Genomic DNA, 137188 nt, shown 5'->3' with positions numbered 1-137188 from the left:
CTCTGAAAATAACAAAATACCCCGGAAATCATTCAACAGACAATGATAAAAGAATTCTGAGTGCTTGACAGAAGAAGGGGGATAGGTTAGAGGCCTTAAAACTTCAGAAATGACAACATGGTGAGTTCTCTGGTTTTTCTTTTTATCTCCCATATGACCCCAGACTGGATGCTAGAGAGGCCTGAAACCTCCAGTAGGCATCGACGAACAATCAGACAGACACACAAAAGTCTGGCTCGAGAACTGGGTAAAGGCGAAGCACAACAGAGACCAAATGGGGAGCTCTAACTCCTGTTTCACAACTGGGCACAAACAGGTGGCCTGATTTTCCTCCAAAACCCTGCTGGGTTGACCCAACCCTTACTCCACACGTGGGTAATTGGTGAGTGGGCTAATCCATCTACAGGGGCAGCATTCGCAAAGCCCAGCATCCCCCTACCCTATATCACGAAGGGCATGTAGTACACATGAAATGGCCCACGAAGATATAAGCCCAGTGGCTTGAGCCCCTTTTAACTCCCATGGCAGAGGATGGCCTAGGAACATCTGGTGATCCAGGAAAGCAACTTCCATTCCTTAAAGGAGCCGCAGCAGGAATCAAGCGAGAACTTCAAAAATGTCAGAAGAATGAGGCAAACCAGAATAGAACTGCAAGGGCTCTGAAAACTAAACTGTTGTTTAGCACATTTTCTGCTGCTATAACAGAATACTTGAGACTGGGTAATTTATAAAGAAAAGAAATTTATTTGACTCACAGTTGTGGAGGCTCAGAAGTCCAAGATTGAGGGGCCACATCTGGTGACGGCTTTCTTGCATGTCATCCCACTGTCAGAGGTGGAAGAGCAAGAGAATGTGAGTGAGAAAGCAAGAGATTAAACTTGCGGCCTCAAGTCCTTTTATAACTGACATTAATCCATTCATGACGGGAGAGCCCTCATGACCCAAATGCCTTCCATTGGGCTCCACTTCCCAACACTGTTGCATTTGGGATTAAATTCTCAACACACGCTTTTTAGGGAACAAATTCAAACCATAGCAGCTGTCATTGGAACTATAGCTCACAAAAGTGGGCCAGAAGCTAGACTAAATTGGAAAAGGGTAACTGTCTGCTAAAACAGAAGATGTAAGTGGCATCAGCAGCCTCCTAACATAACAACCAAAGTGCTCAGGATACAATAAAAATTTACTCATCATACCAAAAATCTGGAAAATCACACTTCCAATGATAAAAACTCAACTGATGCTAATACTAAAATAAATATAACATGGAAATTATTTGACAATTATTTAAAAAGGTTTTAAAACGTTTGCAATAAGAATGCTTCAATAAGCAATTGTGATTCTCTTGAAACAAAAAATTAAAAACCTCAGAAAGAAATAGAAGTTATAAAAAAAGAACCATATGGAAATTTTAGAACTTAAAAATACAATTGAAATAAAAAATTCATTGGATAGACTCAATACTAGAGTAGAGATGACAGGGAAACTTGAAAACAGATCAACAGAAGGTATTCAATCTGGAAAATAGAGGAAAAATAGGCTGAAAAAAGTGAACACAGCCACAGGGATCTGTGAGACAGATATCCAACTCTCTTAAGTATCTAACATTCATATCATCAGAGTTCCAGAAGGAAAAGAGAATAAAGTGGGACTGGGGCCAAGAAGAACTCAAAAAACTAATGGCTGACAACTTCCCAACTTTGGAAAGAGGAATAAAACTACAGAATCAAAAAGTTCAGCAAAATGAAACAGCATAAACCCCAAGAAATCCACACAGAGACACATCATAAACTTCTGAAAAACTGAAGACAAAAAATTTTTTAAAACAGCTAGAGATAGGCTGGGCACGGTGGCTCACACCTGCAATCCCAGCACTTTGGGAGGCTGAAGTGGGCAGATCATGACGTCAGGACATTGAGACCATCCTGGCTAACATGGTGAAACCCCATCTCTACTAAAAATACAAAAAAAAAAAAAAAAAAAAAAATTAGCCGGGCATGGTGGCAGGCACCTGTAGTCCCAGCTACTTGGGAGGCTGAGGCAGGAGAATGGCATGAACCCAGGAGGCAGAGCTTGCAGTGAGCCGAGATCATACCACTGCACTCCAGCCTAGGCAACAGAACAAGACTCCGTCTCAAAAAAAAAAAAAACAAAAAACAAAAAACCAACAGCTAGACAGCTAGAGATAAATGATGCATTACCTATAGTGGAAGACCAACTTGAATGACAGTTGATTTCTCATCTGAAACTATCAAGGCCATATTTTTCAAGTGATTAAAAAAAAAAAAAAAAAGCAAAAATCAGCCAAACAAAAATCCCAACTATCAACAATGAATACTATATCTAACAAGCCATCTTTCAACAGTGAAGAGGAAGTAAGACATTTTTAGATGGAAAAAACTAAGAATTTGTTGCTAGTAGATTTAGCCTTTTGCCAAAGGATGGCCCCCAAACATAAAGAAAATGTTAGGTACTATCTTGTGTCCCCTCCACCCTCACCTTTATATACTGAAGTCCTAACCTCCAATGTGACTGTACTTGTAAACAAGGCCCTTAAAGAGGTAATTAAGGTTAAATGAGGTCATAAGTGTGGGTCCCTAATCCACTAGGACTGATGTCCCTATAAAAAGAGGCAGGCACACCAGCTGTGTATATACAGAGCAAAGGCCATGTAAGGACACAGCAAGAAGATGGTCATCTGCAAGCCAAGGAGAGAGGCCCCAGAAGAAATCAAACCTGGCAACATCTTGGACTTCCAGCTTCTAGAACTGTGAGAAATAAATTTCTGTTGTTTAAGACATTTGGCCTATGGTATTTTGTTATGGTAGCACTAGCAGACTAAGACAGACAAAGGCAATAGATGAATGATTGTACCTTCAGAAAGGAAAGAATAATGGAATAGGTAAATAGAAAGGTAAGCATAATAGACTACTCTTCACTTGTGGAGTTTCTTTAACTGTACTTTGTGTTTGAAGCCACAACTATAACACTATTCAGTATGGTATTTGATGTACGTAAACACTTCATACAATTATATTTAAAATGTTGGAAAGGTAAAGAGATCTATATAGAAGCAAGGTTTCTTAACTTCACTCAAAGGGGTAAAACAGTGACATGGGCAGGCTACAGTAAATTACATATATATATGGTAATGCCTAGAGCAATCACTAACAACATTGTACAAAGTAGTACACTAAGAAATATTATAAATAGGTCAGGTGCAATGGCTCACACCTGTAATCCCAGCACTTTGGGAGGCTAAGGTGGGCAGATCACGAGGTCAGGAGAGCGAGACCATCCTGGCTAACATGGTGAAACCCCATCTCTACTAAACAAACTACAAAAAATTAGCTGGACGTGGTGGCGGGCACCTGTAGTCCCAGCTACTTGGGAGGCTGAGGCAGGAGAATGGCGTGAACCTGGGAGGTGGAGCTTGCAATGAGCTGAGATCGTACCATTGCACTCCAGCCTGGGCGACAGAGCGAGACTCCGTCTCAAAAAAAAAAAAAAGAAGTATTACAAATAAAAAGGAATCTAATTCCAATGAACATTTAAGTAACTCACAAGAAAGTCAGGTGAAAATACCAGAGGAATAAGAAACAAAGTAGACAAACAGAAAACAAATAATAAAATGGCAGACTTAAGCCTTAGCATATAATTTAAATATAAATAGTATAAATATACCAATTCAAAGATTGTCACATTGGATGCCACAGGACTTAATTATGTGTCTATGAACCAAAGATGTAAAAAATAACAACACAGGTAGGAAACAAAAAACGGAGAAAGACATACCATGCAAACATAAATGAGAAAAAAGCAGGAGTGACGATATTAATGTCACATAAAGTACACTTCAGAGCAAATGACATTATTAGAAACAAAAAGAGCATTACATAATAATTGAGAATTAATCCTCCAAGATATAGCAATCCTAAGTGTGTATGCAGCACACAACAGTGTTTCAAAATACATGGAGTAAAATCCAATAGAGATGAAAGGAGAAATAAATTCAGAATTATAGTTGGGGAATTCAAAACTCAATTTGAAGCAATTGATAGCACTACTAGAGATAAAATTAGCAAGGATATGGAAGAATAAACAGCACCATTAACTGACATTTACAGACTACTCCATCAAACAACAGCAGAATACATATTCCATCAAGTGCTCATGGAACATTCATTATAAAGGCTCTATCCTAGGTCATATGATAAACCTTAACCAATTTAAAAAGACTGAAATCATGCCGAGTATATTCTCTAACCATAATTGAATCCAACTGGAAATCAGTAACTTAAAGACAACAGAAAAACATCTCCAAACACCTGGAAATTAAATAATACACTTCTAAGTAATCTATGGGTCAAAGAAGTCTCAAAGGATATTGAAAAATAAAAACAAAATGGACGTAAATGAAATTTAAAACACAGCTTATCAAATTTGTGGGTTTCAGCTAAAGCAATGTTGAGAGCGATATTCGTAGCACTTAAATGCTTACATTAGAAAAGAGAAAATATATCAATTGATAAGCTAAGTTCTAGCTCAAGAGACTGGAAAAAGAAGAGAAAAAAATGAAATAAACAAACCAAAGCAAGCAGAAGGAAAGGAACAAAATAATAAAACAGAAATTAATAAAATTGAATACATGAAGAGAAAATTAATAAAGCAAAACACCCCATTTGTCAAAAAAAATCAATAAAATTGATAAATCTCTAGTAATACTGACAAAGATAAAAAAGAAGACATAAATAATGTCCAGTGTCAAAAGGAAAGTATATCAACATATCCTGCAGCCATTAAAATAACAAGTAAATACTATAAATAACTCTATGCTCATAAAATTGACAAAATTTGGGCTTCTGTTCAATGAGACAGGTAATAAATAAATGACGAATATCTGACAGTGCAATTACCTAAAACCTGTGAAAGGATGCTACCCAACCCAGCATAAACTGGGAACTCTTATAAGAATGAACACACAAAAGGCAGTAATTTGGAGAGCAAAATGAGGAAAGGAGATATATAAAATAGTTACAAATATTACAATATTACAAATAGCATCACATTATTTAGGCAAATGTTTGGTTCTTCAGTAGAATTAAAGAGAATATGGTTTAAGTGGTTCCCTCTTGAGTGTGGCTGAAGGTGGGGACACTTATGGTGGAAATCTTCCAATTCAATTTGATTTGTAAACCATATGCGCGTATTAGTTTGCTGGGTTTTTACGTTAAAAGAAAAAGGAATAAAGGTCAAATAGCTTCATCTACATCTTTCAAAAAATTAAAGGAAATATCTCACTTAAGAGTCACCCAGACAATAATATTTATACTTAGCAAGTTGCATAAAAATTAAAAATTAGAAGTATAATTCCCAAAATGATGGCAACATATTATTCACAAAATAGGAGTCAAATAGGTAAAGATAGATATTTGACAAATAACACACAGGTATAAATAAAGAAATCTTATATAGCAATTAAATATATGCCATTCTACTCTAAAAAACATTTTAAATAGGTTACAAGAATATAAAAATACATTAAATAAAAAAATAGATTGTGAATGTAGCAGTTAGGGAATACAAAAATGAAGAAGAATGCACAAAAATATAATAAATATTTAATTTCTAAAGTACTTTATAGTACTTCCAAGCATTTTTCTTTTCTAATACAGATTCATTTTTTTTCTAAAAATAAAATAAGTATATTATTGAATTTTCAAGTAACACCAGAAAATTATAAAGAATCCAGCATTTCTCGGCTGGGCACGGTGGCTCATGCCTGTAATCCCAGCATTTTGGGAGGCCAAGGTGGGCAGATCACGAGGTCAGGAGATCGAGACCATCCTGGCTAACACGGTGAAACCCTGTCTCTACTAAAAATACAACAACAAAAAAATTAGCCAGGCGTGGTGGCGGGCGCCTGTAGTCCCAGCTACTTGGGAGGCTGAGGCAGGAGAATGGTGTGAACCCGGGAGGTGGAGCTGGCAGTGAGCTGAGATGGTGCCACTGCACTCCAGCCTGGGCGACAGAGTGAGATTTCATCTTTAAAAAAAAAAAAAAAAAAAAGGATCTAGCATTTCTCAACATTCCAGCATCTAGAAATAATTACTATTAACATCAGCTGAACATTACTCCAGACACATTACTTTGGGTATATGTATCTAACACAGACAGACATCTAACATACATACACACTCAAACAGAAAGAGCACCATGAAAATGGGATCTTGCTTGAGAAAGCAGTGTGATTTCGTGGTCAGGAGCACAAACACTGCAGCCAAACTGCCTGGACTGTATCCAGAGTCCACCTCTTACAGGTGTGTGGCCATGGGTGAGTCCCCTCACCTCTCTGTGCCTCAATGTCCTCAGCCATAAAATGTGGATGTCAGTAGCATCCGCCTCCCAGGATTTTTGGGAAGATTAAGTGAGTTAACACATAAGGAGTGCTTGGAATGGCAAAGGGCACATTGCCAGCCTTTAGTCTAGGAATGTCGTTTTCTGGTGTGATTTCCAGTGGCCTGAAAGCACCAAGAGGAGCAGGAGGGAAAGGCTATGCTGGGTCTAGGCTCTGTACACCGGAGATTTTGTCAGACGTTCTAAGCAGAAGTTCATTAGTTCATTCGTCATCTGAGGGGGTGTTCTCCCCGGGGTCACAGGCTGCTTCCCATGACTTCTGGAGGTTTGAGAACAGCATGTCTCTTGCTTCCTCCAGAGCCTTCTGCAGGAGTGGTGCATGGCAGATGGCTGGGGGAGAACGTTTTCATTTCTTTACTGACTTTTACCTATATTTCCACCCTTTCATTTCATTAGACATGCAGCGTCACTGTAGTACATTTCTTTTTTTTCTGGTTTTTTTTTTTTTTTTGAGACGGAGTCTCACTCTGTCACCAGGCTGAAGTGCAGTGGCGCCATCTCAGTTCACTGCAACCTCCGTCTCCCGGGTTCAAGTGATTCTCCTGCCTCAGCCTCCTGAGTTGCTGGGACTACAGGCACACACCACCATGCCCAGCTAATTTTTGTGTTTTTAGTAGAGACAGGGTTTCACCATGTTGGGCAACAAGAGAGAAACTCCTTCTGAAAAAAAAAAAAAAAAGTTGGTATCTATCAAAGGCTTTGGAAGCCCTTTGACTCAGCCGTTCCAATTCTAAGAATCCATACCCCAGAAACACTTGCAGATCTACGTAACACTACAGGATCAAGGATGTTCATTTCAGCATTGTTTGTAATAGGGTAAAAAAATAAACTTAAATGTCTACAAAAAGAAAATGGGTCAAATAAATTGTACTACATCCGAACTACAGAATACTATGCAAGAATAAAAAGGAATGGGCTGGGCATGGTGGCTCACGCCTGTAATCCCCACACTTTGGGAGCCTGAGGCAGGTGGATCACGAGGTCAGGAGTTCGAGACCAGCCTGACCAACATAGTGAAACCCTATCTCTACTAAAAATACGAAAATTAGCCAGGCATGGTGGCGCACATCTGTAATCCAAGCTACTCAGGAGGCTGAGACAGGAGAATCACTTGAACCCGGGAGGCGGAGATTGCAGTGAGCTATCGAGCCACTGCATTCCAGCCTGGATGACATAGTGAATGAAGTAATGGTATGGAAATATTCCTACGTTAAATCAGAACAACGAAGTTGCTCTGTTTATGTTTTGTAAAAAGAAATTTGAATACAGGTACATATGTAAATGTTTAGAAACCATTCTTGGAGGATAGCCAACAAACTGTTAAAACAGTTACCTCTGGAGAAGGGAGTAAAATTGGGTGAAAATAGGATTTTCAAGTTTTATTCTTCAGGCCTCCTTACTGTTTGGATGTTTAATATGAATGTATACCACTTGTGTAATGTAAACAACAGACACAACAGAATAGCAAGGCTTCTTGTCTCTAGGGACAACAAATAAGGAGCTCCCAGGCCCGTGCTAAGTGAGAGTTACATGAAACACACACCCTGAGCCAGGAGGACCACACAGGCACCAGGTGAGGAGAAACAGACGAGGAACAATGGACAGCGCACAGTTACTGATCCCTGGTCGCGCTCAGCTCCAGGCAGAGATTGTGGGCATCCGCACCAGGGCAAAACAAGGGTTTTATCTTCACTTGAACAAAATAAATTAAGAGTTTTGAAAGGGTCAATGTGACAACCATTAAGACTGTATCTTCCAAAGATCTGGAGGCTGTGGAAATGGGAGGCTGAGACGCACACTGCTGCTCAGTCCTGTTCCAACCCAGTGTCCACTCAGAAACCTTCCCAGGACTCTTCCATGGGGCCCTGCACCGAGCAGGGGTCAGGGGACTTCTTCCTGGGGAGGGCCCCCAGGCTTGTGTGTGTGCGGAGGGCAGCCTCACACTCAATTTATTCGCTCCGAGCTTGCGGGCTGAGGAAAGGCTAAGCTGCAGATAGGACTCTGTCACCTGGAAGGGTTGGGAAAGCCCCAGGCAACACCAGCCTCCCGACTGTCACTTCTGGAGTCGTCCGGCTCTCCGTGCTGGGATTCTGTTAGTGATTTGAACAGAGTTCTTTCTGACTTGTTAACTTTCTTTAGCAGGGTGGGAGGTGCAGAGGTCGACGAGGAATTGACTGCCAGGATAGCTGGATTTCTCAGTGTAGCATCCAGGAAGCTGATTCTAAAGCTGTGCATGTGAGTTAATAAGGACAGAAACATTCCTTTCTCTAAAGCAGGGATATCCAACCCCCAGGCTGGGGACTGCTTGGTACCAGTCCCTGGCCTGTTAGGATCCGGGCCGCATAGCAGCAAGTGAGTGATGGCCAGCCAGCATTACCACGTGAGCTCCGCCTCCTGTTACATCAGTGTGGGCATCAGATTCTCACAGGAGCGCGAACTCTATTCTGAACTATGCATGTGAGGGCTCTGCGCATTCCTTATGAGAATCTAATGCTTGGTGACCTGGGGTGGAACACCCTCAACTCTCTGCGTCCCCCACCCCCGGGCCAAAAAAGTTGGGGACCGCTGTGCTAGAGAATGAACAGCAGAAAACGCAGCTGCAAAGAAATCGCTTCAAAGCCATTAATTAGGGAAGGGGTAATATTAACTTCTGGGGGACAGAGACACTCCGAGGATAAGTAACAAGAGTTCTAGGAATGGAATGCAACGTTTGAAGCTTTTGGTTTGCACACTTTGGTCAAAAAGAACACTGGCACCATGGCTCACACCTGTAATCCCAGCGCTTTGGGAGGCCCAGGCAGGAGAATCACTTGAGGCTAGGAGTTCAAGACCAGCCTAGGCAACATGCCAAGACCCCGTCTCTCTAAAACATTTTAAATGTTACCCAGATGCGGTGGTGCACGCCTACTCGGGAGGCTGAAGTGGGAGGATTGGGAGTTCGAGGCTGCAGTGAGCTATGATTGCACTATGCACTTCAGCCTGGGTGATGGCATTAGCCATCTCTAAAAACAAAAACTAACTGGTTAGTGTGAACAAGAACAAAAGAGATTTTGAACTTTTCTAGAGGAAGGTATGTGTAGTAATTTCTCAATGACTGAGGTGTGTCTGGAGCCAAGTAGAGTTTCCCAATCTGGCCTGGGGAAAATACCATGAGAAGAGGAGGATTCGATAGTTCTGAAAAATACAGCTCTCCAGTGCAACCCCCTATTTTGCAGGTGAGGATGTGTTCAGCGAAGATTGAGGATGTGTTCATCCTCGGACTTGTGGCTAGGACTAGACTGGGAGAGAGCTCTCTGTTGTAAAATTTGCCTCATGCTGCCTCCTTTCTCTCAGTGTGGCATCCTGCCCCGGTGCGTAGACATGCCACTTGTCCCACATCACAGACTTCTAAATGTTTGGGCAGTCCAGATAAGAAACTCTTCGCTATAATGACAGAAAGTCGATTCATTAATGCCTCTGTTTATTGTCCTACGCTGGGGCTTGCACTTGACTCAACAGATTTTAGTATATCACAGAGTTGTACAGGCATCACCATGATCATTTTTACAACACCTCCATTACCCCAGAAAGATCCCTCCAGCTGGTTTTCAGTCAATCCCATTTGCACTGCTAGCTGTGGCCAACTACAAAATCTATCTTCTGTCTCTTTCAATTTGTATTTTTTTTTTTTGTGAGATGGAGTTTTGCTCTTGTTGCACAGGTTGGAGTTGCCCAGGCTGGAGTGCAATGGTGCGATCTCGGCTCACTACAACCTCCACCTCCCGGGTTCAAGTGATTCTCTTGCCTCAGCCTCACAAGTAGCTGGGATTACAGGCATGCGCCACCACGCATGGCTAATTTTGTGTTTTAGTAGAGATGGGGTTTTCTTCATGTTGGTCAGGCTGGTCTCAAACTCCCAACCTCAGGTGATCCACCCACCTTGGCCTCCCAAAGTGCTGGGATTACAGGCATGAGTCACTGTGGTCGGACTCAATTTGTTTTTTCTGGACATTGAATATATATAGAATCATACACTATGTGGTCTGGTCTATTGCATCTGGTTTCTTTCAGTTAGAATGTTTTTGAGATTCATCCATGTTGAAACATTTTGTCCATAGTTCATTTCCTTTTTTGCTGAATTGTATTCCATTGTGTGGACATACCACACTCTGTTTATTGATTCACAAGTTGGTAGGTGATGTGGTTTGGTTGTGTCCCCACCCAAATCTCATCATGTAGTTCCTCTAATCCCCATGTGTTGTGGGAGGGACCCAGTGGGAGGTATTTGAATCATGCTGCTGTTCTCATGATAGTGAGTGAGTTCTCATGAGATCTGATGATTTTACAAGGGACGTTTTCCCCTTTGCTTGGCACTTCTCCTTCCTGCTGCCATGTGAAGAAGGACACGTTTGCTTCCCCTTCTACCATGATTGTAAGTTTCCTGAGGTCTCCCCAGCCATGTTGAAGTGTGAGTCAACTAAACCTGTTTTCTTTATAAATTACCCAGTCTCGGGGATTTCTTCATAGCAGTGTGAGAACAGGCTAATACTGTAGGCATTTGGACAGATTCCAGTTTTTCACCATCATAAATAATGCTGCTATTAGCATTTGTTTACAAGTTTTTGCATAAACATATGTTTTTGTTTCTCTTGGAAGCAGAAGTGCTAGGTCATATTGTCTTAGTCTGGATGGGCTGCTATAACAAATACTGTAGACTGGGTGGCTTATAAACAAGATCTTTATTTCTCACCGTTTTGAAGGCTGGAAAGTCGAAGATCAAGGTGCCAGCAGGTTTGGGGTCTGATGAGGTCTTGCTTTCTCCCAGACTATGCCTTGTCACTCTGTCCTCACATAGTGGAAGGGGCCACTGGACTTCCTTGGGCTTTTTAAGGACTTTCATTCCATTCATGAGGGCTCCACCCTTATGATCTAATCACTTCCCAAAGGCCTTGCCCTTTAATAGTATTATATTGGGGAATGGGTTTCAACATACAAATTTCAGGGGAACACAAACATTTAGACCATAGCACATGACACATTTGTAAACTTTTTAAAGAAACTGTCACATTGTTTTCCAAAGTGATCACACCATTTTACATTTCTACCAGCCATGTATCAAGTTTCTCTTTTTCCATATCTTGCCAATATTTAGTATCTTCTTTTTGACTATTCTAGTGAGTGTGTAATGATGTTGCTTCATAGTTTTAACTTGCATTTTTTCTGATGCCTAATAGTGTTAATGACTATTTCATGTGCTTATTATCATTTCTATGGCTCTCATGTTGAAATACCAACTCTTTCACCCATTTGTAAATTGGGTTTTTAAATTTCTTATGACTGAGTTGTAAGAGTTCTTTATATAGTTGGATATACATCCTTTATAAGTATATAATTTGCAAACATTTTTTCACAGTCTCTGGCTTGTTTTCACTTCCTTCATGGGGGTTTCGGAGATCAAAAGTTTTAAATTTTAATGAAATCCAGTATATCAATTTTTTTCTTTTCTATCTCATGCTTTTGGTGTTTTATATATAAGCACTTTTTGCTTAACTCAAGATTTAAAAGATTTTCTCCTGGAAGTTTTGTAGTTTTAGTTCTTACACTGATGTCTATGGGCAATTTGAATTAATTTATATATACAAAGCAGGTCTAAGTTTTTCATTTTCAAATAGATTCTGTATTAGTTTCTGATGGCCTCTGTAACAAATTAGTGCCAACTGGTGGCTTACAACTATAGGACTCTATTTTCTCACTGTTCTGGAGGCCAGAGTCTGAAATCACGGCATCAGAAAGAGATGCTCCCTTGAGGACTCCAGGGAAGAATGGGTGCCTTACCTCCTCTACCTTCTGGTGGCTGTTGGCATTCCTTGGCTTGCAGTTGATATCTCCTATATCTGCCTGTTTTCACACTGCCTTCTCCTCTGTTGGTGACCCCCTCTATGTCTGTGTCACCTCTTTCTGCCTGAATCTTACAAGGACTCTTTGATGGTATTTAGAGCCTACCAATGTAATTCAGGATAATAAGCTCATATCAAAATCCTTAACCATCACACCGACACAGATTCCCTTTTTTCCAGAGAAGGTAACATTTATAAGATCCGGGGATTAGGACTTGATTCTTTGGGTGGCCATCATTTAACCCACTACAACATCAAATTCTCCCAGTGATGTTTGTTAAGAAGACTATCATTTGCTTATTGAATTGCCTTGGCACTTTGTTGAAAGTAAACTGGCCATAAATATAAAGGTTTATTGATTTCTGGACTCTCAATTCTGTTCCATGGATGTATCCTTGTATCAGCAAAACACATTGTCTTGCTAATGCAGTATTATGGCAAGTTCTGAAATCAGATAATGTAAATTCTCCAACTTTGTTCATTTTAAAAATTGCCATTGACTACTGTAGGACCTTGTATTATATTTTCACATACATTTTAGGTTCAGCTTATCAATTTCTGTGCAAAAATCTGCTGGAATATTGATGGGAATTGAACTGAAACTATAATTTGGGATATGTTTTAGTCCATGGAATGGCTCTCCATCTATTTAAATCTTAAATTTTTTTTTTTTTTTTTTTGAGACAGAGTCTTGCTTTGTTACCTAGGCTGGAGTGCAACGGCTTGATCTTGGCTCACTGCAACCTCCACCTCCTGGGTTCAAGCAATTCTCCTGCCTCAGTCTCCCAAGTAGCTGTGATTACAGGTGCTCACCACCATGCCCAGTTATTTTTTTTTGCATTTTTAGTAGAGACAGGGTTTCACCATGTTGGCCAGGCTGGTTTCGAACTCCTGACCTCAACTGATTTGCCTGCCTTGGCCTCCCAAAGTGCTAGAATTACAGGCGTGAGCCACCACGTCCAGCCAATCTCTTTTTTTTTGAGACGGAGTCTCGTTTTGTCTCCCAGGCTGGAGTGCAGTAGCACCATCTTGGCTCACTGCAGCCTCTGACACCTGGGTTCAAGCAATTCTCCTGCTTTAGTCTCCTGAGTAGCTGGGATTACAGGCGTGTGCCACCATGCCCGGCTAATTTTTGTACTTTTAGTAGAGACGGGTTTCACCATGTTGGCCAGGATGGTCTTGATCACCTCACCTCGTGATCTGCCCGCCTCAGCCTCCCAAAATGATGGGATTACTGGTGTGAGCCACCTCGCCCGGCCTGCCAATCTTAATTCTTATAGCAATGTTTTGTAGTTTTCAGTGTATAAGCCTCATACATTTTTGTTAAATTAATTATTATTTTATTCTCTTTGACATTATACAGAGAATTGTTTTCTAAACTGGATGCTTTCCAATCTGGATGCTTTTAATTTTCTTTTTTAGCTTTATTATATAGGCTAGATTCTCGAACACCATTTTGAAAAGGAGTTAAAGATATTTGTGTCTATGTTCAGGAGGGAAATTCATATGCAGTTTTCTTGTAATTTGTCTGGCTTTGGAATCAACATAATAATAATCTCATAGAATGAACTGTGAGATGTTGCCACCTTCTCAATTTTTCTGAAAGAAATTTGTGAGTGATTAGTACTACTTTTTCTTTATTTGATAGAATTCACTAGTGTCTACCTGTATATGGATATTTTTGTGAAAATATTTTAAATTATTAATTCCATTTCTTTAGTTGTGATGGTCTATCAGATTTTCTATTTCTTCTTCTTTTTTTTTTTTGAGACAGGGTTTCAATCCTGTTGCCCAGGCTGGAGCGCAATGGCTCCATCTAGGCTCACTACATCCTCTGCCCCTCAGGCTCAAAAGTGATTCTCTCTGGACTTGCTGGGACTACAGGCACATGCCATGCAGCCTGGCTAATTTTTGTATTTTTAGTAGAGATGGGGTTTCACCATGTTGGCCAGGCTGTCTTGAACTCCTGACCTCAAGTGATCCACCCACCTCATCCTCCCAAAGTGCTAATATTACAGGTGTGAGCCACTACCTTGGCAGATTTTCTTTTTATTCTAGAGTGATAATTTGCGTCTTTCTTGGGGTATATTCGTGTCATTTAAGTTGTCTAGTTTCTGTAGGGTTGGTAGTGATGTTACCTCTTTAGGTCCTAAATTGGCAATTTATGTCTTCTCTGTTATTTTCTTGGTTAGTCCAGTTAAAGGTTTGTCAGTTTTGTTGATGTCTTTTAAAGAAAGTCTTTTGATTTCATTATTTTTCTTTATTTAAAAAAAGTCCTCTCTTTCTGCCCTCCCTCTCCCACATGCTGGTCTGCACAGCCCTAATCCCAAGGAGTAGGGCCCTGGGTGGAGCTCAGCAGAGTCGGCCCACTCCCTACACTGGCCCACACAGGCCTCCAGGAGCCCTGAGAGGGACCAGCAGAGCAGACCCCTAGAGTGTGATGGGCGCGGCCCTGCCTGAGGCCCAGTCGGGGATCTTTCTGCAGATCTACCTCTGGCTCAGCGCATGCCCCCTGCCCTGAGAACAGGAAAGGGCCCAGAAGGGCTGACTCACCGGGCCGACACTCACACGGAAATAGGATGCACTTTATTTACCGGTGCAAAGGCAGGTGAGAGTGCCTCCTGTGTGACCGTTGGCCCTCCTGCCTGGTGGCTCTGAAGGGAAGGAGCCAGTGAGCCTGACCCCGGGAGGGGCCATCCCCGTGTGCCCTGCTTGGCGGGCCCCAGGGGGCTTCCCCAGGCCCAGGTCTGGGGCCCCAGACTCTCCCCTGTCTCGCGGCCGCGCGTCCTGTGCTTTGGGTTTCTCGGTTTGGGTTTTTTTAATGCCAGTTCTCAGTACATACGTACATTCTTAAAGAGGTTCCAGCTATCACTTTTAACCACATATATATACATATATAGTCTATCTACAAAGTGGTTTATTTGCAAGATGTTTCGACAGTGAGCTTGGGCCCCGCTCGCCTTGTGACCATCTGTCCCCGGTCCTTGTCCCCGCCCGTGCCCTGGTCCCGAGTGGCGTGGGGACAGGCCATCACTGTATGTATTAAAATGACTGCATCAAATAAATGTTTATTGGTTTTTTTCCAAAAAAAAAAAAATCCTCTCCAGGCCAGGCACGGTAGCTCACGCCTGTAATCCGGGCATTCTGGGAGACTGAGGCGGGCGGATCACAAGTTCAGGAGATGGAGACCATTCTGGCTAACATGGTGAAACCCCATCTTTACTAGTAAAAATACAAAAAAATTGGCCGGGTGTGGTGGCGGGCGCCTGTAGTTCCAGCTGAGAGAGGAGAATGGCGTGAACCCAGCGGGTGGAGCTTGCAGTGAGCCGAGATCGTGCCACTGCACTCCACTCCAGCCGGGGAGACAGAGCGAGATTCCATCTCAAAAAAAAAAAAAAAAAAGCCTCTCTAATCTTTATTTCCTTCCTTCTACTTGCTTTGGGGTTTTACTTTAAGGCGGAAGCTTAGGTTATTACTGAGATTTTTCTTTTCTGATACAGGTATTTAAAAACCTGTATAAATTTCCTCTTAACCACTGCTTTAGCTGCCTCACATAAACTGTGATTTGTTGGCCTGTGGTGGCAGCACGAGAGCAGAACATGAGCTATGGCTGCTGTAGGACTCATGGCAGAACCAGCATTTAGAAAGTTTCTTCCACTCTTCAGAAGAAGGTATTGGTTGAAAAGCAAGTATTGGTTGAAACGAGTGCAGCAGAAACTGTAACCAAAGGAGACATCAGGCTTATGAAAAATTTAAAGGAAAAGTATTGCAAGCAACAGTAGTAGCTGCTGGATGAGGCTATAAGGGAAAAGGTGGAGAGATTCAACCAGTTAGCGTTAAAGTCAGAAATAAATTTCCTCCAGGATAAAGAGACACCAAAATAGTTCTAGATGACAAGGATTGTATCTTATTAAGAGACAGCAGACATTCTTGAAAGTATGTAGACTGAAACAAATCACTATTGAAATGGCATCAACATGAAGCTGCCCACTGAAGTTCTGCAGTCTTTCATCATGCAAATAATTTGTCTTTTATAATAAAACTGGTAACTAAATTTTTTTGATATATTGTATTTGCTTCAGTTCATAACATTTTGAAACCTCCTTTGTGTATTTCTTTGATCTGTGGGTTGTTTAGGAGCATACTGGTTAATTTGGGTGTTTTCCAGTTTCCTTTCTTTTTTTTTTTTTTGAGATGGAGTCTCGCTCAGTCGCCCAGGCTGGAGTGCTGTGGCGCAGTCTTGGCTCACTGCAAGCTCCGCCTCCCGGGTTCACGCCATTCTCCTGCCTCAGCCTCCCAAGTAGCTGGGACTACAGGCGCCCACCACCGCACCCAGCTAATTTTTTGCATTTTTAGTAGAGACGGGGTTTCACTGTGTTAGCTAGGATGGTCTCAATCTCCCGACCTCGTGATCCGCCTGCCTCGGCCTCCCAAAGTGCTGGGATTACAGGCGTGAGCCACCGTGCCCGGCCTTCCAGTTTCCTTTCTACTGTGGATGTCTGATTTAATCATGTTACAACCAGAGAATATACTTTTTATGACTTCAATCTTTTTAGATTTACTGAGACTTGTTTTATGGCCCAGCATGTGGTCTATACTGGAGAATGTTTCACATACACTTGAAAAGACTGTACTTTGGAATCTGGGTGAAGAGTTCTTACCACCCCCGGCTAATTTTTGTATTTTTGGTAGAGACAGGGTTTCTCCACGTTGGTCAGGCTGGTCTCCAACTCCCGACCTCAGGTGATCTGTCTGCCTCCGCCTTCCCAAAGTGCTGGGATTACAGGCGTGAGCCACTGTGCTCGGCCATGTTTAGCTTTTCTTGTCTCTTGTATGTAGCAGAGTTTGTGTTTTCCTTTGTGAACCAATTTGAAAATTTTTTCTTAGAGTAGAAATAAAGTGCATGGACCACATGCGGTGGCTCATGCATGTAATCCTAGCATTTTGGGAGACTGAGGTGGGCACCCTGTTTGAGCCCAGGAGTTTGACATCAGCCTGGGCAACAGAGTTAAATATTTTTAAAAATATTTTAAAAATTAGCCAGGCATTGCAGCACACACCTATAGTCCCAGCTACTCAGGAGGCTGAGGCAGGAGGATCGCTTGAGCCCAGGAAGTTGAGGCTGCAATAAGCTGTGATCACGCCACTGCACTCCAGCCTAGGCAACAGGGTGAGATCTTGTCTCCAAAAAAAAAAACAACAAAAAAAACACAAACAGAAAGTGGATGCCCATTCACTGTATGATATGTTTAAATTAGTCTCAACTCATGCTATTTTGTTGTATTTTTTAAAAAATTTTATAGATTCAGGGAGTACAGTGCAATTTTGATGCTTGGGTGTATTTTCTGTGTGTATTGCATTATATTTATTATTTTTCCCCTGTATAGGCTCTAATTTTGCTTTTTTTGAGTTTAGGAAGTTTCGTTTTTATTCTACTAGTTCTCTTTATAATAAAACTTCCTATAATGTACCTAATCCCCCGTTTTTGTACTTCTAGTATTCCCTTTGTCTAAATATTTTTGTACTGTACCCCACCTATTTATATAATACACTATGAGCACATTATTTTCTCTTTTTCAACTTTTAGATTTGGGGTACATGTGCAGGCTTCTTACCTGGGTATATTGCATGATGCTGAGGTTTGGAGTACAAATGGTCTCACCACCAAGGTGTTGAGCATAGTACCCAATAGCTTTTCAACCCTTGCCCTGCCTCCTTCCCTCCCCACAGTCAGCATCTATTGTTCCCATCTTCATGTCCATGAGTATGCAGTGGTTAGCTCCTAATTATAAGTGAGAACATGCAGTATTTGGTTTTGTTTCTGAGTTAATTCGCAAGGTATAATTTACATACATTAAAGTATTTTACTTTTTAAAAACTCCAATCTCATGACAGATTATTCTGCTTTTTTTCTTTGAGACAGGGTCTCACTCTGTTGCCCAGGCTGGAGTGCAGTGCTGGAATCACAGCTCATGACTGCCTTGACCTCCCAGGCTCACATCATCCTCTTGCCTCAGCCTCTCAAGTATCTGGGACTACGGGTGCACACCACCATGTCTGGGTTTTATTTTTTGTAGACATCAGGTTTCGCTATGTTCCCCAAGCTGGTTTCAAACTCCTGATCTCAGGCAGTCCTCCTGCCTTGGCCTTCCAAAATGCTGGGATTACACGTGTGACCCACCATGCTCGGCCTTGCATTTCTTAATCAGATGCTTTCCCCTAGTGGTTTCCTCAGGAAGGGCTCAACAAGAAGTATTAAATTCTAATTTTAAATTGTTTTTCTATAACCTTGTTATCTGAAAGACTGCTTTGTAGATATAAAATCCTTGAATCGTATTTCCTTCTTCCTTCAAATCTCTAGAAAATGTTGCTGTCGAGATGACTTATTTTACCTGTGTTCCATCATCCTTAAGCTTCCTACTCCTCTTCACCAGAAAATAAGGAAATTAAATTTAAGCATCCTCCATAGCTTAACCCGTACTCTTAGGTGTACGTTATGTTTTTATTTAAGTCATCACAAGGACAGTGTTTTGGAAAGATGCATGGAGATATTTCAGATTTAGATGTTGGACATCTCTATCTTCTGGGACTAAGGTCTTATGTCCACAAGGAAAGACGGCATGAGGCCCACACATCAGATGATTATTATTTCATAGACTTAAAGATACATCTTCTCCACCCACATTGCAATATCTCTAATATTGGAAGACATCTTACAGCAAAATACAGGTAGAATTATTTTCTTCTAGTACATAAAAAAAAGTACACATGGTACAATTAGTGAAGTACTGAATTTGATGAAATACTGGTGTATTTTCTGTCCCAACTTGACCCAAAGCCCCATTTTTCCAGAGTTAGAATTTAGTCATAGACAATAAAAAGGTAGGGTGGTTCCTTTCTTCCCTGTGGATGTCCTGCTGAGTGGAAATGGGCTCCAAATGGTCTCTACCCTGCTCGCCCCAAGCCACTGCCTTTTAAAACACAGACTCGTTGGTAGAGCGCTCTGGAAACGTCCCACTCTGTGAAAGAGAAATTTGTAACTTGGTCCAGATTTGAGATGACTGTACTTTCTCAGCATTTTGCTTCAGTTTGATCCAAATTTTACTGTTTCTAGTAGACATTTCTTTGTGGTGTATATTACTGGATTATGGTCACTCTATAATTTTAACATAAAAATTTTACTTTTGCTTCTTTTTGTTTACAATGTTGGTTTTAAGGATTGAAGTAATGTGCCTGATCCGCCACCTTTCCCAGAAACTTATGGTCATATTTTCAAAAAGTTTATTACAAACATGATTTTGATGTTGCTATTTTGACTTAGAAAGTATTATAAAAGAAGCTGAAAAGTTATTCTTTATGAAAATAATGGCCATGATATTTTTGTAGTCCTATGAGGTCAGCAGGAACCTAGGAAACTTCAGATAGCATACATTCTTTGGTTGGATGTGAAAAAAGGAACTAAGAAATTTAGTTGTTATTTTCTAAAATAAGACAAAACCACACACAGAGAATACTACCCCAGTGCAAAAGAGTTAAAATTAAGACACTATTCTGTTGGATATATTATATATGCAAATAGACTAATAATCAGGAATGTAGGTTTATTTCATTAAAAAATAAAACAAAACAAACCAGACTCATCCCCCAAAGAGTACTTTATCCTTTAAAGCAGCAGCCATCACAAGGCACATATGTACAAAATACCTCAAGCAAAATAGAAACTGAACATTCAAAAAATACGTGTTATTTAAAAAGATGTTGAAGATCATTTGAGTAATATCAGCATAGATTATAAAAATGGTAATTTTATTCTTCTACCTTTTAACAAGAGAAAGACTGATGGTGTAATATTTATATGCTATCTTGTGGCACATATAACAAACCTTTATACCACGTAACCTGGTTTGCTAAAGAAAAAACAGGTAAAGTACTGCTTAAAAATGGTATTTTTAGTGCTTTCACATCTTTTGTAGATATCTGGAATCTGTAAGCTGAAAAGAAAAATTATCTTTTTCCTTAGCTTAGAAAAAGCCTGTAGTTACACGTCCCTAGGCAAACCCACCATACAGAAAAGGAATACATTTGAGATATTCTAAAATATAAAGGATATTATTTATATTCTGGGATCAACATAATAACCAACCCTCATCCTAAAACAGATTAGAGGTGAACACATAAGAAATGTAAAGAAAGGTCAATTATATTAAAATAAAATAGCATCTGATTTAAATTATTGCTCACTTAGGAAGTATAATGAATATTCTCTGGCTAGGGATGCTCAGTTTAGAAATGGTGTGACATCAATATTTAGTGTGTACAAAAGTTCTAGGATTCAAATACAATGCAAAGTTTATAATCATCACACAAAAAGTGTTCCTTTTAGCCACCATTTAGCTTCACACGACGAAGAGTGGAAAATCTGTGGTTTAATTAGATCTTCAACATAAATTTGTACCACATACGTTGAAGTGTTCCTCTTAGCTTTAATGCTGCAGTCATTTTTATATGAAATATAAGGAGTTAAGGAGTGCTTACTGTATCATTACTATTAGAAGGGAGGGAAGAGACACTGAAGCTCCAGTTTTAAATGACAACAAAAGAATATAAAATACTAGTATAAGAAAACATTTAAATAGTACTAAATGCACAATTTAAATATCAGTTATACACTGTCATTAGTTTTCCTCTTAAAAAAATCAGTTCCTGGGCTTTTAGATGTGTTTTCTTTTTAAAAAAATAAGCATCCTTCTCATGGTCAATTGGTCCATATTGACATCATTTGGTAACAATCCTATCAAAGATCCACATGTTCTTGCTCTCCTTCAGGCCCCTCCGTGGCCAGCGGGAGTCTTGAGTCCTGTCTGCCTATTGTGTGGCAGGAGGCCACAGTCCTGGGACTGTCCCTAGAGCAGGACGGCCTGGGCCACCTCCTTGATGGTGGACGCAGCTCTCTCCAGTTCTTCTGCTGTTTGTTCCACCGTGACCGCAACCCGAATGCTGAGAACAGTAAAGGACACAAAGAATTATCTTTGTAGGCCAGGTGCAGTGGCTCACGCCTGTAATCCTAGCACTTTGGGAGGCTGAGGCAGGCAGATCATGAGGTCAGGAGATCGAGATCATCCTGGCTAACACGGTGAAACCCCAACCCCATCTCTACTAAAAATACAAAAAAATTAGCTGGGCGTGGTGGCGGGCGCCTGTAGTCCCAGGTACTTGGGAGGCTGAGGCAGGAGAATGGCGTGAACCTGGGAGGCGGAGCTAGCAGTGAGCCAAGATCGCGCCACCGCACTCCAGCCTGGGTGACAGTGCAAGACTTCCTCTCAAACCAAAACAAAAAAACAAAAAAAGAATTATCTAGGCCGGGCGCGGTGGCTCAAGCCTATAATCCCAGCGCTTTGGGAGGCTGAGGTGGGCAGATCACGAGGTCAGGAGACCCAGACTATCCTGGCTAACACGGTGAAACCCCGTCTCTACTAAAAAATACAAAAAACTAGCCAGACGAGGTGGTGGGCACCTGTAATCCCAGGTACTCGGGAGGCTGAGGCAGGAGAATGGCGTGAATCCGGGAGGCGGAGCTTGCAGTGAGCTGAGATCCGGCCACTGCACTCCAGCCTGGGCGACAGAGCGAGACTCTGTCTCAAAAAAAAAAAAAAAGAATTATCTATATGAGGTGAGGACCTGCGCTCACAGTCAGCCATCTATGGCCTGAGAGTCAAATCCACTGCCTCCTATTTCTGTAAACAAACCTCTCTTGGCAGTTGGCCTGTCTATTCATGTACCTGCTGCCCACAGCCGCTTTCTCACTACTGTGGCAGGTAGGTTGCTGTGGCAGGGACTCTGCAACCTGCAGGCCTTGGCGTACACCACCAGTGCATACCCAGTTAGAGTGAGTTGCCGTGGGGTCTGCCTCAGAGGCTGGGAAACAGCATCCTGGCCATCATGTACTGCTTCAGGCAGTGCCAGGCACAAAGCAGGAATTCCATCCTTCTCAAATCAACGAGAGCTGGATTATGCATATTTATGTCAATAGCAATGTGAAAGCTCTGTAATTCTCTAAGGTATGGCAGAAATGTTCAAGTTTTCAGGAAATCAAAGAAATAATAGCTTGAAAGGGCAATGCTACCTCTGTCCCCTCAGTTCCCTCTGCAAACATCTGCTTCATGCATGTGACACATATTTATTGAGCTGTACTATGCTGTGCATGGAGTCCCGAGGGCACAAAACCAGCATGGCTCCCATCCTCATGCACCTACAGTCTTACTAACAAGTAAACGTAGGATGTAGGATTATACCTTTGGGTAAGTCAATAAAAGATGAAGGGAGCAGCCCAGGCTGGAGTGCAATGGAGTGATCTCAGCTCACTGCAGCCTTCACCTCCCGGAACCAGGTGATTTTCCCACCTCAGCCTCCCAAGTAGCTGGGACCACAGGCGTGCACCACCATGCCCGGCTAATTTTTACAGAGATGGGGTTTCACCATGTTGCCCAGGCTGGTCTTGTACTCCTGGGCTCAAGTGATCTGCCCACCTCGGCCTCCCAAGTGTTGGGATTACAGGTGTGGGCCACTGCGCTTGGCTGAGAAGGGCAGGGTCTTTAAGGTGCTTTGAGCTGCTACCACAGTGATCTTCCAAATCCTGATCTGGCGCTCCGGGCCAGCAGAGCATTCAAACTCCCCGGTGGGCTCTCCTGTAGCCTCCCTGACGTGGCACCTGGCCTCGGGACCCTTCTCTCCAGCTCCTCTGCAGCTTCCAGTCTGCACTCCCAGATGAACCTGAAGGTCTCCAAGCCACTGACAACCCTGAGCAAAGCACACACCACCGCATCTGATGGAAAGCCACGATGCCCACCGGATGCCCGACACACACACTTCTCCAGGCTTGGTGTAGACATCACCTGCTCTCAAAACCCTGGGCAATGAATGCCCCAGGGCAGAAGTGACCATGTCCATGCCCCCTGCTGTGACTGCCTGGCCCAGTGTTAAAAGACATTCGTCTTTTACTTTTGGTGTTTTTTCTTGATGCTGAAGCTTCTCCCCACCGTTGCTTGGTTTTTCCCAAGTGTGAGTGAGTGTCGCTGACGGAAGGAGCAGCAGAGGGGTGTGCCCACCCCCACCCAACACTGCCGATCGCCCCTGCAGGACAGTCCTTGTGGCAGAACTCCTGGTCCGGCATGTGCCACCTTTCAGATGTGGCAGATATGAGCTGATGGAAACTCAGTTTGCCCAAGTTCATTCCCGGGCTCCCAGACATTTCTCTGAGTTAACTGAGAGGGTACTCAGTGAGTCCTCGGGAGCTTTTCAGTTAAAATTTAAAACACTTCTAGTTTAAGAGCAGAAAACGGGTAATGTACTATATTTTAATGACTCATGTTCTTCCTTAGCCTATGATAGTCTTTCAAAATTGTTCAAAAGATAATGTATTTCATAGAGCTCAGAGCAGGGGAAAAAACTAAGGTCATATTTGAATGTCACTGACCTGGGAGGAGGGAGACACTTCTCTTCCTTCTCCAAGTAGCGTGCCTGAGTTAATGCGATACTTCTGTTCATGCACTGCAGGAGGAAAAAGAACATGTCAGCAACCTGGACTTCAGACACAGCGGTAATTAAACTGGGCGAACACTGAAATCCTGCAATGGTAGCTTTAACTCACTTTTCCAATCATAATTGCTAGAAGATATCACCAAGATACTACACCACCACCTTGGCAGCAATGTCCACAGAACTTTCTGCAATGACAAAACCCTCTGTTCTGCAGTGCCCAGCAGTCGCCATGAGCCCCGTGTGCCTGCTGGGCACAGGGAGATGTGGCTGGTGCTACTGAGAGGTCACAGTTGTGCCTTTTATTTCCACTTAGTTTAAATTTAAACAGCCATAGATAGCTAGTGGCTACCATTTAGACAAAGCAGAGTGAGATCATGAGGAAATGGTGCGAGCGAAGTCCTGCAGGCCGGACTTAAGACCACACCACCACCAGTAGGACTGTGTCAGAGAAAAACCATTGCACTTCAGATATTAGCAAAAATGACGGCCACATGTGGCATCTGGGCATGGGGCCGCTGGGCACTGCAGACTCTCGCGTTAACAAAGTTTTACACAGCTTTCCTACATATGAACCATCTGTCAACATTAAGAAAAAATGAAAACAATCTCTACTAAAATAAAGAAAGCATAAACACCAGAGCAAGGTAATAGAGTACAGTGTTTTCTTTCTGGAGTGATGAAAATGTTTTGGAATGAGATAGTAATGGTTGCACAACCTACTGCATGTATGATACCAAAAGCCACTTAACGATATACTTCAATAGGGTGAATTTTACGGTATGTGGTATGTGCGTTATATTAAAAAAAAAAGTAGCAACAGAGCAAAGGCCAGTGTAAAGGAAAAAAACAACCATTCCACGTGTCTGGCAGTAAAGGTATCTGCCTGAAGAGGGGTCACGTCATAGGCTGCAAGGAAGAGATGGAAAACCCATACCAGGCAATGACAATGGCCTCCCGTTGACTCTAGGCTCTGGAAGTGTACTTGGAGAAGTGAACTCCTGCAAACATCTGGACTGGCTCTGTTTCTAGCCCTGGCTGGTTAAGAGACATTATAAACAATAGCTCAGTTTGTAAAAACAGTGTCCTGTTGAGCAACTCAAAATAAACTTGGCAAAGCCTCTCAGATCTGCAAAACTTAAATAAGAGTTACGGCAGCATGGTTCTTTCCTCTCCTTCAAATACTGAAAAGAAGATGAGGGGAGTGAGACAAAAGATCTGGAAGATTTTAAAAATGGAAGCTATGATGATGCACAGAAGTGGGAAGATATATATAGATATATAAATGAAGTTTCTAGATAGTATTCTGCTCCCTACCCCAGACTGTTCTCTTCTCACTCAACTCTCAAGAGGATTTCCTTAAGAGAACCAGTATCAAACTAAGCCCACAGACGGGAGTTTGCGATCTGTGAGCTGTCCACAGACTTTTCATTTCCTCTTTCGTTACGTGGCTAATCCTTGTAAGCACAGTATTTTAATACTGAGTTGCTTCATTCACACATCCTCCTCTGCGTCTCTTTGGTACAAAGCAGTAGTAAGACTTTAGTTGTTGCTATCTAATGAAAAGAGAACACAGGTGGATTTACTATGCAATGAATACACTGGCATCTGAAGGAGGCGACTGTCCCTCATCATGAAGCATGTGTGGACAACTGTCCCGATGCAGTTCGAGAAGAGACTCGGTGAGAACGGCGGAGCCATCACTCAGAACCAACACCAGCGTGTGCAGCTCATGAGCCTGCTCTGCGAACATGGCTCTCAGCTGTCCCGCTGGGGCAAGTCTATTGAAAACAACAAATTCGCCTGCCTCATGAAGGTAACGAAATGAATGGGAATTTTACTGGCTTGTCCATTTAGTATGTATTTAATTTATAAATTTGTTTTAGTTTTCCATTTGTATGAGAACTCTAACCACAAACACGTCATGCTTAGTTTTGTGTTTGTATGTATTTAAGGAACGTTACAAACAATGAGGTAGTAAAGCAGGCAGTGGGACGTTTTCCCTGTCCAGAGAGTCTTCATGTCCACAGAGGTATTCCTGAGGGGACATCAGCTGCATTTCCTCACCTCACAAGATAAGCAGCTCCAGCCTGATCATTCAGAATCTGACACGTTTCTTTAGGAAGCTCAGATCCTGGGGCTTGTTTCATTTTTTGTTAATGTAATTGACTCTAGAAGGCCACAAATTTGATGAAGTTCTCCACAAATCTGTTATTCCAGATGATGTGGTTCAAACATTTGGGACACAGGACAGCTGGAGGCAGGCAGGCAGCAGAGGCTGCCCGCACACCCGGTCTGCATACTGCACAGCCACGTGGCCTAGAAGAGCCTGCCTGAGAGGCTGTATAGGCAGATGAGGCTTGGGACAGGGCCTGGCCTCGGAAAGGCACATGATAGGTGGTAGCTGCCATTATGACCCCAGAAACCTGGTAGCATCGCTCATAGCTACAGCCTCTGGACAAGGAAGCAGAATCATGCCTGTGTGCATTCTCAAATACATACTAGGTGTATGTCAGACTTTTCTAACAGCAGCAGCAGCAGCCCACATACAAGTCCAGATCCTTCTGAAAGCAGATGTCCAGCACCCCAGGACTTGGAGGAGGGGAGCAGGGTGGGTGGCATTTCACTGCCCCTCCTGAGTCCTTCCTGCCCAGGTTACTCCGCCGCTCTTCCTCCCCCTTTAAAGAAACTTCTGTTGTCCCCGCACCACTGTAAACCCGCGTGCCCAGGGCAGGAAGCACTCTGGAGGGGCAGTGCTGCCAGATGGAAACGGGCGTGGTTTCCCTGGTGATGTGTTTCTTAGACAATTAGCAGTAAAACAGCTTCTGGAAGATACAAGAGCATCCTGACTTCAGGGTGACTGCGAGTGGGCTGTCCCTGTGTGCTGTGGGGACGGCCAGCTGTCCAGGAATGTGTGCGATGCCCACACACAATGCCTCCCTCAACTACACATAGGAAAGCCTGGCTTTGTAAAACGGTGAGCGAGTGAGTTTTCTGCAAGGCTAATTTTTCAGGGGAGAGGCCAAGTATATTTAAATGCAAAGGGGTACAAAATAGAGTAACTTTGGAGGGAGCCACATATTGACCCAATGGGAGGGCCTGCTGCCCGTTACCATGGCCAGAAGCTAGGAAGGACCTGGAGGATTAAGATTCCATGTCCAGAGTGGGTCACCAGCATCTTCCTTTCTACTCTCTTCTCTCTCAGGGCAAAGAGACTTTTCTTAAAAAATAACATTAAAAAATTGCTTGGGGCAAGGGCAGAAGTGGTGTGGGGGGATTTCCTCAAGTAAATGGATACTTACTTGATCTACAATTTCCTGAAGCAGTCTGACATCTTGCTCGCGAGACCCAGTGCTCTCTTCCAGTTGCAGGTGAAAGGCTGGAGAAAGGGACTCCCCCACCACTTTTAATCCAGAAATCCTGAAGAAGGGAAACACACACATAGCCATAAGTTCCTTCCAGGCTCAAAGATCACTCACAGAGAAATAATGTTAGAAGTCCACAATGTCAAGGCACAGTGAACGTATAGAAGCTTGCGACTGACGGGAAGCATTATTCCAATTCCAACAAAGAAAGCGAAACGAGGCACCCTGGGCAGTGCTTCCTCATCTAAAAAAGTTTGCCTGTGATGTGGCTTCTTGAGCGCAGGACCGGGTCTCATGGCCCCAGCCTCCCACCAGGGAGTCTGTGCACTGTACTCCGGCCTGGGCGCCCCTCCTTATAGGCCCTCTGGGCCCCAGCTTGGCCTGTCATTCCCTTGCCATGTGCTCCCTCACCCCTGATGTTTGTTCTTCCCTGTGCTGGCTGCACATGCTGGGGCCCAGCTCTAGCACTGCCTGCTGCTGGGGCCTTCTTCATCACCCACTTTAGGGAAGGCTCTGCTCCATCATTTGCTGTTTTTCATCCTGTCTGGATCCTTCATAAGCTACTCACTACAGTTTATGTTATGCTTCCTTGCTTATTATCTATGTCTTTAGTTTTTATTTTGTTTCTCATTAATTACAGGGATGATTTCTAACATTAACAACATTATGCCCCATCTCTACAAACAAAACAAAAACAAAAATACAAAAATTGGCCGGGTGTGGTGGCTTGCACCTGTAGTCCCAGCTACTTGGGAAGCTCAGGTGGGAGGATCGCTTGAACTCAGGAGGTCAAGGCTGCAGTAAGCTGAGATTGTGCCACTATACTCCAGCTCGGGTGACAGAGTAAAACCCTGTCTCAAAAAAAAAAAAAACAAACAAAAAAAACCCAACAAAAACCAAACATACATTATATTTTGACTAATAGCAATATGTTTAGATAGAAAAATGTCCTTATTTGCATATTATGTTTTAGATTTTACTTGGATTAAAATTATTTTCTTTTTACTTAGGATTAACAGCACAAAAATCTGTAGCTTCTCAAAGACAGATCTTTAGGGGCCAAATCCTGTATTTTTAAATTAAATTAAATTAAATCCTCTATTTTTACTACAGCTGTCAGCAGATGCTATGCCATATTAATATCCAGTCAGGTTCATTTAAAGTCTATTTTATCCTATGATAACAAATATTATTTGAGTTCTGACCTACCTCCTAGGACACAAATGTGATACATGTCTATTTGAAACTTGGCTAAACATTTTAGATTCCTTTCATTTAGTTTGTTTCACCTAAAATGATTTGTTTTTCCCTCAGAATGAAATAACAACAAAAAGCACTAGGTAGCACAACTGAATCTTCCCAGTTTAGGACTCGACAAGCCTTTACAGAATGACTACTGCATGTTACAATAATGTGAATTCTGGAAACTCATCTGACCTGGCCTTCCAATCACCCTTGGAACATTATTAATTAGCATCTCCTTTCTTTAAATATAATACATCACGCTAGATCTCTCAATAAAGCAGCCTACAGGTCTGAATCATGGAATCTTGAGGATGTGGAATGTGAGGGAACCTCGTAGGTTAATTCTTTACTAATGTAGAAACTAAGTAATACACTTTCAAAACCTATTTCCTGTGTAAATTCTGACCATGTTAAACACATATATCAAGTATCCTTTTTTTTTTTTTTTAAGGTCATATATTCTCAGAGTATTAAAAAATTGCTTTCACCCAGGTGAGGTGGCTCATGACTGTAATCTCAGCCCTTTGGGAGGCTGAGACAGGTGGATCACCAGAGGTCAGGAGACCAGCCTGGCCAACATGGTGAAACCCTGTCTCTACTAAAAATACAAAAATTAGCCGGGTGTGGTGGTGGGCGCCTGTAATCCCAGCTACTCAGGAGGCTGAGGCAGGGGAATTGCTTGAACCCTAGAGGCAGAGGTTACAGTGAGCCAAGATCGTGACACTGCACTCCAGCCTGGGCAACAAGAGCAAGACTCTGTCTCCAAAAAAAAAAAAAAAAAAAAAAAAATTGGCTTTCCAAATAGCATTTCATATGAATCAAATGGCCTCAATTTTCCTCAGGAAATACCAAGCAGCCAGGCACGATGGCTTGTACCTATAATCCCAGCACTTTGGGAGGCCAAGGCGGGGGGGATCACGGGGTCAGGAGTTCGTGACCAGCCTGACCAACATGGTGAAACCCCGTCTCTACTAAAAATACAAAAATTAGCCGGACATGGTGGCAAGTGCCTGTAATCCCAGCTACTCAGAGGGCTGACACAGCAGAATCGCTTGAACCCGGGAGGTGGAGGTTGCAGTGAGCTGAGATCATGCCACTGTGCTCCAGCCTGAGCAACAGAGCAAGACTCTATCTCAAAAGAAAAAAAAAAAAAAAAAAGAAATACAAGGCACCTGAGGTCTAAATCTAACTTGTGCTTTTTGATCAAATGGTCTCACCTCACATGCTAGTGAGAGAAGGAATTAAACAAAATACCCTATCTCTGGTTGCCTAGATGCTGAATGTCAGATGAGTTTAATTAAAACCAAATGGACACAGTTGTAGCTTGAGTTCAGAGAAGCTGTGTTTCAGAGTCTATTACAATACTCTTTAACGAAAGACTTTGCCGGACATATCATCTTATCCCAATGGATAAACAAGCACTGGGCTAGCTCCCAGGGACAGAGCAATCACCAAGGTAGCCACGGACCACACTGTGTGCTTATAGTCTATAGGGAGAACCAGGCACCAGTAACTACAATTACAATGAAAACAGAGGCAAACCAGCATAGGATGTTAACTTCCTTTTCCAAACTCAACCTCAGAGATGAGAGAAGTGAAAAATTAGAGAAAAATTGAACAAAAAAATTACTCAGAACATTGAAGATACTGCCTCTGAAAATATTTATCTTTAATATATTTATTGGAAAATAAGAAATAAAACCAAAAGCTAAATGCAAGAAGCTGAAGAAGAGTAAGAATACAATGCAATGAGACAGTGCATAAAAATACGGAAGAAAACACTATGATGAAAACACATAAATCCAAACTTATACAAATAAAAAGTTAAAATAATATGGATATATGAGAGATAATCAACAACTATCCCCAAACCAAAGGCTCCAAGCCTACATGGCCTTAAAGTGGGAGACCTACTCTCAACTTTTGAAGAAACGATCAAGCCATGTTTTACTCAGTGGAGCCATGAAGTAGAAAGAGTGGAAAATAGCCAAATCATCTACTGAAGCTACCCTAACACTGACTCCTATGTTACATAAAATTGGTATAAGGTTATAGATCCATTTAAATTATAAACATAGATATAAAAAGTCAAATTAAAATATTAGCTAAATAAATCTAACAGTGCAGAAAAACATAATGAAGGGTTTTCTCAAGAATGCAAGGATGGTTTAACATCAGAAAATATTTCAATGTAATTCAGCCATAAGACAAATTTATGATTTACCTTAATAGATGTAAAAAAAAAAAAAAAGGATAAAGTTCAACATTTATTTATGATTTTAACAAAAGGTCTTCAAATTTAGGAATAATTTAGCCAGGTGCAGTGGTACATGCCTGTAGTCCCAACTAGTTGGGAGGTGAAGGCAGGAGGATTGCTTAAGTCCAGGAGTTTGAGGCTGTAGTGTGTTGACTATATCTGTGAATAGCCACTGCACTCTAGCCTGGGCACCACAGAGCAATGCCATCTCTTAAAAAAAACACAAAACAAAATAAAACTAGGAGTAATTTGATAAAGGCTACTCACCAAAAACCCATAGCATGATGTTTTATATTTAATGAAGAAGTGCTTCTATACTGGGAATAAGAAAAGAATGTTTGCTATTATTGCCACTGTTCAATACAGATTAGAGACCCAGACCAAAGCAATAAAATAACAAAATGAACTAAGATGTAAAAGCATTAGGAAGCAAAGAGAGAACACCATTATGGCAGATAACTGGACTTCTATGTACATCATCATAACAGAATGAAGCAACTACTGGAAATAGTAAGAGTTTAGAAGGACTCCTGGATATAAGGTCAGTTTAGAGAAAACAGTAATATTCTTATGAATTAACAATAAAGTAGAAAATATAAGAGAAAAGACAAGTCCATTCACAACAGCAACAAAATCTATAGGATGTCTGAAAATCCCCTTTAAAGGTTCCATGAAGGTACAAGGGCTTTATAGGAATTCCATTAAAACACACAAAGGGAGCTTTAACTAAAGAGCTCTTGTTCATGATGACAATTCCCTCCACATTCATCAGAAAATTTAATGCAATTCCAATCAAGATTCTAGCAATAACTTTGGAGGAACCTGTATTCCAAAACAGTAATAAAAACAGACACTAGTGATAAACCTGTATTCCAAAACAGTGACAAAAACAGATAAAATAAAAACAGTCTGAGTAATGAGCAAATATACCAATGGAATGGAAGAGACAGTTCAAAAACAGATCTAAGTACAAATGGGAACCTGGTATATGATAGAGACAGTACTGCCAACCAGTAGGAGAAAGGATGTTTTATACTTAGCTAGATGTTATTCAGAAATTGACCTCAGTAATCTTAAACTGAAATATTCTTCTCTTGACCAATTTCTTTCTCTAGCCACCATCTTGTTTCTCAGCACCTCTTTAGAGAAAAACTCCTCAAAACAGTCATCTAAGCTGTGTCCAATTGTCTGGAACCTCCTTCAAGCAGGCACTTTACCCCACACTCCCCTGAAACTGCTCACCATGTCATAATACCTTTACATGATGAAGTCAAAGGATCAGTGTTCTGTTATCTGGTCTGGCCTATAAGCAGTGGCATGTCACAGGCTGACTTCCTACATAAGCAATTTCTTCCCTGGCTTCCAGGACTCTAGGCTCTTCTAGCCTGCGTCTTCCTCACTGGTCACTCTTTCTCGGACTAGTCGTGGCTAAGTTTCTGACCTCTTCACATTGAAATGCTTCAAATAATATCTATACCCCAAGACTCAAAAATTTATCTCTAGCTCAGTACCCTTCCTCACACTTCAGACTTGCACATCCAGCTGCTGCTCTGCACTCTATGTCTGACGGGCACTTCGGGCTTAACACAACCACTGCTGACCTTCCCCAGTAAGTGTTTCTCCCAGTTCTATCCCTCTCTCTCACTAGCGACTCTACCTACTTACTTTGACCAAACCCCCTAAGCTCCACCTGGAGTCTTCTCTTTCTCACTCACTTTGCATATGAACTGCTAGATCCAGTGTGCTCTCCCTTCAGAAGATACCCAGACTTCTCACGTCACAGATCCCACCATGGTCAGAGACACCACCACCTTTCACCTGCGTCAATCTCCTAACTGGTCTCCCTGCTTCTGTTCTTATTGCTGTTCAATGTATTTTTTCACACCATGCAAAAGTAATTTTGCTAGGGTATCCGACAGGGTGTGTCACTTTTTTGCTCAAAACCATGCCAGGACTTTCTCTGTGTGTCAAAGCTCTCATCGGGGCTCACAAGTCCCTGTGTGTGGATGGCCCAGGACCCAGACCTCATCTTCCACTAGATTCTCTACTCCTTCCCTCCTGTAACTTTGACCTCTTTGCTGTTTTTTCACTCTTCTCTGTAACCATCTAGATACCAGCACGGTTTGCTCCTGCGACCCTTTTGAATGCGTGTTTGCGGTGAGGTGCCGTGGAGTCTTCCAACTGTGGATACTGAGTAGGCAACTGGGTGTGAGACCTGGAGCTGCAGTGGTCCAGGGTGGAGATATGAAGCTGGGAGCTGTCTACATACAGGTGTCATGAAATGATGTGGAGCTCCAGGTGTGGAAGAAGGTAATGAGAAGAACAGAGAACCACAAACAAAGCCTCGAAGAACAAGGTGTTGAAAGAAAGCCTTTAGAGACCGAGATGGAACCATTCAAAGATGTAAGAGGAAATCCAGGCGAGCAGTGTAGCAGAGTCCAAAGAAGGAAAGAGTGGTCACCTGTGCTGAAAACTATGGGGACATCAAGATGAGCTCTGAAGATGGTCCACTGGATTCAGTAGTCAGTGGAGACCTCCACAAAAACAGTCCAGGTGAAGGGCAGTAGCAGAAGCCAGGTCTCAGAGCTGCCAGTGTAAATGAAGACGTGGAGATGATAGCTACTGAGAGGAGCAAAGACATGGGAAGTTGCAGAGGGAAATGTCGGGTGACAGGCAAGAGGAATTTAAAGTGGACGTGACTGCTAATCAAATGATGCAAAAAAGGGAACAGGCTGATGACAAAGTAGCAGAGACAAGCAAAGGCACTCAGTCCTTAAAAAAGGGCCTGTGGTTGTTGGAGCAACATTTATTGGTCTACAGGAGGGAAGACTGGTTCAGATACCCATAGGTGTGTAGATTTGTCAGGAAATATGACAGAGTCCCAAGTGACAGCATAAGGCCAGGTTGTTAGCTGAAAGTGAGGGGAGTGAAGACAGAGGGTTAGGAATTTTAGAAAGAAAAAGTGTAACAGAGCTGGGGAAAGTGGAGGATTGGACTTAGAAACCAAGACAGGTTAACACCATAGAGTGAAGGCTATGTGAGGCTGGCGCTGATCAATTTCCAGTGACTCCAATATGCTAGGCTGTGTTGGCATATTAATATTTCATAAACCAATGGAACTGGAACCAATACAAATATATCTCCCTACCATAAATCATGCAAAAACTGCTGTTACTATCACACAGACACACCCAGAACTTCAACTGTCTCTGCCCCTTCTTTATCTGGAACAGCTGGGATGTACTCATTTATCACGTGTCCTTTTCTTTTAGTTAAAGTCCCCAGTTTCCGTATCTGGAACAGAGAGATGACTTTCATGACTGAGAAAGCAGGTTTCACCTCAGGAAAGGCAAAAAGAAATACCTTGGGCAACGTGAAATCACTTTCTATAAGACCAGGAATGTGCATGGAGATAGCACCAACCTCGATCTTTTTTTAACTACAGAGGAATCTTAAAGAGTGACTCTTGTGTAGTTTAAAAAAAGAAAGAAAAAAGAAACACTCATAAAATGTCACTTATTTTTCTTGTGTTAAAACTTAGTAATTTACTAAAAAGTAACACAGATGGTATGAACCCAGTCATCTAATTATGTAATATATAATGGCATCCCTGTATGTGTGCGGACATGGAGAGATGCTTCAGTGTTTACCCTGGTTATTTCCAGTGGTAAGACGTTGGGTTGTTATTTTCATCTGTCTATCTTCTGTACTGCTGTAATATTTTATTAATGAGTTTGTTTCATTTTCAGAAAAACAAAGTCACGATGCTTTAAAACAGATGATCTGGTTTTATACAAATAAACCAATGTTAGTGAACTAAGTTTTTGGTTTCTTAGTTGCAATTTGGTCAAACTGACCCAAGCCTATAAATTTAAAACTTTTCATTAGTTGTTTAAGTGTGGTGCAGATAAACTTTATGTTGGTTGAAAATATACAAAACTCACCCTTGTAAAGCTTTATGAATTTGTCTGCACTTTTCCTTCAACACTGCAAAAATACCTAGAAGAAAAAAATACATTTGAGAGTCTCCTTGGAGCGTATGATAGTACTAACCTAAAAATATTTTTGAATACCCAGATCAAGTTCATCAATTTAAAATGCTGCAAATCCTTCTACATACGAACAGAGCCAGGAACCCATGCTCCCCTGAAGGCCCAGGCTTCGTCTCTGGTGCATGCTAACCGGCCCCTTCTCACCTCACTATCCCACTTTCAACAAACCTGGAACGATGCTTTCAAGAGCAATCAATGCCTCTTGCTCTCATCAAGATCCTACAGGTAATCTGGCTAAGAATCAAAGGGCACAAATTTACTGCTTATTTCTTTATCCTAAACAATTTGGTAAAAAATCAACTGTAGTAATTTTTATAATCTTTTCTTGATATTTCCTTTTTTATTCAAGGAAAATCCCAAAACTAAAGTATCTGATGAGAAGTTAGGAGTGCCAGGCCATCTGAGAAGCAAGCATATGAATGAGCACAGAGACATACATCTTTTGGTTCTCTGAATTAGTATCAGTGATTAAGATTCAGAAATACTTTACTGGGTAGGGCCTGCAGCTCCCTTTCTGTTTTAAGCTTTGCAGAGGTGGCCCTGTCATAGCCAAAGGCCACATTTTAAATTCTTAGACTTTTTATTTTTCCCACTGAGTACGTTCTTTGCTGGTAAACCGGGCTTGGCTTCGGTACCAACTGATGATTCAAAGGCTAAAGGCGAAAACTCACAATATTTATAAAATTATACAGATAAAAGAGGAGCATGCTTCAGCTGCTTTCTCAAAAAACTATTAACCAAATAAGGACTGGCTTATTTACACCAATGGAACGTTTAAGCCCAGAACTGGCTGAGAGCCCCTCCTCCTCCCAGTATCTCCACCCACTATCAGAGCCAGCCTTGCTTTGGCTCTGGCTCTGGCTCTGGCTTTAAGCACAGGAGAAAAGTTCTGACCCCAAGTCCCTGGGGCAGGAACAGCTTCTTCACTGCCACTCTTCCTACGAAGGCCAGATAGTGTAATTGCAAACCAGTTCTGTCTGGCAAATAATTTCTCCAGTAAGTAAATCCGTAACGCAACTAATGTAACCTGAAATCTCTTTGATTTCTCGGGTTTTTCAAGGATTATACCTGGATTCTCTTCCATGATGTTGAGGGCCTCAATTGCTGCAGCAGCTAACAGGGGAGGTAACGAAGCTGAAAAGCAGTATCCCTGGCCGGAAAGTCGCTGAGAAGAAACAAATCAGTTGAAGACACATATATACATTCTCTGTCCTTTCTAGGTAAACATTTTTAAGGCATCGGTTCTCTAAAACAACTACTGAACAGCGTGTACATGTGGTGACGGAGTAAGATCCAGCCATAAATAAACATGATACGTGTAACAGAAACAAGATTTTTTGTTAAATGAGAAATCATTTCTAAATAGAAAGTATTTTGAATGATTCTTTAAAAATTGACATTTAAATAAAAATTGTGTGATAAACTAAGTAAAATTTTGTATTTCAAAGTTACATTTTGAGGTGACCAATGGAGAAATTAGTTTCAGTTTTAGCTCCTTTTTTAAAAAAGAACCCACCTGATGGTCAATTACAAAAGACCTGCCACAGCAGAAACCTCCAATAGAAGCAAGTGCATTCTCCATGTTGGCACTGATAAGATCAATATCATCAATCTGCCAGAAAAGGAGTGACAGTTATTCCACAGTGTAAAAAAAAAAAGGCCAACTTCAGCCCTAGAGACAAAATTTAACAGCATCAAATGTCTGTTACCATCTGGATTCAAACTACCTATCTACATGAAAATAAAAAATAAACCATACAACATCTATCGCTGAATGAACTGTAGTTTCATGGCCCATCTCTGAAACGTCTCATTTTATATATTTTTACCATTTCATTATACATGACAAATTAACTCATAGCAAAGACAAATAAATTATAAGAAAATAAAACCCAAAGCTGTTCAAAATTAAAAGTAGTCACAGGTACAAAATAAAACTATTTCCTTGCTAAAACAGTGGTCTAGCTGGCCTTCCCCATGGGATGCACCTGACATAAATAAAAATAAGTCTCTTGAAGTTTTGAGCACTTTATTCTTGTATTCAACATGACTTTCAGCATTTCATAAATCAATTTATCCAAACGTCATGGCGATGGAATCTGTGACCGACTGGACAGCAGAAGAACCTAATGTGCTCTAATGACCTAATGGGCTTTGAGTCCTACATCTTTCTGACCACTCAGAACTCCTTTGGTGCTCATCTTCGGCTCCAGCCCTCGGCACCAAGTTCCATTCTGGGCATACAGTAGGCATTCAATCATTACTTACTGATGGGCATGTTAATGGACTTTCAGAACACAGCTAGTGTTTTCCTCAGTGTTTCATAGATCCAACAGAGAAACTCTGCACTCCTGCTCTTTTTAAAAAACGTTTTTAAACCTTTCATTGTGAAAAATTTCAAGCCTGAACAAAGTAGAACAGAACAAAGAATCCCCATTACCCAGATTCAATCATTATAAACTCAAGGACAACCCTGCTTCATCTATATCCCCTACCACCATCATCATTTCTTTGTAGTGAATCCCAGACTTCATGGGGTTTCATTTATAAACATTTCACTGTGTATTTCTTAACGATAAAAACTCTTTCAAAAACATAATCACAAAACTACTATCATACTTAAGACGTTTACAATTTTTAAATGTTAAATGTAAATTTGGTGTTAAATATATTCAAATATTCAGTGTTCAAATTATCTCTGATTGTCTCACCAAATTTTCTTTTAACAGCATGTGTTTGAATCAGGATCCAAATAAAGTCCACACATTCCGCTCTCTACCCTCAGGCGCTTGTATTTCCTCAGTGACAACTGCTAGAAGCATTCAGAAAACTACAACAGTGAAGTTCGAGTTTTTTCCTTCATAAAAATTTTCATGCCTTAAAAAAGGCTGTTGTGTACTGCTAAATTTGCTTGAATTACACTTCCATTTATTCCATTTATCTCCTCGGTGCATGTAACTGCTGAATGTCAGTCTGCCTTGGAGGAGGTGCTTATATCCAGCCTCTCAGGATATTCACTCTGCTCTACATTTTTCTCTGGGACTACATAGTAGTGGGATGTAGATAATCTAAGGCAATTTATGTTTTATATTTCAACTCTGTAACATAGGTTGCACGGCTCTTATGCGCATGTTTTGGAGAAAAAGCTTTCTGTAACTCTTCCCTTGGTGGTTGGTAAGACAGCTGTTGAAGACTGGCTGACTTCCTCTGCCCTGAGGCTCCAGGAGCAAAACCCACTAGGCACTGTGGGCAGTCTGGGTCCATTTCCCTCAGAAAAGGAAACATGACACCTCACTCTGTTTGGGACTTTAAGAGGTTTTGCTGAATGCATGCCAGTGCTGTTTCTGACACACACACACACACACACATAACTGTATCTACCTCCCACAAACATATTATATAGAATACAGATTTTTAAATACTAGAAACAGTACCGTTTCTCTGCTGTCATGAATACTTCTGAAAAGACTACTCAGGAAATTCTTGATGATTTCAAGAAATAATTGGAAGGCAACATTCAACCATTTCTAGAGAAGAGACACTAAAGGCCAATTCAAATGCAATTTTGGAAAACACAGCACAAACCCTGACTACCCACTCTGAGTTAATAAGCTCAGAAGGAAGATGGGGTTCCCTCTTCTGGCTGACTAGACCCATCCTGGGCTCACTGAGGTGACAGACCAAAGTTTCATGACCCTTCAAACTGGTAAGGAGTGCTGTCTTGTGCCTATAAAAATATATGCCTAGCAGAATGGAACTACATGTCTCCCATAAGAGGGGAAACGTTCCTAAAAAGGGGAACTTACATTGATTCCATAGTGTTCAGTGACTCCTCGGCCATGCTCTCCTAGGACTCCAAACGAAAGGCTTTCCTCCAGGAAGATTCTTGCTTTGTATTTGTATTTTAACTTAACCTAAGTGTTATATAAAGGTTAAGATACTAATGATTAGCATCATATAGAACATTATTATGAAGAAAAAAATTAAGATTAAAAAGTATGTACAGCTGATCCTCGATACTTGTGAATTCTGTATGTGCAAATTCATCTACTTATTAAAACTATTTGCAACCTCCAAATCGACACTTTCTTCCTGTCATCACAGACATGTGCATGTGCAAAGCAGTGAAGAATTTGAACTACCTGACACGTGTTTTCCCAGGTGAGGGTGAACGGGCAACTGTTTTAGCTCTGATCCTGTGAATTAGTACCCTATGGAAGGTCTATTTATTGCCACTTTTTTGGACTTCTGTGTTTTTTGTTGGTGAGTTTGCTATTTAGAGTGGCCCCCAAGTGTCATGCTAAAGTGCCGTCTACTACTCCTAGTGCATGCAGGCTGTGATGTCCCTCATGGAGAAAATTTGTGTGTTAGAGAAGCTCTGTTCAGGCATGAGTTGTAGTGCAATGAATCAACAGACTTTAAATAAGAAACCTTTAAACAAAAACACACATAAAGCAAGTTTTGTGTCAACTGGTTGATGAAAATGTTGTAACCAGAGGCTCAGAGGAACCTAACCCTATTATTTGCCCAAGCAGCAATAGTTTAGTATTTCTTATTCCAGTGTTCATGACAACTTTACAGAATATTAAGTAGAGTGAATGATGAGAATCAATTGTACTTTAGATGGTCTAAAATGATTCAACTTAACAACAGACAGCACAATACTGATTTTTTTTTTTTTTTTTTGAGACAGAGTCTTGCTCTGCCACCCAGGCTGGAGTGCAGTGGCAGGATCATGGCTCACTGCAGCCTTGACCTCCTGGGTTCAAGTGATTCTGCCACCTCAGCCACCCAGTGTGTTGGGATTAAAGGTGTGAACCACCATGCCCAGCTTCAGTGCTTACCTACACTTGAGCTGTTCCTACACTTCATCTTTAGTTTCACTGCTCTGGCTGTGTATCTGTCCATCAGCACTGCTTCATTACTGTAGTCCTATAGTATGTGTCCCAGTACCTCTGGTTCACTACCTCCCTCACATTATTCCATCAACCACTGACACTCTTACAAAAACAGAAAGAAGAAAACAAATACGTCTCTTCTATTGATACTTAAAATATATTTAGATTTCTTCAGAAAGTGAAAAAATTAAAAAATAACATATGAAATCCTTATTTTGAATCCTTATTCAATTAATAGACTCCTAGATTAAAATCTCAATGGCCAAATGCAAGGGTGGTTCAACATGGAAAAATAAAATATGTATTACATACACATTAGTAGAATGTAGGGGGAAAAAACCCCACATGATCATCCCAATAAATGCAGAAAAACACATCTGACAAAATCCAACAACCTCTCATGATAAAACACTCAATAAATTAAAAATGGGAAGGAACTTCCTCAACCCGATAAAAGGTTATTATAAAAAACTCACAGCTAACATCATACTCAATGGTAGGAGACCAAAAGCTTTCCTTGTAAGAGCAGGAACAAGACAAAGATGCTCACTTTCACCACCTCTAATCAACACTGTAGTCGAGGTCCTAGCCAGGGCAATCAGGCAAGAAAGATAAAAGGCATCCAGATTGAAAAGAAACAAGTAAAACTATCTCTATTCACAGATGGCGTAATCTTATATATAGAATAAGATCCACAAAAGTACTAGTCGAGCTAAAAAATTCAGCAGAAGTTACATTATGCAAAAGCAATACACAGAAGTCTGTTGTATTTCTATAAACCAGCAATAAACAATCTAAAAAGGAAATTAAGGAAACAATTCCATTTATAATAGAATAACAAAATCAAATACTTATTAATAAATTTAACCAAAGAGGTGCAGGATATGTATACTAAAAGCCACACAACATTGCTGAAGGAAATATCTAAATAAATGGAAACATCCCAAGTTCATAGACTGGAAGACTTATTATCATTAAGATGGTAATACTTCCCAAAGTGACTACATATTCAATGCAATCCCCACCAAAATCCCAACAATACCTTTTACAGAAATGGAAAAGCTAATCCTAAAATTCAAATGGAATTTCAAGAGACCCCAAATAGCTAAAACAATTTTGAAAAAGAAAAAAGTTGAACTCACATGTCCTGATTTCAAAACCCACTACAAAGTTACAATAATTGGCACAGTGTAGTACTGGCATAAGGACAGATATATAGCAAAAAATGAAACAGAATAGGGTCTAGAAATAAACCTATACGTCTATGGTCAATTAATTTCCACAAGGGTGCCAAGACCAGTCAATGGGGAAACATTCAACAAATGATGCAGGCAAAACTGGATAACCACTTGATGACCTATTCATCATCGCACATGCAAAAATGAACTCAAATGAACTACAGACCTAAATGTAAGATTGAAAACTATAAACTCGGTCAGGCGCAGTGGCTCAAGCCTGTAATCCCAGCACTTTGAGAGGCCGAGACGGGCGGATCACGAGGTCAGGAGATCAAGACCATCCTGGCTAACACGGTGAAACCCTGTCTCTACGAAAAACACAAAAAACTAGCCGGGCGAGGTGGCGGGCGCCTGTAGTCCCAGCTACTCGGGAGGCTGAGGCAGGAGAATGGTGTAAACCTGGGAGGCGGAGCTTGCAGTGAGCAGTGATCCGGCCACTGCACTCCAGCCTGGGCGACAGAGCGAGACTCCGTCTCAAAAAAAAAAAAAAAAAAAAAAAAGAAAACTATAAACTCTTAGGGGGAAACACAGCAGTAAATCTTGATAATTTTGGATTAAACAAAGATTTTTTTTTTTTCTTTTTTTTGAGATGGAGTCTCACTCCACCCAGGCTGGAGTGCACTGGTGTGATCTTGGCTCACTGCAACCTCCGCATCCCAGGTTCAAGCAATTCTCCTGCCTCAGCCTCTCGAGTAGCTGGGATTACAGGCGTGTACCACTATGCCTGGCTAATTTTTTTTTGTATTTTTAGTAGAGACAGGGTTTTACCATGTTGGCCAGGCTGGTCTCGAACTCCTGACCTCAAATGATCCACCTGCCTTGGCCTCCCAAAGTGCTGGGATTACAGACGTGAGCCACCATGCCCGGCCAGATTAAACAAAGATTTTAAAATAAAACACAAAAGCACAAGCAACAACAAAACAGATAAATTGGACATCATCAAAATTTTAAAAATTGTGTGTCAAAGGACAGTATCAAATAAACGAAACAAACCCCCACAAAATAGGAGAATATATTTGCAAATCATGTATCTGATAAACATCTAGAATCCAGAATATATAAGGAATTCTTTTAAAAACAAAAAGACAAACAACTCAATGTAAAAAAACGGGCAAAGCACTTGAATAGATACGTCTCCAAAGATATACACATGGCCAAACAAACAAACAAACAAAAAAAACAAGAAAAGAGGCTCAACATCATTAGTCATTTGGGAAACACAAATCAAAACCACAGTGAGATACTACCTCACGCTCACTAGGATGGCTAAAACAAACCAACAAAAAACCCTAGAAAATATAAGTTCTGACAAAGATGTAGAGAAACTGTACCCCTGGTACATAGCTGACAGGAATGTAAAATGGTGCAATCGCTGTGGAAAACAGTATGTCAGTTCCTCATTAAGTTAAACAGAATTACCATATAATCCAGCAATTACACTGCTAGATATATACATGAAAGAACTGAAAACAGGAATTCAAACAAATACCTATACACAAATGTTCACAACAGCACTATTTGCAATAGCAAAAAGGTAGAAAGAACCCAAATATCCATCTGTGGATGAACATATAAAACAAAATGTGGTATTATCCCTACAGTGGACTATTACTTAGCATTAAAAAGGTATGAAATATTGATACATGGTATACAATGTTAATGAACTTTAAAAACATTAAGTGAATGAAGCCAGAAAGAAAAGGTCATATATTATACGATGCCATTTATAGGAAATAACCAGAAAAGGTAATCCATAGAGATAGAAAGCAGATTGGTAGTTGCTGGGAGCTAGAGGGAGAAGAAAATGGGTAGTGACTGTTTAATGGGTTTGAGGTCTTCTTTGCGAGTCATGAAAAGGTTTTTGACCTAGAGTTGATGACTGCACACATGGTAAATGTAATAAATGTCACTGTCCTGTACAATTTAAATTGGTTAACTTTGTGTTATGTGAATTTCACCTCAATCAACGAAATTTCAATGGTCATGGTTTCTAAAAACAGTTATGTTGCTTTCACTACCAAAAAGCTAAGTTTTGGCCAGGCACGGTGGCTCACGCCTGTAATCCCGGGGCTTTGGGAGGCCAAGGAGGGTGGATCACCTGAGGTCAGGAGTTCAAGACCAGCCTGACCAACATGGAGAAACCTAGTCTCTACTAAAAATACAAAATTAGCCGGGCATGGGGGCACATGCTTGTAATCCCAGCTACTTGGGAGGCTCAGGTAGGAGAATCGCTTGCACCCAGGAGGCGAAGGTTGCAATGAGTCAAGATCGTGCCATTGCACTCCCCAGCCTGGGCAACAAAAGCGAAACTCTGTCTCAAACAAACAAAAAAAGCAAGCTATGCTTTCATTCATACACAATTCTATAAAAGGTAAAACTAATCTACAGGAAGAGAAAGTAGATTAATGGCTGTCTGGGGCCAACATGGGTACTTACTACAAAGAGGTATCAGGAAGCTTTCTGGATAAAGTTTTCTTTCTCGATAAACATTTTCTTACATAAAAATGTTCTGTATCTTGACTATGGTGGTGATGGTTATGGTGATAGAGATGTATATACATCTGTCAAAACTTATCAAATTTTACACTTAAAGTAGGTGTATTTTACACGTTGATTTCACCTAAATAAAGCTGGATCTTAAAAGCTAAGTAGGGCCAACGTGGTGGCTCACGCCTGTAATCTCAGCATTTCAGGAGACCAAGGTGGGTGTATCACGGGGTCAACAGATCGAGACCATCCTAGCCGACATGGTGAAACCCAGTCTCTACTAAAACTACAAAAATTAGCTAGGGGTGGCTGCGCACGCCTGTAGTTCTAGCTACTCGAGAGGCTGAGGCAGGAGAACGAACTGCCTGGACCAGGGAGGCGGAGGTTGCAGTGAGCCAAGATGGTGCCACTGCCCTCCAGCCTGGCAACAGGGCAAGACTCTGTCTCAAAAAAAAAAAAAGGCTGGGCACGGTAGCTCACGCCTGTAATCCCAGCATTTTGTGAGGCTGAGGCTGGTGGATCACGAGGTCAGGAAATCGAGACCATCCTGGCTAAGACGGTGAAACCCCGTCTCTACTAAAAAATACAAAAAAAAAAAAAAAAAAAAAATTAGCTGGGCGTGGTGGCGGGCTCCTGTAGTCCCAGTTACTCGGGAGGCTGAGGCAGGAGAATGGCGTAAACTCGGGAGGCGGAGCTTGCAGTGAGCCAAGATCCGGCGACAGAGCGAGACTCCATCTCAAAAAAAAAAGCTACGTCTTGGCCAGGCATGGTGGCTCATACCTGTAATACCAGCACTTTGGCAGGCTGAGGCAGGAGGATCGCTTGAGTCCAAGAGTTTGGGACCAGCCTGGGTAACACAGTGAGGCTCTGACTCCACAAAAAAGGGAAACATGAGCCAGGTGCAGTGGCATGTGCCTGTAGTCTCCGCTAACTCAGAAAGCTAAGGTGGAAGGATCACTGGAGCCCAGGAGGGTAAGGCTGCAACGAGCTGGGTTCACACCACTGCACTCCAGCCTGGGCAACAGAGCAGTTCTGATTACTCTGTGAAGGCCAGCACTGGCATTCAGTGTTGTTCTTTTTCCCTGATCTGAGCAAATAATGCTTATGAGGCCTAATGTGCAAAGCAATGCAGACATTATACACTAAAAGTGGTCATAAACAAAAGGCACCTGTGTCAAATAGTCCAAATATTAAAATTATGACTGAACATGGTTGCTTACCAATTCTGGAAGAGGACAAATAGTTCCAGTATTCATATACAATCCTTCTACTACAATGAAACGCCGAGTTACACGAGCCTTGCGAGGATTCTTTAAAAGAGAAAAAGCAGACATCTTACATTTCAGTAACTCTAAAGACAAGATCTGTTAAATATTCCCCAGCACTTTCACCTTCCAAGATTTATTCCTAAAAAAATATTCCGAATGAACTGGAAGCTCAGTGTTTGTGACGGGTTATTTTGAGATGAACAACAGTGCTATCTTCTCTCAGACACGTTTCTCAGCTCACAGCATTCGCTGGATGACCTCACACACACACAAACTAATTAGGCACTCTGAGAATATTAAAACACAAACAAAACCCCTCAACCCTCCAACTGGGAAGGGGCCTAAGGGAACTCTGTAAAGAAATGGGAATGTTTTACATCATAATGGAGCCGACATTCCCGGGTTACACGGGTATAATCACTGGTGAAAATTGTATAGCTGTATTCATATGATTCAATGTCTGTCAATTTTACCCAGAACAACTATAATGAAGATCATCATCATGAAGATGGGGTGAGGAACAGATGGCACAAGAATGATGTAATGCTGATAACAAAGCTGGGAGAAGGGTATGGGGGGCTTCACTATACCACTGTGTTTCCTTCTTCTATGTTGGCATTTTTCCATAACAAAAAGTTACAAAACTCAAACCCTGTTTTCCTTCACCTCCCAAAACAAGGGGAAACCCTGTTCCTTCCTCACTCCTCACTGATCTATTATCGGATCAAGTAAAATTTGACTATGACTTTGTCCAATGATGTTCCTCGGCTGTGGGGTAGAGAGGTCTCCTTTTCTTTTTTTTTTTTGAGACGGAGTCTCGCTCTGTCACTCAGGCTGGAGTGCGGTGGCGCCATCTCGGCTCACTGTAACCTCCGCCTCCCAGGTTCAAGCAATTCTCTGCCTCAGCCTCCCGAGTAGGTGGGATTACAGGCAACTGCCACCACGCCCAGCTAATTTTTGTATTTTTAGTAGAGATGGGGTTTCACCATGTTGGCCAGGCTGGTCTTGAACTCCTGACCTCTTGATCTACCGACCTTGGCCTCTCAAACTGCTGGGGTTACAGGTGTGAGCCACTGCACCCGGCCGAGGTCTTCTTTTCAAAAAACACACACCTTCACACACTCCGCTCAGAGCAAGTCACTAATAAATCTCTCACATGTATAAAACTGTACATGGTTCAGGTGTGCAGGACTGCAAAAAACCCTGAGATCCACAGATAGAGTTTGCCATTACCTTCTTACTCAGAGGTTTCTTGCCTCTAAGCTTCTGCTCCAATGGACAATTAGAAATGATCAGAATTAGAAAGTATCAGAGCAATGCTTTAAAGGAGTATTTTACAACCCACAGCAGTAGCACTAAAAAAAAAAAAGTTTGTTGAGGAATAAAAAAGTATACATCACTGATGTTGCTCAATCATCTTTACTCTGTCAACTCACAACTGAAAGCTGGGGAGCTAACAATATGTTAGAAGTGACTGATGAAGAGGTGCCACCCTAATTTCTACACAGGGCATGCTACCTCTGCCTGTCTTTAAGGAAAAACATTTTTCTTAGATTTAAAAATATTCAAATTTTGGGAAATGGAAAAGTACAAAAAACAAATAAATTAGCTAATCATACCACATGGTGATAATTTTTGTCTTTCTTGCATAAACATATAAATTACTTTGTTCAGAATCAGGATTTTACTGTAGTTTTAGGACCTGCTTTTAAAAACATTATACTGTGAGCATTTCTAAATTATTTCAGATTACATGATTTTAATGGAGATGTTCTGCCTATGGATATACCATAAACTACTTAACTATTTCCCTAATGTTGGATTTAGTTGTTTCCCTCATTTGCTTTTTCATATCACAATATGAATATCTCTCAATATGTGACATCATTTCCGATAATTTTTTAAAGACACCACCACAGGAATGGGTCAAACGGCATGGAATTACTTGGATCCTGGAATGTATCTGCCAATTTACCTTCTAGAAAAGAAGTGCTAATTTAAACTCTTTCCAGAGTCATAGACTCTTTGTCTCAATACATCTGTGTTGGCACTGACTACTACTATTAAAAACATGCCCTAATTTAACAGGCAAAACTCCTAGCCTAATTTCCTTAATTATTAGTGAGCCTAGGCTATTTTTCACTTGTTCATAGTTATGTGTATTCCTTTTATGAACTACTGTTCATATCCACTGACCATTCTTTAAGAAGAATTAATATGGCACAAAAAAACCCTGTAGGAAAAGGGATAAAAAACAATTTATGAACCACAGCACTTGGGAAATGGACAAAGAAAACATTCAAAGTATTAATGACCAGATTATTTATGTGAAAATAAAATTGAAAATGAGTATTTCTAAAAACCAAAATGTAAAGTTACTTAGAAAGCCTGCTCTCATCAAGAAAAATATAAATTAGTAAAAAAGTAAAAATTATAAAGTAGAAATAAGTTTCAAGATATTTAATTTTATTTCTTGTTGTTGCTCATTAAAAAAAAAAGTTCTATGGCTTACGGATCTTGTAGAAAAAGAGCACATACAAAACCTGAATCTGATGTTTTCCAAATTTATATAATACTAACTTGGCAAAACAAATAGCAGCAGACTGCAATTCTATTACTGAATACAGACTAGCATTCTATTACTGCATAATCGTAAGAAACATCTTTTTATACTTTGTAGAAAGAAATTAACCAGTGGAATGGGCTCAGTTTTCAGATTTTCCCTATAGGTTTTTCTAAATTCTGTAAATGTGAAACATTAGCCTACAGCAGATTTAGTATAAAACGGCAAGATCATGCATATTCATCATGAGAATGTGGATATTCATGAAGTGATGCACTTAGGCTGACATCTGAACAAAGATGACAGAATCCTAAATGAATAATGCAAATATTTGGAAAATTGAAAATTAACATAAAATTAAGAAATGTGATGAGCATTTTTATAATTTGTTCTAGTTATGAATGAGCTGCACTGGCAAAGTCCACCGGAAACTGTGTCTGAGATGAAGACACACATCATTGGTGCCCTGCTCAGAGCCACAGACCTGAGCTACTGTACTTACCCATGTCATCAGGGGAAAATAAATCACAATTTTAACAACGATGCTCTGAACACACTTCCTCTGTTTCACTCTAATCAGAACACCAAGGAGCTACTTCCAAACCACCATCACCTGAGGTTATGTTAGGTTCGTGAGAGGAAAGAGGTGAAACCAGGGCTGCAAGCTGGAAGGAGACCATGTTGGGGCAGTCATTTCCCACGGGCAGCAGCTGCTCAGAGCAGGATACAGGTGGGGTGGGGAGAAAGGGCTTCACTTTGTTCATATATTAATAAAATAAGTTTGCTGCCATTCTTTCCTCATGTAATTGATACATGATTTATTCTGGTGTGAATAAGCCTATTCTGAATTCACTAGGTATATGTCATTAGAGGCCTAGTCAGTTTTGGTGTCATTACGCCCGGCTATGAGTAGACATCTCCCCGCCTCACTAAGCGCATGCTGTTTTTCAGCCTCTCCCGATCTCTTAGAAAGCTGCTTGGATTACCTCCCCTCAATTTGCTATATGTAATTATGGTAATGACAAGGCAATTACCATCAGACTTGGCTCTCCAATATGAAGTACATTTAATAAGCAGGAACACCCTTCTTAATATCCAAATGTGATCCACAGGCAAGTTTTCATGACAAATTACCATTTCATATATAATTTAGCTGGTTAGAAAGTACAAAAGAACTGTATAATTTTCTTCAAAAGAATCATACCTTTTGATCTTCGATCTCTTGTTCTTTTAGTAGTCGCTCGAGGTCAGCCATGTCATTATGCTTAAATAACTTAATGTCACTACGGGATGCCTGTAATCCTTTCTGAATAGCAAAGCAGGCAGCTCTGTCTCTGCAAGGATAAGAGATCCACCAAATTGGGTTTAAAGGGTCTTGTCAACATTCTCAAAAAGGAACGCTTGTTTTTGTAAGCTGACCAATCAGTGATTGTTAACATGAGCATAGCAAATAAATAAAACATGTTTGAATATTTATACATCATTGTGTGCGCTTCATCCATGAGTCCTTTTCACATAACTACCATACTTAATCTGTTCCAAGAAGCACACTCTCACTATGTATTAATCTCTCTGAAATCAGCATGCATCTTACTATGGATGACATATCAGTGTATTCACATACTTTTCTCTTTGTAAGAAACATAAAATACTGGTGTGCCTCGCGATCAGTGGCATCTGTGATTTGACTGACACATTACTCTACCATTATTTTGCCCTGAGAAGTAATACTGGCAGCCCAGCTAGCCAGAAAACTTTTAGATAATAACTATTCTACTGTAGCCAAACGCCACAGAAACAAATGAGGGGTACCCAGCCCCATCCATGTCAGCAAAGGCAGAGCAGGGAACCTAGACATTGACCCTTGAGAGGCTCTAACAAGGCGACGCCCCTCCTAGGGTGTTGTTAGGGAAGGCCAAGTAGGACGCTGAGCCTTTTATTCCTATCAGTTGATAACAACAAGCGGACCCCCTCCACCCCCACTGTGGGGTCAGCAAAGAACACATGGAGAGCCCTAACTTCCACCTGCACCTAGGAGTAGTGGGCACCCTCCCCATCTCCTCCTGGGCAGTGTCAGAGGAGGGCGAGTGGAGAGTCAGGACTATTACCATCACCCAGCAGCAACAAAGAAACCCACTGGAGGCTGAGTAGGGCCCCTGATTTGTCCCTCCTCCTGGCAGAATGAGGCAGCAGTCCCCCAGCCCCTTCCCCTGTCAGAGAAAGCCAAATAAAAGACTTGGCTTAAACTAGACATGGTCTACAGCAGCGTAATATGAAAGTGTCTAGGTTTCCATCAAATATCCCTTATATCAAGAACCAGAAGATATCAAGTAGAATGAAATAAGTGTCAATAGTGAGATGACAGAGATATCAAGCTTATCTTACAACAATTTTAGAGCAGCCATGATAAAAATATTTTAATGAGCCACCATGAAGACACCTGAAGCAAATGAAATAATAAAAAGCCTCAGTGATGAAATGGAAGATACAAAGAAGAGTCCTATGGAGCTATCAGAATGGAAAAAACAAAATTACTAAAATAAGAAGCTTAGTGGATGGCTCGCAGCAGAATGAAGGAGACAGAGGAAGTATCAGTGAACTGAGACAAGCAATAGAAATTATTCACTGACAGCCGGGCGCGGTGGCTCACGCCTGTAATCCCAGCACTTTGGGAGGATAAGGAGGGTGGATCACGAGGTCAGGAGATCGAGACCATCCTGGCTAACATGACGAAACCCCGTCTCCACTGAAGAAAAAAATACAAAACAATTAGCCAGGCGTGGTGGCGGGCGCTCATAGTCCCAGCTACTCAGGGGGCTGAGGCAGGAGAATGGCGTGAACCCGGGAGGCGGAGCTTACAGTGAGCCAAGATCCCGCCACTGCACTCCAGCCTGGGATACAGAGCGAGACTCTGTCTTAAAAAAAAAAAAAAAGAAATTATTCACTGAGCACAACAGAAAGAAAACAGAATAGAAAGAAATGAACAGAGTCTCAGGGACCCGTGGGATTACACTAAAAGACGTAACATTTGTGTCACTGGAATTCCAGAAGAAGAGAAAGGGGGTGGGGCTAAAAAAGCATTCAAACAAATAACGGCTAAAAACTCCCTAAATTTGTCAAGTGGTTTAAATCTACAGATTAAAGAAGCTGAGCAGGGAACCTAGACTTTGACCCTTGAGAGGCTCTAACAAGGCAATGCCCCTCACAGGGTGTTGTCAGGGAAGGCCAAGTAGGACACTTTGCAAATGCAAACGGGCAAATGCAAACAAATAGTTGCCAAGGCACATCATAGATAACTTCTGAAAAAAAATGACAAAAAAAATCTTGAAAGCAACCACAGAAAAATGACACCTTACACATAGAGAAAAACAATTTGAATAACGGGAGATTTTTCATCAGAAACCAGACACCAGAAAAAAAAAGCATCACAATGTGTTCCTAATGCTGAAAGAAAATAACTGTCAACCCAGAATCCTATAACCAGCAAAAATATCCTTTAGTAATGAAGGTGAAATCAAGACATTCTCTGTTAAGAAAAATGAAGAGTATTTGTCACTAGCAGACCTACCCTAAAGATATGGCCTAAGGAAGTCCTCTAAATAGGAAAAAAGCCATAAAAGAAGACTGTTAGATTATCAAAGGAGGAAGAAGCACAGTAAGTAAAAAATATGGGCAAATTCACTTGACTTTTTCTCTCCTCTGGAGTATTCTAAATTATTTTGGACAGTTAAAGCAAAAATTACAACACTGATGTGGTTCTCACTGTATGTATAGGAAATATTTAAAACAATCATAATGTAAATGAGGGAAATAAAGGAATGTAAAGGAAAGTAAAAGTTTCTACACTTGAATTGGTACAATGATGATGCCAGTAGTCTATTATAGTATACGTGTAATGTAATACTCAGAGTAATGACTAAAAAAAGCTATACAAAGAAAAAATAAATTCTAAAAACATGTTCAATTAGCCCACAGAAAGGCAGAAAAGAGAAAATAAACACAAAGTAGAGTGAACAATTAGCCCACAGAAAGGCAGAAAAGAGAAAATAAACACAAAGTAGAGTGAACAGACAAGAAACAAAAAACAAAATGGCAGACTTCGTTTTAACAGACTTAAACCCTACTGTATCAATAATTACATTAAATGTAAATGTACAAATACAAGATTTAAAGATAGGCAGGCAGAATAAATTAAATAACATGACCCAACTATATGCTGTCTGTAAGAAACTCACTTCAAATATAACAATATAGGTAGTAAAAAATACAGATATATACACACAACTATATAATATACAAAATAAAAAGGGCATCTGACAAAGTAAACTTTGGAACAAAGAAAATTATCAGAGTGTTTGCTTTGGCAGCACATACACAAAAAGCAGAAAATTATCAGAGACAGAGAAGAACATTATGAAATGCCAAAAGGGTCAATTCATCAAGAAAACTTAGCAATCCTAAATATGCACTAAACAAAAAAGCTAAAAAATTTAAGATGCAACAGCTAATAAAACTGAAAGAAGAAACAGACAAACCCACAATTACAGTTGAAAACTTCATTATCCTTCTCAACAACGGATAGAAGAACTATACAGAAAATCACCAAGAGAGAACCCAGAAACACCATCAACCAAAAAGACTTGACATTTATAGAACACTCCACCAAATAGCAGAATACACATTTTTAAGTGCCCATGTAACATATTCCAAAATAGACTACAGTATTAGCCATAAACCAAACTACAACAAATTTAAAGTCCTCAAACACCTGAAAAGTAGAAAATACACTTCTAAATAATCCTTAGGTCAAAGGGAAAGTCTAAGCTGGGCACAGTGGTGTGTTCTTGTAGTGCCAACTACCCAGGAGGCTGAAGCAAAAGTATCCATTGAGCCCAGGAGTTCACAGCCAACCAGGGCAAAACAGTGACACCCTATTTCTTAAAACGAAAATGAACTAAATACAAACGAAAACACAACACATCAAAATTTGTGAGACACAACTAAAGCAGCACTGAGAGGGCAATTCATAGCACTAAATGAACATTCAAGAAAAGAGAAAAAGTTTCAAATTAATAATTTAAGCTCCTACCTCAAAATCAAGAAAAAGAACAAAATAAATCAAAAGTAAACAGAAGGCAGGAAATAACAGGAGAATTCAATCAATGGAACTGACAAGAAAAATACAAGAGAAAAATCAATGAAACAAACAGCTGATTCTTTCAAAAGATCAATAAAATGGACACACCTCTAACAAGACCGACAAAGAAAAAAAGGAGAAAAGGCACAAATTACCAATACCAGGAGTGAAACAAGGTATATAACTATAGACTCTGCAGACATCAGAATAATAAGGGGATACCATGAACAGAACCACACATATACATCTGACAACTTATAGGAAATGGACCAATTCCTTGAAAAGCACAAACTACCTCAATTCACTCAATATGACAGATAATTTGAACAGCCTGATAACTACTAAGGAAACTGAATTCAGATTTAAGATACTTGCAAAAAAGAAATCTCCAGGCCCACATGGTTTCATGGGAGAATTCTACCAAACAATTAAATAATTAAAAATAATTCTATACAAATAGCTCCACAAAATAGAAGACAGAACACTTCCCAGTTGATTCTATGAAGTGTTATTCTGCGACCAAAACCAAAGTATCAAAAAAAGTGTATTATAGGACAGTCTCCCTCATGAACACAGATTCAAAATCCTTAACAAAAGATTGGCAAATAGAATTTAGCTTTTTATAAAAAAAATTATTCCCCATAACCAAGTGGTGTTTATGCCAGGTATGCAAGGCTGGTTCAATATTTGAAAATAAATCAATGTTACCCACCACATTAACAGACTAAAAAAGAAAAATCACATGATCATACCAACCAATACAGAAAAAGTAGCTGACTAACCAAATTCAACATTGATTTACAATGAAAATGCTCAGAAAAAAAGGATGAGGTGCAGGAAAGTGGATGTAATAAAGTGCATTGTAAGAAATCTGCATCTAGCATTATACTTATTGGTGAAAGAGTAAATGATTTCTAATATCAGGAACAGGGTAAGAATGTCTTCTCTTACTACTCTTACCACAGTCCTGGAAGTTCTTGCCTGTGCAATAAGGCAATAAAAGGGAATAAAAAGTAAGTAGATCAGAAAATAAATAAAACTATTTACAGATGACATGATGACTGTCTACATGGAAAATCCTAAGCAATCTAGAAAAACAGTTCCTAGAGCTAAATAAGTGAGTTTGGCAAGGTTGCAGGATATAAGATCAGCACACAAAAAATCCATTTCATCTCTATATGTTATCAATGAATATGTGGACATCAAAATTTGTATTTGCAAACCACATATCTGATAAACAATTACGATCTAGAATGTATAAAGAACTCTCAAAACTCAGTATAAAAACAAATCATACAACTAGAAAATGGACAAAAGGCATGAAAAGACATTTCACTGAAGAGATGGCAAATATGCATATGAATGGATGTTCAACATCATTAGCCATCAAAAAATATAAATTTCTCTCCACACCTATCAGACTGACTAAAAAAGTAGTGACAACATCAAATGCCTCTGAAGATGTGGAGAACCTTGATCATTCATATATTGCTGATGGGAACATAAAATGGTATAGACGCTTTGGAAAACAGTTTGGCAGTTCCTTTAAAAACTGTGCAATACTATAAACATAGCAACTGCATTTCTTGGCATGTATTCCACAGAAATAAAAACTTATGCTCACACAGCATGAATGTACATGAATGTTTAGAGCAGCTTTTTTTTTTTTTTTTATAATAGCACAAAGCTGGCAACAACTCAGATGTCTTTAATAGGTAACTTCAATAATGGTGGTGCCTTCATGTCATAGAATAATACTCATCAATCAAAAGGAACCAACTCTGGATACAAGCAACAACTTGGATGAACCATCAGAGAATTACGCCAAATGAAAAAAGCCAATCCCAAAGCGTTGCCTACTGAATGATTCCATTTGTATAACATTCTTAAAAAGACAAAATTAACAAACAGAACAGATTAGTGGTTGCCAGGGGTTAAGGAGTGGGCAGGTGGGAAGAATGTGGGGGTGGCAACATGAAGGATCCTTGTGGTGACAGAAATGTTCTGCATCTTGACAATGACAAAGTCAATATCCCGGCTGTGAAACTGTTCATTCTGCAAGAGGTCCCCACTGGAAGACACTTAGGATTTCTGTATTATTTCTTACAAGTGCTTTTGAATCTACAATTATCTGAATGTAAAAAGTTTAATTTTAAAAAGATCTGTGAAGCAGCATGAACACAGACTTAGAGGAGTGATAGGACAGACTTAAGTCCATGAATGACCACTGTGCTGAGACCCACTATTGGCAAAGCATTAACACTGTTTACTGAAAGGAAGGAAATGAAGCATTTGACAGTGTCTATGCCTGACAAATTTATCAAAACAAATTTACCAAACACCATGTTTACCTCTAGCACTCATACATTCAAACACATTTCAGGTAGAATATTTAAAATTATGTAGCAGAATAAACAGGTTAGCAACTCACTGGAATCAGAAGTTTTAAGACACTGAGCATAACACATGGAAGAGAATTTAGCCTGTTTCCTAGCAGTAAAAAAAAAAAAAAAAAAAAGAATGTATTTATCAAAGGAAGCATATGAGTTCACCAGCACCATCAACTTTTTCTGGACTTAAAAAGAATTTATAGTGGGGTGCTTGTGTATAAAGTGACACTGAATGACACTGCAGCTGTCTATAACTCTTGCTTTTACTAAAGACCCAGAAACACTGTTTAAGTCAATGGCGCTCCAGTTAGTGATGAGTCTTCCACATTATTTTTTAAACTATGTGCCAAAAATTAATAAAAATATTCATTTTTATGCTCACATTAGTATACTACTTAGACCCAGGACATTTGCTGTAGTGCTCCTAGACTGTTGTAGAGCTATAGTGAGGAATGCGTCACATGTACTGCAGAAGCCCCAGGTAGAGTCAGCTCTGTAGTAATTGTGATAGAAAGTTCTGTCGCTGCACAAGCAAGAGTTCCAATGGTGAGTGGTAAGAAAGAGGCCAGTGCAGGGCTTGAGGGAGGCCAGGCTCTACCATACAGTTACCTGGCCCCTATTCTGAGCTCCAGCTTCCTTTCATTCATTTACTGAACTAGTGTTTATTGACCATTACTAAATGATAAATACTATTCTAAGTAATGGGCTCCCAGCAAGAGACAGAAGCAAATAACCACACAGATATAAAATTATAAACTATTACAAGTTCTACAAAATAAAAGTATAGTTAAGTATGAAGCAAATGAGCAGAACAGAGTGTGTGTGAGAGTGTGTGTGTGTCTGTGTGTGGGAGGGAGGCTTGAGAAGCAGGGTGACCTTGAGAGGCAGTTTGAGTGCTTGTGTGAGCATGGATAAACAAGAACAATAAATTATCTCTGGTTGTAAGATTATGTCCACATGCAGCAGGGGTCTTGACCTGCTCTGAGAGGTGTGGGACGGCTTCCCTGCAGAAGTATGTGTAGGATGAGAAGGTTAAGTAGGATAGGAGAGGAGGAACAGTGTTCTAGTCAGAACAAGCATGTGTGTGGGTCCCAAGGTGAGAGAACACTAGCGTACAGGGCTGGCAAGGCTACAGCTTAAACACCTCAGGAAAATGGTACAAAATAAGCCTGAAAAAGTGGTGCAGAGCTCACAAGATCATACAAACGACTTGGGTCTTCATTTTAGCAACAACAGAAGCTTTAAATTGTATTAAATAAAAAGTGACATAATAGGATTTACATTTTAAAAAGATTACTCTGGCTATGGTGTTAAAAAGGAAAAGAGGAGGCCAGGCGCAGTGGCTCAAGCCTGTAATACCAGCACTTTGGGAGGCTGAGGCAGGCAAATCACCTGAGGTCAGGAGTTCAAGACCAACCTAGCCAACATGGTGAAACCCCATCTCTACTAAAAATACAAAAAATTAGCAAACCATGGTGGCAGGCACCTGTAATCCCAGCTACTTGGGAGGCTGAGGTAGGAGAATTGCTTGAATCCAGTAAGTGGAGCTTGCAGTGAGCCGAGATCACTTCATTACACTTCAGCCTGGGTGACAAGAGTGAAAGACCGTCTCAAAATAAAAAAATTAAAAGAAAGAAAGAAAGAAAAAAAAGGCCAGGAATGGTGGCTCACGCCTGTAATCCTAGCACTTTGGGAAGCCGAGGCGGGTGGATCACCTGAGGTCAGGAGTTCGAGACCAGCCTGGCCAACATGGTAAAACCCCATCTCTACGGATAATACATAAAATTAGCTGGGAGTGGTGGCGGGCACCTGTAATCCCAGCTACTTGGGAGACTGAGGCTGGAGAATTGCTTAAAGTTAGGAAGCGGAGATTGCAGTGAGCTGAGATTGCGCCTCTGCATTCCAGCCCCAGCGACAAAGTGAGACTCCGTCGCAAAAAAAAAAAAAGAAAAAAAGGAAAAGAGAAAATAAAAGTAAATTTGAGACCCAAATTTTAGTCCACTCGAAGGCCGACAGGGGCTTGGCCTGGGGCGGCGACAGATGCTTCTGACTGGTTTAATCAGCTGCCTGGAGCCTGCCAGCCCTTGCTTGGCTGCCCTCTGCCCTTCACAATAAATCTCCATAGCATGCATTCAGGACAGGCAGCGAGTATGAAGATCTACTTGTGGGTAGTCAAGAAAGTGTGCAAGTCATGGCTCCTCTATCCTTAATAAGGTAGGAAGCCAGATCGGCTGAGGCCAGGAGACGGGGTGAACGGGTGATGAGACATGGAGAGACTTTGCCGGGCAATCTGAGTGACAACGTGAGGTGGTGACCACGGATTAGGATAACACACAGCCACAGAGCTGCACAAAGAAGGCAGATACCTGTGCTCATCCGGACATCAATAAATAATTATCATGGCAGATAAATGACTACAGACACTGTTAAGCATCTTTTAAGTGAAGGTTTCACAAATTTTGAAACTTTTGGTGAGGTGACTTTCTTGAAAAACAATAAAAAGTAATATTATTTTATGCAGATAACTTCTAATGAAGTATTTCTCTAAGGAATTTATCTCAGTATTATCTCAAAGGAATTGCTATTAGAAAACTAGGTAAAGGTTACTTACACAAAAACAATGTCCCCTCTTTTAGAGTAAGCAGGAATAGCACTCGCTATGGTGGCAAATCCATATGAGTATATAATGGCTTCTTCTGTCTTCATAAATTTTGCCAGGCGGTCTTCCAAATCCAAATGAACATCTATTTCAGTTAAAAAAATTAAATGGTTAAACTGTCTTATAATTCTCTTTCTCTACTAAAGAATAAATAAAAGAACACAAACAGTATAATTATCAGTACTTTCACCTTATGGCCAAAATGGAATTGTTTTTAAATGATAGATTATATAAGATCTATTAAAATAATTCCAGGCCCATACAACTTCTAAAATACATGAACTAAATCAGCTACTCATCTATCTGCAAAATGTGTTACTGGGGCAGTTCCAACTTCGGGTTATGCTTTGATATCACTCTACTGTAAGACTTCAAGGCCTACCAAGTTTCCCTGCATTAACTGCCCTTGACCAAAACCACTGAGGTCTCATCAATGTCTGATGTTAACTTATTAATGTCTATTTGCATTTTAGCAAAAAGAACTCTGTATACTTTGCATCAAGAAGGTGACACTTACTAGAACTTCAGTGACCATTCCTCTAACAATCTGTGTCAGCATTTAGTAGTGGCTCCTCCCATCACTTTTTGGGGCTGGGATTCTGTCTGAATTTCTTATAAGTGTAATGAATAATAATTCAAATTTATAGTACAAAAGGAAATATAGTACTTTTATAGATGCACCATAAGAAGGACATTGACATAACAATGAGGATAAATTATAATTATTAGACTGATTATTATTTTCCTCTGAAATCATGGCTCCTTACAGCCTTTTTTATTTTTTTGAGACAAAGTCTCGCTCTGTCACCCAGGCTGGAGTGCAGTGGCACGATCTCGGCTCCCTGCAAGCTCTGCCTCCCGGGTTCACACCATTCTCCTGCCTCAGCCTCCTGAGTAGCTGGCACTACAGGTGCTCACCACCATGCCTGGCTAATTTTTTCTATTTTTAGTAGAGACAGGGTTTCACTGTGTTAGCCAGGATGGTCTTGATCTCCTGACCTTACGATCTGCCCGCCTCTGCCTCCCAAAGTGCTGGGATTACAGGCAAGAACCACCGCGCCTGGTCCTCCTTACAGCCTTTTAGCTCTCAGGCTGAACCATGAGGCTTCATGCCCTCGGACGGAAGACCAGTGATGCTTAGAATAAACAGGCCACTGGCCAGTTTAGAATCTTAAAAAGTTTAAAGCAGTCTTAAAATGAGGTATTATCAAGGAGGGAAAGGGATTTTTTTTAAAAAATTCCTTTAGCTCTTTTAACTATGGCAGGACCCAAGCCTGGAGGACTAGATAACAGAGTTTCACCACAGGCCCTGTGTGGGGAGGGCTCAGAGAAGCCAGGCCCCTCCAGTCTTAGAGCGCTAGGCGAGAAAGGAGGGAAATCAGAGCCCACAGAGTTGGATTTTGAGACCCAGGATGAGGGAGCCGTGGTGTGTCTACTGATGAGAACCCAAGCACGGGTAACGGCAGGTGGTCTGGGCATTCCTGAGCTAGGGGCAGCAGAGAGGGCTGACGGCCTGGCAGGAGGCAGCGTAGTTACAGACTTCCTAAACAATGTTACAGAACTGTTAAATGAACTATTAATTTCACTCCTATCAAATAGTGATAAAATATGAGGCATGCTTCTTCCTATTTGTACGTTAACACAGTCAATATCATTTGATTTCCATTACCAATTGGTTATCGTTATTTTATAAAATGGACACTTTTCATTATACCAATATTAAACAAATGTGGGACTTTACAACACACAGAGTTTAGAAGAACATATCCCAGGTGATCTTCGAGTGTAAGATCTCTGACATAATGATCACACGAAATCCAAGGTCGTGATCCCTTTTGTCTGACAGCCACCCTCTAGGAGAGATGCTATCAGAAAAGGTTTCAGGTAAAATCTAGCAAGAAAGAGGAACACAGCCAAGGAGCTGAGCATGGGTTACTCTAGGGTATGTCTTCCTTCTCATCCTCATTACTGTTCTCTGAGTGCCACCACTTTGCCACCTCTCATGTTCCCAGGTTGGAGGCCTCCTTCAAATTATAATGGTGCTTCTAATTGAAAATTTCTGCCACAAACCTTCACAGTTCAGCCAGAAGGACAACCCGGGCCACAATGGTTTGCTTTCATTTGGTATCTCCATTTCAAAAAGAAAAACATGCTATGTATACAAACTATTTCTGCTAACCACAAAAGGGATTTTAAATCATTCTGTAGACTTCTTAGCTCTAAATGACTCTTTTCAGTGATGAATGATGAGACTGTAAAACTGAGTACGACCCTGTTTCAGGACTTTAGAATGAGTTACTCAGTTGATGAAAATCAGCATGTTACAAATCTTCCTATCATTAGATATACTCGTAACTGTTTATATACAGTTGCCATAACGTGGGAAGAAGAATCTCTCAACAATAAATCAATGACTTATTGGTTCAAGCATAGTCCCAAAAGTTCAAAAAGACTAGTCTTTTCCTTCTATCAAAAGACACTGGGTTTTAGCTGATGACAGCCTTGCAAAGCAGGTTTTGTGACAGGTAAATATGGGTAACTGCAGAACTTGCTTCTCTTGATGCTCCTTTGTGCAACGAAGAAACTCTCAACCCAAGGGAGCGGAAGGCAGCAAGCAGGAAAACTACAAGGGCACTCACTTTTCTTCAATTTCTGATGTCCATATCTTCTGTATGTATGATCCATTTCACTAACTGGAGCTGTAGACTTGCATGGAATAAAACAAAAGTACTAAATCCTACACTTCACTGTTAGCACTAAACATGGCAGAGAAGTGACCATGGAGGAATGCCTCCGCACACCTCACAGCCCTCAGCACTTTCTTGCACTTGCTGATCTGGTGTCTGGCTCCCTCACCAGAACCTCAGGGATGGGAGGCCTCATTACCTCCGTCATCACAGAGCTCAGACTGTAGTTAGGTCTGGGGGGGTCAGCCCTGGGCAGCCTCGGTGCCTTCCTCTGTCGAATAGGGGGGACAGTCCTACCTTCCTCAAGGGTGAGCAGGAGGACTACAAGAGTTAATGCTCATAAAACACTCAGAACACTGCCTGGCATGGAACAAGCAATACACTATTTAAGAGTTTGTTTAATTACATTAATATTGTAGAATAAAAGAAAAGGTTTTATTTTAAAAGTAAAAACCTGGTCACACTTTAGGCAATCTTCTAATTAAGTTATCTGAATTCTGAATTGTTGAGACTATCTTCTAATAAGAGCCACTTGGTTCAGCTTCTCACTTACAAAGAGGAGAGATTATGACCTTCCTGGTTGTTCTCCAGAGAAAATACCACAAAATAGCTGACTTTAGGACAGTTTAAAAACAAACTACATTTTCTCTTAAGGCCTTCATATTTTTGCATACATACTGTCCTTAAAAAAAAAAAACCCTAGAGGCCAGGTGTGGCGGCTCACACCTGTAATCCCACCACTTTGGGAGGCCGAGGCAGGCACATCACCTGAGGTCAGGAGTTTGAGACCAGCCTGACAAACATGGAGAAACCCCCTCTCTACTTAAAAAAAAAAAAAAAAAAAAATTAGCTGGGCGTGGTGGCGCATGCCTGTAATTCCAGCTACCCAGGAGGATGAGGCAGGAGAATCGCCTGAACCTGGGGAAGGAGGTTGCAGTGAGCCAAGATCACGCCACTGCACTCCAGCCTAGGCAACAAGAGTGAAACTCCGTCTCAACAACAACAACAACACACACACACACACCCCCCCCCCAAGATATGCACAATTTTTCTTCTTAAGAGTATAAATGATAGCCCTTAGGTAGTCACTGGAACACACAGGGCCGAATGTCTTTCATGTTCATGTTTTCACATGCAGTACCTTATGTGATCCGTAGCAAAGTGTTCTAAAGCCATGCAAGCAATGATTGTTCCCGCTCACACCTGAGAAAACCATGATTCCCACGACTGGTAAGAAGAAGTGGCAGATCTAGGAATTTTATGACCAAATTGTAAGGTCCCCTGAGAGCAGGCTGTGCCATGGTCAAGTCATCGTGACCCCTGTGACCCACACATATACATCCAGAAGGTCTCCTGCAGCCAGAAAGTCTGGGACAACAAGAAAACCACGAAAGAAGAAAAACGGCTTGTACCTGTCTTAGCTGATGAGCCAACCTTGTGGCATTCTACCATTGTAACAGGCTCTACCCTATGTGATCAATCAACCTCGTGATAATGTACCTTGTGACATTCTTCCCCTACCCGCAAAAACTGGCCCCTAACTGTAACTTTCCACTGCCTACCCCTAATCTATAAAACCATCTCCAATCTCACCACCCTCTGCTGACTCCCTTTTCGGACTCAGCTCACTCGCATGCGGGTGAATAAACAGCCTTGTTGCTCACACTTAGCCTGTTCAGGTTCTCTTCAATTAGGCACGCGCGTAACACAAATGTACTCCTACTGAAAAAGGTAGTCATGGATCAGTTGACTGTTCTAAAACAAAGAAGGCAAATATTTTTATAAACTACTGAAATGAACAACTTTTACTCTAGACTGGCTCCAGAACACAATTAAATGCTATTATCTCTCATAATGAAACCTCGCCACCCAATTGTTTTTTGACCTAGTTTAAGACAATGAATCATTACATATGCAAAACAGACCCCAGGGAACCAGGGATAAATCACATGTGAATAAGACCTAAATGTACTAAAAACAAAGAAAGAAACAAACAAAAAGTTTACCAACAGACACTATCCTAAGTACAATGGGATCCCACTGGCCTTAGAGGAAAGGAAGGTTCCACGACTCAATGAAACCACTTGCTGAGTTCTAAAATACACATCAGTGGGTGGGAAGAAACCTAGTTCACATGGTCCTAAGGCAACTGTTCTAATAACTTGCTGAGTTCTACCCGCCTGGCCTGAGGAGGTAGGGGAATGTTTAGCCTTAAAAAACTAGATGAATCTTAATCCAGTCATTGCTCCATTACTTTTTCTGAATTAATCATTTAACAGATATGTTACCGTGAAATAGTAAACAAGAGAGAATGTTTAATAAGGAAATTGACTCTTAAAAGTGATTCACATTCACTATTTCATGAGTTGGGAAGAAAGCTACAAGGGGTGTGCTTTGAAACTAGCTGCGATACGTTGGAGGGTGGGAAAGACAATATTAAAAGCAATCATGTGGGAGTCCGGGGAAAGCTATCCTACACTTCAAATTAAACTCTTCAAGAATACATAAGCAACTGTAAACGAGAGAAACAGGGCTTCATGTCTGCGTTATTGCTCGGTGCAAAAGGCAAACATCCCCGACATATTTAGAATAATTTAAATGTATACGGTATTTTAGACATACAATTTAGCCTTAGATGACTTCATGTAGCTTCTCCAATTGTAACTAATGCTAAAATTTCAAAGTATTTTAATACAACTGTAATAATTCAAGTTATTACTTCCAGAATAAGAAAAGACACAGAAAAAAATCCTGTCAGAAAATTTAAAAAGTACAAATATGGGCAATACATATATTTAAAGAAAGGAAAAACGATGACAAGTAAACATGGGCGACTGTTACGAATGAATAAAACCATGTTTATCTGAAGGACAATGCACTCAGAAAACATTACACATTACTTTAAGTTGTAGATTTGGTGTCTTGTTTGAAAACAGTCCCACTGCAAATTATCTTGCAACCTTTGTCCAGAAGCCACAGTCTGTCTGAACCTGCACCTATAGCTTTAGGATAAGGATGATTCCTACCCTAAAGTGATCAATAAAGTGGCTTACAGAAGATCTGATCTATGCTTGTGCGTTCATTGCCTCTGACTGCCCAGTTAGACATCTGAAGGATCAAACCTAGTTTAAATTTAAAACACACTCACTTCAACAGCAAGGTACAGAAAAATGTGTACGGTATACTAGCATTTTTCTAACAATGGAGGAAAAAAAGAAATACGTGGAAGTGGTTCACATATGCTGATAAAAGGTCTCTGGAAGAATTAACAAGAAACTATTGACAGTAGCTTGTCTTTAGGTGGTAGGATGGCAGTGAGGAAAATAGGACCTGAGGTTAGGAGATTACTCATGTCTATCTTTGTACACTTTTTGAAGTTTCTATCATGTATTGAATTACCCAATCAAGAAAATTAATTAAAAAACCATTAATCTAAAAATCCCATGTTTGGAAACATCTAGCATGCTATTATGCAGGTGATTCAAAGGGAAAGGTGACTAGGATATTTTAACAATATATTTCACAGCTTTCAGAAAACTTGCCTTGAAGATTTGAAACTTTCACAGTTGGACTTGTCAATAAATCTCTCATTTGTCCAGATCAAGACTCAAGTGGGGCCAAGGTTACACAAGCCAATAAAATCCACTAGAAAGAGAGGCTTTACCTCAGCAAGCAGTCACAGAAAGCCTTCATCAGATTACAACTGACAATCCCATAAAATGTGACTTTTCTAGTTTTCTAATACCTGCCAAGAAAATAATTCCCTACCAATTAAAAACCAAGCAAAAACCCTGTTTGCATTAGACTGGAGGAACGTGGTAGGCTCTGATACGAGCTCATTTCTTCAAACTTGCCATCAAGAATGGAAGTCAGGATACTTGGCTTATATTATTATTATTATTATTATTATTATTATTATTATTATTTTTGAGATGGTCTCGCTCTGTCATCCAGGCTGAATTGCAGTGGTATGAACACAGCTCATTACAGCCTCAACCTCCTGGGATCAAGGGATCCTCCTGCATCAGCCTCCCGTGTAGCTCGGACTACAGGTGCACACTAGTGCCCAGTTTATTTTTATTTTTTGTAAACACAGGGTCTCGCTACATTGCCCAGGCTAGTCTCAAATGCCTAGGCTCAAGCAATCCTCCCTTCTCGGCCTCCCAAAGTGTTAGGATTACAGGCGTGAGCCACTAAACCTGGCCAGTTTCTAATTTTAGGGTTAGAACTAAACATTTTAAAGATCACGTTCAGCTGTAGGATTCCTGGACACTAATTCTCCTCATCTGTTTCCAAGACAAATAATGTAATCACCAAACTAGCTTAGGGATAACGTAGGGTGCTCCCTTACGTAAAAAAAATCACAAAAGTAAAAAACTTAACTGTTAAAGTAAAAAACTACAAAAAGATCCAGAAATGGAAATAAGAATAGAAGATGGAAGATATTTCCCTTGCTCTGCTTTCCCCACACTGTGACAATTTTTTATAAGCCAAAATGTTATTTCCAGCAAAAAATTCACCTGAACAATTTTATTTATTTATTTACTTATTTAGAGACAGAGTCTCGCTCTGTTGCCCAGGCTGGAGTGCACTGGCGTGATCTCGGCTCACTGCAACCTCTGCCTCCCAGGTTAAAGCGATTCTCCCACCTCAGCCTCCCAAGTAGCTGGAATTACAGGTACCCACCACCATGCCCGGCTAATTTTTGTATTTTTAGTAGAGACAAGGTTTCAGCCAGGCCGGTTTTGAACTCCTGACCTCAGGTGATCCGCCCGCCTAAGTCTTCCAAAGCGCTGGGATTACAGGCATGAGCCACTATGCGTGGCCTGAACAATTATTTAATAACATTTTCAGGAGCAAAGAATATACACTTAATAAAAACAACCATAAAATGCCAGAGTCTTTTTTGATGACTCCCAGGGAATTCACTGTATTTGAAATCATACACTCATCAAATATTTAGTTGGCCTGTTTCTGGATTATCCATACACAAGGAAATCAATGATCCTTCATCTTCATTCTAGAAAGAAAAAAAACTACACTTTATCCCCCCTCCCTCCACCCCAGGCAATCTGCTCTCCACTTTCTTCCTAGAGCTGTTTCTCAGCCCCCTGCATGGCTAGTCAGGGCAGGGGTTCCGCTCTCATCAATGGACTGTGGGCAGAAGCATGAGGCCATCTCCCCTGCATAAAGAGTCCTGCTGCTCCGCCCTCGTTTCCCCACACTGCAATCCCCACACATCTGCCCTCGTTTCCCTACACTGCAATCCCCACACATGCACACGAAGATCAGCCCACCATGCCCGGCTAATTTTATTATTTTTTCTAGAGACAGGGTCTCCCTATATTGCCCATGCTGGTCTCAAATTCCTGGGCTCAAACAATCCTCCCACCTCAGCCTCTCCAAAGTGCTGGGATTACAGGTGTGAACCACCTTGCCTGGCCTAAAATCGAATCTTAACTATTGAAAGTAGTAGTCTGAAAGAGAACACAACAAAACTTACCAAACGTGCCATAAAACCCTCTGGGTCCACAAGTCCCCACGCCGTACTTCTTTAGAGACGCTAAAGCTGCTGCCTTTATTGAAGTAAAATAATTATACTTTAATAATTTATCTTGAAGAGTTCAAAACGAACATTTCCTATTTTTTAACCCACAGAGCTCCTTCCACCCTCCTCTACTTTTCTTCCTTTCTTAGAACTACGACGACTCTAACAGAATATAAAGACAGATGTAAAGACTGAGGATATGACTTAAAACATGGAAAAGTTATACTAGCCTGATTCTCAAAACCTGGTTAACTTTTCTGCATTTGTGGGCCAAGTCTCTCCTGGAAAATGCCTGTTAACCCACAATCCCAATAGGAGAGAGAGCAATTTCCTAGACCCTTCTCCAGCTATTCTCCAGGTCTGGCCTGTTCAGTTCTGTGGCTGTTGCCCAACACTGAGCCACATAAGACACTCTTGCCTCTCTCTGTCTAGGTCCAGCTCACAACTCTTGTCAGACAAAAAGCAATGGGAAAAACTTGCATAGCCCTTTCCAATACTCTGATTTTTTTTTTTTTTTTTTTTTTTTGGAGACAGAGTCTTGCTCTGTTGTCCAGGCTGGAGTGCAGCGGCACCATCTCAGCTCACTGCAACCTCCACCTCCTGGGTTCAAGAAATTCTCCCACCTCAGCCTCCCGAGTAGCTGGGACTACAGGCATGTGCCACCATGCCTGACTAATTTTTGTATGTTTTGGTAGAGATGGGGTTTCACCATGTTGGCCAGGCTGGTATTAAACTCCTGATCTCAAGTGATCCACCGCACCCAGCCTGCATTTGTCTTTTATGTCCAGTTTCTTAAATCAGTAATGTTATCTGTCCACTTCAGCATTATGTGCTACTCACCTTAACCCTAGGGTTATCCAACAATCCAAGAAAATTAAATGAGGCGAAATTTATACATTCTTTTCCATTCACCACAATTTTGTGGCTTGGAGGGCTAGGGAAGAGATAAAGAGAGGTACACGTCAATTATACATTCATGTTACATGTTATTATATTACCTTGGTGGCAGGCACAACAACAAAGTGTTGTCATCCTACCCTATTTGCATACTGGTCTTTGATTTCTTGTTTTTAAGAAGTAGTATTAGAGCATGGTACATTAACAATAAGGTATTTTTCCATTAATTTTATTTTTAATAAACTACCTGTACTACTAAAATAAAAAAAGAAAAATAAGCTAGAATTCCAAGATGAATGAGTGGCAAATCTTAAATGCTTTGGTTTTAAAACTCGCTTAAGAATGAAGTTGCCAAATAAGTATCTCAGAAAAATCTGGAATAAGCCAAACAGGAAGAAAATATAAAATAAGATCAAAGGCAAGAATAGGCAGAATGAGTTATGATCTCATATAGTTAAGTGGCTTAAAAAGAAATGGTATCTATAGGAAGCCACTAAAGAGTAAGTGGGATATGTTCCCAATGTCTAAAGTTAACGCTGGAATGCTACTGAAGAGGAATCCCCACACTCCTGGGGAGTGGGGAGAATGTGGGTGGCAGCTACACTGGAGCCGGATATGAGCCCGGCTGGGACAGGAGAATGGGCTCCTGAGGATACTTCTGTTAAGCCCTCTACAGATCTATATTCCAGCCATGAGCCATGCTTCAAAATCATAGGCTCAAATTATGGGTTGCAAACTGTTAAAGGGCTGTGAGACCAAGTTAGTTGGTCACAATCAGCCTATTTTAACCAGAGGAAACAGTAAAACGAAATAGAATGGAAAAGAAAATACCAGAACCATGGCACAGGGTGAGTGATGGGACTATGTATCTGTACTGGTCCACGTACTGGGTTGCTCGATAAAACGCACTGTAGCCAGAAAAATGGAGAAACACTATTCTCATCGATACCTTTTAACAGCAGTGGTCATCCTTGAGAAAACACAGATGCTGGGAAACCAGGAAAAGGAAAGAATGACAACGTGAAGTAAATTCATGAAAGCTAACTCACTCATAAAACAGGCAAGAAGACTCAGTGAAAACAACAGGGGTTGTAGAGTCTGTCAGACAGGCCCCCTCTGTATTACGACTACTGATGACTTCAGAAGCTTAGGGACATCACTGACCTCTGGGATTCTCGGTTTCTTCATCATTAAAGTAGGGGGAGAGCCTACCTCTCAGGGAAACTGCTATTATGGAAGTGCCTGGCTCGTAAGAGGTACTCTCCAAATATTTTCTTCCTTCTTCCCTAAGGCTTCAAGGGCTTCTCTTTCAAATCCAGTGCCACTCACTTCCTCAACTGTGATTCTGATTTTATCATGTTATTTAGGTTCCTACTTCTCAGGGTTTCCTTAAGTTTCCTAAGTCCTCCCTGATTCCACAGTCAGAAATTGGCAGTCACAAAAAGATTTTAAAAAACAAACAAACAAACAGCTAGGTAGACCACCCGTGTACCAAAGGTGCTGCAAACACTGAGACCATTCTACAAAAACTATAATACACAGAAAACAAATGATTAAGAACAAGTACATCCAAACCCCTCACCACGGCTCAAAAGCTATCAGGAGGCAGCATGATGTGATGCAGGGATGCTACTGCTGTCCAGCAGTTGGAGTAGGGAAGGAACAAAGTTTCCAGTGAGAAATGGAAGTCTCAGACCTGTGCCCCATGCAGGCTAGCAGGAACAGGTCATAACGGGCACCTGATACAGGAATCCTGGAACCTAAAATCTTACAGGGTACACTGCAGAATCAGGTCAAACCAACCAGAAAGACATCTCCACAATCAAGACCCGAGAGGACTCAAGAGAGAAAACAACTTTCCCAATCAAAAACCACAACCCACCATGAGTGACAGTCAACACACAAGACATGCAGAAGGGCTGCCGCCCAAGAACGCGAGATGCTGGACATAGAAAGTGCTGAGGACCAAGAGCATAAATACAAGGAAAGGTTAAAAAGCTACTAAGAAAACGACAGGCTGGGTTGGGGGCAGTGGCTCACGCCTGTAATCCCAGCACTTTGGGAGGCCGAGGTGGGCAGATTACCTGAGGTCAGGAGTTCAAGACCAGCCTGACCAACATGGTGAAACCTCATCTCCACTAATAATACAAAAAAATTAGCTAGGCATGGTGGCGCACGCCTGTAATGCCAGCTACTCAGAAGGCTAAAGCAGGAGAATCACTTGAACCCAGGAGGCCGAGGTTGCAGTAAGTCAAGATTGCGCCATTGCACTCCAGCCTGGGCAACAAGAATGAAATTCCATCGCAAAAAACAAAACAAAACAAAACAACAACAACAACAACAACAAAAAACAAAACAGGACAGTTTAACTTGCTAAATAGTCAAATATAACTCCCGGAAATAAAATCTAAGAGTCAATAAAATCAGAAATCCAAAAGATAGGTTAAATACCCCATCAGACACAGCAGAAAAACGAAAGACAGAGCTGAGATTACCAACAGGTGCAAAAATATGAAAGAGTACATACTGAACATGCGGGATATGAAGGTTAAAAGTATACTGAACATTAGTTCTACCGGGAAAAACTGGAGGAAAAAAGTGAGAGACGATGTTTGAACAGATAACAGTTTAAAAAGTCCCAGAATTCACGGGAGACAGATCCACAGACTGAAGTAGAAAATGAATCCCAAGTAGGATAAATATGAATAAATCACAACAAGACACATGACAGTGAAACTGTAGAATTTTACACAGAAAAAGAACTGTGAAAGCCACTAGAAAAAACAGAAGATGAACAACAATTAGACTGACACAGTCTCTTCAGAGGCCAGGCCATGATGAAGAAATCCTCCAAGGGCCGCAGGGCAAATAATGATCCACTTAGAACTTGTTATCCACTAACTGTCATCCAAGGAGATAAAATAAAAACATTTCTCATTAAGAGATACAGATTACCTTCTCTGAATCTCCACATAACAATCTAATAGAGAATATATTTTAGAAAAAGGAATTTTAAGCCCGAAGAAGCTACACAGATAAAGAAATAAATACCTAAAGATTGGCAATAAGAAACTGGTAAATAGGTAAAGAAGGTGATTCTCCTATAATAATCCTGGAGGATATAAAATAAGTGGAAGTCAAATATCAGACCAGGACATCAAGAAAGGGGGAGTGGGGATGGGGAACAACTGAAGTAGAAGGAGTCTAGTAAGTCCCTGTACTGCTCAGTAAGGAGAGAGGAAGATTAATTAACATTTGGGGCAAGGTGGCTCATGCCTGCAAACCCGGCACTTTGGGAGGCCAAAGTGGGAGGGGGATCATTTGAGGTCAGCAGTCCGAGACCAGTCTCGCCAACATGGTGAAACCCTGTCTCTACTAAAAATACAAACAATATTAGCTGGGCGTGGTGGTGCATGCATGTAATCCCCGCTACTCCAGAGGTGGAGGCAGGAGAATCCCCTGAATCCAGGAGAGAGACGCTTAGGTGAGCCAAGACGGTGCCACTGCATTCCAGCCTGGGCAACAGACTGAGACTCTGTCTCAAAAAACAAAAAAAACTGGACAGGAATTACTTATGTGAAGCATGAGGAGAAGAAAAGAATAAAGGAAGTCTAATCAAGAAAACCTGATCAAGCAGACTAAAGGCAAGGGAAAAAGAAAAAAAAAAAAAAATGAAATGAAATAATTAAGGCCACTGCCCTGGAACAAAAGACCACGTCTGTCAGCTGCTCCTGCAACTAGGTATGGCCAGCGTTGAGGTCACCAAGCTGACAGGGCCAGAAGGAGCCTCTTTTCTGCCTATCTGCCCGTCATCTTCCCTTAAGGTGACGACGAATGGAAGACACACACCTCAAGGGCAGAGCACCAGGATGGTAGCCTGGGTCCCTGATCATCTATGGCGCTAGCTACGTCGCTCCACACTTGTGAGGGCAAATAAACTTGTACTTTGCCGGAGCCACCTAAGTTTGGGTTTCCCATTATATGCAGTTGTACCCACTGCTAATTAGTTACAACTTCAACCAGAATGATCTCTAACAATGCTACCTTTAGGTGTTTTGAAGAAATCAGTTGTTGTTTTTTTTTTAAAGAGAGAGAAAATAATTTGACACAGATATTGTACTTATTTCCCACACATAATACATGTTCTTGGGAGAGGGACTTCACAGTGAAACACTATACAACCAAGTAAGCAAGGCTTTTTAAAGACCACAACAAAAAGCAACCCTGAAAGGGGTCAAGCGTAGAATCACAAATACCGAATGAGCGTTGGGTAACCTTTTGAGGGACAGCAGCATACACAGATTCAAAAAGATAGGCATCCAGGTATTCAGACAGAAGTGAAAATGACAGACTTTAAACATACATTTTTCAATGCTTCTAATGGTATCGCAGATGCCTAGGAAGAATTAGAATAAAACTGCTGCATGGGGCAAAGGAGGCAGCAGTATTTTTGGATATATTATTTGCACAATGACATTTTAAATATATATGTGCAATTAAATTAATACATCAAATAACATTATTTTTGGCTATTTCTCCTTTAAGTTTACATATCAAATGGGCCAACAAACTGTTTTAAACATCATTGGGAAAATTGTGAATCACCTCATATTTCAGCAGAAATAGTGTTTCCTACACAAATGAGTAATCAAAATAAATGTAAAGAGATTAAACTCCTCAGTTAAAAAATGATACTAGGATTAAAATCCAATTATGTACAAAAGAACTACACACAATGACACAGTAAAACTGAAAATGGAGTCCTATTAATCACATAATAACTAAATGAAAGCTGGTGTAGCTACATTGCTATCAGACAAATGGACTCTAAGGTAAAACATAAGTTTTGTTAGAGATAAGGGACACTAAAAAAGATGTAGAAATGCTGAGCCCACATATATCTAATAACATACCTTCGAACTAAACAAGTTAAAAACAAAACAGAGACAGAGAATGAATCCACATGGGGGGTAATACTGATCTTCACTGTCTCTTTCTTTCTCATTCACTTACATACCAGACAGAAAATTGCTAAGACTGTCAACTATTTGAATAATAACTAAAATGCTTGATGTAATGGACACAAGACACCTTGAATAAAAGGAATATATAATATAAATTTTTGTGATAAAGCCGTGGAACATTTGCAAAATTTACAATGAAGATATAAAGCAAGTCTCAACAAGAGCAGCAGAATCATTCAGGAAAGCTATCATCCAGAACATGTTTTTTAATCACATAGCAATAAATTATAAATTACTGAAAAGACGAAAACTCAAGGAAAACATTATGCTTTAGTCAAAGAAAAAAAAAACACAATAAAAATTAGAAAATATTTAGGTCTGGGCCGGGCACGGTGGCTCACGCCTGTAATCTCAGCACTTTGGAAGGCCGAGGCAGGCAGATTACCTGAGGTCAGAAGTTCGAGACCAGCCTGACCAACACAGAGAAACCCTATCTCTACTAAAATACAAAAGAATCAGCCAGGCATGGTGGCGCATCCCTACAATCCCAGCTACTCGGGAGGCTGAGGCAGAAGAATCACTTGAACCTGGGAGGCGGAGGATGCGGTGAGCCGAGATCGCGCCATTGCACTCCAGCCTGGGCAACAAGAGTGAAACTCCATCTCAAAAATATAAATAAATAAATAAATAAATCAAATATTTAGGTCTGAATAACACACATTAAAATACAGCCTACAGGCTGGGTGCAGTGACTCGTGCCTGTAATACCAGCACTTTGGGAGGCTAAGGTGTGTGGATCACCTGAGGTCAGGAGATTGAGACCATCCTGGCCAACATGGTGAAACCCCATCTCTATTTAAAGAAAAAAAAAAAAATTAGCTGGGCGTGGTGGTGCGCGCCTGTAGTTCCAGCTACTGGGGAAGTTGAGGCAGGAGAATGGCTTGAACCCGGGAGGCGGAGGTTGCAGTGAGTCGAGATCGCACCACTGCACTCCAGCCTGGGCGACAGAGCGAGACTCCATTCCCCCCGCCCCCCAAAAAAAGTATAGCCTACAGCTGGAATAGTACTTAGAAAGGAATTTATAGGCTTAAACACAGAAAAGTTCATTATCCCTCATACACAATTTTGAAAGTTTGCAGCAAGTTCATTAAGTAGCAAAACCTGTCCTAAACATACATGAAACTCTTTACTGATTTTATTTATTCAATGGAATGGAACTATTCTGGGGGTGCTGCCCTAGACTGCATGAGAGTGGTTCTGTAATAAGGAATATGTACTTTATTATCTTTCAAAACCTTTTTTAAGCCTGAATTCTGAATTACACTCAGGGTCTTTTGTAAAGAGAATGTGAATCAGTACTAGAAAAGATCAAAAATGTAAATTAAGTGTTCAGCTAAGTTAGAAAAAGAACAGAGTACATCTAAGAGATATATGAATAGAAGTTAAATAACAAGAATTTCAGAAAATACAACATAATAAAGAAAAGTCATGCAATGATCTTAGAGGCAGAAGTGACATTTGATGAAGTTTAATATCTATTTATAAAACTTCGGGGGGAATGGTCTCGAACTGATTAGACTATAATACCTAAAATCTACAGATATTAACTGGTAAACAAGAGAGGCTTACTTTTACGAACATGAACAAAACAAAGATGCTTGGTATCTTTTCACTATTCAGCATATTACTAAAGACCATACCAGTAAAATTGTAAGTCCAAAAATGTGAATAAACAAGTGTGCCCACACACACACACACGTCTGAGAAGAGTCACATTGTTATCAGCAGATGATATGATCACCTTACATAAAAAACTCAACGAAATCAACAAACCATTGGAATTAATAGTAATAAAGGCAACAAAATAGAAAGTATTTACAGTATCAAGAAAAATATAAAGACAGTAATAAATGATAAGATATAATGGCTCAACATTTTAAAGATATTACATTTTACCAAAATAAACTACAAACTCAATGCAATCACAATTAAAATTCCACCAGAATTTCTAACAGAACTCTATAAACTTCAATAATTACACAGAAGGATACAAGTTCAGGAATGACTAACTGAATTTAGAAACAGGGAGGTGCTTTACCAGAAGGAAGCAAATATTACAGACCCCTGTTAACAACAGGTTTGGTACTGCAGCAGGTAGGCAGAGACCAATGAAAGAATCTAGAACTCAAGAGAGCTGTGTACATATGAATACCTGGAAAATGACAGCAGGTACCCCACAAACCACTAGGTTTCACACAAATTTTTCTCTATGGATAAAGTTGAACAGCCTGGTACAAAGTGAATTCCAGATATATTAAAAACCTAAAAGGTATTTTAGAAAAGATAACAAAAAGTAGAAGAATGTCTTTGGGACCTCAGGGTAAGAGGGTAGGATATGATTTCTTAACCAAGTCTCCAAGAACACAAACCAAGCCAAGATGGATGCATTTGACTAAGTCAAAATTAAGAAATTTGGTTCAGCGAAAGATACCAAAGATAAAGTTAACAGACGGATGATAGAGAAGAGATTTATTGTATTTCACTGAATCTAAGATGTCATCAATTGCATTTTATCCATCACTAAGGAAGAGAAACAGTGTCAATTAAAACACATTGATATTTTCTTGTCATGTACAGCTTTTTAGTTTATGCTTAATGAAAAGGTCTATTATACATTCTTAGATACAGATTTTTGTTACACTACATTTGTACTTATGAAAAGGAAAATAGAAGCAAGACAAATCAGTCGAGACATTCCTAAAACCTCTTTAGCTGAGTTCTGTCCCTCTCCTCTAAGTCACTGATACCACAAGATTTCATACCATGGTCTCCTTCTTGCTCTTGGCAGTATCTTGGCATTTTTTACCAGCATGCTCCACTATCATTTCTGAGATTATCTGACATGTTAACTGTCACCTATTCTCAAGTTCTGATGCTGCAACTTTCCTATTGAACCAACCTCACAGTTTTATCGTCCTTCCAATTAAATCACGTTTCTAGAAAGTGAGCTGATACCACCCAAAGGCAACAGGAAGTCTGACAAAGAGATCTTCAAAGCCTTTCGTCATCCTAGCCTCTGTGAGCCTCTGCTCTGCAGATCTGGCCATTTCTCCGGCCATCAGCTGCCTCACTGACCAGCAGGGCACGCACCTCAGCTGGAGTGCTGACATCAAGCTCACCACCACCAAGTTCACTGGTGTATAGGCAATGAGAACCATGTCACAAACTACCTTCCTGGCTGACAATGACTCACCAGTGACTCTCAGCAGCTTTAAGATTCATCCCCACTTCAGGGATCTTAAACTAGGGAAAAACAGTATGTGTCTTAGAATCAATGTAATAGAGTACTAAGTCAAAAACTGACTAAGGATTCAAATCTACAAGGTATATAGAACTTTTGCTAATCAAAAGACAGACTGGGAATCCAGTGGAAAAATAGGTAAAAGATATGAAGACACATTCAAAGAAGCAGAAAACTCCAACAGCTAAAAAGTAGATGAAATGATGCTCAAAGGCTCAAATAGCAAGAGAAATCCAAAGCAAACAGTATTGCTAAACAGAGATGTAGGGAAAACTTGAATTCCTGTATACTATCTCAGGGGACCACAGACGACACAGGAAAGTCCTAAGGGAAAATCAGGCAGGCATGTATCAGTATTCTATTCCTGGCTCTATACCCCCAGAGAAATTCAAGGGAATATTAGGTTCATGAGGGAATATTATTCAGAGGATTCTTTGCAGCAGTGGGAAATGGGGGCAGTTTAGGTGTCTATCATGAGGAAAACGGAGAAGTGAAATTTGGTGGCTGTACACAACAGAAGAACATGTGACAGTCAAAAGAAATGAACAAGAAATACATGCAGCAACCCCACCTCTCTTTACTGACCCTGCTTTGATATTTCTTCATCTCATTTAATATTAGCTAACACTAAAAACCACCTCACCCCTTGATCTCTCCTGAAAGCACACTCGGAAAGCAAATGCAAAATGCATACAAAGTTTAAAGGTCTAAACCTACCCAGACCAGAACAAGGAGAAGAGCTGACAAAATGTTGGAAACCGGAAAGCAAATGGACAAGTTGTATTTGATAACTCAAAGAGATCAAAGAGAAAGACAAGCCTGGGCCAGCAGGGAAAAGCCAAGCAGCAATGCCTGAAACATGCTCCCAAACTGGGGTACCAGCTTCCTCTAACCATGGGAAAATGGGAAAGGCTGACAACAGGAGGACTGGTTGGGTGCCTAGACAACAGGCAGTCACTCCCCTCCACCTTGAAGAAATGCTCTCTGGAAAGGCTGTGTATAAACTGGAAGTCCTTAAGAGAAAGAATGAGTGAAGGCAGGGGTGCCACTCTGAAGACAAAAATTAGTGTAAGTTACATAATGAATGGTAAGACCCTGGGCCTCTTGCCTTCAACTCAGCTCCCAAATGGTGGAAAGCAGCTTTTTACCTGCAAAGTAACAGACTAGAGGACTCCTCTCCTGGGAAACACAAAGCCAAGAGAATAAAAACTACAAATACTAAGTTTGGGGGTCCCCTCAAATAAACGAGCAGGTCCCTGTCTGATTATCCTAGTGCAAGCCCCTCAGTCAAAAAGCCCACCCCATCCTCACCCCTCTAAAACACAAACGGTAACTAAATGTAGTGATTGATATGTTAATTAATTTGATTGTGATCACTATTTCACAATGTGTGTGTGTGTGTGTGTGTGTTTGTGTGTGTATACATAAAAATATAAAATCATATTATACACCTTGAATATATACAATTTTTATTTGGCAATTATGCCTCAGTAAAACTGAAGAAAATTAACAGGGCTCTCAATGACCGTTTTAGTGTGTCATTCTTGAAAATAGATAGATCATCCTTAGATTTATGGTCAACTGATTTTCAACAAGACAACTCAGAAGGGAAATAGTCTTTTCAACAAATGGTGCTAGGACGACTTGACATCCACCTGCAAAAAAGATAAAGATAGGCCTCTACCTCACACCATATACAAAAATTAACTTGAATTACACACTAAATGTTAAGGGCAAAAACTATAAACGGTTAGAAGACAGCAAAGAGTAAATCTTCATAACCTTAGATTAAGCCAAAGTTTTTACAGATGACAAAAAAACACAAGCAACAAAAGGAAAAATAGGTTAGACTTCATTAAAATAAACTTTTGAATTTCAAAGATCACTATCAAAGAAGTAAAATAAAATCCCACAGAATGAAAAAAAAATCTGCAAATCATATATCTGACAAGGGACAAGGATTCAAAATATATAAAGAACTTTCACAGTTTTAATGACAGAAAGAACCCCCAACTGAAAACAGCCAAGTCATTAAAAAGTGGACTTTTCTCCAAAGAAAACATACAAATGGCCAATAAGCCGATGAAAAGATGCTCAACATCATTAGTTATCTGGGAAATGCAAATTAAAACCACAAGATCCCACTTCCCACCTACTAGGATGGCTACAATAAAATAGAAAATAATAAGCACTCCTGAGGATGTGAAGATACTATGAACCTCATATGTAGCTAGTGGGAATACAAAATGATGCAACCACTTTGGAAAACAGTTTGGGGATTCCTCAAAATGTTAAACACAGAGTTATCATATGACCCAGCAATCCTACTCCTAGATATATATCTAAGAAAAATTAAAACATTATGCCCACGCAAAAATGTGTACACATTATTTCATAGCAGTTTTATTCATACATATTTTATTTTTTCATATACTCTTACGAGGGAAAAAACCCAATTGTGCTTCAACTGATTAATGTATAAACAAAATGTGTATATTCATAAACTGAAATATTATTTCATGATAAAATGAAGTATGGATACATGCTACAATGTGGATAAGTCCTGAAAACATTACGTTAAATGAAAGAACCCAGAAACTAAGGCTAAGTATTGTTTATTCCTTTTAATGTGAAATGTCCCGAATAGGCAAGTCCATAAAGAAAGTAGATAAATGGTTGCTAAGGCCTGCGCAGAGGAAGGAGTGGGAAGTGACTGATAATGGCTTTGGGATTTCTTTTGGGGTGATAAAAATGTTCCAGAATTAGATGGTGGTGATAGTTGTATAACTCTGGGAATATGCTAAAAACCACTTAATTATACACTTCAAAATGATGGATTTTACGGTACATAGATTATGTATCAATATGGCTGCTGTTTAAAGTAAAAAAATCTTACACTTCAAAATGGTAAATTTTATGGTATATAGATTATATATCAATAAGGCTGCTGTTTAAAGAAAAAAAACTTAAGTAAATTCACTTACTCTTGTGTCAACTCAGTACTGAATATAAATAGGTATTGCATAAGTTGAAGAAAAGTAACACTCAACGTACGACTATCAACAAAACATCCTTCTATTTTCTTGTAGTTTTCTGCAAACAATTTACATAATGTTCTTGATGACAATAAAAATATTGTGCATACTGGAAAAAAAAGAAGGGATGTTAACAATCACCAGATATTGAGGAAGTGTCTAACAGATCAATAAAAACTGATAAAACAATCAGTACAGTGCAAAAGGGTAAAAACAAAAAATTTTAAGATGTGTAAGTTTCAAAAAAGAAATTCACCTCCCATGACCCTTCTCCGAAATCCATCTATAATCTACTGTAAACCAAGAGATAGGAAATAGCCAACGCAGAACAGAGAAATGAAATTCTCAAGCTAATGGTGATTGGACACACCAGGGCCACCCTGTGTAGCGGCTGCAAATAACAACCAGTCAGGAGTGGAGCAGGATAGAGAAAGAACAAAGAAAGTGAATCCAATAGATAACTAATGTGTAAACATTCTGAATGGAGTTTTATGCTCCTAGAGGAAAACAACATTAAATTAAAGACCAGTATAGAACCAATCAAGTGACCAAACAAAAATGATTAACTCTGGGGAAAACAAAAGTATCCGATAAAGAAAATACAGTCTCATAACATTGGCCCAACTAATGAATAATACTAATGAAGTCATAAAAATATAACCACTAAATTATTTAAGACACATTATGCTATATCTGGACTCTGCCAGAAGAAAGGGCAGCGCAAGGCCGCTGCATGAGCTGGGGTCCTAGAAGGGGCACCCAGGTGTTGGCACCACAGCCCAAGGTCTGCACCGGGCTGCTGTACTTACTGGTGGAAGAGTACCCTCCCCTAATCCACACAAAGGCACGACAGGAGCTAGTCCAGGCCTGGGGACAGTGAGTGCAGATGTGTTTTCCGAGAGCCAGTCTCAATCACCTACAATTAATGGATATACAGTCATGTGCCACATAACGACATCTCAATGGACAAAATGGACCACATATACAACAGTAGTCCTATAAGATTATAATATTGTATTTTTACTGTACTTTTTTTTTTGGGGGGGGGGGAGACAGGGTCTGGCTCTGTTGCCTAGGATGGAGCACAGTGGCGCAATCTTGTCTCACTGCAACCCCCACCTCCCGGGCTCAAGCCATCCTCCCACCTCATCCTCCCAAGTAGCTGGGACTACAGGCCTATACCACCACACCCAGCTAATTTTTTGGATTCTTTGGTAGAGAAGGGGTTTTGTCATGTTGCCCAGGCTGGTCTCAAATTCCTGGGCTCAAGTGACCTGCCCACCTCAGCCTCCCAAAGTGCTGAGATCACAGGCATGAGCCACCATGCCTGGCCCTACTGTACCTTCTCTATACTTAAATATATTTAGATACACAAATACAAGTTTGCTACAACTGCCTAGAGCATTCAGTAGAGTACCATGCTGTACAGTTTGTAACCGAGGAGTAACAGGCTATACCACAGAGCCTAGGTGTGCCATGCTGTATAGTTTGTAACCGAGGAGTAACAGGCTATACCACAGAGCCTAGGTGTGCCATGCTGTATAGTTTGTAACCGAGGAGTAACAGGCTATACCACAGAGCCTAGGTGTGCCATGCTGTATAGTTTGTAACCGAGGATAACAGGCTATACCACAGAGCCTAGGTGTGCCAGGTTATAGGCACACACTACACATCCAGGTCTGTGTCAGTTTACTCGACGATGTTTGCACGACAATGGAATTGCCTAACACATTTCTCAGAACGTAGCTACATCATTAAGTGATGCATGATTATAAGGAAACCTGGGGGAAAAAAATCAAGAAGAAAATAAAGAACAACATAAGCAAGTTTCTTTTAAAAAAAAAAAAAGGTAGGCCAGGTATGGTGGCTCACGTCTGTAATCCCAGCACTTTGGGAGGCCGAGGTGGGCAGATTACCAGAGGTCAGGAGTTTGAGACCAACCTGACCAACACAGAGAAACCCCATCTCTAGCAGCCTAGTTTAGGGAGCTGCTTGATGCCCACAGGGCTATACTGCCCCAGAGAAGGAGCCCACATACAGCACCATCTAGAAAGCCAAGCCATAGCTGTGTATATTCTGCTCCGTGAACTAGTGGTCACTGCCTCCTCTGAAATGACAGAGGCTACCCTGTCATTACAACAGCGTTCTCCAGGAAAGCAGCTACTGCTCTCTCTATCCTAGAAACAAACTCTTAAAGAGGTTTGCCTTCCACATCCTAGTGACTGCGACACTCTAACTGTGGGCTGATTTCACATGCCATTGGTGTGCTCACCAACTGGGCCTGTTGCTTCCAGAGGATCCCCATCTCAAGCCTGCAGACCAGCCCCAGTAATCCACAGCCAGGCGAGTGTTTCCAGGGGAGTCCCATCTCAAACTGATGAACCAACCCTTATGACTCAGTAACACACTCACTAGCTAGGCATGCAGCTTCCTGAGACTGCCGCCTTCCTCCACAACCCCCAATCCTGAGCAGAAAAACAAACTGCACATGCTCCTGCAGCCTAGGTCACCAAGGCACTCACAGGTATCACCAAAATGGATAATAGCAAAAGAAAAAAAAAGGCAAAAGCACAGATACTACATTATTCTGTCCTCCCGGAACTAAAGCAGATGCAACCCATCCAACTGTCACCCTAAGACACTTCTCCAGGTGAAAGTCTTTCTCTACATAAACTACTCTATACAACTGGAAAAGGTGACCATGTCAACAGTATCATAAATATAAACGTAGGAGATAAGAAACATGAAAATGCAACGAAACTCGACACCACCAAAGGTGCATAATGTTTCACAAAGTTACCCTAAATAAATGGCAATTTTCAAACTGCCTTAAAAGGAATTTCAAATATTGATCTTAAGAAAATTCAATGAGATACAAGAGAATACAGACAGAAAACCTAACAAATAATTAAAAAAAGCCATAACCTGAATGAGAAATTCAACAAAGACATAGATATCATTAAAGAAAACAAACCAACAGAAACCTTAGGAATGAAGAACTGAACGAGTGAAATAAAAAGCACAACTGAGCTTCAACGGCACACTAGGTCAAACAAAAGAAAGAATTTCTGAACTTGCAGACAGGACTTTTGAAATAACCCAGCCTGAGGGAAAAAAGGAGAAAAAAAGAGGAAAAAAAATCAAAGAAAGCCTATGAGACTTGTGCCATGACATTACGATAACAGATTTTGGAGATACAGAAGAGAAACAGAGAGAAGAGACAGACAAAGACGCAGAAAACTTATTTAACAAAATAATAGCTGAAAATCTCCCAATTCTTGGGAGACATATGGACACCCAGTTCCATGAAGCTTAAAGGGTCTAATACATATTCAACCCAAAAAGGCCTTGTCTAAGTACATTATAATCAATTTGTCAAAAGTCAAACACAAAGAAAAAATTCTAAAATTAGCAAGAGAGAAGCATCAAATCCCAAGTAAGCAAGTCTCCTTTAGACTATCAGGAGTTTTCACAGCAGAAACCTTGAAGGCTAGGAGAGATTAGGATGATATATTCAAACAAAGTGCTAATGAGAAATCTGTCAGCAAAGAGTACTGTACTTAGCACAGCTACCCATCAGAAATTAAAGAAATAAAGTCTTTACCAGACAAGCAAATGCTTATGGAATTCATCACCCTAAGACCAGCCTGACAAGAAATGCTTAAGGGAGTGCTTCAATCACAAGTGAAAGAACAATAACTACTAATGCAAAAACACAGGACATTATCAACCTGTTAAAAATAAATTAACATTCAAATTGAGAATTCTACATTACTGAAATGATGCTTTAGAATCTTTCAAATCACTCTTGAGAAAGGTGAACATCAAAATAGTCAAAGATATTTATATCCACAATGAGTTCTTAATAAATGCCCAATACAGAACAATATAAATTAAGGCAAAAAAGTACAAATTTTGTGCATTGACAGGGGATGTGGGGATAGTATAGCAGGTTCGTGTGTGATCAAAACTTTTTATCAGCTTTAAATAGTCTATCACAACTATAAATTTTTAAATGTAAGCTCCAGAGTAACCAAAGAGAAAAAAATTACACCAGATATGTCAATGAAATAAAGAATCAAAGTTTATCAGTACAGAAACTCACCAAATCATAAAGCGAACAATAAAAGAAACAAAAGATCTACAAAACAACCAGAAAACAATTAACAAAATGACAGAAGTTAACTTCTTGCCTTTTAATAATATCTTTGAATACAGACAGTTTCAATTCTCCAATAAAAAGATGTAGAGTGGCTGAATGGTTTTTCATACATGTTTCCCTAGTCCAGACACCCAAGAGTATGTCCTTCTCTAGGGCATAAGAAAATCTAGAGTTATATTTAGGGCATCATAATGTGTGGGGAAGAGTGGACCGAGCTGGCATGCTCACAATGACCAAATTATGTTCGCCATATTTTAATCCAATACATTGATCTACTATTAACTTGTAAACAATGTATTTGTTTTCGAGACACATTCCAGGAAGACCAGAGAAACTGACTTTTATCTATGTGGAATAATCCACTGGCAAATTTCTTTTAGGATAGACCAAAGCTGATCTAGAACATAATCTTTACATAGCTGGATCCTTCCCATCAGACGAGAAAGAACATCTGGGGTGAAAGGCTCCATTAGAAGAGCAATGTGGGATGGTGCTGTGTTAATTGGTAGTCCCTGCCCTACATGTTTGTAGAGGACTGGAGCCCAGAGTGGGCCATGGTCAACTTATATGTTGAAGTGAAGACCTCCTTCTAGGTGTGCATGTGCTTATTACAGACATGCCACAGTACGAAGTACCCCAGGACTACAAGAAAAAATAAGAATACATGCTGTATCCATGATCATGAGGCACACAGGCCAGAGTGCCAGCTGTGGAATCGCACAGCTCGGGTCCAAAGCCTGGCTGGGCCATGACCACCTGAATGATCTGAAGAACGGTCTCAGGCAAATTGGTAAAAAGAAGTGGAGATCCTGGTTGCCAACGAGGTATGTGGTAAGAGGCAGCATCCAGTCAGGTCAGGGCACCGTGTCCTCTCCTTGGAAACCTGCGCAGCGAGGCTGGTGGCCCTCAAGGCCACAGAGGCCATGGAGAAGGCGGGCCTGGCTCCAGGCGGCACAGAGGCACTGGAGAGGTCCCCGGGGGAGCCTGGCGGGATCTGGCTGGTCCTGCGCTCTGCTTCCAGGTTCTGGCCCTGTAAACCGTCGTATAGGGCCAAGACAGGGCCACTGGGGGTCAGGCGCCAGGCAGGAAGGACTCTGGCAGATCAGCCCCACAATGCCCACAGCCCCACAGGGTGGCCCATCCAGGGCCACACACCTGCCCCCAGGAGCAGGACGTCCCTGAGGCTAGAGAGTCCAGCTGGACCGGTGGAGGGGCCTCATCCTTTGCCCTTTGACTCCTCTTATAGGTGCCCTCACTGGGCACCTGCACACTCCTCCACACCCTGGCTCTGTCACCAGCCCCATAGTGATGTCATAAGCTCCCAGGTGCCCAGTGCGCACCCAGCCACAGAGAAGTGGGTGACTTAGGAGTATCCTCTCCACTTCTGACCCCTAGTTTCGTCTGCGCACAACTTGCTCAAAATGGGCAACTCACTAAGCATATTTTGTTCCTGGTTCCGCCGCAGGTCCCGGCGAGGCCATCCGCAACGTGCTCCTCTAAACGTATTTTGTTCCTGGTTCCAGCGCAGGTTCTGGCCACGCCATTGGCATCGTGATCGTCTTGTCTATGAGCCCTTCCCAGCTGGCAGGGCTCACCCTGCGGCTCCTGCACCTATGCCTGCCTCCAGAACCCTGGGCTGTTCCCGATTCCTCTTCTACTATCAGCGACATCCTGGGCCTTCTTTTCCAGCCAGGTGGGACGGCGCCCCTACGAGGCTGTGTCTTCTCCCTCGGAACAGGGGCACCCCACCGAGGGTCCCGCCTCCTGTGGTCTGGAGCCCCCCGTCAAGGAAGAAACCCGTGCTGTCTGCTCGCAACTCCATGATGTTCGGACACCCCAGCCCTGTGAGGATCCCTCGTCTCAGACGCACGTTTAACCTCCGACTGCCTTCATTAGACGAGCAGGTGATCCCAGCCAGGCTCCCGAAGACAGAGGTGAGGGAAGACCAAGTAGAGACCCAGGGGCAGGAGGACAAGAAAAGGGGCCCCTGTAGCAATGGGGAAGCAGCCTCCACCTCTAGGCCCCTGGAGACTCAGGGCAACCTCACTTCCTCCTGGTGCAGTCCCAGGCCCTTGGAGGGAAATGCCCACCTCAAGAGCCTGACAGAAAAGAACCAGAATGACAAGGCCCAGGTGCATGCAGTGAGTTTCTACTCCAAGGGCCATGGAGTCTCCAGCTCACACAGCCCTGCTGGAGGCATCCTTCCCTTTGGGAAGCCTGACCCAGCTCCAACAGCGCTCCCTGCCCCAGTTCCGGGCTGCTCCCTGTGGCCAGAGAAGGCAGCCTTGAAGGTGCTGGGTAAAGACCACCTGCCCAGCTCTCCTGGCTTGCTGATCGCGGGGAACGACATGCAGCTCAAAGATCCTGCAGCCCTTCTTGGATCAAGTAGCTCTTCTCCACCCAGAGTTGCCGGCCACGGGTCCCGCAAAAGAAAGCTGTCAGGGCCACGACGGCAGCTGCAACCCACCCCTCCCCTGCAACTGAGGTGGGATAGAAATGAGCAGGCCCCACCCGCTAAGCTTCCCTGCCTGTCTCCTGAGGCACTGTTAGAGCTGGGTCAGACTTCCCAAAGGGAAGGACGCCTCCAGCTGGGCAACATCGATAAGAACATGGGGGTGTTAAGTAGAACATCAGAATCCAGGAGACGAAAACAGCCGCTTGGGAGGAGAAAGAAGATACGGCAGGGCAGGCGCCGTGGCTCACGCCTGTAATCCAGCACTCTGGGAGGCCGAGGCGGTGGATCACGAGGTCAAGAGATCAAGACCTGAAGAGCATCTCTGCCTGGTCCCCGCATCATCTGAGAAGTAAGGAACGCCTCTGCCCGGCCGCCCCACAGTCTGGGAGGTGAGGAGCGTCTCTGCCTGGCCACCAACCCGTCTGGGAGGTGAGGAGTGCCTCTGCCTAGCGCCACCCCTCCCACCCCACTGTATGGGAAGTGAGGAGCATCTCTGATTGGCCACCTCACAATCTGGGAGGTGAGGAGCACCTCTGCCTGGCCACCAACCCGTCTGGAAGATGAGGAGCGCCTCTGCCTGGCCACCAACTTGTCTGGGAGGTGAGGAGCGCCTCTGCCCAGTGCCACCACCCCACCCCACCGTATGGGAAGTGAGGAGCATCTCTGCTTGGCCACCAACCCATCTGGGAGGTGAGGGGCGCCTCTGCCTGGCCACCAACTTGTCTGGGAGGTGAGGAGCGGCTCTGCCCAGCGCCACCCCCCCACCCCACCGTATGGGAAGTGAGGAGCATCTCTGCTTGGCCACCAACCCATCTGGGAGGTGAGGAGCACCTCTGCCTGGCCACCAACTTGTCTGGGAGGTGAGGAGCGGCTCTGCCCAGCGCCACCACCCCACCCCACCGTATGGGAAGTGAGGAGCATCTCTGCTTGGCCACCAACCCATCTGGGAGGTGAGGAGCGCCTCTGCCTGGCCACCAACCCGTCTGGGAGGTGAGGAGCGCCTCTGCCTGGCCACTAACCCGTCTGGGAGGTGAGGAGCGGCTCTGCCCAGCGCCAACCCCCCCCCCACCCCACTGTATGGGAAGTGAGGAGCATCTCTGATTGACCACCTCACAATCTGGGAGGTGAGGAGCACCTCTGCCTGGCCACTAACCCGTCTGGGAGGTGAGGAGCGGCTCTGCCCAGCGCCACCACCCCACCCCACTGTATGGGAAGTGAGAAGCATCTCTGCTTGGCCGTCTCACAATCTGTGAGGTGAGGAGCCCCTCTGCCTGGCCACCAACTCGTCTAGGAGGTGAGGAGCACCTCTGCTTGGCCACCAACCCGTCTGGGAGGTGAGGAGCGCCTCTGCCCAGCGCCATCCCCCCACCCCACTGTATGGGAAGTGAGGAGGGTCTCTGCTTGGCCACCAACCCGTCTTGGAGGTGAGGAGTGCCTCTGTCCAGCGCCCCCACCCCCACCCCACTGTATGCAAAGTGAGGAGCATCTCTGCTTGGCCGTCACAGTCTGGGAGGTGAGGAGCGCCTCTGCCTGGCCACCAACCCGTCTGGGCAGTGACGAGCGCCTCTGCCTGGCCCCCGCCCCGTCTGGGCAGTGACGAGCTCCTCTGCCTGGCCCCCCGCCCAGTCTGGGAAGTGAGGAGCGCCTCTGCCTAGCCTCCCGCCAGGTCTGGGAAGTGGGGAGCGCCTCTGCCTGGCCCCCCGCCCCATCTGGGCAGTGACGAGCGCCTCTGCCTGGCCCCCCGCCCGGTCTGGGAAGTGAGGAGCGCCTCTGCCCCGCTGCCTCACAGTCTGGAAAGAGAGGAGCACCTCTTTCTGGCCGCCGTCCCGTCTTGGCAGTAAGAAGTGCCTCTGCTCAGCCCCCTCACCGCCTCTGTCCGGCCCCCTCACCGTCTGGGAAATGAGGAGCGCCTCTGCCTGGCCACCGCCCCGGGCGTCTGCGAAGTGAGGAGCCCTTCTGCCTGGCCTCCGCCCTGTCTGGGCAATGAGGAGCATCTCTGCCCGGGCCCCTCACCGTTTGTAAGGGAGGAGCGCCTCTGCCCAGACCCTGCACCCTCTGGGAAGTGAGGAGCGCTTCTGCCCGGCAACCGCCCTGTCTGGGAAGTGAGGAGCACCTCTGCTCGGCCCCCTCACCATCTGGGAAGCGAGGAGCGTCTCTGCCGGGCTGCTGTACAACCCTCCAGGTGTGAAGTGACAGTCTTGTGTGTGATCTTTCTGCCCTTCCCAAGTTTGTATTTTTGACATTAAAGTTAAGCTTTTAATTAAAAAAAAGAGATCGAGACCATTCTGGCCACCATGGTGAAACTCCATCTCCACCGAAAATACAAAAATTAGCCGGGCATGGTGGCTCGTGCCTGTAGTCCCAGCTACTCGGGAGGTTGAGGCAGGAGAATGGCTTGAACCCGGGAGGCGGAGGTTGCAGTGAGCCGAGATTGCGCCACTGCACTCCAGCCTGGCGACAGAGCAAGACTCAAGTATACAAAAGACCCAAGTATGTAAGCAATATATACCATATAAATGGGTAGTGAGATTAAGTATCAGCAAGATACCAAGCCTCCTAAATTAATCCATAAATTCAACACACTTCTAATAAAAAACCCAAATGCATTTTTTTGGTTAAGTATGATCACCCAAACCTAAACTCACAGTGAAGAAGGGTCAAGAATAGCCTAGACAATTCTGAAGAACATGGAGGTAGAAAGACACTCTAATCAACGTTTATTATAAAGCTGTGGTATATATGAATGAGTCTCTGGTACACAGAGATACAAACATACCCAATGAATAAAAATAAAGCCATAAACAGACCCTTTAGAAGGGAATCTGGCTTACCAAAGAAGGGAAATTCCCAAGCAGTAGGTAAATACTAGATTATTCAACTAATAATGCTGGGACAACTGGCCATCATATGGAAAACAATCAAATTAGACCTTTAGGGTAGGAAAGGATTCCCTAAGACCTCAAAAGACCAAATTATAAAAGATTGGTAAGTTTGGGCCGGGCGTGGTGGCTCACATCTGTAATCCCAGCACTTTGGGAGGCCAAGACGGGCAGATCACAAGGTCAGGAGATCGAGACCATCCTGGCTAACACAGTGAAACTCCGTCTCTACTAAAAATACAAAAAATTAGCCAGGTGTGCCGGTGTGCGCCTGTGGTCCCAGCTACTGGGGAGGCTGAGGCAGGAGAATGGCGTGAACCCGGGAGGCGGAGCTTGCAGTGAGCCAAGATCGTGCCACTGCACTCCAGCCTGGGTGACAGAGCGAGACTCTTGTCTCAAAAAAAAAAAAAAAAAAAAAAAAGATTGGTAGGTTTGATTTCAGAATATATAAAACTTTTATAAGACTAAAGAGATCTTCAGAAGTGAAGAATAAAAGCTTCTCTGTGATCAGATCAGAATCAGAACAATACTACTCAGGAAAATATCTCGTATCACACTTTAAAATAAACTAAATATTTTTATGGCAACAGGAATATATGGTAAAATTATAAATATAAGCAAAGACAATCACCAACTTCAAGACGGTGGTTATCTGTATGAGAGGCAAGAGTAAGTGACAGAGGCGAAGGAATTTCTTAAGATACATTTGTAATATTGTATTTATCTGTAAAAGTAAGTTTGAATTAAAAATAGCAAACTGTTAACACCTATTAATTCTGGGTGGCAGGTATATAGGTGTCTGATATCAACTTTCTGTATTCTTAATATATTTCTTAATTAATGAAAATACATACAATATAGCAAAGATAGCCAAGAGAATGAAAAGTGAAAAATAGATGAGACACTGGAAGCAAGCAGGGAAGAGGCGTAAGTGAGCAGAAGCTCCATAATTCATACTGTGGGGTCAACAGGTGTTGTCTGTAGTTGGTGAATCAACAAATGGTAGTTAAGCATACTATAGTATCTAGAATTACGAAGGTAACATGCAACAGATTTAAAATCAGAAAATAACCAGATGGGTAAAAACCAGGAGTCTGTTGCTTTTCATTTTAAGTGTTCAACCATTTGAAATATTAACACGTGCACATTCTTGGAAAAAAGGGCAAGCATTAATGCTTACGTTGGAGATTTTTAAAAATGTCTATATCATCCCTAGAATAAATTTTTTTAAATCAGGAGCTAAAGCTGTTACTCCTGGGAACTTCTAAACGTCTTGTTTCAGATAAAAAAGGACTACTACATATAAAGCACAATACACTGCAGGTTACTACAAGAAGCCAAATACAAGTATTTCAGGTAGCAAAATCAATTTACCCTGAAACGATGTTGTAGTTGAGAGCAGGATGGTCTTTCGGGACAGGAGGAACAAGAGGTTCTGGCTGCCACTCTTCAATCAGTTCTTCTTTTTCCTATAGGAGAAAAAGAATTAAAATACAGTGCAGTGCTAATATTATCAATTATTAGTGTCTCTGCAACTTCACTATCTCTTATTATTCTAATTCTACTAACTATTCTCAAGTTCGCTGTCACTCTTATTCAAGCTTATGTCTTCACATTATTCGTAAGTCTTTGTTTGCATGATAATACATAATGACCCACCAGACACATGCCTACCAGATAGTTGTACCTAGCCCTTGACCACTAACAGGAGCTCTCTCAGCTCTCCGAATAACATCTGGCCTACCCATAGGATTACTTTAATTCTACCACTCTTAAAAGTTAAAACTTTAGGCCTACTAACCAACACACTGACTATATATCAATGATGACGTGATATTGTCCAAGAAAGTACATTCCAAGGCCACCACACAGCAGTTGTCCAAAAAGGCCTCTGATACGGGATGCTCCTATTATCTCAGAAGTATTCTTCTTTGCCAGTTTTTTCTGGGCATTCTATCACTCCAGTTTAGCACCAACCCCAGAATTAGGAGGACACTGACCCCCAACAGGTATTCTTCCCCTGAACCCTTTAGAAGTACCTCTCCTAAATACGTCTGTATTACTTGCATCAGGAGTTCCAATTACTTGAGCCCATCACAGCCTAATAGAAGGTAACCAAAAACAAGTAATTCAAGCACTATTTACCACAATCCTTAGGAGTCTATCTCACCCTTCTAAAATCTCAGAATATTTCGAGGCCCCCTTTATTATCTCTGATGGAATCTACAGCTCAACATTCTTTATAGCCACAGGCTTTCATGGACTTCATGTTATTATTGGATCAACAATTCTCACCATCTGCCTTCTCTGCCAATTAAAATCTCATTTTAGGCCAGGCATGGTGGTTCATGCCTGTAATCCCAGCACTTTCGGAGGCCGAGGTGGGCAGATCACCTGAGGTCGGGAGTTCAAGACCAGCCTGACCAACATGGAGAAACCCCGTCTCTAATAAAAATACAAAATTTGCCAGGCGTGGTGGTGGCACATGCCTATGATCCCAACTACTTGGGCAGGCTGAGGCAGGAGAATTGCTTGAACCTGGGAGGCAGAGGCTGCGGTGAGGCGAGATTGCGCCATTGCACTCCAGCCTGGGCAGCAAGAGTGAAACTCTGTTTCAAAAAAAAAAAATTCATTTTACATCCAACCACCATTTGACTTTGAAGCCACCACCTGATATTGACACTCTGTAGATGTCGTATGACTATTCCTATGTGCCTCTATCTACTGATGAGGGTCCTACTACTCTTTTAGTATAAGCAGTACCACTGACTTCCAATCAACTAGTTTCGACAAAGTCTGAAAAAAAGTAATTAACCTAGCACTAGCCCTAATAACTGACACCTTATTAACTCTATTAGTAGCAATTACATTTTGACTCCCATAATTTAATACTTATATAGAAAAATCCAGCCCTTATGAATGTGGATTTGATCCATTAACCTCTACCTGCCTCCTCTTCTCCATAAAATTCTTCCTAGTAGCCATCACATTTCTCCTATTCGATTTAGAAATCGCCCTACTACTACCCCTGCCATGAGCCCTTCAAACAAATAACCTTATCCTAATAATCAGCACAGCCCTTCTACTAATTACCATTCTAATCCTAGGCCTAATTTATGAATGAACCCAAAAAAGGATTAGATTGAGTTAAATTGGTAAATAGTTTAAATTAAATGATTCTGACTCATTAGATTACGATAGACCATATTTACCAAATGCCATTTATTTATATTAACATTGTATTAGCATACACCGTAGCACTGCTGGGAGTACTAATCTATCGATCCCACCTAACATCATCCCGATTATGCCTAGAAGGCATCATACTGTCAATATTTATCATAAATATGCTCGTAACTGTAAACATGCATTTCACTCTAGGATTCCTCATACCCACTATCCTCTTGGTATTTGCTGCCTGCAGAGCCGCAGTAGGCCTTGCTTTGCTAGTCTCCATCTCCAACGCATCTGGCCTAGACTATGTACAAAATCTAAATTGACTCCAATGCCAAAAATTATCATTCCAACAACTATAGTGTTACAATATGACTCTCCAAAAACTCTATAATCTGAATATAGCTACTCGTAGCCTATTCATCAGCCTCATTACCCTATTTTTTAATCAACCTAACAATAATTCATCTAACTTCTCATTAACTTTTTCTTCTGAACCATTAACATCACCTCTTCCAATCCAAACAGCCTGACTACTACCTCTTATAATCCCAGCAGGCCAACATCACCTGTCTAATGAATCACCCCTATGGAAAAACACTCAGTATTTCCAAATTAATTTTCCTACAAACTTTTAAAATTACAGCATTTACAGCCACAGAACTAGTTATATTTTACATTCTTTTCAAAGCTACAGTCATCCCTACCCTAATCGTTATTACCCGCTGAGGTAACCAACCAGAATGCCTAATGCAAGCTCATATTTATTTTATACACTAATAGGATCTCCTCCCTTACTTATTACACTCATCCATACCTGAAATAGCTCAGGTTCACTAAATATCCTAATAATAATGTTTACTAATTAAGAACTATTGAACTCCTGATCTAACAACCTTATATGACTAGTATGTATTATGGCTTCTATAGTAAAAATACCTCTACATGGACTTCACCTATGACTCCCTAAAGCCCACATAGAAGTCCCTATTGCCAGCTCAATAGTACTTGCAGCAGTACTACTAAAACTAGGCGGCTACGGTATCATATGACTTACCCTCATCCTCAGCCCCCTAACAGAATATATATCCTACCCCTTCCTCATACTATCCTTATGAGGAATAGTTATAACAAGCTCTATTTGTCTAAGACAAACTGACTTAACATCACTTATGGCTTATTCCTCTGTAAGCCACATAGCACTTGTTGTTATAGCTATCCTTATTCAAACCTTTCCCTGAAGCTTTTCAGGCGCAGTCACTTTACATCAACTTCAGCAGTATCAAAATTGTCTGTTGCCATGCAAAAGTCACAGGGAATACACTGCTAGAAATACCATGTCTAGCTGTGGCTAGAATAAAAACAGAATCACTTCTGAGTTTTGTGCACTTACCACGCGCGCCTCTTTCCTTATCACGAGAGCTAGAGGCTCTTTTCCATTTAGTTTTGTGGGTGACTTGACAATTTATGAAAATTTAACTTCTATGCTCAGAATTTTTTTTTTCTTTACCATACACAACACATCAAAATTCCATTTGAGGTGGGTATGAGTAGGATTCTTTTCTACTCTGACTCTCCTTCAGGAAGACCACAGGGGAAACTTCATCCCACACTTCAGAAATAGTTGTGCTATTCTGCAGCAACTCACACAACCCTCATATGAACATTCAAACTCCAGCGGTTGCCCAGGCTTCCTTCTAACCATCTATTTGCAAGACTGCCGTTTACTCCTAGCAAAGTATCCAAGACATAAATGGTCTTCATTTGGGTACTGACTTTATTTCTAGATTTCCCCATATTTTGCCTACCCTGATATTTCATTCCCCTTGATTTCCTTACATTACAGAATGCTTTAACACACATAGTTGAGCCACCACAAATCCTTTCTGGAAGGACAGAGCAACTATAATCACATATTCAATAATTATAACAGATTTAATTTCTTACCTTGACTGTAAGATCAGATCGTTCTTGTAATTTGTAAGTCTTAGAGAAAAGAAGTCTGATTATCCAGAGTATCAGAATCCCTTCCAAAATAAGATGGTAAGCAGGAGCCTAAGAGTGAGTCAAAAACAAATAAGAAATGAAACATACACTTCTAACACCTGCACATAAAATTTACTACACCTGCATATACTGCCGCCTATGACTTTTAGCCTATTCGTAACAATTTACTTTAGAAGCTCCCTTAATTTCTATTCATTCCTTTCCCCATTTCTAATAGCAGGCGATTTCTCCTTCACATGAAAAACCCCTAATATTTTTTAGCTTTTAAAACTTCTTTAGGAATAAAAATTAAAAAAATAAAATCTAGGCCGGGCGTAGTGGCTCATACCTGTAATCCCAGCACTTTGGGAGGCCGAGGTGGGCAGATTACCTGAGGTAGGAAGTTCGAGACCAGCCTGACCAACATGGAGAAACCCTGTCTCTACTAAAAATACAAAATTAGCTGCGTGTGGTGGTGCACGCCTGTAATCCCAGCTACTTGGGAGGCTGAGGCAGGAGAATCGCTTGAACCCAGGAGGTGGAGGTTGTGGTGAGCCGAGATCATACCGCTGCACTCCAGCCTGGGCAACAGGAGCAAAACTCCATCTCAAATAAATAAATAAATAAATAAAATCTAACACAGAATCCCAATATTTAAAACAATATCAACTATCAGATTATTTAATTTCAGTGGTTATTTCTTTTTTGGGTACACTATACAAGATACTCATATTCTACATTCAATGTGCATAGGAATTGGGAGTAAGAAGTTTATCTTTATGATGAATTTTAAAATTTGCTCATCCCCCTAAATACAATTCATTTATGAATGTCTAAATACCCTTTTAGTTTTCTCAATAGTTGGATTCTAGCAAGCAAACATCTACCCAAGCCACTAGTTAAGAGTTCACTCCAAAAAGAAATCGTCTAAGAAAAGTTGAGAAACTATTTGTCTAGTGAATAAAAATCACAAACGCCACTTCTTTTCCTTCCCAGGAAATGTTACATAAAGGAGTTCTCCCAAGTCTCACTGCTGGACAGTTTTGGGGAATGAAAAGTTACACTACTGTCAGTCTTCAAAAAGGAAGCAAACAACATTTAACAGAAAACAATCCATTTCTTTAAAAAATCATTTATAAAAAACATCATTCAATTTTAGTGACTCATTTTGTCACTATAATTAACCTAATATTGGGCATCACTTAATATATGAGCGTAAGACAGAGCCATATCTGCTGTCTCTGCTATGTTTCAAGATAAAATTTCCAGTATGTCCTGCAATGGAAGACACCATCATTACCCCTACCAGTAGACAGTGATATGAAGTTTGGCGACACTAAATCATTAAAAGTAACGTGAAATTCACTTGAAATGAATGTAAGCTCTATAGGCACAGGCACTTTTGCCTATTTGTTCACCGCACTATCCCTAGCATCTAGACTTGTGTGGTCCAATGTGGACAGTCACTAAGTTACATGGGGCTATTTAAGTTAAATTTAAAATTCAGTTGCAGCTGGATGTGGTGGCTCATGCCTGTAATCCCAGCCTTTGAGAGGCCAAAGCAGGAGGACTGCTTGAGGCCAGGAGTTCGAGGCCAGCCTGGGCAACATAGCAAGTACCCCGCCTCTATTTAAAAAAAAAAAAAAAAAAGATTACTTGGGTGTGGTGGTATCTGGTCCTAGCTACTCGGGAGTCTAAGGCAGGAGAATCGCTTGAACCTGGGAGGCGGAGGTTGTAGTGAGCCGAGATCGCGCCATTGCACTCCAGCTTGAGCAACAATAGCGAAACTCCGTCTCAATAAATATCTACTAAACTAGTTGTATCTTTATAAGATAGAAAACTGATGTGCGCAGAAGAATGACAAACTATTTCTTATTCACAGATCCTAAATCACTTGGTTTCTTTTCGACAAAAACAAACTCCAGTTTATTACAATTTTATTCCCCAACGAACTGTTCCATAGTTCCAAAGAACTGACTTCCTTAGGACGTTCCCAGACCAAGGTTTTCCACTCATTTTCACCACTTCGTTTTATCGTCCGTCTAAACTCTGGTTTTTGCAGACCTGTCTCCTGCGACCCCTTATACATGTTCCTTTCCTGACCCTCCAGGGGACCCGGAGCATAAGAACTCAAACCGAGACCCTCGGTCCCAGCCCCTACCCGTTCCTCCCTACACTCAACCGCTGGGAATAGAAGCTCCCGGCAGTCCTTCCAGCAAGAGACGCCGAGTCTGGGCGTGACCGAGCCAGTCCCGCCGAGGTCCCAGGCCACAAATCCACACGCGCCGTCCCACCCTCCCCAGGCCCGGGTGTGGTCGCGGACCGCTCACGGCGCGGAGCCCACCTCATAGAGTGCCTGAACCATCTCCACCAGGACCCACTGCTCCGTGGCGGTCGCCATAGTTAACCGCTTCCTTCCGGAAGGCCGGTCACAAATACGTTCTAAAAGTGCGCGTCGCTGCTCAGTGACGTCTTCGCCTCCGAGGAGGGCGGGGCGGTGGAGCGCTGGGCACCGCCTCCTCGCACTTGCGCACTGGTTGAGGGAAGGCTGGACGGGGTCGGTTGGGATGCTGCAAAATTCTTCCAGGAATTGTTTACCTTGTGTCCATTACGCACTCTGCTGGATTCGGGATGGAAAAAGTAGTAATGAACGGGCCTTACCCTTGGCCATCAGCTGGGCGCAGAGTGTTAAAATGATTGAAATACGTTTACTTTTTTTTTGTTTTTGAGACGGAGTTTCGCTCTTGTTGCCCAGGCTGGATTGCAATGGCACGATCTTGGCTCACCGCAACCTCCGCCTCCCGGCTGCAAGCGATTCTCCTGCCTCAGCCTCCCGAGTAGCTGAGATTAGAGGCATGCGCCACCACGCCTGGTTAATTTTGTATTTTTAGTAGAGACGAGGTTTCAAAAGCGCCGGGATTAGAGGCGTGAGCCACCGCGCCTGGCCAATACGTTTACGTTTAGTAACATAAGTAATCCAGGAATGCATTATCATTAAGAAATGCATAATTATACACAAAAATAGCCAACTCAAATAGCACTTCCTATTTATCAGACAGGCCAAGGCTTTGCAGGTATTAAATCTATAGCGGTTTGGTGCAGAACCTTTTAAAGCCTTCCAATGCATATGCAAGCAGTGTGCACGCACACATACTTAATTGAATTGGATTTCTTACATATGATTGAGATCATAGGGACCATACTTTTCTACAACTTACTTTTTTCTTATTTTTTTTTCCAGCATTTTTTCCCCTAATATATCTCGTATTTAATGGCTGAAGACTTTCATGGAATAATTTGTGTATATTTCTCGTTCCATTTTATTTAAACATTTACCTATTGGTGAATACTTATGTTGTTCCCACCTTTCCTCTCTTACAAATAATGCTGCCATAACTGTCGATGTTCCTTCTATGTATACCTTTCTGTGCATGTTGGAGTTTTTCTGACCGGTTTCTTCAAAATGGAATATATCTAAAGACTATGCACGTTATTAATTTTGATAAGTACTGCCAAAATGGCTCAACCAATTAAAATAATTTGAAAGGTTTTCCATGCTCTAGTCCATGATGGATATTATCAATCTTCTAAAAAAATTTGCCAGTTTAATGGAGATAAAATGATACCTCACTAACCTTTATTATTGATGCTTCTGGTTACTCATGAGGTTGCACAGCTTCTTGTATGTTTAGTGGCATTTATAAACTCTATGAATCACCAGTTCATATTCTTAATCCATTTTTCTATTGATTATTTTTGCTTTCTTATGGATTTATAGGAACTCTATACATTCTGAATATCTTACATTTTTCTGTTTCATATGTGAAAACTATTTTTGCTCAGTTTCCCCCTAGTGGTTTCTGCTCTTTCATCATTCTTTAATTTTAAATTTTATGTAGTGCTTCAGTCTGTTCCCTTTGTGTCTCTGGATCTGCATATTGCTTAGAAAGGCCTTCTTCACCACATCTATGATTTCCAACCATTCATGCAGCAGTTTGTTGTTATTTGCAATTAGCTCTTTATTCTGGAAACTACATTTTTGTATAATGAGAGTTAAGGGACTTAATTATGTTTTTTTCCTAAAGGAATAACGATTTTTTGAGTGCCGTTTATTTGAGTAACCCTGACTTTCCCCAGTACTCTGAAATGGTGCCAATGATACTGATACAGGAGTTAAAAAGAAATTATTTAGGCAGATAGTGAGGGTAAGAGAGTCCTCAGCAGAGCTTCTTTCTGAACAAAAAGCAACCCCAAAATTATTTCTTTACTGACAAAGAGCAGCCTGAAAAATTGAGCTAGAAACATAGATAAGCAAGCTGGAAGCGCATAGGAGAATGCTGGCAGTTGTGCCAATAGAAAAGGGCTACCTGGAAACCAGGTATGTTCAACATGGAGACTCCGTCTTCCATTTTCTTTTTCACCACGTGTACAGTGAAGGAACAGGCAACAGGGCATCAGCCAGGTAGAGAAGCCATCTGCATAATCAAAGATTAGGGTGGGAGGCTAGCTTCTTCATGCACTGTGCAAATGGCACACCTGGTCCAACCAATCTTTCACTCCCTATGTAAATCAGACACTGCTTCCTCAAGTTCATCCATAAAACCCTGTGCATTTTACCGCAGAACTGGCAACCCATTTTCTTTGGGACCCCTTTCTCTGCACAGAGAGCTCTTCTCTTTCGTTTGCCTATTAAACTTCTGCTCTTAACCTCACTCTGGTGTGTCACGTCCTAGTTTTCCGTGGCTGTGGACCTCAGGTATTACCCCAGATAATGATGCCGCTACATTATATGCTACATTTCCACATAAGTTGGTACTATGGAACCCGTGTCAGTGCTCTGCCCACAGTCCTGTGCTTGCATGCATTTCCTCCCCCAGGTGCTTTCCTTCCAGCAGCCACGCCTGCGTTTCTCAGAGGACCCCCTCGAAGGCTGCCATTCCTACATTTCCTGCTCTCCTAGAGAGTTGGAAGTATCTGAGAATGTATCTTCTCCTGGGCAGTACTTACCACTGTGGATGACTGATGGTAGCTGGAATATAAATAGTGCAGCTTCCTTGCCCCACTTAGCAAGACAACTCTGAGGGGTGAACTTCACTATACTCTCTGCAATTCTGAGTCAATGGTACTATCTGCAAATTATTTTATGTACTTATCAAAAGGTGGAGTCTATTTTTCCTCTCCTTGAGGCTGGGCATATCTTTGTGGCAGCTTCTATAAGAGAATGCAGCTGCCATATAGAAAGATCATGTGAGAACCACATAGAGGGCGAAAGAGATGACTAAGGGGCCCCAGCTGCCCCAGCCCCTGGCTGTTTGAGTCTTACTAGTCCAGGTACCAGACGTGTGAGGGATGACACCTTCAAGGTGGCTCCAGTTCCAGCCACCATCTGGTTACCACCACTGAGAGACCCGGAGTGAGCTATGCCTAGCTAAGCCCAGATGACACCCAAATGTCTGGGCAAAATAAACGATTGTTATTGTTCTAAGCCACTGTTTTGGGATTATTATATTTTGGGATAACTGGAAGGAACACACCGCGGGATTTTGCTTGATTTGGCACTTTTGCTTGGCCTCTGTATCAGTTTCCTAGGGCTACCGTAACACACGATCAAAAACTGGATGCTTTGAAACAACAGAAATTTATTTTCTCACATTTCTGGAGGCCAGATACACAAAATTAAGGTGTTGACAGGGCTATACTCCATCCAAAGGCTCCAGGGGAGAAGACTTTTTTGCCTCTTCCAGCGAGAGCCTTAACTTGGTTACATCTGTAAAGAACCATTTTCCACATAGGCCATGTTCCCAGGTTCTAATCCCTGATTCGAATGTTAACATGTCTTTTTGGGGTCTGCCATTTAACCTACTACAGTCCAACCTCTGGCCTTCCAAATTCACATCTGCCTCATGTGCAAAATACATGCATTCCATCTCAACCTCTCCAAAGGTCTTAACTCTCATCTAAATGTCATAAAAATTAGTTCAAAGAGTCTCAAATATTCACATATAAATAATCTAATACTCAGGTGTAGGTGACTATGGGGATGAGCTAGGAAAGGGCCATATTCCTCTGCATCTATTGACCGGTGAGACTATAAAACAAGTTACCTGCTTCCAAAACACAAAGGTGGGCCAAGTATATGATAAACAATCTCACTGCAAGGCAGAGAAAATAGAAGGAATAAAAGGGTAATCAATCCCCAGCAAGTTAGAAACCCAGCAAGGCAAAGTCGTTTGGTTTCAAGGTCTGGGAATAATCCTCTGTGGCTTGAAGCTGTGTCTTTTGGGCCCATGGCTTCACAGGTCTCTTTGCTCATGGCAGCTCGGTAGGTCTCTACTCTTGAACATTCAGCCTCTACCCCTGTGCCCATGACCCTGTCCTCAGAGTCATTCCTCCTTTTTCTTGAAAGGCAGCGCGTGCTGATACCTGAGTAGTTCTATCAGTCCTCTTCTTGCTTGAAGAATTGTGCATATCTAACAGCCTCTCTTTCACTTTGGCCTGTCTCAGTCCCTTCAGGCCAAGCTGACAGTGTTTCTTCTGGTACAACCTGCTCAAGAACTTTTGAGGCTCCCATGTATGTCACAGGGATCTATGCCATTAGATAAAAGAACCCCGACTGATCTTTCCTGGATAACCCTGGATCTATCCTTGGATCTGTGAGATAATTGAGGGATCCATCAGTTGTATAGCAGATCTCTTCAGTACAATATTGTCTAGGCACACCCTCTATCCAGAGTATACTTTCCCAACAGTGAATTTCCCCATTTTAGCATCTTTTGCAATCTGAATAGGCCAATAAACTCTCAATCATCAAGTGTTGTTTCTTTTTGCTTAACAGCTGCTTCCTCAATTTACTTCTTTCCTTTTGTATTTTATTACAAACAGAACGAAGAAACCAGGCCACACCTTTCACACTTCGCTTAGAAATCTCCTCAGCTAAATATCCAAGTTCATTGCCTACAAATTCTGCTATCCACCTAAGTAAAGGACACAATTCATCCAAATTCTTTGCCACTGTGTCACAAGGATCACTTTGCCTTCAGTTTCCAATAACATGTTCCTCATTTCCTTCTTAACCTTCAACATAAACCACCTTTAATATCCATATTTCTACTAACATTCTGCTCATGATGAAATATACATTTCTAAGATAATGGAAGAATTCTCTACCATGCTCTTCACTTCCTTCTGTTCCCTCACCAGAATTGCCTTTAAAATCCATAACTCCACTAACAGTCTCTTCAAGAAAGTCTATGACTTTTCTCTCAAGTACCTCAAAAACCATCCAACCTCTATTTGTTACTCAGTTCCAAAGTCACTTCCACAATTTGAGGTATTTATTACAGTAGCACCCACTTCCTGGTACCAAAATCCGTATTAATTTTCTAGAGCTGCCATAACAAATTGCCACAAACTACTGTGGCTTAAAACAGACAAAACTTTTTTCTCCGAAGTGTGGAGATCAGAAGTCCAACATCACGGTATTGATGGAGCTGCTCTCTTTCTTTTTTTTTTTTTTTTTTTAATTTATTTATTATTATTAAACTTTAAGTTGTAGGGTACATGTGGACAACGTGCAGGTTTGCTACATATGTATACTTGTGCCATGTTGGTGTGCTGCACCCATCAACTCGTCATTTACATCAGGTATAACTCCCAATGCAATCCCTCCCCCCTCCCCCCCTCCCCATGATAGGCCCCGGTGTGTGATGTTCCCCTTCCCGAGTCCAAGTGATCTCATTGTTCAGTTCCCGCCTATGAGTGAGAACATGCGGTGTTTGGTTTTCTGTTCTTGTGATAGTTTGCTAAGAATGATGGTTTCCAGCTGCATCCATGTCCCTACAAAGGACACAAACTCATCCTTTTTTATGGCTGCATAGTATTCCATGGTGTATATGTGCCACATTTTCTTAATCCAATCTGTCACTGATGGACATTTGGGTTGATTCCAAGTCTTTGCTATTGTGAATAGTGCTGCAATAAACATATGTGTGCATGTGTCTTTATAGCAGCATAATTTATAATCCTTTGGGTATATACCCAGTACTGGGATGGCTGGGTCATATGGTACATCTAGTTCTAGATCCTTGAGGAATCGCCATACTGTTTTCCATAATGGTTGAACTAGTTTACAATCCCACCAACAGTGTAAAAGTGTTCCTATTTCTCCACATCCTCTCCAGCACCTGTTGTTTCCTGACTTTTGAATGATCGCCATTCTAACTGGTGTGAGATGGTATCTCATTGTGGTTTTGATTTGCATTTCTCTGATGGCCAGTGATGATGAGCATTTTTTCATGTGTCTGTTGGCTGTATGAATGTCATCTTTTGAGAAATGTCTGTTCATATCCTTTGCCCACTTTTTGATGGGGTTGTTTGTTTTTTTCTTGTAAATTTGTTTGAGTTCTTTGTAGGTTCTGGATATTAGCCCTTTGTCAGATGAGTAGATTGCAAAAATTTTCTCCCATTCTGTAGGTTGCCTGTTGACTCTGATGGTAGTTTCTTTTGCTGTGCAGAAGCTCTTTAGTTTAATGAGATCCCATTTGTCAATTTTGGCTTTTGCTGCCGTTGCTTTTGGTGTTTTAGACATGAAGTCTTTGCCCATGCCTATGTCCTGAATGGTACTACCTAGGTTTTCCTCTAGGATTTTTATGGTATTAGGTCTAACATTTAAGTCTCTAATCCATCTTGAATTAATTTTCGTATAAGGAGTAAGGAAAGGATCCAGTTTCAGCTTTCTACTTATGGCTAGCCAATTTTCCCAGCACCATTTATTAAATAGGGAATCCTTTCCCCATTTCTTGTTTCTGTCAGGTTTGTCAAAGATCAGATGGCTGTAGATGTGTGGTATTATTTCTGAGGACTCTGTTCTGTTCCATTGGTCTATATCTCTGTTTTGGTACCAGTACCATGCTGTTTTGGTTACTGTAGCCTTGTAGTATAGTTTGAAGTCAGGTAGCGTGATGCCTCCAGCTTTGTTCGTTTGACTTAGGATTGTCTTGGAGATGCGGGCTCTTTTTTGGTTCCATATGAACTTTAAAGCAGTTTTTCCCAATTCTGTGAAGAAGCTCATTGGTAGCTTGATGGGGATGGCATTGAATCTATAAATTACCTTGGGCAGTATGGCCATTTTCATGATATTGATTCTTCCTATCCATGAGCATGGTATGTTCTTCCATTTGTTTGTGTCCTCTTTTATTTCACTGAGCAGTGGTTTGTAGTTCTCCTTGAAGAGGTCCTTTACATCCCTTGTAAGTTGGATTCCTAGGTATTTTATTCTCTTTGAAGCAATTGTGAATGGAAGTTCATTCCTGATTTGGCTCTCTGTTTGTCTGTTACTGGTGTATAAGAATGCTTGTGATTTTTGCACATTAATTTTGTATCCTGAGACTTTGCTGAAGTTGCTTATCAGCTTAAGGAGATTTTGGGCTGAGACAATGGGGTTTTCTAAATATACAATCATGTCATCTGCAAACAGGGACAATTTGGCTTCTTCTTTTCCTAACTGAATCCCCTTGATTTCTTTCTCTTGCCTGATTGCCCTAGCCAGAACTTCCAACACTATGTTGAATAGGAGTGGTGAGAGAGGGCATCCCTGTCTTGTGCCAGTTTTCAAAGGGAATTTTTCCAGTTTTTGCCCATTCAGTATGATATTGGCTGTGGGTCTGTCATAAATAGCTCTTATTATTTTGAGGTATGTTCCATCAATACCGAATTTATTGAGCGTTTTTAGCATGAAGGGCTGTTGAATTTTGTCAAAAGCCTTTTCTGCATCTATTGAGATAATGATGTGGTTCTTGTCTTTGGTTCTGTTTATATGCTGGATTATGTTTATTGATTTGCGAATGTTGAACCAGCCTTGCATCCCAGGGATGAAGCCCACTTGATCATGGTGGATAAGCTTTTTGATGTGTTGCTGAATCCGGTTTGCCAGTATTTTATTGAGTATTTTTGCATCGATGTTCATCAGGGATATTGGTCTAAAATTCTCTTTTTTTGTTGTGTCTCTGCCAGGCTTTGGTATCAGGATGATGTTGGCCTCATAAAATGAGTTAGGGAGGATTCCCTCTTTTTCTATTGATTGGAATAGTTTCAGAAGGAATGGTACCAGCTCCTCCTTGTACCTCTGGTAGAATTCAGCTGTGAATCCATCTGGTCCTGGACTTTTTTTGGTTGGTAGGCTATTAATTATTGCCTCAATTTCAGAGCCTGCTATTGGTCTATTCAGGGATTCAACTTCTTCCTGGTTTAGTCTTGGAAGAGTGTAAGTGTCCAGGAAATTATCCATTTCTTCTAGATTTTCCAGTTTATTTGCATAGAGGTGTTTATAGTATTCTCTGATGGTAGTTTGTATTTCTGTGGGGTCGGTGGTGATATCCCCTTTATCATTTTTAATTGCGTCAATTTGATTCTTCTCTCTTTTCTTCTTAATTAGTCTTGCTAGTGGTCTGTCAATTTTGTTGATCTTTTCAAAAAACCAACTCCTGGATTCATTGATTTTTTGGAGGGTTTTTTGTGTGTCTATCTCCTTCAGTTCTGCTCTGATCTTAGTTATTTCTTGCCTTCTGCTAGCTTTCGAATGTGTTTGCTCTTGCTTCTCTAGTTCTTTTAATTGCGATGTTAGAGTGTCAATTTTAGATCTTTCCTGCTTTCTCTTGTGGGCATTTAGTGCTATAAATTTCCCTCTACACACTGCTTTAAATGTGTCCCAGAGATTCTGGTATGTTGTATCTTTGTTCTCATTGGTTTCAAAGAACTTCTTTATTTCTGCCTTCATTTCGTTATGTACCCAGTAGTCATTCAGGAGCAGGTTGTTCAGTTTCCATGTAGTTGAGCGGTTTTGATTGAGTTTCTTAGTCCTGAGTTCTAGTTTGATTGCACTGTGGTCTGAGAGACAGTTAGTTATAATTTCTGTTCTTGTACATTTGCTGAGGAGTGCTTTACTTCCAACTATGTGGTCAATTTTGGAGTAAGTACGATGTGGTGCTGAGAAGAATGTATATTCTGTTGATTTGGGGTGGAGAGTTCTATAGATGTCTATTAGGTCTGCTTGCTGCAGAGATGAGTTCAATTCCTGGATATCCTTGTTAACTTTCTGTCTCGTTGATCTGTCTAATGTTGACAGTGGAGTGTTGAAGTCTCCCATGATTACTGTATGGGAGTCTAAGTCTCTTTGTAAGTCTCTAAGGACTTGCTTTATGAATCTGGGTGCTCCTGTATTGGGTGCATATATATTTAGGATAGTTAGCTCTTCCTGTTGAATTGATCCCTTTACCATTATGTAATGGCCTTCTTTGTCTCTTTTGATCTTTGATGGTTTAAAGTCTGTTTTATCAGAGACTAGTATTGCAACCCCCGCTTTTTTGTGTTCTCCATTTGCTTGGTAAATCTTCCTCCATCCCTTTATTTTGAGCCTATGTATGTCTCTGCGTGTGAGATGGGTCTCCTGAATACAGCAGACTGATGGGTCTTGACTCTTTATCCAGTTTGCCAGTCTGTGTCTTTTAATTGGAGCATTTAGTCCATTTACATTTAAGGTTAAGATTGTTATGTGTGAACTTGATCCTGCCATGATGATATTAACTGGTTATTTTGCTCGTTAGTTGATGCAGTTTCTTCCTAGCCTTGATGGTCTTTACATTTTGGCATGTTTTTGCAATGGCTGGTACCGGTTGTTCCTTTCCATGTTTAGTGCTTCCTTCAGGGTCTCTTGTAAGGCAGGCCTAGTGGTGACAAAATCTCTAAGCATTTGCTTATCTGTAAAGGATTTTATTTCTCCTTCACTTATGAAACTTAGTTTGGCTGGATATAAAATTCTGGGTTTAAAATTCTTTTCTTTAAGAATGTTGAATATTGGCCCCCACTCTCTTCTGGCTTGAAGAGTTTCTGCCGAGAGATCTGCTGTTAGTCTGATGGGCTTCCCTTTGTGGGTAACCCGACCTTTCTCTCTGGCTGCCCTTAAGATTTTTTCCTTCATTTCAACTTTGGTGAATCTGGCAATTATGTGTCTTGGAGTTGCTCTTCTCGAGGAGTATCTTTGTGGCGTTCTCTGTATTTCCTGGATTTGAATGTTGGCCTGCCCTACTAGGTTGGGGAAGTTCTCCTGGATGATATCCTGAAGAGTGTTTTCCAACTTGGTTCCATTTTCCCCCTCACTTTCAGGTACCCCAATCAGACGTAGATTTGGTCTTTTTACATAATCCCATACTTCTTGCAGGCTTTGTTCATTTCTTTTTCTTCTTTTTTCTTTTGGTTTCTCTTCTCGCTTCATTTCATTCATTTGATCCTCAATTGCTGACATTCTTTCTTCCAGTTGATCGAGTTGGTTACTGAAGCTTGTGCATTTGTCACGTATTTCTCGTGTCATGGTTTTCATCTCTTTCATTTCGTTTATGAGCTTCTCTGCATTAATTACTCTAGCCATCAATTCCTCCACTTTTTTTTCAAGATTTTTAGTTTCTTTGCGCTGGGTACGTAATTCCTCCTTTAGCTCTGAGAAATTTGATGGACTGAAGCCTTCTTCTCTCATCTCGTCGAAGTCATTCTCCGTCCAGCTTTGATCCGTTGCTGGTGATGAGCTGCGCTCCTTTGCCGGGGGAGATGCGCTCTTATTTTTTGAATTTCCAGCTTTTCTGCCCTGCTTTTTCCCCATCTTTGTGGTTTTATCTGCCTCTGGTCTTTGATGATGGTGATGTACTGATGGGGTTTTGGTGTAGGTGTCCTTCCTGTTTGATAGTTTTCCTTCTAACAGTCAGGACCCTCAGCTGTAGGTCTGTTGGAGATTGCTTGAGGTCCACTCCAGACCCTGTTTGCCTGGGTATCAGCAGCAGAGGCTGCAGAAGATAGAATATTTCTGAACAGCGAGTGTACCTGTCTGATTCTTGCTTTGGAAGCTTCCTCTCAGGGGTGTACTCCACCCTGTGAGGTGTGGGGTGTCAGACTGCCCCTAGTGGGGGATGTCTCCCAGTTAGGCTGCTCAGGGGTCAGGGACCCACTTGAGCAGGGAGTCTGTCCCTTCTCAGATCTCAACCTCCGTGTTGGGAGATCCACTGCTCTCTTCAAAGCTGTCAGACAGAGTCGTTTGCGTCTGCAGAGCTGCTGCGTTTGTTATTGTTTACTGTGCCCTGTCCCCAGAGGTGGAGTCTACAGAGACAGGCAGGTTTCCTTGAGCTGCTGTGAGCTCCACCCAGTTCGAGCTTCCCAGCAGCTTTGTTTACCTACTTAAGCCTCAGCAATGGCGGGCGCCCCTCCCCCAGCCTCGCTGCTGCCTTGCTGGTAGATCACAGACTGCTGTGCTAGCAATGAGGTAGGCTCCATGGGTGTGGGATCCTCCCGGCCAGGTGTGGGATATGATCTCCTGGTGTGCCTGTTTACTTAAAGCGCAGTATTGGGGTGGGAGTTACCCGATTTTCCAGGTGTTGTGTGTCTCAGTTCCCCTGGCTAGGAAAAGGGATTCCCTTCCCCCTTGCGCTTTCCAGGTGAGGCAATGCCTCGCCCTGCTTCAGCTCTCGCTGGTCGGGCTGCAGCAGCTGACCAGCACCGATCGTCTGGCACTCCCCAGTGAGATGAACCCAGTACCTCAGTTGAAAATGCAGAAATCACTGGTCTTCTGTGTCGCTCGCGCTGGGAGTTGGAGACTGGAGCTGTTCCTATTCGGCCATCTTGCTGCGCCCCTCTCCGCTGCTCTCTTTCTGAAGGCTCTATCAGAGTATCATTCTTGCCCCTTCCAGGTCCTGGTGGCTCCAGGAATTCTTGGCTTGTGGCGGCATCACTGTAATTTCTACCTTAGTCTTTTAAGGGCCTTCTCTTCCTGTATGTGTCTCTCCTCTGTGTCTCTTATAAAGTCACTTCTCATTGGATTTAGGGCCCACCTGGATAATTCAGGATGATCTCATCTTGAGATCTTTCATTACATCTGTTAGGACCCTTTCACCAAATAAAGTCACATTGACATGTTCTAGGGTATAATAGGGCTCTCCAGGGAAACAGGATAAATAAAACACATATAGATCTCTACGTAAGAGGAGATTTATTACAATGATTGGCTTGGCCGGGTGCAGTGGCTCTCGCCTGTAATCCCAGCACTCTGGGAGGCTGAGGCGGGTGGATCACCTGAGGTCAGGAGTTCAAGACCAGCCTGGCCAACATGGTGAAACCCCGTCTCTACTTAAAATACAAAAAATTAGCTGGGCATGGTGGTACACACCTGTAATCCCAGCTACTTAGAAGGTTAAGGCAGGAGAATCGCTTGAACCCAGGAGGTGGCGGTTGCAGTGAGCCAAGATCACACCATTGCACTCCAGAGTGGGGGACAAGAGTGAGACTTCACCTCAAAAAAAAAAAAAAAAAAAAAAGGCTCACACGATTATGGAAGTTGAGAAGTCACACAACTGCCATCTGCAAATTGGAGAACAAGGAACATCAGTGGTGTAATTCAGTCCTCATCCAAAGGTTTAAGAACCAGGAGCACCGAAGTCCAGGGGCTGGAGAATATGGATGTCCCAGCTTACGCAGAATGAAATGTACCCTTCCTCTGCTTTTTTATTATACTCAAGCTTTCCATGGATTGAATCGTGCCCACTCACATCAGTGAAGGCAGTCTACTTTATTTAGTCTATGAATGCAAATGCTAGTCTCTTCTGGAAATACCCTTACAGACGCACCCAGAAATAAATTTTACCAGCTATGTGAGGACCCCTTAGCCCAGTCAAGTTGACACCTAAAACTAACCATCACATGGAGATTAGGACATAGGCATGCCTGTTTGAGACCCACCATTCAACTCATTCCAGTCACCTTCCCTTCCTCATCCCAACTCCCCTCTCTTTTACCATTTTTTTCATGAGAATGCTCACTAATAAATTACTTTTACACAAATCCTTGTTTTGTGGTCCACTTCTGGGGAAACAAACCTAATAGGGTTTATATATGGAGTCCCTATTTGATTCCATTTGTCTCTTTGTTTGTACCATACCAATACAATATTGCTTTAAAAATGATTTATTCTGCGATATTTGTAAATTCACATGTAGTTGTAAGAAATAATTCAGAAATAGCACATGCACTCTTTACCATCAATGTCATCAATATCCAGTTTTCCCCAGTGTTAACATCTTCCAAAACTATAGTACAATATCACAACCAGGACGTTGACATTGACACCGTCAAGATACGGAATCATTTGTTTACCACAAGGATCTCTCATGTTGTCTTTTTACCACTACACCCAGTTCCCTTCCTCTCCCTGCCTTTATTTCTTGGCCCCTGTCATCCACTAACCTTCTCTTCATTTCTATAGTTTTGGGTTTCTAGAATGTTATGAAAATGGAATAATACAATAGGAGACCTTTCAGGATTAACTTTTTTTTTTTTTTTTTTTGAGACAGAGTCTGGCTCTGTCGCCCAGGCTGGAGTGCAGTGGCCGGATCTCAGCTCACTGCAAGCTCCGCCTCCCGGGTTTACGCCATTCTCCTGCCTCAGCCTCCGGAGTAGCTGGGACTACAGGCACCCGCCACCTCGCCCGGCTAGTTTTTTGTATTTTTAGTAGAGACGGGGTTTCACCATGTTCGCCAGGATGGTCTCGATCTCCTGACCTCGTGATCCGCCCGTCTCGGCCTCCCAAAGTGCTGGGATTACAGGCTTGAGCCACCGCGCCCGGCCTAACTTTTTTCATTGAGCATAATTCCCTAGAGATTCATTCAGGAAGGCGCATGGAATACTGGTTTGTTCTTTTTGATGGCCATGTAGCATTCATAGTATGAGTGTACCAGTTTGTTTAGCTATTCACATACTAAAGGACATCTGGATAGTTTGCAGTTTTAGGTTGTCATGAATAAAAATACTATAAACATTTGTGTACAGATTTTTGCATGAACATCAATTTTCATTTTTCTGGGATACTTACCCAGGATTGCCATTGGTGGATCACACGGTAGTTTTATAAAAAATGTCCAAACTATTTTCCAGAGTGGCTGCATCATTTTGCGTTCCCACTTGCAATATATGTTGAGATGGTGCCAGCTGGAGCCCCAGATGGACCACAGCTCCTGTTACAGTGGAAACAGGGCACACAGACTTTGTACTCAGCACCACGCCAGCATGCCTCCCATTCCAAGGTCTCGCTTTGAATACCCTCTTCCCAACCTAAAGTTTGAAGCCGTTTCTGGATGTGTAAACTGGCTACTTTCCCACTGCTAGCTCGAATACAGTCACTTTCCTATCCCTGTGCTTCATCCTTGTTACCAGCTGTGCAAGCTGCGAGCGGCCAGGCCTGAGCTTGGTTACAGTGCGAACTTACAGACTCCAGATGAGATCACCTAAGGGAGGAATGGAGAGAGAAGAGGCTCAAGCCTGAACCCCCAGGGATAGCCAGCCAAGGGGACTGAATAGGAATGTCAGGAAGGTCTGAGGAAAGCCAGGAGAGGGCTCTGGGACAACGGAGTGGCCATCTGGTTGAGCAGTGCTAAAAGGCCAAGAGGTAGACAAAGAAGTGACCACGGCTTTAGCAATGTGGGCATCACTGATGACCTCAGTAAGAGCAGTTTTGGTGGAGTGGTGGAGATGATGACCTGGTTGCAGGGGCAGTAGGAAAACGGGGGGGAGAAAAACTGAACGTAACGCATATAAAACAATTTCACTTGTTCCTCTGAGAATGCAATGATACTTACCTCAGTGTTTCCAAGTATTTGATTTATTAACTGTTTTCAGGAGTAGTAGTTCTCATTCAGGTGTTGATTTTCTACAACTTCTTGGTGATATCTGGGTATACATATTTTAAATTTTTAATTGCATTTATTTTATGCTGAATTTCTTCCCTAGCAATAAGTTTCTGCTTCTTCGGTCTCTTCTGAGATATCCTTTTATTCTTTGCGAACTCCTCTTCTGATTTAGGAACAATTTTTTTTTTTTCAGTAAGGATCTGTTCAAGGGACACTCATGTGTGGGTTATCCTGACCATGAACTCTGCAAATATAATTGGACGCACATCTCAAGGGGCTTTGTTCCCCAGGATAAGCTCAATGACCAGCCAATCTGCAGCTAAACCCTTGAGTTCAGCAGGACTCTCTGCATTGTTAAGCACGTGCAGCAAACATTCAGCTCTCTTTTTAGGCCACCGACCCTCTGTCCAGCCCCACTATATGGCCTGGACACACTCAATATCTCCACCCTGGTAATGATGGAGAGGCACACATTGCTTCTGTAAGGTGACATCTTTCACATACATGGTGGCTTTTTGTATATGCATCCTGGGATGGCCTGGGCAGTTTCTTGGACGCTCCTAAAGTGAATACAAAGATTTGAACCACTGGATTTGCGTAATTTTGTGGGGTGTTCTGGGTCAAAGGGAATAGTGAACTGTTTGTTTGTCTGTTTGTTTGTTTGGGTGGAGTCTTGCTCTGTGGCCCAGGCTGGAGTGTAGTGGTGCAATCTCAGCTCACTGGAACCTCCGCCTCCTGGGTTCAAGTGATTGTCATGCCTCAGCCTCCCCAGTAGCTGGGATTACAGGAGTGCGCCACCATGCCCAGCTAATTTTTGTATTTTTAGTAGAGATGGGGTTTCATGTTGGCCAGGCTGGTCTCGAACTCCTGACCTCAAGTGATCCACCCACCTTGGCCTTCCTCCTCGCTCTGGGATTACAGGCAGGAGCCACTGTGCCTGGCCCTGTGTGTGCTTTCTGATGTTTGATTTCTCCTGTTGATGTTTCTTCAAATGCTGTATGTTTTATCTCAGCCTTTCCACAGAGGATTGTTTCTTTTATTATAATTAAGTGATCCTCTTTGTCCCATTTCATGTTTGTATCTTGGAGGCTGGTTTGTGTGATGTTTGTAGTTCTGTACCTCCTTTCGTTAGATTGATCTGTTGACCTGTTACCTTGAAAATTTTCTAGAATGTGAAAAGTATACATCCAGTTTATTTTTACCCACATTTACATGCATCAGTAAGGATACATCTCAAAGACACTGTGCTGATGGAAAAAGCATATTGTCAGAGGATATGATCTATTTATGTGTGTGTTTAAGTGCATGTAACAATACAGCATGTACCTGTGTATATATACATATAGGTATTATGGATAGTAAAGATAACCATTTTTATTTATTCTGCTGGATACTAGGTATGTTTTTTCAAGCTGAAGAATTGTGTCTTTCTTCAGTTCTAGAACAATTGCTTTCACTTTTTTTTTTTTTTACTATTTCCTCCTCATTATTTATGCTCTTTCTTAAAACAAACAAACAAACAAACAAAAAATCCTCCTGTTTCTGGAAGGAAATATTTGCAAAGCCTATATCTAATAAGGACTTAACATCCAGAATATATAAAAACAACTACAGTTTAACAACAGAAGCAACGAACAACTCAGTTCGAAAATGGGCAAAAGACTTGAATAGACATTTCTCCAAAGAAGATATACAAATGGCCAAGAAGCACATGAAAAGATGCTTAATACCACTGACTTATACACTTAAAAATGATGAAAATGGTAAACTTTATATTTATGTATATTTTGTAATAAAATTCCCTTTTCTTTAAATATATGTATATAGTTATCTTTTATATACATTTTTTCCCAATATTTTCAATTTTTGTCCTTTTCTGTTTCATTTTGGCAAGATTCCTGATGTTAATATTCTAGTAAACTGATTTTATCTTTAGTTGTGCCTGCTTACCCCATCAGACCAGTCCATTAGACTTTCATTTCAGCTTTAATTTCACTTCATCTATTCATTCATTCATTCATATTCAGCATTGACTCTCTTAGTCACTGGAGATATAGAAATGCATAAAATCATGTTTGATTTCCTGGGAACTTATATTCTAGTGGGTAGTTGACAATAAACAGATAGAGAACTAAGTATTTCAGTTAACATCATGAAGTGCTATGAAGAAAGCGAAAGTATATGTGGAGATAAAGAATTACAGAGAGTGGACAGGGAAGGCCTCTCCAAAGAGGTATTGTTGGAACGGAACTATTTTTAAAGTAAAGGAATGAGACTGATGAACGTTTGGTGAAAAAGTGAGCTAAGAAGACAGAAGACCAAGTGCAAATGTTTTGAGGTGGGAAAATGCGAGTGTGGCAGGAGAGTGTGAGTGAAGCAGCTGCGCAAGTCCTGACTTAGGCCCAGTGGTGCTGATGGTGAGGTGAGAAGTTGTCATACCTGAGACATCAGTGGAAGACAGGATTGGCTGCTGTAGAATGAGAGCAAAAGCGGGATCGAGGGTGCCCCCAACTCTTTTGCCTGAACTGTGAGTGAATGGAATGACCGTTTTTGAAGGTGGAGAGATTAAATGAGGAACAAGTTTGGGAGTGGATGTTACATACCCAAATAGAGAAGTCCCACAGGCTGCAGGATTCTTGGATCTGCAGTTCAGAGGAAAGATCGGACATAGAAATATGAAGTGGATAGTCCAGTGACCAGGTGACATTTTGCCAGAAGAGGCATGAAGAACCTGCCTTAGAGTACTCCTTACCAGGCATGTCGATTATATTTACTTTAAAAATATCTTCTGTTTTCCCAAATAACTATATTTCTTAGCTATCTTTTTCTAATTTTAATTTTAATTTTTAAAATTTGAGACAGAGACTCACTCTTTCACCAGGCTGGAGTGCTGTGGTGCAATCTTGGCTCATTGCAACCTCCGCCTTCTGGGTTCAAGCAATTCTGTTGCCTCAGCCTCCCAAGTAGCTGGAACCACAGGCACGTGCCACCACGCCCGGCTAATTTTTTGTAATTTTAGTAGAGACGGGGTTTCACCATGTTAGCCAGGATGGTCTCAAACTCCTGACCTCATGATCTGCCCGCCTCAGCCTCCCAAATTGCTGGGATTACAGGACTGAGCCACTGCGCCCGGCCTTATTTTAGTTTTTTTAAGAGACAGGATCTTTCTCTGTCACATAGGCTGGAGTGCAGTGGTATAATCACAGCTTTCTGAAATGCAGTGGTGTGATCACAGCTCACTGAAGCCTTGAACTCCTGGCCTCAAGCAATCCTCCTGCCTCAGCCTCCCAAGTAGCTGGGACTAGAGGTGTGTGTGCCACCATGACTGGCTATTTTTTTTATTATTTTTTATAGAGACAAGGTCTCATCAAAGAGGCTGGTCTCAAACTCCTGGCCTTAAGCAAGCCTTCTGTCTTGGCCTCCCAAAGCACTGGGATTGCAGGTGTGAGCCACCACACTCATCCTAGATTTCATTTCTACTTGATCGTATTACATATCAATTTCTAGTTCGTGTATTTCAGGCGAAAAAAAAGCAGAATTTTAAACATTCTAAAATTGTAGCTTTTTCCTGCTGTGGACTATTCCCCTCGAGAGAGACTGAATCCATGGATATTTATGTAGTGTCAGACTTACGATAGTCTCTAGAAAGACTTTATTTAAGCTCATCAAAAATCCGTTTACTTTATTTATCTAGAGTGTCCTAGCTGTTAAACATAAGATGGCCATCGAGAGTCACCACGGAATTGAGGAAAGCCTCTAGGATGAAAGATCAATTCCAGAGAGTAAAAAGAACTTGGTAACATTGGCTCATTGTGACAGAGACTGTGACAAATGTGCCATCCTCGTGCAAGCTGTTAACACTAGGAGAGAGCAGGTGTGGGGTAGAGAAGAATGCTTCGTGCTACCTTTGTAATTTTTCTGCGAGGTTAAAGCTATTCTAAAATAAAAATCTTATGAAAAAAAAGAACTTGGAGAAGCAGAGTTAATGCACAGAGGAGAAGGAAAAACATAACATTAATACGTTCAGGGACAAAAGAAGAATATATTGTATTCAGGAGAAAATAGCCATATGATATATAAAGGAACATTTAGATAAGACAGAGCTTTGGGAGCTGGACGTGGTGGCTCACGCCTGTAATCCCAGCACTTTGGGAAGCTGAGGCAGGCGGATGGCTTGAGCTCAGGAGTTTGAGACCAGCCTTGGCGACATGGTGAAACCCTGTCTCTACAAAAAATACAAAAGTTAGCTGGAGATGGCAGTGTGTGCCTGCAGTCCCAGCTACTTGGGGGGTCAAGGTGGGAGGATCACTTGAACCCTAGAAATCGAGACTGCAGCGAGCTGTGATTGCGCCACTGCACTCCAGCCTGGGTTACAAAGTGAGACCCTGTTTCAAAAGAAAAAAAAGAAAAAAAGAAAAAGAAACAAAAGAAAATTTCTTTAAGTCTCTCATAAATCTACAGTATTTTGGCATACATGTAGTTTTGAATACACACCCTTGACTCCATTCCTGAAACTTTTCCTTAGATGTCTTTTAAGTGCCTTCAGTTCATCATGAGGTTTTTCAATGTAGGGGTATAAAACTGAGTTATTCAGACTAAGTTTAAAATAACTTGTAGTTCATTTATTTACCTACCAGCATATTTTCCCCTTTGCATCACAGCCTCACTCCCATTCCCATCCCTCGTCCTTCTGCTTACTCACTCTGATGCCTTTGAGTATACTCATAGCTTTGCAAGACATACAGTGCCATTCAGTGTCCCAATTAGTCATGTAAAATTTAAAAAGTGAGGTTCAGTCCACCTCAAGATAGCTCTAGTCCTGTGGCCCAACAAAACCATTGAAGACCCTAGTTCCTTTGAGATCCTTGCTCTGCTGCCTACCAGAATATTAACTTCCATTTAAGACCAATATCAAGATCATCTGAAGGCCAACATTCCTCACTGGTTATGAGACATCAGTCAACGGTCACCAGTTCTGTATGAATGCATTTACGCCTAGGCAAAGAGAGACTGGTTTCCTGAGGTTTGTCTTAAAAGCAAGTAACCAGCTTTCTCAGAGACTCTCAGAGCCCTGCTCAAATCTCAGAGGCTCAAATTGGCTTAGCTCTGCCCATCCCTGAATCAATGAATGTAAAGAAAGGAAGGAATGATCCTAACAAGGTCCACCTTGGAGCTGAAATCTATCACTTAGATGGTACCATTGCTACCCAAGGGGAAGGACAGAATGAGTATTGGGAGTCACAATCCTCTAAAGCCACCTCACTTTATTTTGCTTTCATCCAATTCATACAACACAGCAACCGTCTGACTGTGTAACGCATCATTTATAACCCTTCCATGGTATGGTAGCTGGTCTTCAAAGATGGCCCTCCCACTTAGTTATACCATCTAGTATTCAACCTTGAATCTGGGTTGTGTCAGTATTTGCTTTTGACCAGTACAGTATAGTGGAAATGATGCCATGTGACTTCCAAAATCAGATAATAAAAAAACCTTACTGGCTCTTCCTGAGACTCTAGAAACACTTTTTCAGGATATCCCCTCTAGGAAACTAGTCCCCATACTGTGAGATGCCCCAGCCACAGGAAGCAGCCATGTGTAGGCACAGTGGTTGACAGCCCCAGCTGAGCTCCCAGCAGCAGCTGGCATCAATCACCAGCTGTGTCAGTGAACCACCCTGGACATCCTGCCCAGCTGAGCATTCGGATGACTGCAGCCCCCAGCCGAGCCTTCACATGACTTCCCTGACTGATACCTCTCCCTATGTGAGACCTCAACTGAGAAGCATCCAGCTGAAAATGGTCAACCTACACGACTGGGATAGATAATATTACATTGTTGCTATTAAATTGTTTCTTTATGCCATTAAGTTTTGGCATAAAGTAACAGTTTAATATTATCTATCCCAGTCCTGGGATAAAACACCCTCTGAGAACTCTAACTTTAGAATGGCATAAAACCCCCTCTTAGAAATCTGCACTGCTTTGTTTCACATGATGAAACCTGAGGATGTTATTGTGTATGAATGGACTAACATCTGCCTTCTCCATAGATCAAAGATTGGAGCTGGGACTATATATGTATATGTATATTTTTGTTTGTTTATTTGCTTTGTTTTGTTTCGGTTTGAGAGGGAGTCTCACTGTCACCCAGCCTGGAATGCAATGGTGCAATCTCAGCTCATTGCAGCTTCTGCCTCCTGGGTTCAAGCGATTCTCCTTCCTCAGCCTCCTGAGTAGCTGGGACTACAGGCGTGTGCCACCACACCTAGCTAATCTTTGTATTTTTAGTAGCGACGTGGTTTCACCACGTTGGTCAGGCTGGTCTGAAACTCCTGACCTCAAGCGATTCACCCGATTTGGCCTCCCAAAGTGCTGGGATTACAGTCGTGAGCCACCGAGCCCAGCGGGGACAATATTTTTGTTACTGTATTCTCAAATATCTAGAAGATAACAAAGAATTATTAAATAAATAAGCGCCTGTTTTGCTCCCTTAACTTCACCCACACCTCTCTATGATAAACACATATGTCATTTTAAAAAGTTATTTTGGACGCTAAGTCCTGAAAATGTTCAACAGGGTGGTCTTAGATTGCCCGTAAACTAAATTCTGTTTTGCTTAAATGGGAGCTTATTTTATGCTTGGAGAAATTTACAAGTTTCAGTTCAGGATACTACAAATAAGCAATTTATGATGATACAGAATCATCTTCCAAATCTTGCATTACTATGTCACACACTTTTAAAAAAGTCTAGATTAACATGATTAGGCAACCCTCCCTTAAGGATGAACTAAGTTGATTGTCTAACTGATGTATTTCATTAATATGCCCAACTGCTAGTGCTTAGGGATGACCCAGTGAGGAGGTTTTTGGGGGAATTAAATCTTGATATTGGCCCGGCGCAGTGGCTCACGCCTATAATCCCAACACTTTGGGAGGCCGAGGCGGATGGATCACGAGGTCAGAAGTTTGAGATCAGACTGGCCAACATAGTGAAACCCCGTCTCTACTAAAAATACAAAAGTTAGCCAGGCATGATGGCGTGCGCCTGTAGTCCCAGCTACTCGGGAGGCTGAGGCAGGAGAATCACTTGAACCTGGGAGGTGGAGGTTGTGATGAGCTGAGATCATGTCACTGCACTCCAGCCTGGGCAACAGAGGGGGACTCCAGGTCAAAAAAAAAAAAAAAAAAAAAAAAAAATCCTAGTATTGGAGGAGGTCTTGAAAGTTAGAGTCTTTGGTAGTGGACAAATATTCTACACATAGGTGTTAAAAACAATCTTTTCATACTCTATTATAAAAAAGTGGAAACATTCAAAGTTAAGGCTGGCTTTATGAATGTTTCTCCTACACATACTATCTGTGTGACCTTGGGTGGGTTGCATAACCTCTCTGGACCTAGTTTCTTCAACTGTCAAATGGAGATAGGACTGTGGATTGGGCGAAATTAGTACCTGCAATGTGCTGAGGACGGGGCTGGCCCTAAGAGAGTGCTGTCTGACTGCGGGCTTTTTATTCCAGTGTCTATCACAGCAGCAGGATCTCGATGCACAGTCACTAAAAACATGGTGTTCAAGGTCTGAACCCAGACTCCAGGGCTTAACCAGCTCTAAGACTGTTGATAAATTATTTAACTTCTCTAAACCTCTGTTTTCTCATCCATGAAATGGGGATATTAATAGCTACCTGATGAAATGAGGATTGGATGAAATCAAGCTGTGGCTGTTAGCACCTGGCACACTGTACCTCCCTCCCTCCAGGAATGCCAGGCCACAGCTTGTATGACTGTTGGGCAGGAAGGACCTTAGGAAGCCATCGAGTTCAAGCTCTGTCATTTTTCAGAGGCAAGAAGCCACGGCCTGAGGGAGAGGGGATGAAGTGACTTGTTCGAAGGCACCCAGTAGAGACAGAGACAAGTAGAACCCATGTTATAAATGAAAACAATCATGTATAGCTATGTTCTATGATAACATCTACATTTCCACTGTGTTACTTTGCAGTGGCATGGTGCCTTTGATTCCAGAATTTGGAAACATTTCCTGTTATCCTGCTGTTACTCAATGGGATACAGAGAAGCAGGCATGAACTTGTCCCATTCACCAGCCCCCTTACCCCTCAACTGTCTTTTAGTAACGTTGTCACAGACAGTGGGTCTTCTGTGCAGGAGGAGCTCAGCACTGGGGGACCTCTGTCCCTTAGGGCCTGGGGCAGAGGCTGCTGGGGCCAGGAGTCCTGGCTTCTTTCAAATGACTGTATTGGTTTTTCATGAAAATTAGTTGCTTAAAAATCAGCAATCTTTAATACTACTATTGTGCATCTAAAGAGAATATCTACAAAGAGTGTCAAAGGCGGAATCTGATACATATTTGGAATGTGGAAAATGGTCCCAGTGCCTCACCTCCCTTGGAGGCTCATTGAGACAAACCTGGAGGGTGGTCATGAGCGACCACTGACTGACCCCCCAGGGAACTGGGCCGCTCCAGGACCTGACACGCCTCTCTGGGGCGGCTGGGGCAACTCACCGTCGCAGCAGAGTCCTGGAGCTCTGCCTCTCACATGAGAAGCTGTTGCTTAGTGTGGCTGCTCCTGAACTGGGCATTGCAGGAGACCCTGATGCCCTGTCTCTGGATCAACCCAGACCTGCTCCAGTTCAGCCGGGGAAATCCCCTCTGTCTCCTGAAAGAACAGAGTCTCACTCACTTTTCAAGTCTGAATGCCACTTTATGTTTATAAAGAAAGCAAAATTTCATCTACATCTAATTTCCACAACAAATAAAATAAATCTAGTTTCCTGTGGAAGGAAACGAGTGAAGATTCACACGAAGTCCAAGGAGACAAATTTAACAATCAAACTGCTTATAGGACACTTTAATCATGAATTTCAACTGCTAAAATGAACACATGTAAGAGGAAAAAAAATCCCATTTCCATGTTTAACTCTGCTGGCCACACCAGACAGAACAGTCAACCTAAAGTGACTAGGTCCTTGGGCCTCAGCGAAAGGAAATTTGATTTTGAGGTGACCTTCCGATCCTGCAGGGTCTGTGCTTAGGGTCAGGGGAGAGCCAGAGGCTGCAGGAGGGGTTAGGAGTTTGGGTTTAAATTTCGCAACCACGCCCCCTGCTTTCTCTCCTTGTCACACAGGAAGAGCAGGACTCGCCTCCTGGGCCATTGCGGGGAACAAAGGAGATGCCACCTAGTGAGTGCTTAGGACCACACCTGGCACATAGGCCTTTGCTATTATTATGATGTCCGAGAAGAATCCTAATGTTTCAAAATGAAAACTTTCCACAAAAAAAAAAAAAAAAAAAAAATCTCTCTACATTTTAACTTTCATTTTGCTTTCTGTTCATCTGATTTTCAACATACTCATGATACTTCTGACTTTTGAGTACCTGTCACATTTTAGGCTTGATGACGGGAGAGTTATTGTAGCTCATCTCCATTATTCCTCACAATAAAGAATAACTTCACAACGTGCGTAGGGTTTCAGACTAGGAAAGTGGAACGGTGAGCTGGCATTGGTCAGGGACACTGTCCTGGAGCAGATAAGACTCAAGCTGGGTCATTTGGGAAGTGGAAGGTGACTGAGAAGGGCTGGGTAGAGGGTTGGCAGAGGAAGTTTTCCAGGGGAAGGGAACGGCCTGGGCAAAGGCGTGGAGGCAGGGGTGGGTCACCATTTACCTGCTCAGCCAGGCCACCTTCCCCAGGGAAGAAATCAGAGCTCCCCAGATCCGCCAGCGGTCTCTGAATGCCACTGATAAATTCAGTTGCCCAGGCGTCTCCTATTCCTGTTCTACTGGCTGAGATGGGTAACTTGGCCTGAAATGCAGAAAGTAGCTTTTCAAAGGCCTTTAGCATGTCCATTTTAGCATGACTTACACGCATGTTCAATGGAGCCTTTACAGATTTTACACATTAGAATACATTACCTATATATTCATATAGCTACACACACCTACATATATTTACACACTCATATATGTGTGAGTGTATATATACATAGTTATCAGTATTCTATTGGTGTACTACTATGGGTATCTTCAGGGTAATAAAATATCCTGATATAAGAAGCTTTTGCTTTAATAACTCTGTCTCTCCCTTGTTCCATCTCTTCTTTCTTTCCTCTCCTTCCCATCTAATACATTTCTTTGTTAGATGAAGGTCCTGGGCATGAAATAATTGAGTCAATCCTGCTTGTTAGATTGTCAAGGATCATGGGGCTCTGGACCCAGCTTGGGTTCCAGATGTGGCGTGAGCATGAAGGAAGACAGAATTAAAATTGGGTTCTCTTGAGAGGGTTCACATTTGGGGGAGCTGGGCTGGGGAAGGAGGCCACAGCCAGCAGAAAGCACAGGAGAACCAATATAACCCAAGACCAGTGAGATGGATTGGCCTCAAGTCCTAGCTTTCAGGCTCTCAGCACATTAGGAAATCCCTGTCCTTTTGGTTTACTCATCTGTACAATGGGGATGGATAATCATGAAGATAGTGGCTCACGCCTGTAATCCCAGCACTTTGGGAGGCGGAGGTGGGCGGATCACAAGGTCAGGAGATCGAGACCATGGTGAAACCCCATCTCTACTAAAAACAGAAAAAATTAGCCGGGCGCAGTGGCGGGCACCTGTAGTCCCAGCTACTCGGGAGGCTGAGGCAGGAGAATGGCATGAACCCGGGAGGCGGAGCTTGCAGTGAGCCGAGATTGCGCCCCTGCACTCCAGCCTGGGCGACAGAGCGAGACTCCGTCTCAAAAAAAAAAAAAAAAAAAAAAAAAAAAAGAAGTACCTAGCAGGAAGTAATAGACAGTAATGATTAGCAGGTGCTGTTATCATTAGACAAGTTCCAGATTGAATGGGGACAAGAGGGCAGGGAGCCTTTACCAGAGCCAGCTCAGGGAGTGACTGTCTCCTGGTGATCCAGCAAGATCCCCCGCCAAGACAGGACCAGACATGCCCATATGTGGCTTCGTCAAGTCGCCTGGGATGAAGAAGGCATTCACACATTGTCTGGATAAAAAAACGGCTGGTGGATGAGAAAACAGGAGCCTGGAATGGGTTTATGATTTCAGCTCCCTTCTTCCTTCCTGCATGTCAGGGTTAGGGTTAGACTGAGTTGGATCCTATGAAAGGAAATTAAAATTTGAGACCCCAAACTCATGTAGCCAAAGGGAAAAGTCAAGCTGGGAACTGGGTCACACAAACCTCCCTCCCCCTTTTGGCTCCTAAATAAGGTGGCTACAAGATGAAAAACTCCATGCCTCCGCCATATTTTGCCCACAAGGAAATTCCTAGTGAGCTGTTAACATTTCACCATGACAGTGTAAATTCCTAGCTTATGATTACAGACGCAGTCACCCCTGGCCCACCAGACACAAATGCATTTAGGATTGTTTCCCTGCTCTGTTTTCTCCATGTTATCTTGTGTAAAATGCATATTCCCTGCATTTTTCCTCTGCCCCATTTGTCTATGTCATCTTATGTAAAAATGCAGATTCACTGAGCCAGACAAAAAGGCATGAATGACTATTTTTCCCTACCCACCTCTTACATGAATATTATGTACTTCTCAATATATCGCCCTTTCCCCTTTAAATTTGGAGCCCTCAAAATCATCTTCGGAGAAAGGCATAGACCTGTCTCCCAGGCGCGTCCTTAACTTTGGCAAATAAACTTCCTAAAATGATTGAGACTTGCCTCGTCGTTTTTCTCAATTGAAAATCCCATTAGATTTTTAACACAAAACTCTATTGTACTTCGTGTTTGAAACCTCAAGCTCCCTAACGGAGTTGCTGGTTATTTATGCCACTGGCTGGAAGACATTAACGACCACTGTTGCTTCACTCCAACTGTGTGAGTGTCCAGGTGCGTGGTCACGCTTGTCCTGAACCCAGACAGCATCTTCTTTGGGTGGGAAAAGTTGAAGGAGCCAAAGAAAGGAGGCATGTCCTTTGGCTTCTTGAATATCTTGATTAGGATCAAGTCCCAGGGTTTCTGGAGTAAAAACACGGGAGAGCTACAAGGAGCAGAACAAGTTTGACAGCATCAAATCTCCTTTGCTGGACTCCTTTGAGCCCGATTTCCTAACAGCGGGTTTGCACAACAGCCTCCAGGAGGTTACAGGGCTGCCCATTTTCGGACTGTGTTCCCTTTTCATTCCTGGGATTAAATACGGGTTTAAACCCTGGAACAGATTTTCCAGGGAGAGTAAGCGGTTTCCCCATTCCAAACCATTGCTATGGACACATGAGTGCTGAGACCTTTCAGAATTCTGAGGGAATGAGCAGGTGGTTAGAAATGTACTGACTGGCTGGGTGTGGTGGTTCACGCCTATAGTCCCAGCACTTTGGGAGGCCGAGAAGGGTGGATCACTTGAGGTCGGGAGTTTGAGACCAGCCTGGCCAGCATGGAGAAACCCATCTCTACTAAAAATACAAAAAATTAGCTGGGTGTGGTGGCGAGCGCCTGTAATCCCAGCTACTCGGGAGGCTGAGGCAGGAGAATAGCTTGAACCCGGGAGGCAGAGGTTGCAGTGAGCTGAGATCATACCACTGCACTCCAGCCTGGGCGACAGAGCAAGACTCGGTCTCATAAAATAAAGTAAAATAAAATAAAATAAAATAAAATAAAATAAAGGTACTGACTAACATGCATTGCTGGCCCCACTTCTTCTCTCCCTGTAAGGAGAATTGGCCATGTAATCGCCATAAAAATAATGAGGGTACAATATTGTTGGTGCCTTTGCTCCTCTAGTTATGTTGTTATTCTACACATCCTTGTTGTAAAAGACTCAAGGCATGATTAAGGGTATAGAAGAAAACACAGGGCTTTTTTACCCACACACCTATTGTCACTTCCCTTCCCAGCAAAGGCAAACATTTAACATTTGGTGTGTGTATCCTGGGATCTTTTTCAAAGATTTTACATTCATACTTATGGGTACATTGACCTATGTCTTTTACAAAAACATCAATGTTATCTTACCACACTTTTACATTTATTCAGAAATATGTGGCCAGGTGCTGTGGCTCATACCTGTAATCCCAGCACTTTGGAAGGCTGAGGCAGGAGGATTGCTTGAGCCCAGGAGTTCAAGACCAACCTGGGCAACATGGTGAGACCCCCATCTCTACCAAAAATTGAAAAAATTAGCCGGGTATCATGGCACACACCTATAGTCCCAGCTACTCGGGAGGCTGAGGTGAGAGAATTGCTTGAGCCCAGGAGTTGAGGCTGCAGTAAGCTGAGATGGTGCCACTGCACTCCAGTGTGAGCAACAGAGCAAGACCTTGTCTCAAAAACAAACTAACTAACTAGCTAACTAACCAGCTAACTAACGAAATGTGTGGCAGAGACTGTGAGGAAGATAAAATGGTAAGAAAACTAGACCCAGTCTTCATGGCACTGTTTCGGGCAGGAGACAGAGATGAATCCCAAATCGCACACACACAGACCGTCCTCTGGCAGGCACAATCCAGGAGCAGAGGAGACAGTGCTCCCAGTGTCTGGGGGAACAGCGTATGCGCAGGGCTTTCAGGGAACTGAGCGGGCAGAGGGCCAGGGCAAGGCGAGGCAGAAAATGTTCTGGAGCTTCAGCTCCCTTTTTAAAGGTGAAAAATGTCTTTGAGACACTTCCTTGTCAGTATCAATGTGACAGGGCATTTGGATAGCTTTCTTGTCGCAGACAAAAGCTACACAGGAGATTTTGCAAGAAATGAGTCAGATTGGGAAATTAGGTCGATGCTCCAAGCATTGGGGGTGTGTGAGAGAAAGAGGGAAACCAGCACGCCCTGTGGGGAGGGGTGAGTCATCCATTCACCCATTCAATAGGTACTTCCTGAGCACCTACTGTATGCCAGGCACTGCTTTTGGTCCTGAGAAGGCAGTAGTAAAGAAAGCCCTTGTGGAGACCATCAGCAGAGGAAGTGAGACACGTGGGAAGACAAGTAGTCAGGAATTAATAGACCTAGTGCGGTGGCTCATGCCTGTAATCCCAGAGCTTTGGGAGGTCAATGCAGGAGGATCACTCAAGACCAGAGTTTAGGACCAGCCTGGGCAGCATAGCAAGACCCCATCTCTACATAAAATAAATGATCACAGTCGTGTGCACTTGTAGTTCCAGCTACTTGGGAAGCTGAAGCAGGAGGACTGATGGAGCCTAGGAGGTCAAAGCTGTAGTGACCTGTGATTGCACCACCGCACTCCGGCCTGGGGAACAGAGCAAGACCCTGTTTCAAAACAAAAACAAAAACAAAGAATTAATAAGTAGAGTTGGAGTTGATTGCTATTCTCACGAGCCTCCTGAATTTTTTTCTTTTAGTAACTCAAATCTGGGCTAAGGAAAAATGATAAACAGAGGTACTGGCCACAGGGAGTGGAAAAATCCAAAACACAACTAAGAAATTCGGCTTTGGATGAGGTCATTGTTATGTGCTGAATTTTGTCTCCTCAAATTCACATGTTGAAGTCCTGAGCCCCAGTACCTCAGAATGTGACCGTATTTGGAGGCAGGGCCTCTAAAGAGGTAAGTTAAAACAGGGTCATTAGCCTGTAATCCCAGCCCTTTAGGAGGCTGAGGCGGGCGGATCACCTGAGGTTGGGAGTTCGAGACCCAATCCTGCCTCCCAAAGTCCTGGGATTACAGGTGTGAGCCACCACACCTGGCCCTGATTTTCCTCTTATATGAAGTTATCTTGACTGTCTAGCCTTTAATGTCTGGCTCCCAAAGAGGTGCAATAACAATGGACACCCATCCCTTTGCGTCTCTGTGATCAGAAGTAGCAATCATTAATCAGAGCACAGATCCCCAGTAGTTGCGGAATAGGGATTTTTTGCCTACCCTGGTTTCTGCAAGCTGTGTGCAAGTTGCTTCAGGAACATGTACACAGCTGCCTGCCAGGGTCTGGGGGGTGGTGGGCAGCTGCTATTGTGTTAGGAGATGAAATTGACCAAAATCAACTACAAGTAATCCAAGCCTTCCCCTGGAAGTTGGAAGCCTTCAATAGACTCTAGATCTTCAAAATACTACATCAGAAAGATTCGGCCAGCGCAGTTGTTGTCTAGGTGGGGAGACAGACTCTGGGTGCCTCCTACTCTGCCATCTACCCAGAATTCTCTCAGGAACTCAGTCACTTTTGCACAAGTGGAGGAGCAAAGCCACTTCTGAGTGGAGCCACAGCAAAGCTTCCTGACACCCCGCTGTGTCCCTCCATGTACCCTCTACTCACAGAAGTAGCACCTCATCCATCACACTGAGCTGGCCAGGGCCCATTGTGGTTAACACAGGGAAGACAGTGGTAGCAGGTGGAGTGGCCTAACAAGGAGGCTAGAGTACTGGCTCTGCTGCAAACTGGCTGGGTGACTTCGAACTGGCCTTCACTTTCTCATTTGTAACATGTAGTCACTGGAGTCAGAATCATTGGAGACCCTGAATAAAGCTATATTCAGGCCCACCAGACAATACAGCCGTCCTGTGACCAGGAGAGCACCTTAAGGATAGAAGGCTTACGTTAAGTTTTGTGCAACAGAAATATAGAGGAGCCTGGGCTCCACTGCCCATTTTTGGGTTTCTTTTCTTAGAAAGAAAATAATTTGGGGTCCCTGTGACAGTGGCTTATGTATTTTTTTTATTGTCTGCCCCCTTCCTGCCCCACGGGAATAAGAATTTGCCTAAATGTCTAGTAGAACGCTTGGCACAAAAGAAATGCTCAATAAATATTTTAAAAGCAGTTTTTGTTGAGATATTCACTTACTATACAATTCACTCATTTAAAGTATATGCTTTTAGTATATTCACAGAGTTGGGCATAGAGTCTCACTCTGTCACCCAGGCTGCAGTGCAGTGGTGCGATCTTGGCTCACTGCAACCTCTGCCTCCCGGGTTCAAGCAATTCTCGTGCCTCAGCCTCCTGAGTAGCTGGGATTACAGACATCCGCCACCACACCTGGCTAATTTTTGTATTTTTAGTAGTGACTGGGCTTCACCATTTTGCCCAGGCTGGTCTCAAACTCCTGACCTCAGGTGATCTGCCCGCTTCAGCCTCTCAAAGTGCTGGGATTACAAGCACATTAAATTTTAGAGTGTTTTCATTACCCTCAGAAGAAACACCATACCCCTTCTCCATCACCCTCCACCCCAGCCATTCCTACTAAATCCTGGGAAAACACTAGTTTACTTTCTTTCTTTCTTTCTATATTTGTCTATCCTGAGCATTTTATATAAATGGAATCATGTAATATATAGTCTTTTGTGACGGCTTCTTTCACTCAGCAGAATGTTTTCAGATTTGCCCATGTTGTGGCACAGATCAGTACTTCATTCCATTTGATACCTGAATAATATTCCATTGGATGGATATACCCTCTTTTTTTTTTTTGAGATGGAGTTTCACTCTCGTCACCCAGGCTGGAGTGCAATGGTGCGATCTCAGCTCACTGCAACCTCCACCTCCCAGGTTCAAGCAATTCTCCTGCCTCAGCATCCCAACTAGCTGGGATTCAGGTGCCCACCACCATGCCTAGCTAATTTTTGTATTTTTAGTAGAGATGGGGTTTCACCACATTGGCCAGGCTGGTCTCGAACTCCTGACCTCAGGTGATCCTCCCGCCTCGGCCTCCCAAAGTGCTGGGATTACAGGTTTTAGCCACTGCGCCCGACCGGGAAATACCCTCTTTTGTTTGTCCATTCGTCATTTAGACATTTGGGTTGTTTGGACTTTTTGGCTATGATGAATAATGCTGCTGTGAACATTGTGTAGACATACATTTTCAATTCTTTTGCAGATCTAGGAATGAAACTTCTGGGCTATAGAGTAACTCTGTTTAAACTTTTGAGAAACTGCCAGAATTTTTTTCCTACACCAACTGTACCATTGTATCTTCCCCCCAGAAGAGCATGAGGTTTCTAATTTCTCTATAGTCTTGACCAGACATGTTGTTATCTGTCTCAATAAATGTTTTGTGACCCACGAATGAATGAAGGGGAGGGACCGGAACAATGCAAAAAGGATGCTGAGATGAGAAGGGATCGAGATAAACCTGTGAGAATGGGGAGCAGGGGGAGGGGAGAGCAAGCAGGGACTGGGTTGGGTGTAGGGAAGGCTGGAGGAAAGTGAGGTGTGAAGAGGGAACATGTGAAGTAACGGGAAGGACAAAAGCACATTCTCCGTATGGTTGCATTCTTTTAAGTTTACTGAAGTATGACCTGGATATGATCTATCTTGGTGAATGTTCTGCACGTACTGGAAAAGAATGTGGATTATACTCTTTTTGGGTGCTTGTGTTGTAGTTGTCCTATGTATTGCACATATATCTAAGACCCTACATGACAATGTTATCATTTTTATTTTAATTGTCATACATATTTTAAAGAACTTAAGCAGAGAAAAATTATTATATTCACTTACATAGTTAGTATTTCTTTTGCTCTTCCTTCTTTCCTGAAGTTCTCATTTTTCCTTGAGCATCATTTCACTTTCATCTGAAGCAATTCCTTTAGTCTTTCTTTTAGAGCATGTTGGCTGGTGACAAATTCTTAGTTTCCTTTCATCTGAGAATAGAACAATTTTGCCTTCATTCCTGAAGGATATTGTAACTGGATATAGATTTCTAGGTTTACTTCATTTTTTCTAGCACTTACAAAACATTCCAGCCAGGCACGGTGGCTCACACCTATAATCCCAGCACTTTGGGAGGCGAAGGTGAGATCACCTGAGGTCAGGAGTTCAAGACCAGCCTGACAAACATGATAAAACCCAATATCTACTAAAAATACAAAATTAACTGGGCATGGTGGTGCATGCCTGTAATCCCAGCTACTTGGGAGGCTGAAGCAGAAGAATTGCTTGAACCTGGGAGGTGGAGGTTGCAGTGAGCCAAGATCTCGCCACTGCACTCCAGCCTGGGTGACAGAGCAAGACTCCATCTCAAAAACAAAAACAAAAACAAAGATACAAAAAACATTCCACTGTCTTCTGACCTCCATGGTTTCAATGATAAACATGTTATCATTCAGATTACTGTTCCTCTATGTGTAATGCATTATTTTTCTGTTTTTTTCCTATAGTTTCCAGCAGTTTGACTGTGATGCATTGAACATGGGTTTATTTGAATTCACCAAGTTTTTGAATCCTAATATTGGGAAATTTTCAGCTGTTATTACAAAACAATTATTTTTTTCTCTACCACAATCTTTCTCTTCTTTTCTGGGATGTCAATGACATAAATATTAAACTTTTTGGCTTTGTCTAATAGGTTTTTGAGGTTGTATTCCTTTTTTTGTTTTTCAATCTTTTTTTCTGTCTAATGTATTTCAATCCATGTATTTTTCTATTGCTGCACAACAAATTACAATAAATGTAATGACCTGAAACAAGATGTACATTTATGATCTCACGGTTTCTATGGGTCAGGAATCCAGACACAATTCAGGTGGGTCTTCTGTTCAGTTCTTCATAAAGTTGTAATCAAAGTGCTGGTCAGGGTGTGTTCTCATCTGGAGGCTTGACTGGGGAAGCATCTACTTTTAAGTTCATTCCTGTTGTTGGCAAAATGTATTTTCTTGCAGCTGTATAACTTTTTGCTAACAATCAACTGGAGTCTGCCTTCAGATCCTAGAGGCCATCTGCTTTTATTTGTCATGTGAGCTTTGTCAACCTGACTACTTACTTCACCAAATGCTGCAGGAGACTCTGTATCTTTAGTCTGCTAGCAGGATGGAGTCTAATACAATGTAATGCAATCACAGCTGTGACATCTTGTCATCTTTAGCATATTCTATAGGCTAAAAGACACAAGTTCCATCCACACTTAAGGGGAGAGGTTATATAAGAGCATACCAGAAGACAGGGGTCACTAGAGAGGTCACCTCAGGGTCTGCCTGTCATAGTCCAACCTCCGTCTCCAATGTTTCATACTAGTTCCTGTGTAAAAAATACATCCATCCTCTCCCAAGGTTCCCAAGAGTTTCGTCCCATTGTAGCATCAGCTGAAAATCCAAAATCTCATCATTTAAATCAAGTCAAGGTGGTACAGATGAGGCTTCTGCATCTAATCTATTAAATGTAGCTCTTAGGGCATAATTCCTCTTTTTCATGTGTAGATCCGTGAAAACAAAGAGACAAGTTATCTGCCCCGAACTTACTCCAAATATAATAGTTGGCCAGGCAAAGCATTACAACTGTAGACATTCTGGTTTAAAAGGGGAAAAATGGAAGATTAAAAAGGAGTCACTGATCCATCAAAGTTCTGAAGTCCAGCCAGGCAAAATGTTGGAAGTTCCTCAATTAGGTTTCAAGTCTTCCAGGTCTTGGCTCCAGCTCTTGGCTCTTGATTCTGTCCTCTGAGTCATCCTTTATTATTTTGTGAAAGGACGATGAGAAAGAGAAGGCTTCTCTTGGAATTCATTCTACTCACATCAAGCATGCAATTTCAGGTTTCAAGCTCTTTTGAATCCAGGCCAGAGGATTCCAAAGGAAAAACAAATCCAGGAACTTCATGGCTGCATTGTTCTTACTTGGGCTCTAATCTCCTACAGTGTTCCTGCCATCATCTACTTTTCAGAGTCCATAGACAGTCGCTTCATTCAATCCAAGGTTTGAGCTGCATGCTATCGCAGAGATAGGGGAGTGTGCTTATTCAATCTTCACCAGAACCAAAACCATCAATTATTTATCTAAAACATTTAAAAATAGAATAGACAGTAAATTTACATGGTACAAAAGAGTGAAAAACCTCTGTTTGCACTGTCTGCCACTTCTCAGTTCCCTTCTCTGGAGACTAGCAATGTTGTTAATTTCCAATGTATTTGTTCAAAGAAAATTTACACATATGCATGCAAATACTAGTATAAACTTTGTGTCCCTCTTTTTCACAAAAAGTTGCACACTATATACTGTTAGACGTTTTGGGTTTTTTTGCTTTTTTCAACATGATGGAGATTAATCCATCAATACGACAGCATTTTCTTGATGTCTTATATATGGCTGCTTAGTATTCCATTGTGTTGAAGTACCAAGATCTGTTTAACTATTTACTACCCTGAAAACAAAGCCACAGTGAATAATAAACTTACCCATACATTCTTCCAAACATGTAAGAGTTTATTTGTAGTATAAATTCTTACAAGTGGAATGGTTTAGTGAAAGAGTATGGTGAGTTTCTAATTGTTATAGATATGGTCAAAATTTCCTAAGAGTTCATATCAAGTTATGTCCCCTCCCCCCACAATCTGGGAGAGTCCCTGTTTCCCCACATCCCTGTTAACGCAGCAAACTATTACCGTTTTAATCTAAAAATATTGTAGTGTCATTGTATTGGCAAACTTCCTTTTAATAGAGATAAAATCATCCATATGATAAGGTTGAAAATATTAAATTTAATAAAGTGAGTACTCCTGTGAAATCACCATCCAGATCAAGTAAGAGAATACCACCAATCCACCAGAAGGCCCTCAGCTTCCCTCCTGGTTATCAACCCTCCCCAAAATAGCCACTCTTCTGAGTCTATCACTGTGGAAAGTTTGCCTGCTCTTGAGAGTGTATCAGTAGAATCATGCACTATGGGCCTTTGGACATCTGGCTTTTCCCCTCCTTAGTATTATGTGTGAGAGGTTTATTTACGTTGTTGCATGTAGCAATATTTTATCATTGTTGCTGCATTCCTTCATGTAAATGCAAAATACTTGTAAAATATATTCTCCTCTTGATTGATGTCTGTATTATTTTGTTTCTTGGCAAGCACGAAATAATGTGCTATGAACATTTGTGTCCATGTCTTCTAGTCTATATATCTAGGCATTTGTATTGTGTTGCCAGGGGCGGAATCACTGCATTCTAAGGGACGCATACGTTCAGCTTCAAAAGATGCTGCGAATCAGTTTCCAAAACAGTTTTTATCAATTTACCTTCTCCCTAGAAATGTGTGGAAGTTCCAGTTCCTCGACACCCTCACTGACTTGGCATTTCCTGTCTTTTAAATTCTAGCCATTTTGGTGGTTCTGTGGTGGTATCACACTGAGGTTTTAATTTGTATCTCCCTGATGAAGGTAAAGTTGGTATCTCTAAGGCGGTGCCTGCCTTTTTCTCATTGGTTGTATGTATACATGTGTATACACTCATAAAGTATATTATACATAAAAGGCATGTAATTTGTATATTTTGTATACCTATAACCAATGTCTAGATACACCCTGGATATGAGCCTTTACATAGACACATGAATTGCTAATATCTTCTCCTACTCAGAGACTGGTCTTTTTGTTCTCTTTTGGTCAGTGGAAGCTCTTAATTTAAGGTACTTCAATTTATTGTTTCTTCCTTTAAAATTGGTAGTTTTTGTGTTTTATTTGAGGAAACTGCCTATCTCAAGTTCATCACAATCATCTCCTAAGTTTCCTTTAAATGTTTAATAATTCACCTTTAGATTTATCATCCACATAGAATTTAGAATATATTGACAGTATGAGAACCCTAAAACATGAGCTCCACTTAATTCCTTTCTGCCACTTGTGATATTATCATTTATGTACACATATATTTTAAAGCCCTTGTTATGACTGCTGTTTGAATAGTCACTGTTTATTTAGACTTATCCCTATATTGGCCATATATTGGTTCTCTTTATTCTTTTCTGCATTAACATATTCTCATCTATAATCCCTTCTGACTCAAAAATTCCTTTTAGTGTAGGCCTGTGGAGGTGAATTTTTTTTTTAACTTTTTGCCTGTGTGAAAAGCTTTAACCACTTTCATTTTTGAAGTACAGGTGACTCTTGAACAACATGGGTTTGAACTGTGCAGGCCCACTTATGTGTAGATTTTCTTCCATCGTTGTCACCCTGAGACAGCGAGACCAAGCCCTCTTCCTCCTTCTCCTCCTCAGCCTACTCTATGTGACGATAACAGGATAAAGACTTGTATGATAAACTACTTCCACTTACTAGTAGATATAGTTTCTCTTTCTTACCATTTTCTTCTTCCTCTTTTTTTTTTTTTTTTTTTTTTTTTTTGAGACGGAGTCTCGCTCTGTCGCCCAGGTTGGAGTGCAGTGGTGCAATCTTGGCCCACGGCAAGCTCTGCCTCCCAGGTTCACGCCATTCTCCTGCCTCAGCCTCCTGAGTAGCTGGGGCCACAGGCGCCGCCACCTCGCCCGGCTAATTTTTTTTGTATTTTTAGTAGAGACGGGGTTTGACTGCGTTAGCCAGGATGGTTTCGATCTCCTGACCTCATGATCCACCCGCCTCAGCCTCCCAAAGTTCTGGGATTACAGGTGTGAGCCACTGTGCCCAGCCCACTTATCATTTTCTTAATACCATTTTCTTTCTCTAGCTTACTTTATTGTAAGAATACAGTATAGAATAAATGTAACATACAAAATATGTATTAATCAACTGTTTAGATTATGGGTAAGTTTCCAGTCAGTAGTAGTTAAGTGGTTAAGTTTCTGGGAGTCAAAAGTTGCAGATTTTTGACTGCATGAGGCATCAGCAGCCCAGCCCCTGCATCACACTAGGGTATAGGATTATAAGCTGACAGTTTCATTGAGTACCTCAAAGATGTCATTCCATTATTTTCTCACTTTCATGATTTTTTGAGGAAAAGTCTTATTGTTGTTCCTTGGAAAGCAAAGTGTCCCCACCCTCACCCAGACCCATTCTCATGAATTTGCAGCAGTTTAGTAAGATAAGCCTAGGTGTGGTCTTGTATTTATTAGGTTCGACGTTTGTAGAACTTCCGAGCACTACAGAAGCTCTGTAGAGTATCTTTACTCTGTGGTTTGATATTAATTTTGGAAAATTCTTGGCCAGTATTTCTAACATTGCCTTTGTTCAATTCTCTCTTCACTCCCCTTGTACTCCAATACGTTCATATTATACATTTTCACTGTTTTCATGTGGTACTTTGATAATTTTCTGTATTTCCCATTCCTTCCCCCATTGGTCTATCTGAAATATTTGTATTCATTCATTTTCCTGTTCACTAATCCTTTGAGTTTACCCTATAGCTAAATCCATGTATTGGATCACTATTTCCAACGATGTGTTTGTGTGCTATAGTTACCCTCTGTGGTGGCCATGAGAACGCACCTCTCTCTCCAGCTGCAGGGAGTGTAACTGACCATTGGTTTCCACAACTGCGCTCTGACATCTATCACTGTGTTTGTGCCAATGCTGTGATTCCCACAGGCTGCTCCCAGCCAATGGCTGAGCTCAGCAGGGATAGGACGCTGGCCTGACTCCGAGAGATGGGGAGCTGATTGGACAGGAGAGTGTGGCTTAAGAACACTCAATATCCTTGGCAAACATGCCTTAAAACTGTGCTGCAGCCAAAAGTCCTTCTACACAATCTTCCTTCGCTTCCACCTTTCTTCTCCCAGGGACACAGGAGAAGGATTTTCCCAATGGATTTCTGGTTAATTTATCCTATCTAGATGTGTTATGGAATACGGTATCCTGAAAAGATGCATGGCTTTCAAATTTTCAATATTTGTGTGTGTGTGTGTGGTGTGTATATGCATGTGTATGTGTGTGGAGTGTGTATGTAGTTGTATTTTTGTGTGTGGGGTTGTATGTGCATGTGTGTGTGCATGTCCATGTGTGGGGTGCGTATGTGTGTTTATATTTGTGTGTGGTATGTGCATGTGTGTGTGCGGGGTGTGTATGTGTGTTTACATTTGTGTGTGGTTTTTATGTGCATGTGTGTGGGGTGTGTGTGTGTCTGTATTTGTGTGTGGTATGTATGTGCATGTGTGTGGGTGTGCATGTTTATGTGTACAGGGTGTGTATGTATGTTTGAATTTGTGTGTGGTGTGTATGTGCATGTGTGTGTATGTGTGTGGTGTGTACGTGCATGTGTATATGTGTATTTGTGTGTGGTGTGTATGTGCATGTGTGTGCACGTGTGTGGTATGTGCATGTGTATATGTGTATTTGTGTGGTGTGTATGTGCATATGTGCATGTGTGTGCACGTGTGTGGTGTGTATGTGCATGTGAATATGTGTATTTGTGTGTGGTGTGTATGTGCATGTGTATATGTGTATTTGTGTGTGGTGTGTATGTGCATGAGTGTATATGTGCATGTGCATGTGTGGGGTGTGTGTATGAGTGTTTGTACTTCTGTGATGTGTATGTGCGTGCGTGTGTGTGTGCATGTGTGCACGTGCCCAGTTCTCTCTGCTGAGAGGGCCCAGAAGAATGACAGGCCAGAAACAATGAGCTCACATACAGCAAGCATACATTGTTTTCTGAATATCACTCTCCATAAAGGAAACAAGGGTCCTTGGAAAATGCCTGATTCCAAACATGGGACAGAAAAGAGACAAGATAACTCAATACATCTTATGCCAGAAAGTAATTAAGTGCCCGACAATATTGGAGCTTGTGAAAGGACACAGGAGTTGGCCTGAACTCTCTCTCGCCGATCAATAGGAGATAACTGGCTGGAGGAGATGTTATAGGGTAAAGGTCTATGACCTCCCCAAATTCATGTTTTGTAGCCCTGTCTGTCACCCAGTGTAAGGGTATTGGAAGTGAGGCCACAGGGCTGTAATTAAGATTAGATGCAGTCATGAGGGTGGGACCCTGAAGATGGGATTATCGATCTTATAAGAAGAGACACCAGAGAACTTGCAATCCAATCTCTCTCAATCTCTCTCCCCACAAGCACAATGAAGAGGACACATGAGCACACAAGTGAGACACTTTCCACCTAGAAGCCAAAAGAAGAGGCCTCAGAATGATATCTACCTTGCCAGTACCTTGATCTTAGACTTCCGGTCTCCAGAACTGTGAGAAATAAAATGTTATTGTGTGAATGACCCAGTTTATGGTATCTTCTTACAGCAACCAGAGTGGACTAAGACAGGAGACAATTAAGCATCAAAATAAATATTCACAAGAATAAAATAAAATAGGAGCCTATGAGTACATACTTACGTAAATTAATGAACAAATAATAAATGAGAGAAAAGGAAAAACTGTTCCTTGCAGAGAAAACCAATTAATAAATGTGGAAGGAATGATGTCTGTAGGGCTCTGCATTGCAAGCATCATAGTAACACATAATTCAGGTTAAAAAGAACAGTGGATGAGCCAGGCACAGTGGCTCATGCCTGTAATCCCAGCACTCTGGGAGGCCGAGGCAGGCGGATCACCTGAGGTCAGAAGTTCAAGACCAGCCTGGCCATGGTGAAACTCTGTCCCTACTAAAAATACAAAAAATTAGCCGGGCATGGTGGTGTGCACCTGTAATCCCAGCTACTCACGAGGCTGAGGCAGGAGAATAGCTTGAATCCAGGAGGCGGAGGTTGCAGTGAGCCGAGATCGTGCCTTTGCGCTCCAGCCCGGGCAGCAAGAGCAAAACTCCATCTCAAAACAAAACAAAACAAAATAAAACAGTGGATGAAAGTGTGTGACAAAGGCCAGGATATCTTAGCCTTGACATATTTCCCCATAAAACAGTTTATTAGTTACAAATGGAAAAAAAGGAAACTTACAGTAGAGAAACCTAGTGAATACCTCCTTAACCCAATAGTCAAAGTTCCTATTACCAAACTGAGGCAAACAGACCCCATGGGACCCCGAGGCACATGGCCTGAGAGGTAAGTGCCGCCCTACAGGGTGAGCTGAGGACAGAACACCAGTTTTATGATAATCCTCCCCAAACACCTTAACGTGAATCATGTAGACAGGCCAGACTAACTCAAACAAAATAACTGGTCTGTATTCTTCAAACTTTCAAGGTCATAAAAGACAAAGACGGCCTGAGAAATATCTTCACATTAGAGGATAGTGATGAAAAATATTACTGGACAATGGACAAAATTTGAATACGGACTGTGCTTTCGTTAGTAGTATCATGTCAATGTTGAATTTCCAGGTTTTTATCCTTGTACTGTTGTTATGCAAGAAATGTCTTTGTTCTCAAGTATTTGAGGGGTAACAGGGCAGAGTATCTGTAGGTTATTACATACATATGTTATATATATAATGTAAATATATGTGTCGATGTGTATATATATATAGAGAGAGAATAACAAAGTAAATAGGGCAAAATATAGGAAGTCTTTGTATTATTCTTATACTTTTCCGCAATTGTGAAATTATATCAAGATTAAAGATTATCAAAAGAAATACCTCAACAAAGAAAATCAGAAAAAAGCTTATAACAATTTCTGCTTTTCATATATATTAAATGTATATGATATAAATATATGATATATAACATATATTTCACGTTATATATGAAAAGCAGAAACTGTATATATATATACACAACTGTATATATATTAATATATCTATATATTTATATTCCACACCCCTCTGAAGTTTCATAATTCAAAGGCCATGTTGAATGATCAAGTGTCACAACGCCATCACCAAAATGCCCCTCCCTGATTTGTCCCATCCTATAGTCCAGGGATGGCTTCCTCCTCTCCCACAGGCCAACTCATTGCAGATGGGTGACCATCCAGCCTGCACACTGAGCCTTCACGTTTAACTGCCACCTGTGCCAGAGGTCCCTGGAACTCCAGGGCAGGAGCCTTGCAGCCGCTGGGAGCAGCCGTTGGCCTAACAGCAGCAGCTCCTCCAGGTTGTTGGAGAACTAGAAATAGACTATCAGACCTCCTTCTTCCGCTAAGATCTTGAAATCTCCCCAGGCAGGGAAGCCCTTGGATTGTGGTGTCACCAACAGCAAAAAGAGAGCTTCCTTATTCTGTAGGGTGATCAATTACAAGTCCTTGCAGAATTCCTCAGGAAGGTATCAAGACCTACATCCTCAATTCTTTCCCTATTCATTTTTCAGTAACAGCCTGCAATGCTTTTAAAAAATATGTCATAAAAAGCCTGTGTACTTATAGCTGGGTTTCTGCTTTCGAGTGTTCTTTTTATTTATGAAACAAATTTCTATGTTCTTTAAAAAATTGTGACAGGAAGTGGTGCTTTGAAATACAGGTAGCACTATGTTTAAAACATGTCATAAAATTAATGAGTTAGGGCCAGGCATGGTGGCTCACACCTGTAATCCCAGCACTTTGGGAGGCCGAGGCGGGCAGATCACCTGAGTTCGAGACCAGCCTGGCCAACATGGCGAAACCCCATCTCTACTAAAAATGCAAAAATTTGCCGGGTGTGGTGGTGTGAGCCAACATGGCGAAACCCCATCTCTACTAAAAATGCAAAAATTCGCCGAGTGTGGTGGTGTGAGCCTGTAATCCCATCTACTAGGGAGGCTGAGGCAGGAGAGCTGCTTGAACCCAGGAGATGGAAGTTGCAGTGAGCCGAGTTTGTGCCACTGCACTCCAGCCAAGACTCCGTCTCAAAGAAAAAAAAAAATCACACAAACACAAATTAATGAATTAGGAAGTTAATTGGGTGTGTAACTCCTAAACATTCTTCAGTTCACTTTCCTGATTTATCAATGTTAAGGCTATGATGAGACTTAAAACTAATGTTTGTGTGTGTACTTATATACAGGCACACACACATATAAATACAGTTTTATCATGTTTTGTAATGTCCAGGCTCACAAAACTCCTAGAACTTTAGCGCCTGATTGGGCACCTAAGGACTTTGTGACTCCAATGCCTGTGCTGTTTCACTGTTAACATACAGGAAAGCCTGCACTAGAAAATACTTTTTCTCCTAAAAGCCTTTCATAACCATGCATCACATGCATGTATATTTGAGACGCAGCCTTGGTTTCAACAAGCTCCCTATGATTACATGTAATATAAAAGCATCCTAAATGAGCCGACAAAGTCTGTAGATCAGATCCAAAGAAATACATTTTCCAAGTACATGAAGTTTAGTTGCAAGGGAATCTGTGGTATTTCCTCTTATGATAAGAATACAAGACGCTGTTAAGTTTTGTTTTAGCAACAGAAATATTCAAAATTGTGTAACTGATTTCTCTGAGGCACATCTTTTCTAAGGAAATTAGTGTGGGAATCGATTTTGACAGAGAAGTCGCAGTGCCACCAGTGTTGCTGCCTTCACGAAAATC

The 137188-nt window shown here is 41.8% G+C and overlaps 2 protein-coding genes and 1 pseudogene across 2 annotated transcripts; 1 reads left to right on the top strand and 2 right to left on the bottom strand.

The window, feature by feature from the left end:
- Positions 1 to 19879: 19879 nt before the first annotated feature.
- SPTLC1 (serine palmitoyltransferase long chain base subunit 1) lies at positions 19880 to 94928 on the bottom strand. Its single transcript, XM_007969734.3, has 15 exons — positions 94820 to 94928; positions 92437 to 92544; positions 88690 to 88784; positions 66463 to 66556; positions 65578 to 65650; positions 57340 to 57472; positions 48406 to 48535; positions 44591 to 44680; positions 38554 to 38661; positions 36264 to 36359; positions 35816 to 35912; positions 34640 to 34694; positions 27131 to 27248; positions 23767 to 23840; positions 19880 to 21290 (listed from the first exon to the last, which is right to left on the bottom strand). Exons 1-15 carry the CDS (start codon positions 94874 to 94876, stop codon positions 21197 to 21199), a joined length of 1422 nt encoding a protein of 473 aa, XP_007967925.1. The 5' UTR covers positions 94877 to 94928; the 3' UTR covers positions 19880 to 21196.
- On the top strand, positions 82905 to 84765 carry LOC103219748 (putative UPF0607 protein ENSP00000381418). The gene is made up of 2 exons (XM_037998350.2): positions 82905 to 83013; positions 83377 to 84765. The coding sequence occupies exons 1-2, from the start codon at positions 82905 to 82907 to the stop codon at positions 84690 to 84692; spliced, it is 1425 nt and encodes a 474-aa protein (XP_037854278.2). The 3' UTR covers positions 84693 to 84765.
- Positions 85478 to 87340, bottom strand: LOC140713014 (uncharacterized; annotated as a pseudogene).
- Positions 94929 to 137188: the final 42260 nt, after the last annotated feature.

This window comes from Chlorocebus sabaeus, chromosome 12 (assembly GCF_047675955.1).
Source record: "Chlorocebus sabaeus isolate Y175 chromosome 12, mChlSab1.0.hap1, whole genome shotgun sequence".
Classification (NCBI taxonomy): domain Eukaryota; kingdom Metazoa; phylum Chordata; class Mammalia; order Primates; family Cercopithecidae; genus Chlorocebus; species Chlorocebus sabaeus.
Note: the sequence above shows the minus strand (reverse complement) of the source record. Positions and strands in the feature narration are given on the sequence as shown.

Bases quoted from the DNA above. Each gene is read 5' to 3' on its own strand.
- LOC103219748 (XM_037998350.2), top strand. From the start codon at position 82,905: ATGGAGAAGGCGGGCCTGGCTCCAGGCGGCACAGAGGCACTGGAGAGG. The intron at 83,014-83,376 runs GTAAACCGTCGT...TCTGACCCCTAG, and splicing joins TGCTTCCAGGTTCTGGCCCT to TTTCGTCTGCGCACAACTTG.
- SPTLC1 (XM_007969734.3), bottom strand. From the start codon at position 94,876: ATGGCGACCGCCACGGAGCAGTGGGTCCTGGTGGAGATGGTTCAGGCA. The intron at 36,360-38,553 runs GTAAGTTCCCCT...CTTTTCTGGCAG, and splicing joins CTGAACACTATGGAATCAAT to ATTGATGATATTGATCTTAT. The intron at 35,913-36,263 runs GTGGGTTCTTTT...GTTTCTTCTCAG, and splicing joins CTTTTGTAATTGACCATCAG to CGACTTTCCGGCCAGGGATA.